The 144,179-nt window shown below is 43.4% G+C and overlaps 1 protein-coding gene and 1 non-coding gene across 3 annotated transcripts; both read right to left on the bottom strand.

The window, feature by feature from the left end:
• Window positions 1-53,795: 53,795 nt before the first annotated feature.
• Window positions 53,796-101,351, bottom strand: SP3 (Sp3 transcription factor). Of its 2 annotated transcripts, none has more exons than XM_075529172.1 (7): window positions 101,166-101,351; window positions 100,426-100,577; window positions 99,828-99,953; window positions 91,114-92,473; window positions 62,295-62,487; window positions 56,735-56,931; window positions 53,796-55,531 (listed from the first exon to the last, which is right to left on the bottom strand). In XM_075529172.1, the coding sequence occupies exons 1-7, from the start codon at window positions 101,170-101,172 to the stop codon at window positions 55,215-55,217; spliced, it is 2,352 nt and encodes a 783-aa protein (XP_075385287.1). In that variant the 5' UTR covers window positions 101,173-101,351; the 3' UTR covers window positions 53,796-55,214. The 2 variants fall into 2 exon arrangements, with proteins under 2 accessions (XP_075385287.1, XP_075385288.1); XM_075529173.1 differs by having other exon boundaries at window positions 99,828-99,944.
• Window positions 84,489-84,623, bottom strand: LOC142425231 (small nucleolar RNA SNORA9). Its single transcript, XR_012779580.1, has one exon. It is a non-coding gene; the product is annotated as a small nucleolar RNA SNORA9 (small nucleolar RNA).
• Window positions 101,352-144,179: the final 42,828 nt, after the last annotated feature.

Raw genomic sequence — 144,179 nt, 5'->3', positions numbered from 1 at the left:
TCAACACATGTGGGCTACTCATTGCAGTGGACTCTTTATCGTCTGAGATGGTACAATTGAACCTCACCACTGTTATGGCTCATGTGACTACCTTGAGCTTGAACTCAGCCCAAATCTAGTCTCCCAGATCCATTCCCTCCATCAAGCCTTATCCTATTCTTCCAGCACACAATCAGTTTCTTCTTTAAACCCTGACTGATTTCATCAGTCCTTCAATCTTAATCAAAATCTGTTGGGCATTACCATTTCATTACTATTAAATGACATGCCTATGTCATTTTCTTTCAAATATGTTATACAATAATGGAGGTCATATCAATCCAATAGATCAGAGTAGAACTGCTCCTGTGCGCTCCCGAAGCTGTAAATATTTAGCAAACAGCCTCATCTTTCTCCTTCAGAGTGGCTGGTGGGTTAGAACTGCTGATCGTGTGGTGAGCAGCCCCATGGGTAACCCATTACTAAGAGAAGTGATCCAATGGCAGTGAGTTTGGCTTTTGGGGTTCTTTGCTGAATACTTGTTCCTAGCACAATGCATCTAATGTTATCAAGGTAATTCTGAATCATAGCGACCTCATGTAACAAAAGTAGAACTGCCCCATAGGGGTTTTCTAGGCTATAATTTCACAGAAGCAGACCACCACATCTTTCTCCATGGAGCCATTGCATGAGTTTGAACCACCAACCTTGGGTTAACATCTGAGCACTGAATCACTGTGACACCAGAGCTCCTTTCTAGCATGAACCCAAGTCAACCAAACTCACTGTCATTGAGTCGATGCAGACTCATAGAGACCCTATAGAACAGAATAGAACCTCCCCTGTGAGTTTCCAAAACTGTAATTTTTATGGGAGTAGACACCCCATCTTTTTCCCTCAGAGCTGCTGGTGGTTTTGAACTGCTGGCCTTGAAGTTACCAACCCAATGCATAACCACTATACCACTAGGATTCCTTTCTTGTCCTAAAGTAAGGCAAAGTAAGAACCAAAAGCACCTGTTCTGATTTACTGACAAATTCAACTTAAAGAGACATTTAGGACTAGCTCTTATTCATAACCCAGGGGCTATCTGAAGCATTTTGACACAGGTCAGCAAGTCAGTCTATCTCAGACTGGAGCCTAATGATGATAGGTTTGGGCTCAATACTCAAGGGTGAGGAGAAGAGGCTCATAGAATAAAAAGGAGGCACTAGGAATGGCATGGAGATATGGCTGGGCACAGAGGCAGGGGTTAAAGGAAGACATGGGCAAGCAATCCAAAATCCTGGAGCAGAAAACAAGAGGGCTGCACTCTGTCCCTCCTTCATCACTAAAAGCAGACTCTACCAGTGTACATGTAGATTTCCCCCTCTTCAGCCAGTGACCTTCAACCAGGGATAACTAGTTGCTGTCAAGTCCACCTGAGTTGTGCCTAAAACCGTGAGTGTCCAAATAGAACTGCACTCCGGAGGGTTTTCAGTGGCTGATTTTTTCAGAAGGAGCTCTCCAAACCTTCCTTCCAAAACACTCTGAGTGGAAGCAACCCTCCAAAGTTTTAATTAGTAGCCCAAGAGCCATTAGTCTCTCCCAGAAAGCCCTCCACCAGAGCCAAAACCTAGTCTGTAGACCAAAACAATTGACATAGATGTCAATTCACACAGTCTAAAAATATTCACCTGGTTGAAAAAGATTTTTTCTATGTCCAGAATAAACTCCTGCAGGGCTCCAGAAGCACTCATTGCTGATCTACCACATGACTTGCTACCCCCAAATCACCTGCAAGCCTGAGGGATGCTGGGAAAATGTTGGCAATTGTCAACAGGGCCATCAGCACTACTGACTGATGGAGTTGATTAAAGATCAATTAGAGAAAAGAAGCAGCTATTTTGGAGAAGAATGAATAGGGCTAACTTCACTGCAGATGAGGAAGCTTCAGAAAGTTGGTGGAGATGGAATTAAGAGATAATGAAAAGCGTCTTCATCCTTCATCCTTGAAAAGAATCTTAATTGAGCACTGTGGGAAATTAGGATGGACGCCTTTGCCTCTTCAGAATCTACTCGGGAACACCGCAAGAGCTCTGGACCTTTAGAACCAAAGGCAACACAACCAACAAATAGCATTATCATTATAAGATTTTCCCAAAACTTTATTTCTACAGCTAGGTATGGCTTATGACCATATGGCCAATGAGTCGTAAGGGGAAGTAGTGGGGGCCATTTCTTGGGTAGACACTTAAGGGGCCCCCTTTTTTTTTTTCTTTCCTCCCTCCTGCTGTTAGCCTGGCACACAAACATAATGGCGGCAACTCCAGCTGCTATCGCGAATCCCAGGGGTACCAGTTGATTTGTACTTACTTCCCTGCTCTCCAAAATCAATGTTTAAATCCTGACTCTCAGTATCTAGGAATGTGGTCTTATTTGGAAATTGTCTTTGTAGACATTAACTTGCAGTCATACTGAAGCGAGGTGGGTCCCCATCCCATCTGAGTGGCGTCCTTATAAAAGAGACACAGAGAGACAGACCCAGGGAAGAAAGACAGCCATGTGATTGCACATATGTTGCTACTGAAGCCATGGCCCCCCTACCAGAAGCTGAACAAGACCCCAAAACGTCCTCCCTTTAGAGCCTTAGGGGTGAATGCCTTCCTGATGCCCTGACTGGACCACTGGCCTTCAGAATTGTGGGAGGGGGACTTTCTGTTCTTTACAACTCAAAAACCGAACTCCCTGCCCTGTGACTCCTAGTGAGGTAGGTAGCTTATTGCGCCAGCCTGGCCAATAAACACAGGTGGGATTAATTAATGGGCAGAGAGATAAATAGCTCGGTGAGCCTCGCCTTTCTTGTCTCTCGCTCCTTGATCATCGGACCAGTGTGCGGCTGCCTTGCCTGTTCTGTGCCTCAATTTAGAGACTACACTACCTGTGGGATGCCTAGCCTGTGGACTGTGTTGCTGTAAATTGAGGTCCCTTTAAGCCCACACGATTGGAATGTACATCTCTGGACAGCTGGTGACCTGGCTGACAGTTGGTGACCTGCCTTGCTGTTTGCTGCCTGTGCTGGGATAGCCTAGCTCTCTCTACAGAGGACGAGCTGGCAGCCCTCAAGACTTAAAGGACTGCCAGTGTCTCACAGCTCTCTCACGAGAGTGAGTTGCACTGAGCCATTTGTACTGCTTTATAATTTAACTGTTCATTTCTTGTATTATATATCTATCTGTACATAATTTAACAGTTAATGTCTGTGTCAGATAGATGGATAGATAGATAGATAGATAGATAGATAGATAGATAGATAGATAGATAGATTAGCAATCTGGTTTTGTCTAGCTAGAGAACCCTATCTAACACATCTGGTTTAAGGCCACCCCAGTGTAGCAGCCTTAGATGATACATACAGAGGGATAAAAAGTATAGCCTCAGACTAGAAGACACCTGGGACCCAGAGAGCTCCACGGAGCAGTCACAGCAGCCACAGAGAGCTTTCCTCTTTTGCATGAGTGCAACCTACTGGCTTAGTCACTGTCTCCTGAGGCTGAGGGGTTTGTTTGTTTAGAACAAATTTAATCTTAATACCTGTCACTAATCTGAATCCTGACTTGGTGATCCTTAAGACGCATTCCAATGTGGTTTGCCGTACATGACATCTACTGTTTATGGGAAGGAAAAGGAGGTCTCATGGTGCACTTGGCTGCTAACCAAAGGGTTGGCTCAAAGCCAGACAGAAGTCCCATGGCAGAAAGACCTGGAGATTTGCTTTTGTAAAGAGGACAAGTCTAGAAAGCCCTGTGGGCTGCTTCTACACTGACCCACAGTGTGATTGGGAGTTGGAGTCAGCTTAGTGGTTCGCTGGTGGCTTCTACTAGCAAGGGCAACCATTCAAAACCAGCAGCCGCCCCGCCTTCCCCCAAGGGAGAAAGATGTTAGAGCATCAGAAGTTACAGTCTCAGAAACCCTTAGTGGCAGTTCTGCCCTGTCCTAAAGGGTTACTTTGAGTCAGAATTGAGTTTGGTTGTTACGTTTGTTTGAGAACAACAATGGGAAGAAAATACATTAGAATGCCTGCTTAATCCCTTTCCTCCTAACATAAGAGGTATTAAGATTTGATAACGTTGGATATGTGGATTGTCATATTGGCCGGGCAAGTATGTGGGTGAGATTTCCCACATGAGGCTCTTGGTGCGCTGCTTGAGGACATACCAGATCACCTCAAGTTGGAAGCAGTCCAGCAGCACTGGCTCTGCGGGCAGAAGCAAGTTTTGAAAAATGAAACCACTCACTGGCACGGGGTGAGTGCTGACTCGCGGCGACCCTGTAGGACCAGGGTCGCACTGCGCCTGTGGGTTTCCCGAACTGTAACTCCTCTGGAGCTTAGGGAGTAGCCCTCATGCACAACCACGACTTCGCCACGCTGGATACAAAAGAAAGAGCCGCTGGACCCCGGAGTCGAGCTGCCTGTCACTAGAATGACTCCTCTGGTACCCCGTCGTTTCTTTCTGGAAACCAAGGGTTGGGGGCGTAGTCCTGGTAGCTGGCACGTGGGTCCGCGGTGTGGAAGACCCGAGGGACCGCATGAAACCCGGTCTGCACAGAGGCCGCACTCCCTGCACATTGACTGGGGCTGTGCTCCAGTGCGCGCCAGCTCCTGGGATCATCTCCTTGTTTAGGTGAATGTTACAACCAAGAGCTCAGTTGGTTGCCCCTGTTAGCCCATAGATCAGTGTTTCCCAAAGTGGGCCGTATAGCCACCCCACTCCCAGCCCTGGGTGGTGGTGCGCTGGAACCAGGGTGTGTGTGTGTGGGGGGGGGTCGGTTCTGCAAAAGCAGGCACTTGATCTTGGATCATGGGCTCTAGTCCCAACGCTCATCATTGGGAAGGAAAGGGAGTTGTGGTGGAGTGGGAGATGTGCACTCTGGAGGGGTGGGGCGGGAGGTAATGGTGTTAAGTTTGTTTGTTTGTTTGTTAGTTTAATACATCTGGGAGCCTAAACTATGGGTTATTGACTGATGGGTGGTTTGAGAGCTGACACAGCCCTCATGGGATGCCCCCTATTTCCTTTGCTGCGGTTTCCAGAGTGTCGCATAAACTCTCCGTCGTTCTCCAGCCTCTTCTCTTTGGTCCTGTCCTTCAGTTCATCGGGTTGACCTCACTGAAGTTGCAGTCTCTTGCTGTCGGAATCTTGTATGGGACCACACCCACCCTCTACACCCCCCCTCCCACACACACACACCCACACACCAACCCCCTCACTGGCGTTTGCTCTGGAGTAGCCGAAGCTGAGATAGTCTCGCGACCACTGTGACCCTGAAAAGCCTTAAGATGGGGACCAGGAGTGAGTCCTGCTGGTTCACTTTTTGGGGGTGTGTTTTCCCAGCTCAGATGGGAAATATGAGCCGGATCTGTGTCATGTGTTAGGAATTCCTCCTCCTCTCTCCCAGCCACCCTCTCAGTCAGACTGGCCCCAATTTGCATCAGCTTCCCAGCGGAGCATCCAGGATGGCCAGCAGGCGGGGTGGGGATGGGGTGGGGTGGGGGTGAGGTGGGGGGTAGGGGTGGGGAAAGCATGAATCTATGTCCTCAGGATGCTGCTAGAGGAGTTTGTGCTCCAAGCCCAACTAGAACCCGTGGGAACTCATTAAGCTTGGGTTCCGTTGAATGCCAAAGGGCTTTGAAAATCTTTTCTGTACTGGTGGCTTAGTGGTTACCAGCTGGGCTACACGATCTACAAGGCAGGCAGTTTGAAACCACAAGTCACTCTACAAGAGAGAGACTGGGCTTTCTACTCCCATAAACAGGCACAGCCTCAGAAATCCCCAGAGGGTCCCTATGAGTCGGCCTTGATTCGATGGCAGTGAGTTTGGCTGACCCTCTCTAAGCATAATTTCCTTCCCCAGGAATTGGCCTGTTTGGTAATGCGTCTAAAGCATATAAAGCGAGCAAAGTCTTGGCATGCTCCATTCGAAAGAGCATTCTGGCTGTACTTCTTCCAAGACAGATTTTTGTTGCTGTCGTTTTTCCCCGGCCTGCTTTTAATATTCTTCCCCTCAGGTGACTTCGTGCAAAATGGAGCTGCTGGGGGAGGATGAAACCTGAAGAGCAATTGAGACCCCCACCCCCACCACACACACACACACACACACACATACGCGCACATACACGTGCGCGCGCGCACCCTGGAAGCCCAGTGGTTCAGTGCTGGGCAGCTATGGAAGGCTCCAGCCCTCCCAGGGAGAAAAGTGTGGATCTGCTTCCGAAAGATTACAGTCTTGGGCATGAAATGGGGGCTGGGGGTGCGGGGGTGCAGTTCAAGGCTGTCATCCAGTCTTGGAATTGACTTGGAATCCATTCCCAGGGCAATGGGTTTGTGGTTTGTTGTGTTAGCACTCTGTTCCATTGCCTTCTGTTTGGGTAAGGCCGGGAGCTTGGCTTATGGGCCCCTCTCCCTGAAGGTTAGCTAGACTCCACCCTCACCTCCTCACTGGCTTCATTTTGTGTCCCCAACCCCAGTCTGCTCTTCACTTTCTCAGCCACTACTTAGCTAGCACCCAGAGCTTCTGGTGCTGACAACAGCACTGGCAGTACGCAACAGTGTTTAGAAGGGGTACCGTTGAGGGGGGTGCGGGGGCTGGGGCTGCTTTTCTTTGGCTTGCTCCCAATTCTTCTGGGGTCTTGGGGTGCCTGCAAAAAGATGGGTACTACTCCCAAGCCTCCAGTGACTTTGCGAAGCAGCATCTAGCTTTTGATTCCGTAGAAGACAGCCTCCTGCACTCCCGAATCCCCACACTCTTCATTGGAAGCAGTGGATGGGCAAAGAGGGCTCCCTAGCAGCCCATCTCAGTCTCTTACTTACGTTTCACCATGGTGGCTGGTCCTACTACGTCCAACCGCACGGGCCCTGTTAGGTGCTCAGACAGAGTTCCCAAGCCCCACTGCTCGTTGGAATCACTCAAGCTGCTGTTGTGGGGTACTACTGAGGCCGTTCCGACCCATGGCAACCCTCTGCACAACAGAACAAAACAATGCCCGGTCCTCACAATCACTGCTATGCCTGAGCCCATTGTTGCAGCCCAGGTGTCAGTCCATCTCCTTGAAAGCCTTCCTGAGGAGCTTTTGCAAAACACCATCCCTGTCCCCCACCCCCAGACATCTTGGTCTGATAGAGAGCAGTGTTCCCTAAGTGCCCTAGGGATACAAATGGTTAAGCCTCGGCTTGAACTTGCCCAGCGGCTCTGTGGGAGCACATCCAACAGCTGGGCAGTTCTGCGCCGTCCCTTGGGGTCACCATGAGCTGGCATGGACTCAACTCGAGGGTACCCACATAACAGCAAGAGGCTGTTGACATCAGGATCTTTAAAAGCCCTGCAGGTGAGTCTGAAAGTCTGGGGATCGCTGCCATAGGTGACCCACACAGTGTGGGCACAGAGATGCTGGTGTCAGGGGGCTGGTGTGGGTGGAGGAATGGTATTTTAATAAACTTGGTCATGCCCTGCTTGTTTCCTTAAGGTGGCTAACATCACACGCCTCACCAAAGAAAGGCAATTCTATCACATTCTCACTGCCGTGCAATTCCAACGCACAGAAGCCCTACAGGCCTATGAGCCCCTGTGGATTTCCGAGACTGGAAGCCTAGTCTTCCTCCCAGAAGAGTGGCTGGTGGTTTCAAACTGCTGGCCCTGCGGTTAGGAGCCCAAGCCCTATACCACGAGGACTCCTCCCATTAAGGATGAGTTAATTAAATATTTGGCTTGTAGGCTGGCAAATGACCTTAGAAATACCCAAAGAGCCGTTGGTAGAAGAAAGGTCCCCACCCATCCCTGCCTTAAGTCAAGGAGATTCCAGATCAAGGGAACTCCCCCTGGGCCAGAGGAGAACTGTTGTTCCATAGAATTTTCTGATTTTTTTTTTTCCTTTCTGCAAGTAGATTACCAGGCTTCTCTTCTGAGGTACCTGTGGGTGGACGCAAACTGCCCACCTTGCCACTAGCAGCCAAGTCCATGTACCATATATACACGTGTATAAGCTGAGTTTTTCAGTACATTTTAATGCAGTTTTGTGGTAAAATTAGGTGCCTCGGCTGATATTCAGATCAGCTTATACTCGAGTGCATACAGTATTTAACCTTTGGCATAACCCAGGGATTCCTACCTTAAGGTGGTAATTTGGTGTGCATAAGAATCAGTCCACTGAATTTGTTAAAATGCAAGTTGGGGGCTATCCCTCCCCCAGAGTTTCTGATCCATCGGGTGGGAGCCAATCATTTGTGTTCCTTGTACGTTGCAGGGACTTTCTGTAAGCGCTAGTGCCTTAAAGCTGTCTCTCTGAGACTTTCCTGAGGCACTGGTTAAAACAAAGATTCGTGGGTCCCGCCCCAATGTACTGAGCTAGACTTCTCCAAGGGGGCAGGAGCCTATTCAGAATTCATGGGGCCCCTCCTGGTTTTCGTCTTTTGGGATGTTTGGAAAAGGCGACCTTAAGGTTACACTGAGGGTTGAGCCAGACCCAGGAACCTGTGTTAGAACAGGGTTTAGTCAGTGCCCTGGTTCCGTGGTTAAGGGCTACACTGCTAGCCAGAAGTTGGGTAGTTCGAATCCACCAGATGGGACCATCTGCTGCCATAGAGATTGCAGCTTGAGAAACCCTACCCTGCCCTGTGGGCTCTGTGTGAGACGGAGTTGGTTCCCTGCCAATGGCTGGTTTTGCTTAAAGGGGTTTAGCTGGTAATTGGTGGGGTGGTGAGGGGTGGGGAGAATGCTAAAGTAGACAGACTTATAGGGCGATGCTAAGTGTGTATGTACCGTCGAGCGTTTGGGGCTTTTCTCTCACTATTCACCCTAAACTTAGCCCGAGAGAATACTGGACCTTCTAAGGAACTGTGCAGTGGGGCCTCCCAAACTCAGTGCGTGAATCTGTTGCCTGACCTGGCCCAGTATTGGAGTGTTGCTTTCTTTTAGAGAGGGTAAATGACTTCAGTTTATTCTTTGTGCTGTTACATAATCTCCTGTCACCTTGAGTCTAGCCTGAAAATCGGTTCGCAGCTTGATGACCTCATTTAGATGCGCAAAGGAGATAATAGCTCACTGGAGGCCAGATAAACTCTCTCCTTGTGAGACATTCCTGTTGACAAGTCACATGGAGCTATGCTGATGGAACCAGGGCCCTGAAGCTAAGATGGTTTCACCACCACTGGATCCACAAGACTTTCCACCCACTGGCCTGTGATCTTCCTGCATTCGGCATTATTGCATGACTCTGAATAGGAAATTATAGACTGGTATCAAACATATGGGCTAATATCAGACTTATGGACTTGATCTGGACTGGGCTGGGATGTTTTCTTAATATACAATTACTCTTTGTATAAAGCTCTCTCTTAGACCCACATGATTCTCCCTGGATTTGTTTCTCTAGTCCTCCCAGACTAACACACCTTTGAACACCTATTTAGCAGAAAATGTGGTGGATGGGGAAGAACTGAAGCGTGACAGCTAACGACAGACACTTCAATCTTGTCTGGTTTACAGTGAGCTCAACTTTCTTGGAAAAGGATCATTTTCATTTTATTTGCTCTCAGGTGTGATTTTCTTCAGCTTCTAATCTTCACCTAAGTTTTGAAGGAGGACATGGGGCAGCCCTTGCAAGTCTAAATCAGGAAGGGGTGTCAGTCCTTCCAGTTCCTGATCACCTTGCTGTAAATGACTCAACTCACGCAGTAATGTCGCTTCAAGTACAGCTTGGGAAGCATGCCTGCATCGAAGACACTTGCCTCAGCAATGCGTCTGGTGGCTGCAGGCTCCACTGCATTTCAAAGCATGACCATGCTGATGGCATTGCCTTTGGACATGCACTGAGCAGTTCGAGCAGGATATAGGCAGCGCCTGGCTGCAGTCCTTTGGTGCTCAACTGTTGTTTCTCCCCTTCTCTTTCATCTGGGAATTGAGGAGGAGAGAGAGATGCTCAACTTCCTACTGTCAAATGGGCAATCTTTGTGCATTTCTCCCTCCCACTTCCTCTAGCCATGCTGATGTAGGAGGGAGACTGTGTGTCCAGGCTGGGGACATAGGGTAGCTGGTCTATGCCAGTTCCTGAGTGGTCCTCTGGGTCTTGGCCTCCGTGATGACCATTATCTTGCCGGTTGTGATGGCTCGAGATTATGTCAACTAGACACTCCTGGATGTGTCTAATAGTAGAAGTGGAGCTCAACCTATCCACCGGGGTTAGACCAGGTTGACTAGAGAAACAAATCCAAGGACACTTATAGATGTATAAGAAAGAGCTTTATATCAAGAGGTCATTATTTAGCAAGAAAACATCCCTACCCAGTCCAACTCAAGTCCTTATGTTCAAAACTAGTCCATAAGTCTGATATTAGTCCATAAGTTCCTCTTCAGACACACAAAGCCACATGTAATGACGCAGAATGCAGGAACATCATCACCAGCCCGTGGGTGCAAAGTCCCATGATGGTGGATCTGGCAGCTCTCTGAGTGATTTGATAGCAGGAAGGTGCAGGCAGGGAGAGAAGGGAAGGTTTCCAGGAACCTCTTTATGAGAAGGTCACACCCACAAGGAGGCACCATCTGGCTGTGACCTGATTGACTGGCTAGACTCCACCCCTACACTTCTGTATCTTCAAGTTGATACCAAATTAGGTAACTACCATTCCATCTATCGATAGCATTGCAACCTGATGACACCTGCTTGGTGTGATCGTCATATTGTATGAGAGTGAAATAGAGCAGAGTCGAATCCTCTTTGGCCCTTCGCCTTCTGCTGGGGCAAGTTCTTTGATCTCTCAGTGCATTGCCTGCCAATCCCAGGAACCATCCGCGGACTACCCACGGTGGATTTGTTCAGCCGACTTTCGACCTCTGTATCCACCAGCCTGTGCTCTCTGCCGACTCTGCTTCATGATCTGACTTCCTGTTGTCAGCTTCCGCAAGTCGGGAGAAGCTTGACTTGAACCAGAGGAGACTTACCTATTTCTACAGCTGTGTAGGCCATTTCCTAAGACACATTTCTTTCTGTACGCACATACATAACAAGCATTGGCGGTTTCCCTTCTTGAGAGACCCAGCCTGGCCCACCGGTCATAGGATAGCATGCAGGCGTTTGCTCCCGAGGTGTCTGCTCACCCCACCTGAACTGTGACCTACTGCCTTACCGCTGTGGGCATCCCCTCAGCAGCTACCTGATGCGTGGGCACAATCACTTCCCCTACCTGGTGTGTGTCTCACTCCACACTCCATGGGCTTCCCTGGGCCCCAGCGGGCAGACTACTCGTGTGTAGTACTCGTGTGTCAACAGCGCTCCAGGCTACATCTTCCCTTGCCTTCTGAAGACCCATAGAAAATCGAGGCACCCCCCTCGACAAGAACAAACAGAGACTTTATTCTTTGGCCTGAACCTGCTGACAAGTCCAGACAAAGACACCCACACTCCCCCAACTTCCCCTTTTGTGTCTCAGGATTGAGTCGCCAAGATTAGAACTGCTTGTTCATAGCGAAACCAGAAAGAAACATGTTTTCAGTTCAAATAACTGACCGACTTTTCCCCTGCTTGCAATACAGCCCCAACAATTACATCACCCTACCTGTAGCTTGTCCTCTCCTCCCCATAAAAGTCTAGGTAACCGCTCCCCGCTCCACCCTGATCTTCAGATCTGAGGTGCTCTGCCTATTGCAGTAGTCTGAACAAAATCTCTCGCCTTACTTTGTCTAGTTTTTGCCTTTGACATCCTCCACACCCACCTTGGCTCTCAAGGAAAGAGGAGGGGGCTTTGCTAGGCTACTTGGGGATTTCGAGCCTCCGGCCCGGGGGTGTGGTGCCCAGCTGATTGCCGTGCGCACCTGAGCAGGGCTTGGAGGGTTTGCGATCTGTGTAAGAACAACTTCTCTGGAAGTCCCTGCTCCTTGGCTCTTTGCCCCAAGAGGCGACCAAGACATAAGCGTCAAATGTCAGGTCTTCCTGCTTCCCTGGTGTCTCCTTCCTCCATTCTACTGTGCCTGCACCTCAGGGTCCCTGCTCATCAGAGCTTCCTCTTCACACTTTGGGCTTTCTTGTTGCAGGCGGTCGCAGTTCCCGTGTAAGCACGGATAATCGGCGGCTGGGTGCACATTGGCAAAACATCAGGCAGTCTCTCCCACATCTGCTTTAAAAACTATTGAGGCTTTCATGAGCAAAACACAGGGATTCGGTCTCAGAACTGTACTCCTTAGATGTCTGATTCTAGCCCTAATCATGACGCGTTCTGCTTTCCCCTCCCTCTCTTCCATTTAAAAACCCACTGACGGAGTAGCGGTTATGCATGGCGCTGCTAACCACAAGGTCAGCAGTTTGAAACCCCCAGACATTTCATAGGAGAACGATGAGCCTTTGTACTCCCTCAAAGAGTTACAGTCTCAGAAACCCACAGGCACAGTTCTACTTTGTCCCATCGGGCTGCTATGAATCAGAATGGACTCGATGGCAGTGAGAGAGCTGTCACATCCAGGAAACCCTGGGGGTGCTCTGGGTCAGGCCGTGGACTGCTAACCCAAAAGTCGCTGGCAGCTGAAGCCCATCAGCTGCTCCCTGGGAGAAAGATGAGGTTGCCACCTCCCATAAAAAGGTATAGGGTGGAAGCCCAGCTTAGCATCGCCGAGATCTATGACACCCAGGGGCATTTGAAATTTCTGTGCGTGCACAGTTAATATGAGCCATGGCATTAGTCCCTGCTGAAAGATTAACTTCTAAGAGTGACCCGCCATTGCTTTATACAATAGGTGTCTCTCGAAGAAGCTGTTATGCATCTAGTTTAGCAAACCCACTCTCCTTCAGATGCATTAGGGCCGTCAGCTATTGAAAGAAGTCAACTGGCAATCCTTGCAGGAAGGCGTCCATCTTGTGTGGCTCAGTGAGAGACTTAATTGGGTAACAATTAACACACCTGTGGCACACCTGGGTAGTGTAAATGGTTACGGCGCTCAGCAGCTAATGGAAAGTTTGGAAGTTCCAATCCACCAAGCGACATCTCAAAAGACCTGCCTGGCAATCAACTGCCTTGGCCATCGGCCATTGAAAGCCCCCCGGAGCTCAGCTGTCCTCTGACACACGAGGAGTCACCAGGCACCAGGGTCGACTCAAAGACATTCAGCAACTGGTTAGCACATCTGTCTCAGAAGTTGAAATACTCACTGAGCGGATTCTCCCAGAGCAGGGCAATCCAAGGAAACTACAGGAAAGCCGCCAGAGCAAACCCCAGACGCAATTTGATTCCCATGGGTTGAGACAGGACCCAAAGTTGGGTGTGTGGCCAGTGGAGTTTGGCTCCTTCCCGTGGACGTGGCCTCCTGAGCTGTAACTGTGGACAGATGCTGAGAGACACCCACCTGGTTAGTGTGGCCCAACACGACTTGGGGAGAGACTGGAGTGTGTAGCCACTCCCATTTTTCACCTTTCAGATGACAAGAGTTCCAAGGATCAAAAAACCTCCTCCTCCAGACGCTCCCCAGAAGAAGACAGGCAGGGATCCAAGGAGGAGCGTGCGAGACAGCACGGACTTCACATCCAACCCAGATGGGCTCTGCAGTTCAAAATGGCCTGTCAACCAGGGCACCTCAGACAAGCAGGGTCTTCTTGGCTGGGCCTCATCTGGCCTCACCTGACCTGGAGTGCTTGCTTCCAGAGCCCAGGAATCTGGGTAGCTCCATGGAGCTGAAGCCTAAACCAGGTTCAGGCCACGGAGTGGGGGATCAAGGAGGCCATAAATGTAACTGCACCCCATCACAAGAGTTGTGTTTTCCCAAAAGCCTGCCCTGTAGGAGCGCGTCGACACACCCCACTAACATCAACCCCCCCCAAGCCCTAAGGAGAGAGGGTCATCTCTGATTTTTCCCCTCCCCCTCTCTGAATTTCAAGGGCAAATTATAAAATCAGGAGCCTGTGTATCCCCTGAGACATGTACACTTAAGCTGGACCCAGCTCTACCCATGTGTCACAGGCAACAATTTCACCCTGGCAGGGAAATGGCCTAAGTGACTTAATGGGTATTTTCCATCTCTAATTTCCATGATTAAAAGAAAGAGGTTGAGAGGGATACATGTGGAGCCTATTGTGAGTTTGCCAATGAATCCTGATTTAGATCAAAGAGCGTCTATGGGACACTGGACCATAAACACCCTAGTGTGCGTTACTTCAAGGAAGTTGTTAGCGTGTCCCCGATGGCTATTATGCGATACGGTTGCGCTCTCCAGTCTGCACCCTTTAATTACTAATATAGAAGAAAATCCCATATAAGAGGGAGGAATGTCCATGAGGCCTCTGCTCTTTTGAACAGTCGATGCATTTGCCAAATTAGAATTTGCTGTGGGCTCTGGTTTGCCCCTGGTCCTCTCGGTAGGGATCGTGTGGCTCTCAAGATTAAACCTGACTTTCCAAAAACTGTTTCCGATCAGCGGGCCGGATCTCAGGTCTCGGGGTGTGTTCTGCACGAAGATGTGGGTCATCAGAACCAGATTGGGAACCACATCTTTGAAGTTTTCAAAGGTAGGCAAGAAATCCTCCTGCGTGCTCATCTTGCTCTGCGCCGCTGAGGGATGCTGAAGGGCGGGTTGGGGGCGGAGGTAGCCGGCTGCTGAGAGGGGGTCATGGGGGCAGAGGCCAAGCAGCACCAGCACCACCCTCTCGCCCTCTGTCCCAGCTGTCGTGGGAGCTTCCGTGCAGAGCAGGTCCTGGTTTAGGCGGGGGCTGTGCTCTGAATCGGTGAACGTGACCACACTTACTGAAGTGGGGGCTGCCCCCACTGCATTTTCAAGCCCAGTTTCAAGTGGAGGAGAAAGACAAACGTCAACTCCAAGAGCACACTTTTGAGTGATGCTCCCTCCTGGGGGGTTTGGGGGGGGCGGGCGGTATCTCAGTCCTGGGCCTCCATGAAAGCGAAGAAAGACAGGCTGGCTCACCAATTTGCACATAAATGCAGAGCTGAGTTTAGGTCCAGGCGCCGGGCACAAAGGCGACTATGCTTATTAGCCGGAATGGCTGCTGAAGATATTAGCCATTCAAGGAGCTTCACCATCCCCAACGCCGCATCGTGGTCACTAAAGCTAACGCCTTCTTGGCCATCTGGCTCCTACTACCCGGAGATAATAATCATCAAATCATGGCTTAATGAGTAAACTAAGTCGAGGCTAATTCCCTGGTAGGCCATATTGGTGTTCTTCTCCAGAGGATGCTACGTTCTCAATGAGGCAGAGAACGCAGGGGAGAGAGCGTGGTGGGGCCCGCCCTGGGATGCCGAAAATCTAAACCCAGCGCAGCATATGTCAGTATTTAAAGCCCCATCAAAGAAACATCCAACTTTTCAGCTGTAACCCAAATATAAATTTTCCTTACCCTGTCAATTAGCAGATTACAAAACTTCTGTAGCAGGAAGACCATTCTGGCAGCGCAGGCCGAGTGTTTGGACTGGGTCCAGGTCAGACAGATGGCGTGGAAAGGGGGTGCAATGAGACGTTCCCTCTCGGGAGAGGTTGCCCTGGCACACAGCAAAGGCAACCTTTGGAAGGCTGCGAGCTGCAAGGTTAGGTCGCCCGCCCGCCTCCCATGCACCTGGAGGAGCACAGAGATGTCTAGACTTGCCCAAACCAACGGTGGAAGCACAAGGGGCCACCGGCCAAGGGGAAATAGGCCAACAAGCAAAGTCCTGTCTTCTCTGAGAGACGATGGTTGAAATGAAGAGGATCAGGGTGTTCTTAGCCCTCAGGTGGCACTGGGAATGCAGAGAGCAAAGGAGTTGCTGGGCTGTTCTTAAATGTCACCTGCACGCTAACCTTGAGGTTAGCGGTTCAAAACCACCAGTCGCTCAGGGGGAGAAGGACAAGGCTTTCTACTCCCATAAGAGAGTTTCAGTCTCAGAAAACCAGAGGGGCAGCCCTACCCTGTCCTTTTAGTGCTACAATGAGTTGGAACGGCCTCGGCGGCACTGAGTTTGGGTTGGGGTGCCTGTCCCCACGGGTGGCACAGCTGGCTTGTACGGAACTGCTAATGGCCACTAACAAGAACTCACCTCAACGGTGGCCGCTGGAACCCACTACCTGCACCCCGAAAGACAGGTCTGCCTGTGCAGGGATGCAACCGAGACACCCCAGGGGGCAGCCCGACTCTGCCGCGTGGGGCCTTGCCACTCGATAGCGACTGGTTTGGTGCTTATCGTTATTGTTGTCGGTGTTGGGGAACGTGTGTGTCACCGTCCATTGGCAAAACTGGCTCACAGACAGCACCCAGCCTGGGGCCGGCACCAGTGGCTAATGGAGTGACTCCACAGAGTACAGCAAGGGGGATAACACACCAGTTGAAAATGTGTTTTCAAATGGAGATGCAATTCCATGGCTTTCTCCTTTTTTTTATTAAGAAATTCCCAAGTCCCCCTCATGAAGATCACAAAGCAAAATTACCTCTTGGACTTGAATATTTTTAGGTCAGGGAAAGTGGCTTTGTGGCTTTCTCTTTAAATGAGTCGTGGGAGGCCACTTGGAAAGTGGAATTCTTCTCGCCATGTGCGAGATAAGAAATGAAAGAGGCCCCGCTCTGGCAGCGGCTCTCAGCACGGGTGGTCTGAGCGGATGCTGGCTTCACCCTCCATGGGGGTGTTGGATGTGGAGCTCATCACAACACTGAGGGACACAGGAGGGAGAGTAGAGCTGCCCCCTGGGGTTTTCCAGCTTGTGATTGATCTTTCTGGAAACTGAGTGCCAGGCCTTTCTTCTTCACGGCAGCTGGGTGAGTCGGAACCTCCAGCCTTTCAATAAACAGCTGAGCCTGTAAGCCAGGAGTTCTCAACCTGTGGGTCACGACCCCTTTGGGGGTCGAACGACCCTTGCACAGGGGCCACCCGATTCATCACAGTAGCAAAATGCCAGTGATGAAGTAGCAATGACACTAATTTCATGGTTGGGGGGTCCCCACCACATGAGGAACTGTATGAAAGGGTCATGGCAGGAGGAAGGTTGAGAAGAGCACACCACCAGGGAACCCACCAGATTCTAATGCCCCCCAAGGAGAGAGACCGCGGTGTGTTGCAAACTTCAAGTCAAGCTTTCCGCCTCATCTAGGGAAGCACCAACGGGTGAGGAACAGATGACCAGGCTTGGGTGCAAATGGCCTGGTTGCAGTTCCAGCACCTACAGACGCCACAACACAGCAGGACCACTGCCAGGTTCTGGGCCACCCTCGGGATCGTTGTGCTGTTTGAGCCTCTTGTTGCCACCACCGTGACACCCGTCTCTTGGAGGGTCTTCCTCGCTCTCACTGACCCCCAACTTCACCGGGCGTGATGCCGTTTCTTGGGCCCAGCCTCTCCTGGTAGACAGTCTCGCCCGCCCTGACTACTAAGGAATGTTCTGGCTGTCCTTCTTTCCAAACAGATGTGTTTGTTCGGCTGACGGTACGTTCAATGTACCTCGCCAGCACCATCCATCCAAACGCACCAATTCATATCGCAGCCAGATCCAGGTCTGGGCTCGTGAACCAACCATGACGGTTGTTCTGTGCCCAAGTACGTGGTGATGTCCTGTCTACCCAGGAACCTGGCTCCCCTCACTGTCTGCCTCTGCCAAGGGAGAAGCCGGCACAGACCGGATGGTTGAAGAACTTCTGATCTTTGCACCAAAGCCTGAGTCGTCTCCTGGGCCCGCCGACTCAGGAACGCGGTGCAGCTGGAGAAGGCGCAGCCCGGAAGATGCCGCGGAGGCTGACTGATCTGAGGATGATCTTGTACCAGGTCCCTTCAGCGGCTTGAGCACAGTTGGAACCCCACTTTAGGCAGAGGCTGGGTTTTCTTGGTCACAATCTGTCACAGACAAAGCAGAGGTCTGAAATGTCAGCGCTGTCTATACCTAACTCACTGCCATCGAGTCAGTGCTGACTCATAGCGACCCACTTTGAAGTTTCCTTTCCGAGACGGTCACTTTCGCCCGTGGAGCTGCTGGTGATTTCGAACTGCCCACCCGACGGGGTCGCAGGTCAAGATAGAACCTCTACCGCACCAAGGCTCCTTCCTGTAGCTCCTGATTAGAGAGGATGCAGGTCTTGTATTGAATTTGATGGGATTGTGACTTCAGCCCTTAGGCAGCGTTGACCTGCCACGCCTGGGATGAACCAATTCCAGCAGCGGTGCGCTGGGCCAGCCCTGCATCCCGTCCTCGGAGGAGGTGGGGAAAGTTGTTCAAGGTAACAACAACAACAACAACAACAAGCACAAAAGCCTCATAAAAGTACCAATTGCTCATTTTAATGTTGGCTACTTCTAACTGACAATTAAGCTGTTAATTGATAGTTATTTCAATGAGTTGTCCTCTGTGTGCATTGTTCAGATTAGCCATGCGTCTCTGCCTGGTGATTAAAGCCCTGGGGAACGACATCCAAACTGCTGCGATGTGTTCTTGCCTCATTCTTCCATTTCGGAAGAGAGGGGAGAAAAAGGGGCGAGCCTCTTGAAAGCCCCGGAAGACTTTTAGGCTGGGGTTTAAAACCTCTGGTTAAAATGTGATCTTCCGCAGAGTGCTGGATCTGTGAAAGGTACTGCTTAGTTACAGAAATTCTTTTCTATGCAAATGAAGTATCCATGAGCGCAGAGGGAGTCACAGAGAGTGATGGAGCAGCGTGGTCCCCACGCACACACACCACGCGGAAACGTTCTTGTCGAGAACATGACGAATGGAGAAATGGGGAGCAAATGGCGCTGAGGACAATAATGTTCTCAAATGGATTGTGGTGATGAGTGTACCACTCCTCTTAATATAATTGAACTCGGGTCGCATGACTTTTGGATTACATGCCAATGAAACTGTTGAAATATAAAAATAATAAATTGTGCTCCCTTGAAATGACATCGTGCAATGTGCAATGCTAATCAAATAAAGGGACATGAAAAAGTTTTAAAAAAAAATAAAGGGACCTATCCACCTTCCCACCCCCTTGGCTAAAGAAAGGCTGTCTCTGATTTGTTGTGACGGCTGCAACAAGAGCAAGTAAATGCCAGCAAGGATCTGCCCTGGAGGACAGATTGCTTTAGAGTCACAGCGGCCCAGGCTCAACACCAATTGTGAACACCACATCTTAAAAAACAACAGCAGCAGCAAAACAAAAACACACCACTCCAAAACCCTCTTACTGAAGAAATGCTTTGTGGCTTTAAAATTCTGTAACAAGAGATTCAGTTTCTACAGGTTTCTTCTACAGTATAGAAGCTTTAAGCCTTGTCGTTTTAACAGTGACATGAAAAGGGATCTCTGACATCAGCTGGCAGCAACTCAGCAAGACCCAAAAGGTCTCTCTGTCCTATGGGGCAGTGTTGGCCACAAGGTGGCAGCTGCCCAGCTCCTCTGGGGCAGAGTGAGCTATTAGAACGAAACGGTGTCTACAGGGCATGTCATAGTTTGTGCATGAGTTTAGACGGAAAGTAGTCGAGTTATCAAGCTTCTCTGCATGTCCTCTCTAACTAGGTCATACTGAAAAGCCTGGCAGAAGCTCTTGTGAAATTGGGGCAGCCGTCTTTTTCATAGCAACTGTGCACAACCAGTCAGCGTTGAGTTGATTTTGACCCCTGGTGGCCCCGTGTGTGTTGGTGCTCAGTGGGTTAAAGGCTGCAATCTTTCTTTCTTGAAGCGACTGGATAGATTCAAAGCGCCCACCTTGTAGGTTAGTAGTTGACGACAAAACATTTGTACCACCTAGGGACCTTCAACTCTCAGTGCCATCCAGTCGATGCCGACGGCCCGCACCCTCTAGGACACGGTAGAACTACTGCTCCTGTGAGTCTCTGAGGCTGTAACTCTTCATGGGAATAGAAAGCTCTGCCTTTCTCCCTCAGGGCAGCTGGTGGCTTTGAACTGCTGACCTTGCTGTTAACAGTACAGCCCATAACCACTATCCCAGCAGGACTCCCCCACAGGGATTGTAGGGTTGATAAGTAAGTATGTTATAGTTAAAGATAGCTAGGTTTCTCACTGTCTGAAAAATAAGTTTAACATTTTAAAACATGAAAGGATACATTGGGGGTTCGAATTAGAGGTACAAGTATGAATTCGTGTAATATATGAGGAACCACCCCCCCTAAAAACAGAATTTTTTTCATAGCTGTGTATTTAATTAAAAAAATACTTATCACCTTCAAAGTACTCTCCATTACACTTAATGCCTTGGTCAAATCTGCAATTCCATTCTTGGAAACATTTCTTCAAACTCATCTGTTTATATGGCTGACAGCACCTCCCTCATTTTTTTCTTCACCTCTTCTAATTGATCCACACCCTGTCCTTTCCTGTCTCTCTTCATTACCAGAAACATAAAGAAATCGCAAAGAACAATGGCAGGTGAGTAAGGTGCAGGGGGCAAGAGAGGCATGCTGTTTTCTGCCAAAAACTGGCACACTGAGATGGCTGTGTGAGCTGGTGTATTGTCGTGGTAGTGAAACCATTTCCCCATCTGCTACAAATCAGACCTTTTTTGTCACACACTGTTATGCAATCTTTTCAGAACCTCTACATAGAAAGGTTGATTAACAGTCTGACCGAGTCCACATTTTCACCCATTCAGGGAGTTGATGGACGTCTAGAACAAGGTTTGTCACCAATGGACATTTCACCTTTTTTGAAAGGGGAAAACCACTTGAGTTTTTCACATAGCTTGTAAAGCTGTGATCAACATCGCAACAGTTTATGCAACTTATTTCCTGATCAGGAAACAAAATTTCACAACCACATACTGTTCTCTTCAATGAGCCATCACACACACAAAAAAACGAGGCTTGAGCAAAACTTCTTTTATGAAAAATTTCACTGTGACCATAGAGAGCCTCCCCAGGCTACACCACTGGGTGCACTAACTCGGAGCGAGTTGCTCGATGCTCGCCTAATGAGAAAAAAATGAATACTCTGAAAGCTCCACTTTGCCCAGTGCAATTCCGGGTTTTTGTAGAGGATCCCCTGGTATACTCAGATAGACAAAGAAACAAATCTAGAGCTGTGTGTACACATGGGTTCGTGCCATACTCCTCACTTATGTACTTATGTACTTATCCAGCATTTCACATTTAATCCACAAAATAGTAAAAACTACCCCAAAAAGTCTCCTATTCAACTATTCTGTGCATCAATGATGCACATCTGGTTAAAGAGGACACTGGGGTGCAAGGCAAGAGTGATGCTGACTGTGTTAAGGTTATGTGTCAACTTGGCTGGGCCATGAGGCTCAGTGGTTTGGCAGTTATGTAATGATGTAGTCTTCTTCTGTTTTGTGATCTGATGTAGTCATCCTCTATTTTTTCCACAACAGCCTGGTATTTGGAACCTGACCTTGTCCATAAGCGAGTAATAGTTATAAACATTCAAGGAGGGCTATTTTTACAACTACTCTGTAAGCTCTAAAGCAGGTTTTTCAAAAGCTACGGGAGATGGTAATGGAAGGTATTTGAAGCCGTAAGGGCAGTCAAGAAGTGACAGGGATGGATGACATTTGATGAGCTCCTGGATTCACCTCCACAGCAGTCTCTCTCTCTCTGCCATTGACTTGATTCCTACTCATAGTGGCATTATAGGACAGGACAGAACTGCCCCTGGGGGGTTGCATTTCCAAGACTGTAACTCTTTACAGGAGTATAGGCCCCATCCTTCTCCCATGAAGTGAAGCAGCTGGTGGTTTCAAACTGCTGACCTTGTGGTTACCAGTCCAACAAGGAGCCCACCATGGTACCAAGGCTCTGGGTCCTGGTGACATTTTATGAGGTCCTGGCTCAGACTTGAAAGCAATAGGAATGGTTTATGGGCTTGTATTTTTTACTTATATCTAAACCCTTTTGAACAGTTCTTCTCTGACCTATAAGGGAATTGTGAGTCAGAATCCACTTGGGCAATCAACCAAAAGGTTGGAGGTTCTAACCAACCAGCTTCCAGAAGCTCTGTGCAGGAAAAAGCGAAACAGTCTTGCTTTTGTAAAGATGTACAGCTTCGGAATGGTTCTCTGGAGCCGCTCTACTCTATGGGATGGGGTGGCTATTCGTCAGAATCTGCTGGATGGCAGTGGTCTTTTGGTTGTTCCGTTTGAAGCTCTACCTGAAGCTGGGTTCTCCCAGGACAAGGGTGTCAATAAATATGCGATGCCTCGCATCCTTTAGACTTGTTTCCAGAAGGGACCAATCCCTTGGAAGACACATCATGCCTGGACAAGTAGAGGGTTAGCCCCAAAGTAGACCCTCCCTGAGACGGATTAACACAGCAGCTGTCGCAATGGGCTTAAACACCACACTGGGGATGACGGTGTACAACCGAGCACCATTCTGTTCTGTTGTATAGAGGAGCCTCATGGGTCGGAACCGACCCCACAACTCCTGACTCTACAACACTTAGCCCAAAGTGAAGAATATTCTTTGAACAACAACAAAAATGGACTAATGCTCTTTGAAAGTGGCAAGGGGGTGTGAGGAAAAGGACAGTGGAGAAAATCTCCATAAACGTAGGAAATGAGACATTCTTGTCACGCCCTTCCTTCTGCCAGGCTAGTGACTGTAAACAAGACGCACTCCAGGGGGAGAGGTAGGGAGACCACCCTGCCCTCGGAGCTGTTTCACCCAATTGCTTTGGGGCCACTATTCATTTGCAGGAGGCCCCCAACTAACTTACTTTGACAAGGAGAAAGGGGCAAATTAGCACATTTTCTCCTTGTAACACTGCAGGCCTATTGGCCCCTACCTGATTCACTGCAGAGGCTCAGAGGAAATTCCGTCTGGCCTTCGAGACTATAACCTGATGAAGACAATGAATAAATGCTCCTTTTGCTTTTCCTCAAATTCTTTTCTGGGGCCTTCCCACCACCACCCCACCCCCGCCCCTGGCTTCTACTTGAAGCTGAGGCTCATTCGGGGCATGGTGGTCAACTGGCATCTCTGCAGCGGTTCAGCTACCTCCACGGAGCTCAGATTTGAGGAGAATAATTCCACTCGGCCGGGAGCTCCAGCCATCAGCGTCAGCATCCGCTCTCTGGTTTTTCTCTCAGTGTCACGTCATGCAGATGCTGCCAATGCAGGCAGTGACCTAGAAGGATTATGACCTGCAGTCAGCCCTTAAGCTCTTCTCAATAGTTCACTACTGCCCAAGCGATTTGCATTACCGTTAAGGTGTTGTGTTTCCAAACTGTCCTGCTAAATGCAAACTGTTCCCTTGGAAGCTTCACACATTAGTAGCTCTTTCCTCAATCATTCAACAACCCTGGTGGTACATTCTGCTGCTAACTGAAAGTGTGGATCTTTAAATCCACACGGAAGCATCTCAGAAGAAAGGTCTGGAGATCTATTTAGGAAAAATCAGTCGCTGAAAATACTGTGTAGCATAATTTTAAGTTGGTACACACATAAAGTCAGTATCAGTTGGACTGGATCTCTGGTGAGCCCTAAAGGAATGTGGTAACCAAGATGGGTAAATAAAAAAATATTGCTACAAAGCGTGGTGAAGAAACCAGATGGTGCCTGGCAATCAGAAAGAACTGAGTCTGGGGTTTTAAAGGTTGATTTCAAACACCAACCTGTGTGATCCGAGGATTGTAAATAATAAAACCCAAATCCAAAGGAGGGAATGGTATCAGAGCTTAAATTGTGAACATCCAGTTTGCAAAAGGCTGTAGATGACAGTGGAAGCCCAAAATCCATTTTCAGTGTCCCCAACATTGACTAAGTCGCAGATGAATCCCCTCTGAACCATCAGACAGAGAGCATCATCAAGTCGATTATGGCACATGTAGTTAGATTAAAAAGTAACACCTTATCATTTGCTCTCCCTTTTGACCCAATTTAAAGTTGTTTTGTTTTTTAATATTTTCTGCTCTCTTTTCTATTGAGGTTTTTATACATTTCATCTAGTCATTGTTGTTGGGTTTTGTTTGTTTACTTTCTATTTGTGGTTTGTATTATTTTCTGTATATAAAAGCCAGGATAGGTAGATCTATAAAGACAGTAACTGGGTTGATGATTGTCTAGGGGCATTACAGGGGGAGAGGGGGGGTGCTAACAACCATGAGCACAAGAAGAAAATGTTCTGAAATGATCGTGGTAACGATTGCACAAATCTTTATAAGCTTGAACGATTAAATTGTTTAGGTGTCATATCTGCCAGTAAAACTACTTTTAAAGTACTGCCGCAAAATCATGGAATCATTTATTATAGAAGGATGTTAAATGTAGAGAAGAATGTAAAAGTGTGATGCCATTGTTTCTCAACATGTCCATCGAGGTCTATACACTCTCTAACCATTTCCCCCGAAGAATTCCGCACTTTTGGATTTACACACATCCAAACAACAGCTTTGGCATCTTTGAGGAACTCAAATCACGTTCCGTTTCAATGCTCTTTGAGCTGGGGCACAAAAAGAAGTCTTAAGGAACAAAGACTAAGGCCATAAGGCGGATGGAGTGAGTCAGCCTTCCCAGGAAAGAATTGTGGGACCGCCCTTGCCGATGTGCATTGTCGTGGTGGGAAAATTCCTTGGTGCCACTCTCCTGCCTCCTATCACCAATCCTTTCATTTTCTTAAAACCTCCTCATAATGAGCTCCCGTGATCACCCTACATCCTTGGAGAAATCTATCAAGATTACCTTTTGAGAGTTCCCCCACCTCCCCCAAAAGTCACCAAACCTTCTGAGCTGACTTCTCAGTCTTGAATTTAACTGATCCCCTTGAAAACCACTGTCTTGATAAGCTCTTACTCTCTGAGTGGTATCAATAAGTCCAAAATTCATCCCAAATTACTCCTCCTCCCATAAAATCATCTGCATTAGCTTCCATCTTGCTTACAAGATCCGCTCTTTGAGCTAGATGATCCTCATGCGATGTTTTCTGCTTTCATCAAGAGGAAAGTTGGCAGAGACCATGAAGTGTGATTCCAATTGAAATGTCGAACCCTGTGAGTTCATCACTATGACACGAGTGGCAATTCTCCCACCGGTCTCAGGACTTCAGCCACGGTTTCTTCCTTTATCGAGTCTCCCCTCTCTTGGCTCATCTTTGAGGTTGTCTTGACCCTACTTCCCATGCTTACTCCATGTAGGCCCCCAGTTGTTTTATGAAGGACAGCATTCCTATACACGTGTTGCAAAGCTTTAATGATCTAAGAAGATATTCTCTTGAGTTTTATTAAAAATTTGATGTTCACATTGACCTGAAAATCATTTTCCCAATGGCATACAAAAATATGCTTTTTTTAAGGCTATCTAATGAAAATTCTGAAACTTCCTCTTGATTTTAGAGTAGCAAAAGCAAATAGAAGAAATGATGAAGTAAAAGAGCTGAACAGAAAATTTACAAGGGCAGCTCAAGAAGATAAAGTGTGACAATGAAATGTACAAGCTCTGGAGATAAAGGTAGAAAAGACTCAACATAACTCAATCCAGCTGAAAGAGCCGAAGAAGAAAATTCAAGCCCAGAGTTGCAATATTGAAGGATCCTGTGGGGAAAATATTGAACAATTCAGGAGACATCAAATAGTGAACATAGGCATAGACAAGTCACTCTACAAAAAAGAACTGGTCAATATTCAACCATTTCAAGAACTGATCGCACTAAAGGGGAAAGTCCAAGGTATATTGGAGCAATTAGTGACAAACAAGGTTCCAGGAATGGACAGAATATCAACTGAAATATTTCAGCAAGCTTGGCAAAGATATTCTTGGCAGTCTATGTCAAGAAATTTGGAAGACAGCTACCTAGCCAACCAAAGGGAAGAGATCCATAACAAAGGCCATCCCAAAGACAAGTGACCTAATAGAATGTGGAAATTATATAAAAATATCATTAATATCACAAGCAAGTAAATTTCTGCCTAAGATCATTCAAAAAATAGTTGCATCAGTACATTGACAAGGAGCTGCCAGAAATTCAAGCCAGATTCAGGAGAGGATCTGACATAAGCATATCATTGCTGATATCAGGTGGATCTTGGCAGAAAGCAGAGAATACTAGAAAGATGTTTGTTTGTGTTTTATTGACTGTGTGGAACTTAAATTATGGAAAACATTGAGCAGAATGGAAATTCCAGATTACTTCAGAAAGCTCATACAAAGCCTATACACAGATCAAGAGACAGTCATTTGTACACAAGAGAATAACAGATGTTTTAAACCAGGAAAAGTGTGCACGGGATTATATTCCTTCACCATACATATTCAATCTATATGCTGAGCAAATAATTCAAGAAGCTGAACTATATGAAGAAGAATGGGAAATCAGGATAGAAGGAAGGCTTATTAACAACCTTTGATAGGCAAATGATACAATCTTGCTTACTGAAAGTGAGGAAGACTTGAAGCACTTGCTGATGATGATCAAAGACTGTATCCTTCAGAATGGATTATAAGGCACTATAAACAAAACAAAAACCCAACTGGGCCAATAGGCCACAGACAGCAGAGAAAGCATTGACGTTGTTAGCTATTTCACGTGTTTGGATCCACAGTCAATGTTCATGGAAGTAGCAACCAAGAGATCAAATAACAATGGCATCGTACAAATCTGTTTTAAAGTCAAGAGCAAGCATGTCATTTTGAAGGATAAGGTGCCCTGGCCCAAGTTACGGTGTTTTCAATTGTTTCCTATACATGTGAACATTGGCCATTGAATAAGGGAGACTGGAGAAGAATCCATGCATTTGAATTGGGGTGTTGGCAAAGCATACTGAAAGTATTGCAAACTACCAAAAGAACAAATGGCTTTGTCTTGAAAGAAGGACAGTCAGGACTTCCGGCAAGATGACGACTGAATAATGCATACCAGAGGAACTCCACAGAAATAAGTCCAAGAGAGTTACTAAAAGGGAAATTTGACACTGCAGGGTCATAGGAGGAGCATCATAAAGATAAGCAGGCACAGATCCAGTAGGTTTCGAGGAGCTGGGGACTTTTAGCTTACTACAGTGGAGGCTGGCTAGGGTCTAACCTTAGCCCTGCCGCTGTCTCAGCCAGAGCCGGAATCATTTGGAGTGGCCCAAGGGCTTTATCTCAACACAGTCACAGCTTGCTGCCGCTGCCTCAGAGCAGGGTTTAAACCCCTCCAGCCCCATGGTTAGGGATCAAGGCTCAGCTATATTGTTATATTATTATCTCTGCAGGTCTATCTAGATAAGATAGGCAGGATAAATAATCTGGAGGAGAAAACAACGGACCAACAGTTCTGGGGGGACATGGGAGAGGGAGAGGCTGGTTGGGGGGCGGGAAGGAAGTGGGTGTTAACAACCCCAGGGACAAGGGAACAACAAGTGATCTAAAATCAATGGTGAAGACGGTATTGGAGGCCCGGTAGGGCTTGATCAAGGGCAATGCAACCAAGAGGAATTCACTGAAACCCAAATGAAGACTTAGTATGATAGTGGGACAAGAGGAAAGTAAAAAGAAATAGAAGAAAGAACTAGGAGGCAAAGAGCATTTATAGAGGTCTATATACAGGAATGTACATATGTAAATATATTTATATATGATGATGGGGAAATAGATCTATGTGCATTTATTTATAGATTTAGTATTAAGGTAGCAGATGGACATTAGGCCTCTACTCAAGGACTCCCTCAATGCAAGAATACTTTGTTCTATTAAATTGGCATTCCATGATGCTCACCTTCCCAACAAGATCACTGAAGACAAAGCGGGGGCATAAAATGTGGTGAAGAAAGCTGATAGTGCCCAGCTGTCAAAAGATACAGCGTCTGGGGTTTTAAAGTCTTGAAGATAAAAAAGTGGCCATCTAGCTGAGAAGCAACAAAGTCCACAAGGAAGAAGCACACCAGCCTATGTGTCCAAGGGATCAGGTATTGTGGGGGGAGGTCAGATGTTTACAGACATCCCTGAAGGCAATCACTGCCAGACTGCTGTCTCACCCCAGCACAGGGCCGGGCCTGCTCCCTGCTGCTGGAGACAATGGATTAATGGTCCCTATCAGTTGAGCCAGGGAACTGGCCAAACTGGCTCTGTGGCATCCAAAGTTAGGCTGCCATCCTGTATCTGGGATCCACCCATCTTGCCACATGTGTACCCCTGGTCCCTCCTCTTCCTGTTGCGTGGATGCCCCGAGATCATCCCTTCCCATTACTGTATTGCCTATAGCACTACCCCTTCCTGTGATGTATGCCTTCACCCGTAATTAGGGGGCTTGCATGTCCCCAGAGAATATAAAAGCCTGGGCTAGTATTAAACTCTCTTTCCCTCCACGTGGACCACCAAGCAAGGCTGAGGTGAGCATGCTACCATGTAATGTGTCTGGCTGCATTATTGTAATGTTTCTTCTATTGCTCATGCTCTCAACGACTTTAATATAATATATATATCAACCTTACAATTGTGCTTACTGAACCCATGGGTAGTGGTGGGGGGCTGGCCCCCAAAATTCATGCTACAAGGTATCAGACATCAATTAACAAAAAAACATATCCTTGTGAATGAGGGAGAGGGTGGAGTGGAGACCCAAAGCCCATCTGCAGGCAACTGGACATCCCTTATAGAAGGGTTGCGGGGAGGAGATGAGCCAGTCAGGGTGCAAGGTATCAATGATGAAACATACAACTTTCCTCTGGTTCTTTAATGCTTCCTCCCCCCGCCCCCCCCCCCAACTATCTTGATCCCAATTCTACCTTACCAACCTGGCTAGACCAGAGGATGTACACTGATACAGATCAGAGCTGGAAACACAGGGAATCCAGGACAGATAAACCCCTCAGGACCAATAATGGGAGTAGAGATACCAGGAGGGGAAGGGGAAAGTGTGGAGGAAGGGGGGAACTGATCACAATGATCTCCATATAACCTCCTCCCTGGGGGATGGACAACATAAAAGTGGGTGAAGGGAGACATTCAACAGTGTAAGACATAGAAAAATAATAATAATGTATAACTCATCAAGGGTGCATGAGAGAGGGAGGGGGGAGAATGAGCTGATACCAAGGGCTCAAGTCGAAAGAAAATGTTTTGAAAATGATGATGGCAACAAATGTACAAATGTGCTTGACATACCATGGATGGATGTATGGATTGTGATCTATTAAAAAAAAATTAAAAGGACAGCCAGACAGCTCCTTAGAACTAGAAGATGGAGAGAATTCATTTAATGCATGTTGGACATGTTGTCAGGAGAGATCAGCCCCCAGGAAAGGACATCATGATTGGTAGAGGGCCATCAAAACAGAAGAAGCCCCTCAATAAGATGGACTGACACAGTGGCTGCCCAAACATAACCATGGTGAAGATGGGCAGGACCGGGCAATGCTTCATTCTGCTGTGCAGAGAGGCTATGAGTCAGAACTGCAGCGTTCAGTAGCAACAAGGAGCACAACACGATTGAACTACTGAGAGGGCTTGGCTGCAGGCACCCACTGATGGCTGAGACATGTTTGAACACATTTATGTGGCATAAACCTGTGCGTGTATGAACTGGGCCCCTACTAACAATACTTGTTTTCTGACCCTCATAGATAGGTGGAACATGCTGTTTCATTTGCTATTCTTTATCCAACTCTTTTTCATCCTCAGTTTCAGGAAGCCTTCATGACGCCCAATTCTAGTTTAGATGAACTCTCATTCTATTCAGTGCAAAGCTGCTAGGACATTCATAACTGAAGGGAACTCCCGGTTCTGGGAGTAGTTTACATGTCTCAAAATCTCCAGTCCTTTTCACTGTTGTAAAGGATCGCATTAAGTGACTCTTAAAGCGTCATTCTTAAGCACTACTCTGAGGAGGGAAAAATTGATATTCATTGCACAAAATCTGGAAAAAATAAAGTCGATATTGCCCATAATGGCAAATGTGGTTGTGGGTCATGAATCTAGTGGAAATCACTAAAATCCATAAAAATAGCTACAACATGTTCATAAAACGCCTCCTGCGAGGTTTTCCATAAGGTGCTTAAGAAGGCAATGAAACATCACATAATGGGGGGAGCTAATTAACTTTGGCAAAACTTTGCTTGATGGGCTCTGGTTTGGGATAGTAATTATGTACCCCATGGACACTCCAGGCTTGGACACACTCCCTCTCCACCCAAGTTTCCACTCCTGATGGGCAAAAGAATTAGAGCCATCCCTGCCACCAGACTTACATCTTCCTGCACATTTCTGGGCCACCAGATAGAATGACGTCATAAGCAGATTCAATCACTGATAATCAAGTCTGCTAATACCCCAAGTCCTATGTCCAAAATGGGAAATGAGATCTATAAATCTTTGTGGAAAATGTAAAACCAGAAGGGAGAAAAATTGTCACACAAGCCAAGAAAATCTCATTGTCCTTTACGGGTGTGCTCCACTTAGCAGATGGCTGGATGCTTCGCACACGTGCTGTGTACCATGACTGTGTTCTGAATCTTCTGGTCTCACTGGTACATATTTACAAATGGGTGACCAAGGAATAGAGATTACTCAAACATGAAACCCCTGCTGTGTCTTGTGTCTCTCATTAAATATGAGGTCTGGGTGGGGGGATTTCCCCGTATCTCTGCTACAGAGAGTCCTGTCTCCTCTTTCTTGGTTTGGGGGTTGTTGTTCTTTTTAATCACTGATGAGTTTGGTCTCGGTTCTAAGTTTCCCAGCGCCATTCACCATTTTGCATTACCTTGGTATTTATCGCCGCCGTGAGCTCTTGGCAAAAGTTCAGCGACCGTGTTCCAGCATAATGGAACATCTGCTAAGTAATGACAGATGCCATTTGCACAAGTTCAAATGGGGCTGGTTTGGACAAGATAAAATAAAATAAGGTTTCTCTTATTTGGTTTGACCTGTTTGGTTTCATAAATGACCTAATGACCTCTCTGGTTTCACAAACAAATTGAAAGGAGGTAGGCACAGACGCCAATGATTACCTGTCAGCGCATATTAAGAGGCAGAAGAGCAAGCATTGAATTTGTAGGTTAATCTACATACACTTTCTTTTGCTTTTTCGCCCAGTCTTCCGTTCAGTACTTCACTCTGTTGACAGTGTCCATTAAGGCCTAAAAACAGCTTGAATAATCTTGGAACAGGAGGAAAAAAGAATTAGCATATACTTATCACAAAAGGTGTAGAGGCAATGATGCTGTAATTACATATTACAGCATATGATATTATGATATGTATTATGAAGAAAACAATTCTATGTCTTAAAAGACAGCTTGCCTGGAAACATGGAGATGATTTGGGGATGTAGCCATTTGATAGTTGAAAAATAATTTTGGCAGAGAGCAATGTGGTCAGCGTACTCAAACCACAGAGCAAATGTAATTAAAAGGAGGAATGGAAAATGCTGTGGGTTTGACTTTAAAAAAAAGGCTGGGACTGTTGGTGATTGTTCCCTTCTCTTGTTAAGAATGACAGCGGAGGGAAGTATTAACCTGCTCCGGTCCTTCCTCGGGTTCACAGACACATCGTGAGAAAGGCCAAGGTAAATCTAGACTATAAGACTGGTCACTTTAGATGCCCTATTCCCTTTGATGAAACCTTTTGCGGGTCCCCTTTCTGAATGTTAACTGAATTAACATTCACGAAAAAGAAAGGGGAATAAAATAGGGCAAAGAAGGAAACATTTCGGGGATAAAGACCACAAGAAGAGAACAAGTATTATCCGAACAAAACATGTGGGTTTCCTCTCTCGTTTCTGCTACCATCAGGTTGCTGCCAGATACCAGGGGCATGCGATCTACCCAAGCAAACAAACACACTCCCTGCCATCGAGTCCAGTCTGACTCTCAGCAACCCTTCCCACGGTGCAGAACTGCCCCGGGGGTTCCCCCAGATGTAAGTCTTTGCAGGCACAGAAAGTCTCACCAGTCTCCCTTGGAGCAGCTGGTGGGTTCGAACTGCTGACCTTGCATGTTAGCAGGCCAGCACATAACCCACTGCGCCACCAGAGCCCCCTGTATATGACAGAGCGCTAGGTTAATCACCCTGCCTTTTCTCATAATTCAGTCTACTTTCTTAATAAAGTTTTATGTCTAGTAGAGACTTTCTAATTAAATGAGTTTATTCCCCCAAAGCCTCGGGGAGCAGTGGGGTGGGGATCCCCAAATCAGTATGACTTGGTTATAGTTTATAATCTATCAGCACCAGTGTCATACTCAAAACTAGAAGGATTGGTTGTTTCCTTCCTTCCTTCCTTCCTTCCTTCCTTCCTTCCTTCCTTCCTTCCTTCCTTCCTTTCAAGTTTAGGTGCTTCCAAGGGGAGAGAGCTGAGATGGGGCAGAAAGCTCATCAGAGCTAGGAGGACCTTGGCCATCTGCGTGCTGGCCAGAACCTAGGGGTCTGGTAGGAAACAGAGCACCAGCCTCCTCTTCTGCAGCTCTCAGCTAAGGGAACTGGGAAGGGAGCCGATCCTGCAGCTGCAGAGGTTTTCCACGTTGAGCTCAGACTCACCACTGCCCTACAATCCTGTTTGTCCCTGGGATGAGAATTGAGCACCGGCCTTCTCAACAGCTATACCCACTCCACAAAGCCCCGCTGCTGCCATTGTTGGGTGCCATCAAGCTGTGAGTCTGACTTGGAGGGCCCTCCAACCGCAGAGTAGAGCTGCCCCCCAAGGAATGTCTGGCAGATTACCAGGTATTCCTCCCACAGAGCCACGGCATGAGTTCAGATGGCCAACTTTTCAATTAGCAGCCAGGGCTTAACCAGGGCTCTCTCAAGGCACACTGTCCTGCAGTCGCTTCCCATTCACAGCGACCCTATAGGACAGGGCAGAACGGCCCCTGTGGGTTTCCGAGACCGTGACTCTTCACATGAGGAGAAAGCCTGGTCTCTCCCACTGAGCAGCTGGTGGTTTGGAACTGCTGACCTGGCAGTTAGCAGCCAAGTCACTTTGCCTCCACGGGCTCAAGGCACAGCGGCTCTTCCCAGTGGACGTATTGGCTGCTGTGCTTACCCCTGCCCGACGTCATGAAGGTACACAGGCTGTCCCGGGGTATAAAGAAACTCCATTCCTAAATCTGCTCCCATGTTGATCGTGTGCGGTCCAGGTACATTCCTCTCGGACCTCAGTGAGCGTAAGCTTTTCTTAGGAGATAGTACACAGTGTACCTTCTTATGCATTTAAAACAACTTAAAGCAACACTTTCAGATACATGAAAACACCGTTAGCATAGTAATAACGTAATCATGGTAATGTTTTGATGCACTTGACAATGGAGCACCCACTTGTTATGACGAACCTCCGATTTTGAATATAATCGCCTTGAAGTGATTCAGACACGATACCTGTATTTCATTCCAAAGGCAGGGCTCAACCTCAGCCAACGGGCATAATTGGTGCAGGGCCTAGGGCTCATGACACTTTCAGGGGTCCACAAAGAATGTTTTCATTTCTTTTATAATCTGAAGGAAAAAATACACATATTAGGGGGTACACCCCCCCAAAAAACCGAATTGCTCTGGGTGGAGGAGAGCTTTCGTAGTGCACGGTGTCCCACTAGGTGAGCACCTCGCTCTGGGTCAGTGCACCAGAGCTGCATCACCTGGGAAGGTTCTCACTGGTCACTGAATTTTTTTTGTAAAAGCGGTTTCTCTCCAACTTCGTTTTTTATGATGGTCAATGTATGAGAACGGCGTGTGACTGTGAAATTTGGGGGGTGGGGGGTGCCGCGGAAACTGTTGTGATGTTGAGCACAGCTTGCAAGGAGAGCACTATGGGAAAATTCATGTGTACAAGTGGTTCTCTCTTTTCAAAAACGGTGAAATGACTGATGACAAACCTCGTTCTGGACATCTGTCAACTTCCCAAATGGATGAAGATGTCAACTCATGGTACATTTAGAGTGCGTTCCACCAGGTCAGATTGTTAATCAAGCTTTCTATTTAGAGATTCTTAAAAGATTGCATAACAGTGTACAACAAAAAAGGCCTGGTTTGTAGCAGACGGGGGACTGGTTTTGCTACCACGACAATATACCTGCTCACACCGCCATCTCAGTATGCCAGTTTTGGGCAAAAAAAAACCCAGCATGCCTCTCTTGTCCCACACACCTGACCTCGCTTTGTGTGACTTCTTTTTGTTTCCTTGAATGCAGAGGGACATGAAAGGATAGAAATTTGATGATGTAGAAGAAGTGAAGGAAAAAAAACGAAGGTGGTGCTATCAGCTATCCAAACAGATTAATTTGAAAAATGTTTCCAAGAATGGAATCCCAGATTTGACAAATGTATTAAGTGTAATGGAGAGTACTTTGAAGATGGTGAGGTTGTTTTGTAAAAAAAGTTTAAATACATAGCTTTGAAAAAAATTCCCATTTTGGGGTGGGGATGTACCTCCTCATATATGCATAAAACAATGACAATGACTTAGATTGTATTTGTCTTTGTACCAATGTAGTCATAAAATACAATTTTAGTTCTGGGTTTTTTTTCCATGACAGCCTCATTAAGGTCAAAGATGTCAGAGGCCAAAAAACCATCACAGAATCCAGATAGAAAGTTCAAACCCAGATGCAGGCTGGGGGAATGGGCTTAAGTTGAGGAGGTCAGAGAAAGCCAGCACAGTGGGGGCAAGCCACAGGGTACTCCGCTGGGAGAACACTGGAGAGTCAGCAGGGACGAGGCCTCCATACAGGCGCAGCCATGTTATTTTTAAGTGCTCCTAACAATGTCCTGGTGATGCAGTGGTTAAGCAGTCAGTCGCTACCCAAAAGGTCTGAGGTTTTTTTTGGTTTTTTTTTTTTCAGGTCTGAGGTTTTAATTCATCAGGTGCTACTCGAGAGAAAGGTGTGGCAGGTTGCTTTCATAAACATTACAGTCTCGGAAACGCCTGGTGCTTTTCTGCTCTGAATGGACTCTTCAGCAACAGGTTCGAGTGTTAACAATGTACTGAACCTTACAGACAGCCAGGAAGCTGGTCCAGGACCAGGCAGCACTTCCTTCTGTTGTACCGAAGGCAGCTGTGACTTAGTGTCCACTTGACAGCAGCTCAACTAAAGGGGTCTCGGTACTGCTGTGGGCTGAGCATTGGATTGCTAGGCATAAGGTGGGCGGTTCAAACCCACCAGCTGCTCTACTAGAGAAAGATGAGACTGCTAGCACCTATAAAGATGTAGTCTCAGAAACCCTCTCTTAGGCCAATAGGAGCGGGCGGGGACTCAATGGGATTATCAGTGGGCTGAGAACAACTAATAATAAGAATATAAGATTTTGTTTTGTTTTTTTCAAAACCATTTTATGGGGAGCTATTCAATATATTCCACAGTTCAGTCACATCAAGCAATATTGTACATTTACTATCAGTATCAAACCATTCTCTTCCTTCTTGAATTCCGTGATATCAGCTCCCCTTATCCCCCTCCCCACTGTATGCCTCCTCCCTAAGCACCCGTATTCGACTTGCTGTCTCCATATGTTCATCAATCCTGGGCTTCAGATACTGGAAACACAACACAAATTTAAGAGGCATGCCCACAATAACAAAATACATCAGAGATAAACTCCAATATGATAAAGAAGGAAAAAATAAAACCAGAAATTGTTGAAGACCGGATCAGGCCCAACATGTATCAGAGTTTGGGGATCTCAATTAACAAAATGTTAACCATTCAAGTCAGGTTTATGGATGTATGTATATATTTTATTTTTAGGTCATGTTCTTTATTGAAAATGGAAATGGAATTAGATACTAGATTCAAATAATCTGTTTATCTTCCCGTCATTCCTGATTCATATACATATATATTTATTTATATGATTTTATTGGGAGATCTTATGGCACATTTGTACATATGTTGCCATCATCCTTTTCAAAACATTTTCTTTCTAATTGAGCCCCTGGTATCAGTTCCCCTTCCCCCCCTTCCACCTTTGTGAACTCTTGATAAATTATAAAGTATTATTATTTTCATATCTTACACCATCCGCTGTCTCCCTTCACCCACATTTCTGTGTTCAGCCCCCTGGGGGCAGGGTGTTATATGTCGATGATTGCTACCAGTTCCCCATTTCCCCCCCTTCTCATACCACCTTCCCCCACCCTCCTGCTCTCGAGACTGCCCGTACTGTTCTTGAGGGGTTTATCTGTTTTGATCTCCTACAGTCATCTCTCCAATGTTCTCTGTTTCATAACTAGCTTATTCCCATTCCTCCATTGTGGATAGAGGGAAATCAATGGAGGCTTATTTCCTGTGGAGATCTCACAGATGTATCATGGGCTTTCACTCATCCACAGCCTTCTGCAAACCAGAGTCTCACAATTTCAGATCTAATACTATCTCGTCCTTTGTCTTTGGATTATATGAATTTCAGTCCTTGTGTCACAGATGTTGGTGTGAACAGCATAGTGTTAAGGTTTTCTTGGGTGGTACAAATGGTCAACATGCTTGACGGCTAACGTAAAGGTGGAAGGTTCGAATCTGATCAGAGTCACTGAGGGGAGAAGTCCAAGTAATCAGCTTCTGAAAAAGTCATCACCGACCATCCTATGGAGCACAGATCCACTCTTGACACACGTGGGCTTGCCATGAGTCCACGTCCATCTGACAGCTGCTGCTTTGGGCTGGATTAAGTCCACAGTCACACGGTAGTGGCATCCAGGGGCAGCAGCCAGGTGGGAGGTGAGAAAGTGGGAGGCATGTGGATAACTCTGGGAAGAAGCTGATTATGAGTCAAGTCAACCCTCTCTCTAAATCCACTCACACGAGCGGCCCACCAAGCACTAAGGAAATGAAGGTGAAAAAGACAAGTGGTTAGAAACCCACCCGCTATTACTGATTCTGAGACACTGAGGATGAATAAAACGTACACCTCTTCTGAAGCTGGGTTCCCGATCAGCTAGCAGCTTGATAGAAACCATCTGCTAAGTTTAAGAGTGTCTGCAGCGGAACAATGTTCTCTGTCCCCACAGAGCAAACCCGAAAGGAAATGAAGTCTGCAGATGGTTCCCCGCCACTCCTCAGGGCCGAGGAGGAAACCGCAGGAATGAAGAAGGTGTGATCACTCAGCAGCAGTGCTGGGGGGAGGCCCCGTCCCTCGTCTTCAGACACCATCTTGTCACTCTCCACACAGGTGGCCATCAGCTTTCGCTCCGACCTCGCCTCCTGAGGTCCTAGCTTTAGTTTGAGGGAGGCTCAAAAGTCTCTCAAAAGCTCTTCCTTTAACCTTGGCCACTGGGAAAGGGCCCCGTCCGTGGAATTCCAGCTGAGGAATCTGGGACGTGAGCCCAGGGAATACTAGACCCCTCGTTTGGCGTGGTCTTTGTGCCCACTGGGCTCATCACTAAATGACGACTGACTCAAAGGGTGGAGTATGACTTTTCCCTCCTCTCCAGCAGTCATGATCAAGTTGGGCTTGTGTGCATGTTGCTGCCATCCCAGGGAAACTAATGCTCCTGTATTAGAATCTGTCAGGGGGCTTTGCCCGGGACAGGCCCCCATTGAAACTATTCTAACTGCTTTGTTTTTCTCTGTCGTAGAGTTTGAACAAGTCAGCTTCTCTGTGCTTTCTTGGAACATCATAAAAGTCTCACGAGGTGCCCTGATGCGGAACCCTGGCACGGGTCCCTACGCTCGGGTGCTCACCTGCTTGGGGTGCTATGCTGCAGATGTCATATCTGTTCACACTCAGCAGGGTTCCGCTGTAGCTTTTAGAGGGACATGTTGAAGAAGGAGAGTCCTCCTCTGACCTTAAAATAAAGGGACACTTTGTTGTGGTTGACCAGGAGTACTCGGGGCGTAGTGGGTTATTCCTTGGGCTGTTAATACTAAGGTCAGCAGTTGGACTCCACCAGCCACTATGTGGGAGAGAGAGGCGGCTTTCTATTCTGTAGGTAGTTACAATCTTGGAAACCCACAGGGCCAGCACTTCTAGCCTCTCCTACAGAGTGGGTGTGAGTCAGGATCAAGGGGATGGCAGTGAGTTTGGGGGGTTTTGCTGTGCAGGAAGATAGAGAACGCAGTTTTAAACACACCTTCAGGGCGTGGACTGTGAATGAATTGTCCTTCTGGGCCAAGTGAGAGGAGTTGAAAGGAATAAACATCTTCATCCTGTAACTCCACGGAGACAGCTGTGGTACTTGGGATAATCAGGTAGGATGCGAGGCCAGGGGATCTGGGTTTCAGTCCCTATTCGGACCTCTCCTGGCTATGTGGGTTTGAGAGGTCCTTTACGGATGCCTAAAGGATACCTGGAGACAATACCCAGTCCATCTGTGTCATGCCGTTTTAAGACTCAAATGAGGTCACGTGTAAATGCTGGAGGAGGACTAGCCTTCTGAAGGCAAAAACAAAACACAAAACACGCTTCCGTGATAGAAGCCCCGGAGGCATAACAGGGAAGTTCACGGCTGCCAACCAGGACATCGGTTCGGCAAACACATCCAGCAGCGGCTCTTCGGTAGAAAGACCAAGCACAGTGTCTCCATAGAGATGATCGCCAACACACCCTTTGGAGCAGTTCTCCTCTGCCCCAGGGGATGCCAAGGAGCCAAAATAGACTCAACAGCACCCGACAAAACTCTGTTACCACATCGCAGTGAGTAAGTGACCAAGTTTTGGACTTAGATGTGCTGGGCTGGTGTGTGGGCTCTGCTGATTCCTAGTTATGTGATCGTGGACTTCTGACCTTTCCAATCCAAGACGGAGTTTTCCAGTCTACATTTGTGTGGGCATATGTGTACAGCAGCAGCATCTCTCTAGTTTCATGTTGATTACATAACCTAAGGCATGCAAACCACTTCCTGCTATGCCTAGCATGTGTGAAAAACCCACCCCCCTGCCATCCAGCCAACTCCAATCCATGGCGACCCCATGGGGCAGAGTACAGCTGCTCTTGGGGTTTCCAAGATGAAGCACCTTTCTTATCAGAACAGCCTCCACTTTCTCCTGAGGAGCCAATGACCTTGTGGTTGAACCAATGGCCCTCTGGTTAGCAGCCCAGTGCTTCGGCCACCCATCTTAAGTATCAGTCAATATAAACCTAAAAGAAATCAGCAGTCTTCCTACACTTGGAAATGTTTGCATAGCATATTAATGAGTCCAGTCGCCTGTCCGCCTTGCTGTCTGTCAGCTAATATAAACCAAGCTGCTCATGTGGGGTGGGGCGTTGTTTGTTTGTTCCTGTTTTTACAGTATATTTTGTATTGTAGCTTTTCCTTTCTTACAAAGCATTTGAAACACACAGAAACATAGAAAAGAAAAAAAATGAACAACTATGTGTCCACCAACTCGCTTTAACTATCTTAACATGTTTAACATATTTGTTCATTGTGTTAGGCTGGACTGACTAGAGAAACAAATCCAACGACACACATATATGGACAAGAAAAAGCTCTATATCAAGAAGCCATTGAGTATCAGGAAAACATCCCAGCCCCGTCCAACTCAAGTCCCTCAGTCCAATACTAGTCCATCAGTCCTTCTTCAGACGCACAAAACCACACGCAATGATGCAGAACGCAGGAACATCACCGGCCAGTGCGTGCAAAGTCCTGCGGCTCCAACGGTGGTGCTCTGGCAGGTCTCAGCTAGGCGCACCAACAGGCAGGTGAAGGCAGAGAGAGAGGGGGGCTTCCCAGGACCCTCCTTATGAGGTCACGCCCATCTGGAGGCACCATCAGGCTAGACGGCAGCCCTACACGTTTGTATCTTCAAGTTGACACGAAATTAAGTAACCACCACGCATGTTTCAGAAACCGTGAGTTGCAATCTACTACACAGGCCTGTCTCTCTTAGCCCCGAGGCAACTGCTGCCCTGATTTTGATGTTTACCAATACCTGACGTGGTGTTCTTTGCTTGCATGTACCCATCCATAAGCAATACCTAGGATCATTATGACTTTTTTGAAGCTTGACATAAATGTAATCATTTTGCACATAGTCTTCTGGAGCGTGTTCTAATGCTCATTTTGAGATTTATCTAGGCCAACATGTTTGTCTGACTTATTTTAAATGTCAGACCACTGAGTAATTAGTTTATCAAATCATCAATTTTCTCACGGATGGGCGTCTCAGATCTTTTCAATTTGGGAGTGTTGTAGGCCATGCTGCGAGGGGATATTTCCCATGCTCCCTGTGCAATGGGTGTGCTTTCTCAAGTATCGATCTAGAAGCCGAATCCCTCACCAATAGGATGTTCCCACATTTAATTTTGTCAGACATTGCCAAATTCATTGCACGTGCTAAATAAGACCCCCATCAACAGGAGATGGGAGTTCACATTTTCTCGTGTCTCCCCCAGTCCTTGACTTTGACGGGTACTTTTCCCTGTGAAAAACAACAAAGTAACTGTATCTTGGAATTGATTAAATGATTCTAACTTCATCTGAGAGCACAACAATAGCTAGGAAATGAAAAGGGAACCAGAAAACTTAAGGTACAGACAAATGTAAGTCAAAGAGTATTGCTAAAACAACATAGGAACTGTTGTTAAACAAACACATATCAACATGCGAAGTATGGTTTGACATGTCCTTTATGTTGGTCTATATTCCTCTGAACGTGATATAGCTCCTCCATTCCTGAAGACACATTGAAATAGTGTTTGGCATCCTGAAGGGACCCAAATTGTGTCCCTTTTTAAATGCCCTTTGAGTTTAGAGAGCAAAGGGAAATTTGGAAAAAAAAAAAAAAGTAAGGAAATTTGAAAGAGCAAGCACAGGGCTGTGGGGTGGAAGGGATCAAGTTTCCCAACAAAATTATCTCCAGAAAATACTTGGTACCCTCAAAGAATGGGCAGGTTCATGACCGTGTTGGCATAAAATTCTTCAGGTACAATGTTCTCGGTCTTTTCCTCACCAATATGATTTTTCGTTTTCTTCCAATGTCTTCATCATACACCCCTGTAATTGCCACTGTCCATCAAGAGTGTCGCTGTTGTTCTTGTTGGGTGCCATGAATCAGTTCCAGCCACAGAGACCCTGTGCACAGTAGAACCAACACAGCCCGGCCCTGCGCCCTCCTCACACCTGTGCCTGTGCTGAGCCCACTGTTGCAGCCACTGGGTCAACCCATCTCCCTGAGGACCTCCCCCTGTCCACTGCCCTCTGTACCAAGCCTGATGGCCTGCTCCAGGGACTGGTCTCTCCTGATACCCTGTCTCCCCGAAAATAAGACAGTGTCTTATATTAATTTTTGCTTCCAAAGATGCGCTAGGTCTTATTTTCAGGGGATGTCTTATTTTTCCATGAAGAATACAGTACACGTTTATTGTTTATTTGAAAGAGACCTCGCACTTCCTGTCTGCTCTGGCTGTGCTGCGGTCAACAGCGAGTTGCGCGGCAGTGCCAGCCGCTATGGTCCAGAGTCGAGTTATGGTAGCTTTGGGGGCCCTTATTTTCGGGGGGATGCCTTATATTTTAGCGAGAGGCAAAACTATAAGTAGGTCTTATTTTCGGAGGATGTCTTACTTTTGGGAAGACAGGGTAACATGTCCAAAGTACATCAGATGAAGTCTCTTATCCTTGCCCCTAAGGAGCACTCTGGACACACTTCCTCCAAGACAGATTTGTTTGTTCTTTTGGTAGCCAATGGTACTTTCTGTATTCTTCTCCAGCACCACAATTCAAAAGCAGATTCTTCTTTGATCTTCTTTATTCAAGGTCCAATTTGCACATGCGTACAAGGTAATTTAAAATACCACGGCTTGGATCAGGCCCACCTTAATCCTAAAGGTACCAAGTATTCTTGCTTTTCAATGCACTAACAAGGTATTGTGCCGCAGATTTCCACAATGCAACATGTCGCTTGATCCCTTGATCGCTGTTTCTGTGAGCATTGATTGTGGAGCCAAGCAAGATGAAACCCTTTACAACTTCAACCTTTCCTCCATTTATTGTCATGTTCCCTATTGGTCCAGCTCTGAGGATTTTGGACTTCTATCAAGATTACGCCATTGGAAGCTAAAAAAAAAAAAATCATGATAAGCTTCTGAACTGACCTCTTTGTCTTGAATGGGGTCCAGTATTCCAGTAGATCCCATCGGAAATCACTGTTTGCTTGAACTTTTTTAACCCTAAACACGACTAAACTGCAAAGCAAACTCACTGTCATCGACTTGATTCTGTAATTCTTTGCGGGAGGAAAAAGAAGACTACGCTTGTCTGCAGCCTTGTCAAAAGCTATCCACTAATGACAAACACATTTCAGCACAAGCATGTGAAGCCTGTTCTAGTAGCAATACTTTTTTTATTTTATTTAATACATTATTAACACTTAATATATATGCCATGCACCGTGGAGAGTAGCTTACATGCATTCATTTACTTAATCTCCACAAACCCTAAAACCCAAAACTGGATTGGAAAGGTAAAAACAGCAGCACCCAGGACAATAGCAAATCTCTGCATTGCATCACTCAGTGCATCATACCATTACAGATTGTTACTGATAGGTGCTATTGAGTTGATTTTGACTCCTCAGCACCCCGTGTGACTGAAAAGTGCAATGTGTAAGGAAGCAGACCATCAGATCCTTGCTCGGCAGAGTGGTGACTGTGTTTGAACCACCAAGTCGTGCTTGGCAGTAAGGTGCTTAACTGCAACACCACCAGAGATTCTTGTGCGAAATTTTACCTGTACTAAGGAGCCCTGCCAGCATAGTGCTTATGCATTGGGCTGCCAACCACAAGGTCAGTAGTTCAAAATCAGCTGCTCCTTGGGTGAACTTTCTACTCCTATAGGAATCTTGGAAACTCACAGAGGCAGTTCTACCCTGTCCTATAGGGTTGCCATGAGTCAGGATTGATTTGATAGCAGTAATGGTGGGCGGCGGTGGGGGTGGGCGACTTCTGCTTAGTTTATTTGTAAGGAACTCTGCAGTGTGAACCCACCAGCTGTAGCTGTGGTCAGCTGCTTCTCTGGTTGCTTTTGTGACCCTATGTACAACAGGCAACCACTGCCCCGTTCTGTGGCGTCTTTACAATTGTCATGCTTGAGCCTACTGTGGCACCCACTGTGTCATTCTATCTTCTTGATCCACTGAAGCTCTACCAAACCCGACGTCTTCCTCGAGGGACAGCTTCCTCCTCAGACCATGTCCACGTAAGTGAGGCCAAGTCTCCCCATCCTAGCTTCTGAGGACCATTCTGGCCGTACTTGTCCCAAGAGAGAGTCATTTGTTCCTTCTGGCAATAAGAGGGGGAACCCCTAAAAAGGGTAGGAATCCCCCCCAAAGCTATGTATTTAATTTTAAAAATAAAACAACTTATCCCCTTCAAAGTACTCTCCATTACACTTAATACATTGGTTAAATCTGTAATTCCATTCTTGCAAACATTTTTCAAATTCATGTTTGAATGGCTGACAGCACCTCCCTTGTTTTTTTCCTTCACATTGTTTTCTTCTTCACCTCTTCTACATTGTCAAATTGCTGGACTTTCATGAAGAAGTTGCATGGTACAAGGTCAAGTGAGTGAGGTGTGAGAGGCAAGTGAGTGAGGTGTGAGAGGCATGCGGGGTTTTTGCCCAAAACTGGTGCACTGAGATGGCTGCATAGCAGGTGCATTGTCATGGTGGCAAAACCAGTCCCATCTGCCCCAAATCAGGCCTTTTTTGTCTTACACTTTTTTGCTATCTTTTCAGAACCTCTAAATAGAAGCTTGATTAACAGTCTGACCTGGTGGAACAAACTCCAAATGCATTACAAGTCCACATTTTCATCCATTTGTGAAGTTGATGGATGTCTGGAACAAATTTTGTCATCAATCGACATTTCACCTCTTTTGAAATGAGAAAACCACTCATACACTTGAGTTTTCCCCATCGTGCTGTCCTTATAAGCTGTATTCAAAACCACAACAGTTTCTGCAGCATTTTTCCTGAGCCGGAAACAAAATTTCACAGCCACATGTTGTTCTCTTAAATCGGCCATCACAAAAAACAAAGTTTGAGTCAAACTACTCGTATGAAAAATTCACTGAGACCAGAGAGAACCTTCCCAGGCAACGCCACTGGGTGCACTAACTCAGAATGGGTTACTTGATGGTCACCTAGTGGGGAAAATTGGTACTATGGAAACTCCACCCAGTGGAGATTTTTTTCTGTTTTGGAGGGGAGGTGTCCCCTTGTATATTCAATGTTCTTCACCAAAACCATCATTCAAATGTATCGATTCCTTTTCAGTCTTCCTTATTCATTATTCAGCTTTCACATGCATATGAAGTGACCGAGAAAACCATAGCAGGGGTTAATAGCACCTTAGTCCCCAAAGTGACATTGTTACTCTGTAGCACTTTATACAGCGTTTTTGCAGCAAATCTACCCAACACATTTGATTCCACTGAGTGTTGATTGTGGATCCAACTATAATGAAATACTTGACAACTTCATTGTTTTCTCCATTTATCGGGTTGTGAGGATTTGTATTGCATGCTGAGGTATAATCCATAGTGAGGGCTGTAGTCATTGATCTTCATCAATAAGTGCTTCAAGCCCTCTTGGCTTTCAGCAAGCAACGTTGGGCCACCTGCACGTTGCAGGTTGTCAATGGGTCTTCCACTCCTGATGCGCATTCGTCATACTTCCCAGCTTCTCAGATTGCTCACTCCTTGGAAACCAGGTGAGGTGGTTCTAGTGTCCTAGAGCAGCAGTTCTCAACCTTCCCAATGCCGCGACCCTTTAATACAGTTCCTCATGTGTGGTGACCCTCCAACCATAAAATTACTTAAAAAAAAAACATTTTATTAGGGGCTCATAAAATTATTTTTGTTGCTACTTCATAACTGTCATTTTGCTACTGTTAGGAATCGGGCAACCCCTGTGAAAGGGCCATTTGACCCCCAAAGGGTTCGCCACACACAGGTTAAGAACTGCTGTCCTATAGGATCATGATGAGTCAAAATCAATATCATGGCAACAGGCAACAGGCAATATCATGGCAACAATAACATGACTACATGATTCTAGACAAGTCACAGAAAACTACTAGAAGTTAAAATGGGAAAGATACCACTACTAGAACTTACAGAGTGTCCAGGGTGGGAAAGTGGGAAGGAAGAGGTGGTTGTGTATACAGTATTAACTGTCAGTTTACAACCTGTGCAGGACCTCAGGTTGGAAGGCACTGAGATGCGACAGAGAAGCTGCTTTCTAAAAGTAGAGTCAGCCACGGTGACATGAATGGAGAGAGCCTATGAGTGGAGCCTTTGGGATCTTTATGTGTTGATGGGACAGAACTCAAGCGGAGAAGACACAGCCACAACAAATCTACTAATAATTGGAATTTGGAATGTAGGAAGTATGAATCCAGGAAAGTTGGAAGTCTTAAAAAATGAAGTGGAACGCATAAAGATCAATATCCTAGTGAGCTGATGTGGATTGGTAGCGGCCATTTTGAATCAGGCAGCTTTGTGGTTCACTATGTAAAAGGTCATTAAAAAGACAGGAAGAAAAGATCAGAGTGGATATCCAAAGACTCTGAAAGTTGGTCTTAATCCCAGGGTAGCTAAAGCAAATGATGACTACAGAGAGCCGAATGAAAAATTTCAAAAAGCAACTTGAGAAGACAAAGTCAAATAGTATAATGAAATGTTAAAAAAATGTATAGAATTAGCAAAGAAGGAACACATTCAGTACAACTTAAATAAAAAAAAACTAAAGAAAAAATATTCGAGCCTAGAGTCCCAGTATCGAGATTCCTAGGCAAAATATTGAATGATGCAGGAAGCATCAAAATAATAGCTATCACCATGCTGTGACTTAGTGGACATGTCGCCATTTCCTGAACTAGCATGCAAGCAAGAGCCAATGGGCACTGAAGGAGGAAGTTCAAGCTACACTGAAAGCATTAGCCAGAAACAAGCCTCCAGGAAGGGATGGAATGCCAACTGAAATGTTTCAACAAGCTAATGAAGCACTGGAAGCACTCACTCCTTTATGCTAGGAAATTTGGAAAGGCAACACTTAGCCAACTAAAACTGGAAGAGATCCATATTTGTATCCATTTGTATCCAAAGAAAGGTGACTTATTTGCATACATTCATCTGTATATTTAAGATGTCCAGTATATGAAAGCCAAGATAGATAACCCTTCAGAAACAGTAACGGGAGTAATGGCTCCCTGGGGGTACAGGAAGAGGGGGAAGGAGGGGGAATAGGGAGCTGATAGCATTGATGACTGTATAACCCCGCTTGATGGGATCGAACAACAGAATTGTATGTGAATGGATGTACTGGATCCTGTAAGACATGCCCCTCCCCCCCAAAACCAAACTATTATAGGGAAAAAATAATAATAAGGGTTCCTGGGGAGGGTAGGGGCAGGAGGAGAAAAGGGGGAGCTGATACCGAGGAGTTCAAGAAAGAAAATGAGATTGCAGATGGGCATTGGACTTCCACTCAAGTATTCCCTCAATGCAAGAACACTTTATTCTATTAAACTGGCATTCCCTGATGCTTACCTTTCAGACACAATTGCTGAAGACAAAGCAGTTGCATAAGCAAATGTGGCGAAGAACGCTGATGGTGCCAGGCTATCCAAAGATATAGCATCTGGGGTCTTAATCGCTTGAAGGTAAACAAGTGCCATCTAGCTGAGAAGCAACAAAGCCAACATGGAAGCACACCTGTCTCTGTGATCACGGGATGTCGAAGGGATCAGATATCAGGCATCAAAGAACAAAAAAATCAAATCATTGTGAATGAGGGGGGGCTACAGATTGGGGACCCAAGACCCATCTGTAGGCTACTGGGCATCCCCTTACAGAAGGGTCTCGGGGAGACGAGCCAGTCAGGGTGCAGTGTAGCAACGATGAAACATAAAACTTTCCTCTACTTTTTAAATGCTTCCTCCCTAACACTATCATGATCCCAATTCTACCTTACAAATCTGGCTAGACCAGAGGATGTACACTGGTACAGATTAGGAACTGGAAACAGGGACTCCAGAAGAGATGAACCCTTCAGGACCAGTGGTGAGAGTGGTGATACCAGGAGGGTGGAGAGAAGGTGAGGTAGAAAGGGGGAACTGATTATAAGGATCTACATATAACCCCCTCCCTGGGGGACGGACAACATAAAAGTAGGTGAAGGGAGAAATCAAATTATAATAATTTATAATAATTATTAATAATAATTTATAAATTATCAAGGGTTCATGAGGGAGAGGGGAGTGGTGAAGGAGGGAAAAAATGAGCTGATAACAAGGGCTCAAATAGAAAGCAAATGTTTTGAGAATGATGGTGGCAACAAATGTACAAATGTGCTTGACACATTGGATGTATGTATGGATTGTGATAAAGGTTGTATGAGCCCCAATAAAATAGTTTTGAAAAAGGAAAATATTTTGCAGCTCATTGTGATAGCAATTGTATGATACTGCTTGATGTGATTGAACTATGGAATATTATCTCTAAGAGCTACCAACAAAATGACTATTTAAAAAAACAAAGGTAACCCAATAAGATAGTCAAGTTATAGAACAGTATCATTAATATCATATTAAAGTAAAATTTTGAAGATCATCCAACAAGTTGCAACAGTACATTAACAGGAATTTTGTCTGGGGATCAGGCGGAGCACACAAGAGGACACAAAGCAAGAGATATCATTGCTGATGTCAGATGAATGAATCCTGGCTGAAAGCAGAGAAGACCAGAAAGATGTTTTCTTGTGTTTTATTGACTGTGCAAAGGCCTTTGAAATATGATTATCATTGGATCATAACTATGGATCATCTTGAGAAGAATGGGAATTCCATTACACTTCATGGTGCTCATGTGGAACTTGTACATCAAGAAGCAGTTATCCAAACAAGGGAACGCTTCTTAGTTCAAAATCACGAAATACTCATTAATAATAATATACATATAACACACAACCTGGCTTGCTGAAAGTGAGGACTTCAAACACTTCCCAAGAAAGATCAAGAACTGCAGCCTTCAGTTTGGATTGCAATTCAGTGTAAAGGTCAAAATCTTCACAACTGGATCAATAGGGAACATCATGATCAATGGGGCAAAGTTTGAAGTTTTCAAGGAATTCATCTCATTTGAATCTACAATCTATGCTCATCGAAGCAGCAGTCGAGATCAAAGGGCAGGTTGCATTGGGTAAATCTGCTGCACAGGACCTCTTTACTATTGAAAAGCAAGGATGTTACTCTGAGAACAAAGGTAGGCCTGACCCGAGCCATGGGATTTTCAAATGCCTCACAGGCATGGGCAAGTTGAGTATTGAATAAGAAGAATCCATGTATTTGAACTGTGGTGCTAGAGAAGGGTATTGAAAGTACCATGGACTGCCAAAAGAACAAACAAAACTGCCTTGGAAGAACGTCCAGAGTGCTCCTCAAAGGCAAGGATGGCGAGATTTTGTCTCATGTGCTTTGGATATACTGTCAGGAGGGACCAATCCCTGGAGGACACCATGCTTTGTAGAGGGGCAGAAGGTCCCTGACAAGTTGGATTGGCACAGTGGCTGCACAATTCAACACAGGAACAATTGTGTGGATGGTGCAGGCCCAGGCGCACAGGGTTGCCATGGCTTGGAACCTACTCAATGGCACCCAATATGACCTGTTGAGTTCAAAACATACTGAAAAATATCAAGTTCATGCGCTTGAGACACTGTCAAGGCTAATGCTGACATGCCAATATTCACAGGGGCAAACAAGCTATGACACACCCTCTGACAATGCCTTTGCTTCATAGTTCTCCTGGGCATTTTACTGGCCTTTCCGGGCTCCTCCTGACTCACCACGGCTTCACAGCGTCCACTCCCACATCTAAACCCAACTGATCGCACACTGACTCTTTGTTGGTATTTACAGGGCCAAGTCACCAACTTCTTCCAACCCTTATGTAAGGTTTTAAGAGTATTTTATGGAGGTTTATCCCCCTACCACACCCCCTACCCACCCACCCCCACACACAAAACCTACTGCCAGAGTGGACTCCAGTTTCTGACTCATAGTCACTCTATTGGACAGAGAACTGTCCCCGGGACAGACTGTAACTTACAGAAGCAGACTGCCAAACCTTTCCCCCAAGAGCAGTTGATGGGTTCAAACTGACAGCCTTTACTACTGTGCCCTTTCTTAGGGAACCCAAAGGCAGTCACAAAACACAAGCAAAATCCAAGCTGTCAAGAGCTAAAGGCATCCCCGTCAGCCTGATTCTCCCCACTCCCCCGCTGCTCTCTTCTAAACGCAAGCTACCATTACCCCCTATTCCAAATTCTCAAGAGAATTAGCTGGTTTCACCATTTTTACTCCCTGTCGAATTATCTGTGGTCCATCCATGGAGATGGCCGAAATATTCCAAAGACAGACACTGGACTGATTCGCTCTTTTCATTGTCTATTCATGGCAGGCCTAGTTAAGAAAAGCTCATTCCTTTGGCGTTCTGACCTTATAGCCACTAAATGCCATGATCATTTTTCATTGCAAATTGGGTGGCTTCCAGAGCAAACCCACTTTCCACTCAACGCATACCCACCCAATGGTTCATGTTATGACTCCAGCCTCTTACACCACTTCCTGTCTCCCACCTCCCCTTTTCCTAACTTCTGAAGTTTATCCTCCGGCAAATGCTGCCCTCTTGATCTCCAACATTTGATTGTTGACAGCACACCCACCTACTGTTAGCTGAAAATTGAGCCACGAGGGCGAGTTCGGTTCCGGCCTGTGGCGTGACTAAGGAACTCCAACCGCCTCTCTAATCATTAAGCCTGGTCTTTGAAGAAAATAATTTTGAACTTGCTCCACATTCTTTAGTCTATCGAAGACTGTTAACTCATCCCTTTCAGAGCAGTTGATGCTTCAGTCAGTAGTGGTAACTGGGCAACCATTTAGTTCTTAGTCTCAAGGTTGTGGAGGCTGAAGTTCCCATGCCTCATTAGTCTAATGGACTAATTGCTCCCATGTATCTTCAACTTTCTTTTCTCCAGATGTGGAGAAGCCAGTAGCACACATACCTTCAATAGAAATGAACCTAAAGATTCTTTGCCTGATTCAGAGGATCAGAAAATTATTTAAGAAAAGACACTTTTATGCAATTCATTCTTTTAATTACATCCTTCTGGATGCGCCGATCACCCTAGCCACATTGTCATTGTCCATTGAGAGTCTCAATACGATTCACATTTGGCATAAATACAAACTTTTTTTCTATGAAAATCAATGCACGAACCATATTCAGACAATGGAAACCCCACGGCAGTGACTCCAAACATTACGGTAGAAAGAAATCCCAGAGTTCATAACTTTGCTTATGACAAGGGGGCAGGTGGGGAGAATACCGTTTACTTACAGCCCAGGCTTACCATGCAACCCCCACAACCCTAGCAGTACTTCACCCATTGTTATGAGTAATGCAGATAAGAAACCCAATACCAGATGTTTAGTAAGTCTGCAGCTTACAAGATTCTGAAGAGGGAATAAAAGGTAGAGAGCAAGAGGGCTGAAGGAGGAAGACACCTTCCCATTTTAGCTCCTCAAGTTTAACCGATTATGCACAAAAAATGAAGTGGTGAGAATGAATCCTGTGACGTGACACCATAGCATGTAGCTTTTCAAAAGTTCTGAGGGGGAGGGGGGATTGCATTCCAAAGACCTGTTTTGTAACTTCAAATGTAAGGGAAAAAAATTAACTTCCAAACACCAAATTAACTATGCCTTTTCACAAAAGGGAAATCTAGTGATTATTTCTGAGTAGCTTAGAGATCATTTTAATTCTTTTATACACTAATGGCTACACTATAAAATGTTTTCCCCTCAGAAAATGTTTTCTAAGACCAAGCATCTATCTTCTCTCCATGACACCTACACTATGCTATCTCCACAGCTTCTTCAGTACCCTAAATTGATTACACTCAAATTGCTTATAAAGATCAGTAGCCAACTCTTCCTTGCCAAAATCAAGGTTTTCTCAAGGTTCACCTAACTTAACCACTCTTGACATTCGTCACACCAGTTCCATAAATGCGGTGTTTCCCAAGATCAGTCCCTTTGCTCACACCGGTTCCCAATGCAGTTTGGACATTTTGCACTTGAATAAATGTAACAAATATCTTTCTGGGCAGAAAGCCCACAATTTTCAAAAAACTGGGAATCAATGTTAAACACTACTAAATTCTCAACTCTTCAACTTCATGACCTCTCTTCCAAAACTCTTCTGTGCTCTCTGAGTTCTCCATCATTCATAAGCCTTACTGTAACTTTGCCAATGTCATTTCCTCTGCACAACATCACTTTTCACACTTCACAAAGGGGACCTTGAAAAAGTTCCCGGGGAAAATTCCATTATCTTTCGTTTCTCCACCATCTTGTTTAAGTCCCCTTGTACGCCAATAGCATATATTTACTGTATAGACTCGAACCCGAATTTCGGCCGAGGCACTTAATTTTACCACAAAAACTGCTTTAAAATGTGCTGAAAAAAGTCATCTTATACTTCAGTACATATGGTGCATTATGCTGAATTACAAGCCTGTCTAAGTAAAAGTAAGTCTCCACACTAAACTTTAAAAGGGTGATTTCATTAAAGTATCAAATTTTGTTCCCCAAATAACTTGTTTTGCACTCCCTGGGAAAAAAAGACTTACTGTTCACTCATGTTTACCCACCTAGTAAACAAAACAATTCTTTTACATTGTGAGCAATTCTTACCAACTTTCCTTAATACTGAACACAGTAAACCGTGTACTGTGAGAACGATGGACTCTGGATCAGGTAGTATTAGTGCTTGGCCTCTTTCAGACTCGATGAAAGTGGCTTTTCCAGGTGTGTCCAGCAGAGAAACTTCAGGAGCGGTTTCAAAAGAAGACTCACCGCCAGGGATGGTGCTTTCGTCAAGGAGGGTAGGTCGGTTGACGTGCTCTTTCCCAGCATTGTCCGACGAACAATACCTTTTACAAACTATTCCGATTACAAACTATTCCCTATGAAATGTTCAACATGCTTTTTTAGCGTTTATGTATGGAGGAAAAACTTCAAGCTCGTAGAAAAGTCCTGTTTTATTTTCATTGCATTTTTCATGAACTTTTTGAAGCTCCTTCGTATTTCCAAATATCCCAAATACTTTTATCACTATTTTGAGAGACCAAAGTTATTTACAGGGCATCTAACTTTTTGCAACAGGTAGTTTAAGAGTTTTGTTTTGCTTATGGATTTTATTTTGGTAACTTAGTAGTCACTTCACTTCAATCATTGAAGTGCCAACCTAGACAACAGATTTCTTAAAGCGGTATTTTTTAAGAGTTATATAGATGCCTAGCCCAATAGTATGAATGTGTGTGTTAAGTAGGAATTAGGTGTATGTATATATACTAAATATGCACTACAAAAATTTAAAAACAATTAAAGAGTACATTTAAATTTAAAAATATACATGATAAAGTTATTGAAGTAGGAAAATAATTCTTCGGGTAATTTTCCAAATGTTGAGCATACTTAACATTTTTAATATAAAAATACTTAAAATCACCTGCACTGAAGTGAAATACTAATTTTGATTTTTTTAAGTTGGTCAAAACAACCTAAATTCATTGGTAAATTCCTAGCGGAATTTGAACAAATCTTAAAAATCTACAATAATGTTCAAGACTACTTACTTCACTGCATCTATGCTCCACGAACCCTTAAAATACGCTTGGAAGCCCGTGGGGGGGGGGGGGACTCAACTTTGCCAAAGTCTTATTTAAAAGCACCTCAATGGCTTTACTCTAGTTCCTAAATGCTTCCTCCTCCCTCCCCCGCCTACCATGATCCCAATTCTACCTTGCAAGTCAGGATAGAGCAGAGGTTGGGCACTGATGCAGATAGGAGTTGGAGGCACAGGGAATTCAGGGTGGATGATCCCTTCAGGACCAGGGGTGTGAGTGGAGATACTGAGAGGGTAGAGGTAAAGTGGGTTGGAAAGAGGGAAGTGATTACGGACAACACAAAAAGGCAGAGAAGGGAGACGTCGGACAGGGCAAGATATGACAAAATAATAATTTATAAATTATCAAGGGCTCATGAGGGAGGGAGTGGGGAGGGAGGGGAAAAAAAGAAGACCTGATGCAAAGGGCTTAAGTGGAGAGCAAATGCTTTGAAAATGACGAGGGCAATGAATGTAGATGTGCTTTACACACTTGATGTATGTACGGATTGTGATAAGAGTTGTATGAGCCCCAATAAAATGTTTTTTTTAAAAAAGCACCTCAAATACTCTAAAAAACTGTTTTCGTATTTCGCTCATAAACAATTTCTTCACACAATTTTGAGTTATCAACAAATTATATATATGTAAGTTAAATATAAAACCTTAAGTTTGAAGATTCCACCTGAATTCCTTTTACTACTTTGGACCATTCCATGCAATCATCCCTTCAATTGCAAGCTCTGGCTTCTTTTTCAAACCACACTTCAGACGCACATAGAAACGCCCTTACCTAGCTTTGTCCTATGCAAGGATGCTCCTGGCAGTCGTTGTTTAAACTAAACCTGGAAAACATCGTGGAAATCTTTATCCCGCTAGTGCAGCATATATGGAAAAGAACTGGCTTTACTTTGAAATGTCTAACAGTCATGTTTTCTATTTTTCCTACCTTGCCTTTACGATGGTTAGACAAACACAAGTCACATTACTCCTTCTTCAGGAGTCCTCATTACACTCAGGTTTTTAATAAGCCTAAATATTATGCATTAACAGCACAGGGAAAACAATAAGGTGTGCCAAATGGCACTGACAAAACTGATGAACCAATGTGAGTTTAGTTAATAGATTTTTTAAAAAGTTGTATCTAATAGGCCCATTTTTAGAATGTGCCTTTTAAGATAAATGTCCATGTACATTCATTTTTGTACCTGATACATAGAACAGTAAGACTGAGGTAAAAAAAGGAGGGGGGAAAGGCCACAGATATTACTTCCTACCACTGTGGTAGTTTAAAGGCATAGGAATACAACAAACTCAAAAGAAAAAAAAATAGTGTTTTATTAACTACCACACTGTTATAATACACTTTAAACGTACAATAAGGTAGCCTTTAAATCTGAGGTGGTCTTAAGAATAACAAATGAACAGAATTCCAAATTTTTGAAAGGTGAATTGCTGCAGTTAATAGGTATACATTTAAGAAAAACTGTATAGCTCTTACAAGACCAGCAATGTAACTTTATTTTTTACAGTTGAATAATTGAAAATATAAACAATAATTAAAAGATAAAAAGAAAATACAGCATAATAAAAAACATGTTTCTCAATTAAATGTACTGGATACATACAAATTTTAAAAGAAGCAAAAAAAAAAAAAAGAAAGATGGTTGATATTTAAGTGCAGACTGACTACCTAGACAAAAAAAAGCTTTAAAAAAATAATCATAAAACCTCTAGTTTTCTATGACTAATATCCATATGGTTGGAGTATCGTCACTATGGAAGTGATTTTGTTATCTTTGCATATGTTATACTTCACTGGTAATTTACATGATGGCTTTTAAGGCCCTGGCAGACATATGTTTTTTGGAACAAGATTGAATAAAAATCACTGCTAAGACGCAATACACCTTATTTTTTTGGTCCTCCAATATTCAAGAAAAGGGATAATTCACTATAACATTTTTCTTGCCACCCAAATGCCTCAACCTATACATTTTACTTTTTTTAAACATTGGTTATATTGCCCAACTTTGTTATTGAAAGAATATTAACAAGACATTATTTTGGCAAATTAAATCTTAAACATGGCTTTTCAACAGGATTTAAAAGGTGACTATCCCTAGAGTTCCATGTTAAAATGTAGTTTTCAAAATCTTACAAGAGTAATGCTTAAAATATTGTACATAGTTAACCTAATTAAAATAATTAGCTTCAAAATGACAAATTGATAAGCTAAGTAAAGCCTACACTATGTAACATTTGCTTGGAAACTTGATTTGTCAGTTATGCATAATAAAAATTCCAGTCATCAAGAAAATTACAAAAAAATTTTTTTATCATAACATGATTTCTTTCACCCACCAACTTTTTTTTTATCTTACAATAGATAAATACCAACATGTTCTCATTTTTACACTAAACCACACAGGATTGATGCATTTGGTTAGACTACCATTCGCATTGTTAAATTCAATTTTCTCTTTATATAACTTGGTAAAATTTCATTTCTTCTAGATTCCAAAAGTACCTACAAAACCCATGCAATTTTACCATTTTTAATATACTATGGAATATCATACAAAGTAAGGCATTTCAGTGTCATGTATAACCAAGTTACTGTCAATCCAAAAATTTTTGCACATCAATAAAAAGATATCTAAGAACTTAGGAACAATATTCTTCTCACTACTGTATAAAAATAACCACAATGAATAAGTATTTGCGTAATATTTACTCCATTGTCTCATTTCCAGAAACTGTGACGAGCTGTAAAGGTATTTCAGTGTTGGTAAGTATGTCTTGATTGCTGGTGGCGGACGTATTCACAGTTCCCATCCCTGAAACAGAACCTTGTTGAATATTTGCGAGGATAAGCGTCGTTCCCCCTGCAGTAATCAAAGTATCATCTCGCGCAGCTTCCACAGATGCCAGCACTGTACTGCTAGAGTGAATGCCTTTTTTATTCTGATGTGTTTTAATATGTTTGGCAAGGTGGTCACTTCTCATGAAGCGTTTTGAACATTCCGGGCAAACAAATTTCTTCTCACCTGTTAGGAGTAAAAAAACTAAAGTTACTTAGTTTTAAAAACTCAGCATTCACACGCCCACATAAACCAACACCCATGGTTGGGTGATCCATGAAAACTGGGGTAGGTTCACTAGCTGCACACACACGCTCTCCGGGACAGCCCCTCCCTCCTCAAAGCACACAGTCATACCGTCACAGTGCTAATGCAAGAGCAGCCTTCAAACTTACTACATGTAGGGCTGATGCTTAAAGAAGACTGCTTGATGAAAGCATAGGAGCTAAAACAAACAGAACATTGCGCCGTACTCTACACACTCAGCTTATTTCCTGTGACATATAAAGCCAACACAGAAGGTAGGCAAGCAGTCAGAAATGGCAGTTTGCCAAGCTAAAAGAGAACTTGTATCTGGCAGGCTTTTAAAAATCTGCACTGTTCTGTGTAACCTTACTTCTCTAGAGACTGTGAGTAGCAATGGGCTTCATAAAGTTCATGGGAAAATGTAGTTAAAAGATAATGGGAAATTTCCACAACTTTTTGAAGCCCCTTGTACATTACATACTTTCAATTCTCCAACGATAAACACAAACTAACAGACACCTTGATCATATATTTACAAGGCCTTGGAGAAAAGATCTCCAAGTTCCTATTAAATTAGGCTTCAAGCTGGGTTGATTCCAGGTCCATTTCATATTAATAACCACATTACACTTATACTAAAAACAATTACACACAAAAAAATCTTGACAGCAACAATGCCGAGGTTATTCCTCAATGAAATGGAAGTAATGTCCTTCACTTAGTCCTCACAGATATTAAAATGATGGAAATGGCGAAATGCCTAAGTTTATTAGAAGAAAAGTAATTGTTGTTTCTGATGGTGTTAAAGGGAAGGGAAGAAGCAACGAAGGAAGAAACGCTCAGAAGTAAAAGCAGACAAAAATTTTAAACATTAACAAAATAAATAACAACGTAAGTGTGGTGGAGGTTATTCGACAACACAAACCAAGCTAACCAAAATCTGTACAAAATAAAACTTAAATTATAAGATGAGCCATGACGGCTTGTACTTTGGAATTAGTATTTACAATTGACATTACTAGAAGTATCAAAATTCAATGTAGTTAGTTATAATTTAATTGTCTTTAGTTCATTTTACTATGCTAAAATAAAATGTACTCCTGCAAGATTCATATTAGTCTGTTAAAGGTAAATATCAGTAACCTGTATGTGTTCTTCTGTGCCTCTGTAACTCATCACTTCGAGTAAATCTTTTACCACAAAACATCCAGTTGCAAACAAATGGACGCTCCCCAGAATGCCAGCGCAGATGAGCTCTCAGATGTGAGGTCTTCCCATAGACTTTCCCACATCCTGGTATGTGACAAATGTGTTGCTTCTTTTTTCCAAGATTGGTACCTCTAAAAAACACACAGAATATATATTTACATGAAAATATTCAAATGGCCATTAACACTTTCCTCTACTTTCACAATGAATTTCAAATTGAAGACTGGGAGGGTCAATGAGAAACCAAGACCACTTTAAATTAATTAAAATAAAATCTATGTATTTCAAACCCAACCATTGTGCCCATTAGTTTTACTAAAATACAAATGAGATACTGCTGTCCAAATGTAAACATACATAAGAATTGTTACTACCTACCATGCATAGCATTTCATACATGAAAATATATATAAGGTCACCAACTAGTCCATCTGAATCATTCACAAATTATATGCAGAGTCCCAATCCAACTTGGTATATGAAAATTTGAATGATCTATGTTCAGAAGTCATGATGTTAACTTAATTAGCCATTTGAAAAGTAAGTAAGTCAAAGGTTATATGCATAACTGATCAGAGGCACAATTTCAAGGCAGATAGCTTACGCAGATTTTTAGGTTGACATAATTTAAGCTATTTAAGTGTACATTCACATTTATTTGTAAATATAGACTTCGAAGGCTTAGTTCTTTTAGTATTATATAAAATAAACATAAGTCGCAATTATGCATGCCTTTACATTTTCCTTCCTATTAACGATGCAAAACCAAAACTTCACTGCCATCCAGTTGATCCCGACTTAAGTGACCCTATGCAAACATACCCACAATTACACATAAGGGAGATCTAGACCAATTCAACATTGTGAGCATAATTAAAAGTTTGCTCCATATCTGACATAGATTATAGTTCAGTAGTTGATATCAAGAACAAGGCTTGAGAAGTAAGTATGCAGATGAGTTAAAGGAGCTGCTAGTATAAGTGAGAAGAAAAAGACTTTAATTTCAGAACTGATATTCAAATAGCATGAAATACCATAGCATGGAAAGTTATTTTCTGGCTTAAAAATTATTTTTACTAATCAATTTTTTGAGACAAAACTTTTATACATAAATTATCAAAAGCATACTCTATAAACTTTGCAAATGTTCTTTTAGGTTCATTAAAACTCCCCAACCACCCCTCCCCCAATTTCAGTCAATGTATCCTACACCATCCTCCACAGCCTGCTGATTGTCCTGCACACATCTATTGCTTCTCTTATTTTACTGGAAAAAATCCTCATTTCCCCCCACTTTATTACTCACACTCAACAGCATATGAAATTGCCAGAGGGCAAACAGTGCTAAGCCGTGCTGTGCTGGCTGTTAGGTGCCCTGGGTGTTCGGAACAGGGAGACGGCTACGGGCTCCAGTGGCAGGGAAGGCCTCGAGGAGAAGGTGGGTAAGGTTTAGACAGAAAGGAGGGAAGCCCTTCCAGGCAGAGGAACAGCATAAGTAAAGACAAGGAGGAGTCTTAAGGGCAAAGATACCCCCAATTTCTCTTCAAAGTGTGCTGGGTCAACAGTTTTCTGGCACATTTCGCAATGCCGAAGTCACAACCAAAATCAACGTTAGTTTCCTTAGTTTGTTTTTCTTACAGACTGTGAAAGAGCCATATTTATAGATATTGGTACACAAACCAGTTTTCCCTATTGTGTTCAACACAGCGAACCCACCACTTCAATTCATCCTTGTAATTCAATGACATCTTGCTTCTAAGTCTGCCTCAGGTCTATTACTATGCTTTTAAAGGATCCAAACTGTTCTGAAAGAATTATCAAAACCTAGATTTGGAGCACTAATAAATCACAGGAAATGCTGCGACCTCTCAAAGAACCAAGAAGCTAGGGAGAACCTTTTCAAACAAATTATTAAGAAAACAAGAAAAACAGAAAGAGGGATCGCTATCTAGAAAAGAAAAAGGAGGTGGAATAAATATCTAATTCAGGAGAAAGTCACAAGTCTAAATCTTCACTTAAAAAACTTTGTTTTTACTAAAAAGAACTAAATATAGATTTATGATATATGAAGTAAAGGTATGAAGTGAATTTCTCCACAATTTCAAGTAGGAAAAGATTTAGTCTTCTCTTGACTAATGTAGCCACATTACTAAAGACTATGACACATCTTGAAAAAACAGTTTAAAGTTTCTATTCTTAAGTGAATACATTTGCTTCCCATAATTTAATAATGCCAAGACGACACAATAATGAAGTTCTTTTCAAGTTCAATTCTGGGAATGGGGATTAAAGATGCTAAGTGAGCCCTTTGGCTACAATCTTTCTTTGGTGTGTGGGGAAGTGCAGTGAGACAAACTGAAGTACTGACAGGAAAACAGATTCTGCATGCCAATGTTAAAGTAGTAATACATATGCCACACAAAACTCTACGACAATTCTAACTTTCTATTTGTCTCCACCACTATATTAAAATCTAACTATTGATTTTATTCAGTAAAGATTGGCTACATGCGCAAATAAATGGCACAACAAACCTATGAAAAAACCTTTAGTGCTCTAAAGGTGCATGAAAAAAAATCTAGTCACCTTCCCAGTATTATTGTTGTTTTTTAAGAAAATGGCAGAGGGGAAAATGCCTATAACTTTTTCAAAAAGTAACACCTATTTCATGTTTGCAGGAACTTTCGAATATTTTAGCTTAGTAAGTTTGCTTTTACCGATTAGACATAATTATAGCTATATATCCAAAGAGAAATACTACAGTTTTGTTGTATTTTTAAGAACTCGGTTTTGGTTGCTTTATCAAAAGAGGAACTCACAAAAAGTTTAAGAAACAATATAAGTGATTATTTTATGAGTCTGTGGAATAGGGAAGACAACGTAAAACGGTGGAATGTTTTTAACACATTCACAGTGCAGCTTTGCAAGTCAACGAGCAAGCTGAGGCAATGTAAAATTGAGAAACGTGCACACAGTTAGCAGAAACGAACACTTTTCAGAAGACAATTCACAAAAGAAATCTAAAAATGGTGTAAAAAAATGCTAATCCTCACCAAAATACAGCAAATAAGAAATACTGAGTATTCTTCAGCTGCCAAGACTTTAAATAAGAGAACCTCCCTTCCCCTCTTCTCAATAACAAAAATACCAGGTAACATTTATTGCTTGGGTGGGACGGCAGGGCAGATATTGCCAACCGTTACTGCTCAGAATGTAAACTGGTCTTTCGAGTAAGACAATTACCTGTGACCCAGCAATTCCACTTCCACCAAATTTTATTAATATATTAATCAGATAAATGTATGAGAATTAAAATGAAAACAATAAACAGCCCAAATGCTCAACAAAACAGAGTTTATACATCCATAAAGCATTGACACAGATTCTATATAGACTTAAAAATATGGTCACAAAATTTTCAGATCAATAGCCAATTCAAACTCAGCGCCATCACGCTAGTTCCGACCTTGTAATGGGTGTCGGAGGCGATTATATTAAAGGGAGCAGGAAAGCCTCATCTCTTCATCTCTTCTCCCCCCCACCCCTCCCCAAGCCCGTGGGTTCAAACTGCTGTGCTTCAGTTAGCAGCCCAGCAGGTAATCCACTACACCACCAGGGCTCCAGAAACACGAGCAAACATGCAAAATACTGAAAACAATATAGTTCACTTTGAAATCAGTAGGAAGACTAAAGGGTATCTACAAAAACACTGCAGTGGCTATCCTAAAATAGAAGAGTTCAGTGTTTTTAGTTTTTTCTTTCCTTTTAAATACTCTTCTGTATTCTAAAGTTAGACGAGTTTTAGTTTCATAAACAAACTGCAATTTTTTTTTTCATTTTAAACAATAAATGAAACCCAGGTCAGGAACTGACCTTCAATTAGATTTATTTTTCATAAATTATTTATCTTCTAAGATGCTCAAAAATGATTAATACATTTCAGAAAATTTACCAAAACAGAATTTTATACTACTTAAATTGACCAAAACACTTTAATGAGTGAAATTAACAACCATCAATTAGCAGTAAATACGCATATCTAAGTAACAGACCCACTTGGGAGGTGGTAGTGAAGGGGGGTGATGGTTTTGGATAAGGAACCGTACAGATTCCACGTGAATGTGCTCTTCTAAGAGTCTGTGTACCTCACTGACACAACAGTGTCTGCACACAGTAGGTTGGCAATGTCATTAGCAGCTACTATCCACTTGACTAGTGTAAAGGACTAATGTGCATACGCGGTTCTCAGAGTTTTACTATAGAGGAGATCTGGTTATTCGGTCGTTAGTTTTTTGAGCAGGTGGAGTTATAAATGGTTGCTCTTGCTCTTTAACATCATGCAGACAGACATAATGACTTAAATCTTCTTAGTGGAATCTTCGTACTATTAAGAAATATATGGGGATGTCAAAAAGTTGGTGGGAAATGCAATGAAAAAGATAATAAAAACCTTCATGTATCCTTGAAACCCTGCCCTTACCTGATGGTACCATTGATCTGCAAATTTTGCTAATTTTTATCAATAAAATCATTTCCCATTCCCTTTTCTTTCATTTTCCTATGACAATTTACTTGAGGTGTTCCTTGTTATCAACTTAAGTTTGGAATTTGCTTTTAAATATTATCTGAGTCTCGATCCGTTACAATTAACACTCAATGAAATTACTGATGTTTATTCCTATCATGTTATGCTACCTACCACTTATTTTTACAACGCTGACTTGAAATACTAGTTTCATTTTTAAAAATCTCACTATTAAGACTTATTATTTTTGTATAAATCTAAGTGCTTCTGCCCAACTATTTGCAGACTTAATTTTACTACCATCCTTACACCAAGAAACATCTTTTTATCTGTTTAAGCAAATCCCATTGCTGTTTGGCAAACAGACTAAATTCTGGTATAAACCAGACTCACTGACATCGAGTCAGTGCTGTATCTTGGAACGACCCTTGTGGGCTTCTGAAACAAACTTGATGGGAGCAGACAGTCATCTTCCTCTCTTGGTGCTGCTGGTGGTTGCGAACCACCAACCATGTGGATCACAGCCCAACGTGTAACACTAGAGGACCAAGGCTCCTCCAAAATTCTGATACAGACTTGCTAAAACGATCATTTTAAAAAATAAATGGTTTTTAAAAATGCAAACTAAGTAATTCCAATTTTTTTAAAAGACCCTTAAATCCTAGTATTATTCAGTCGATTCTGAGTCATAGTGACTCTGTGGGACAGAGCAGAACTGCACTTTAGGGTATCTGAAGCTGTAAATCTTTATAGGAGCAGACAGCTTCACTGTTCTTTGAAGTGGTTAGTGGCCCAGTATTTAACTCACTAAGCTCAATTTCATATGTTACACTAAACTTCGCTGCACTCAAACACACATCCGAAATGATCATGCATAGTTTTCCTTATTAAGCATGGCATGCAGAATTTTAAAAATTAAGATGACATTAGCACTCATAAGAAAAAAGAGGATGTTTCATATGTGCATACCTCCCACCACCTTCTTTACAGTTGGGACAGGTGCAAGCCACCCTTCGAAGTCTTTTCCCTTCTGGATGCTGTTGGTCCCCTTCTTCATCTACCACCTGTACTCTTAAATGCGTCAAATCATGGGTGTTCAATGTCGAGTCACCACTGAGCTGCCACTCTTCAGGGTCAGGCTCCTCTTCTTTGATCCGAATATCTAAAGAAAAACAAATACAGATGAGCAGCAGCCCACTGGCTAAAGAGGACAGCATGCAATCTGCACCTCTCTAAGGCAGTGGGAATCATGTGTGAGAGTCAGAACCATCTGTTTATGTACCATAGAGTCCCTGCTCCATAAACACAAACAAGTTCATTCTAAAGGTCGGAAGTCAAAAAGAGAATAAAACATCAAAACAACTTACTTTTTAATAGATTTTAAAGCAAATCTATAAACTTAAAGCAGTATAAAATTCGAATACGGCTGTTCATCGATAAGCCGAATGGTCAATTCAGAGTGGGAAAAAAATCTAATGCCTTAAGTTTCTCTTTCACAACCTGCATCAACTGACCTGTAGGTAATATTATCAAATGCACAAGAAGGTAGGCATTCACTTAAAACTTACTAAAAAACTTGGACTTTAAAGGTAAACCATTACCAGAATATCGATAATGCCACACAGCACCACTGTATAAGAAAGCTGATTACTAACCAGACTAAAAAGCCACAACAGACATGCAATGGTAAAGTATGGATTTGGCAGGAAGTTATGTCATTTTCTCAGCAGAAACAACACATCTGTATATTGATGATAAAAACAACCCAAACCCATTGCTGGCAATTCCATTCTGACTCACAGAAATCCTACTCTACAGAATGGAACTGCCCCTCAGGAGGATTTCCATAGGTTGGAAATCTTTACAGAAGCAGGCTGCCACACTTTCGTCTGGAAGAGCAGTGGGCAGGCTTAAACGATGGACCTTTCAGTTAGCAACTGAGTGCTTAACCACTGCGCCACCGGCACAGCTACATTCTCTAAGTAAAACTAAGAAAACAAATCAACTGCATCTTTCCTCCTCAAAATACTGATTTAAAAATAAACAAGTCATTTAAAACAAATAATGCATTATAATACCCCTTCAAGAAAACAAATTCTAGTTTAACTTCTATAAACTAAAACTCCTAAGGAAATAGAGGGTTGACTCAGGTCTACATTTTGGGTACTTAACCATCTGCACCACCCGAGGACTCTTAAGTAAGATGAGACCTGTGACGTGATGTGACCTCTAATAATCTTTAATAACAAGCACTGATGTTCTTGACCGGCGCTGTTTCAGTAGAGAAAGGAAGCTAAAATTTTAATATTTTCAAAAGATTGGCTGATTAAGAGACAAGCAGTGTAAAATGGCTCTAAGAGTTTTGTTGTAGAAACAAGTATTATAAAATGGTATTAAAAGTCCGAGGACAGTCCATAAAGATACTTAACACACGAGTAACTGAAATAGTGCCAACTAGCCATTATATTCAGCAGCCTGTCTTTAAAGCAATCTGTTGCTAAGGAGGAACAGTTAGCCCTAATTTTTGTCAAATGTTTGTCTCAGTAACATGGTATACCTGTCTGTGCATAAAAACATTAGCAAATGCTTCTACATGCAAATCATCTTTAACACAACATAGCAGTAATAATGATGTGTGGTGTCACAAAGTTACACGAACTAACATGCATCTCGATCTGTAGGATGGTAGGTAGTACAGGAGTCGGTTCAAAACCACAGGTTGTACACCTTCATAACCCAGGAACTCTTAACGACCTGTATTGTGAAATGAATCATGTTCCCTGAAAGAGACAGACTGAATTTCTGACCCTTGTATCTCCTTGTGGGAAAATGGTCTTTCCTTGAAAACTCAAACTCCCGCCGTTGTCATTTCCAACTCATAGTGACCCTCTAGGACCGAGCAGAATTGGCCCTGGGGGCTTCTTAACAATACTCTTTACCGGAGTCGTAAGCCTGCTAACTGCTAACGTTGTGGTTAGCAGTCCAATCTGTAATCCCTACACCTCCAGGGCTCCTGCCTCCTTGGAAACAGCATTTAAACCTGAAGATCAGGGTATGACCGAATCCCAATCCCTTCTGAATGGTGTCTTAGCCGAGGAGAACAAGGAGATACACGTGAACACGCAGGAACAAGCGGCAGGTGAACGCCAGCGACGAGGCCCTCCGAAGGATGACAAACAAGGTGACCCAGGACCCAATGTGCACTTTCTGAGTCTCCAGAATTCAGAGAAAATAAAACCCCTTTCTTTTAAAAGTTCTCCTCTCTGTGGCATTTATTTATGGCAGCCTTAGAAAAGTAAAACAACCAGTACTTTTAAAAAACAATAAATATACTCATTTAAGTTTGACTTTGGTACTAGAGGGAAAAAATGGTTTCAATGTAAAATATTTAAGAAGTTTACAAAGTAACAAGTCTGGTTTTATTTGTTTTGGTTAGCTTTATTTGTCCACTATTTACGTTAAACTGTACAAATCTCCTTTTCACGTGGACCGCTTTACCACTGAAAGCCATCTCTGTCAGCCAGGTTTACAGCTGTTTTCAAGAATTACCAATTAAAAATATTTGTGAAAGGCACTTGGAAAAAAATACTGTACACTTGGACAAGAGTTGAGGAAAAGACAAGCAATCATGAAATTTTAAGGTGATGAACTAGATTTATATACATTATATGGTACAAAGACTAATTTTCTTATATGGCTAATTGACAAAGCACTAACAGAAAAATGTTATAACCAGTTGCCCTCACTTAACTCCTCATGGACACTGCACGTGTGTCGGAGGGGAGCCGGGTCCCACAGCATTTAAGACCTTCCCTGGCTGGTTGCACAGAGGCGCAGGTCTTTTTTCTGAGGACGCACTTCTGAGCAGACCCAAGCTGCCAACTGGCTTCACAGATCAGCACTACACTCTAAGTGGAAAAGTAGTGAAACAGCGAGAATGCAATATAAGCACAATCTTCTGATTTAGTGGAAACCACTTTTTATCCCACCACAGTGCTTGCTATTAGTTCTACTGAGCTTGGTTACTTTTGCAGACTCGAAAGAGGATGAAGCCAGTGAGCTCCCAACTTTCCTGACAGCTCCACACTATTAACTAAGTCTTGAACATGCACCCTATAATTGTATATACTTTATTAAGTATATGCATGTCATGCTACTGAAATCTTTATGAAATAAGTATAAAACACAAGGGGAAATAAAAGGATAAGATAAACAATAATTTAATTGTCATGTTAATCATAATAGCTCAAAATCTGGTAATATTTCAAAAGAAAATATTTAGGTTGAGACTAGATACTTATCAATACACAGTCATCCGGTTCATCCTGACTCATAGCAATCCCACAGGGCAAAACAGAAACTGCTCCCTAGGATTTCTGGAAACTGCCATATCTTGCTCCCTTAGCTCAGCAGGTGGGTTTGAACCACCAACTGTCCAGTTAGCAGCCCAACACTTACACCTCTACGGCTCCTAGGCATGAACAATACAAAATGGTAAATTGTTTGCTCGGATATTTTCCTATTGTTCTGTGATTCCTGCAAATTATTTTTTCCTATTCAATAATGATCCATTGTTTGCTATTCAGCATATATAAACAGCAATCTGCTAAAAGCAAGCAAAAAGTGAATAGGCATATTATAACAAAGCTGACACAAAATTATATGAAGCTCCAATAGCAATCTGTATAATCAATATTAGTTATGCACTAATAACTCACAAAAGCATGCCTAGATTCCTATTTTTAAAATTACCAGAAAAAAATGCTAAATGTCTTCTTTCTTAAACTAATTGCTAATTATCAATGGAGCTAATAGAATATTTAAGCTAAATTCTTAACATGTTTATCAAGAATGAAACATGCATACTTAATTTAAATAACTAACACTAGATAAAATATGAATTACAGTATTGTTGGTAAAATGAGCCATTCTCATTTATCAATAGTGTATCATTAGGATTTTGTTGTTTTTATCAAAGTCTTTTATTTTCTCTGCCTTCATTTTCTTTTAAGGTACTGATGGAATTGCTGCATTTAATTCTAAAACTTTTATTTACATTTTCCCTTTAATCAGTTTCACCTGCCACAAAAAAACCCACCTGAACAACTAGTAAAAAATGTCTGCCGTTAGCATTTGGCTCTGTTTAAGAAATACCTCTATGGGATCAAACTGACAAGCAGGAAGGCAGCCGAGTAGGCAGAAACCTTAGAGGCTCGGCATTTACATTAATGGAGGAGCGACCGAGACAGAACGTAAGGATGGTTACGGAATTCAGTCAATGACACTGAATGGGACATGTATCAACTGGTGATTTGATACATGTCTTGCGATGTATATTCTTAATAGCAACAACAAAAATAAATAAAAACCTTCAGGATTCCCAAGAGGCAAATCTTATGAGAGCATAATTGCCACAACTTTCTTCAAAGAAGGAACTGGTGGATTTGAACCACTGACTTTTCAGTAAGCAGCCAAGAACTTAAAACACAGCAGCACCAGGGCTCCACTTTAAGGAACCGCATAGACAAAATCTTCTATTTCACAAGTTTTTCAGAATAACTATGAAAGAATACACAATCAATATAAGGTATTATTGCTGACAGTCCCTGAGTTGTTTAGACAGCTAATGAGCTTGGTGCTAATGAGCTTAAGTCTAGCCAGAGGTACCTTGGAAGAAAGGCTTGGTGACACTTCTCCAGAAACAAATAAAAACCAGCCACTGAAACTTTGTGGCATATTGAGACTGTGACACTAGTAGGACTGCCAAGAGTTAACCGAAACCTGCTATTCTTTCCACAGTGAATGAAGAGGGAAGTGCAGAGTGGAGACCCAGAGCCCAATTGTCGGCCACTGGAGACCCCATCACAGAGGGGTCTAGGGGAGGAGATGGGTCAGTCAGGGTGCAAGGTAGCACCAATGAAGAATACAGCTTTCCCCCAGATCCTGGATGCTTGCCCCGCCCAACTACCATAAACGTTGGGGGTTGTTTTCCTTTCTTCTTCAGATTAAAATAATAAAGACTACTTGAAACGTACTACAAAACTCAAACCCACTGCTGGTTCTGATTCACAGCAAGCCTTCTTGCGTTTCCAAGACTAAGTCTTTAAGGGTGTGGACAGCCTCAGCTTTCTCCCACGCAGCGGTTAGTTGGTTTGAACTTCCAGTTCACAGTCTGATGGCTAGCCTGCAGTACCAGAGAAAAATTTAAATATCTTTGTGCCTATCAAAACAATACAAAGAAAGGTAATATTCAAGTTATAAGAAACAGCACTTGACCATCTGGTGGGTTTTTTGGTTTGTTTTTCTTTTGTACTTACTGTTGGTATTATGTAATTAGGGCCTAGCTTCAGAAATATGCTTTCTTAAAAGCACTGACCATTCTCAATTCTATTTAAATCTTAACAGTCATCTTGTTGGGAGCTGATTCAATTTTGAGAGGTAAAAATCGACCTGAAATGACCTCAGGCGGAGTGATTAACCTACTGCCTGATTCAAACAAGGGCAATAGAAACTAGATTCACACGTAGTGAAAATAAGGTTCATTTTATCAACTTTAATACTCTGGGGTGTTTTAACCTAAGTTTTAATTAAAAGTGATTTTTTAAATTGAACTTTGTATTTAAGAGCATTATTTACAATTTCAATGTTTAATTATTTGTACCTGTAGTCCCCTACCTAGGAGGTACTTGAGTTACAAGGAACCACACTTACACTCATCTAGGTGGGAGGTTATTGTGTACATCGTTCTAGTTGTACATACTACATACAAGGTGCTGATATAACTAACTCTCAGGTGGTTCCTGGCAGATATTCAAAAGTCAAATTTATAACAATACTGATATCAAGGAGTATATATGGGAGTAGATCCCTGTCATAAATCTAGATCTATTTATGTGTTTAAAACTATGCAAAAACTTCTGAAATTCAAAACCTGGAGGAAATGAGCTATTTAGGACAGTAGTTTCAGGGTAACTAAAGAGTAATGACCACATTTCAAAGGACCCCTCCAGAATTGCGTATTTACCAGCTCCAACAGGAACTCAAAGACACAGCATCAGACAAACCCTTGAATGCTGTACTAAATCTCCAATTTTATCAACTCTCCCAAGCCACCATACCCATATTACACTTTAGAATGGACATCTTCCAAAAGACCGGTTCAATGTTTGAGATCAGTCAGTATTGCTAAACTGTATACAAAGCGTGGATAAATGAGCCTGGAGAAAGGATTTGAGGCTTATCCTGAGAACCCCCAATTCACAAACACAGGAGGTCCACGGGGTTACCTGAGCCAACACTGGGGCCCTTCCATGGCTTTCCTTTCAAAGAGATGCTCCCAAAGCTAAATGTGGGACCAGGCCCTCAGGTAAAGAGGGTGATCCCATTCAGACCAGCTTTACACAGTGGGGTCATCTTCCACTTAAGATTCAATTTAAGAGGGTTCTCCTTGAGCAGGGAGTGATAAGGTGAGGCAAGAGTGCTTTGTCTTCCCCATTTATATAAAAAGACACCCTTAAGGAAAAAAATTCTTTTCCTCAATCATATTAGAAAGACAAGCGCCCCAACCCCAGGGATTAATAGCATGTTCTATATTGTCAACCATCTTAATTTGAGTTGTTGGCACAGGGAAGTAGGAAACAATGCTTTATATGGGAAACAATACTTTAAATTATCCACTAAATCACGCCTGTCTATGGCTCTGAATAGTTTTTACTTGTTAATACTACTACAAGGTTCCTTTTTTCTACCTCTGTCATTTGCCTGATACCTTTGCATGTAATCTACATAAAGGGATACTTAATTCAATGTGTGGGCTAGCTATTAAGAAAAACAGAACCCGAAGGGATGGATCTTGGCAATTTTAGAATGTGTACCTTACTCTTTCATCCTCACTCAATTCAAGCACTGATTGAGTATAGAGCATGACTAAAAGATATACTTAAAACAATCAGTACTAGTGAGGTTATGCTACAGTAACAAACTCAAAATCTCAGTAGCAGGACATAAGTCAAATTAATTTCTCACTAACTGTACATATGCACTGCAAGTTGGAGGAGGGATCTTCGTATTATGTCCCCAGGAATCTAGGCTCCACGCGACACTTGCTTCCAAGACAGCCTTGCCAAGAAGGGTAAAAGGGCCATCACATGCTGCTCCTGAAACGCACACTATATTGACCACAAAAAGTCACATGCCTGACTTAAAAGATGATAGAGAAGTATAACCTGAAAAGCATGTGTTTGGAAGAAGCAGACTGTTTATAAAGAATTGTAACCATATTTTTTCCCATGTATGCAGAAATCACCATGGTGAAACTCCATGAATCATAGCTACCCTATAGAACCATTTCATGGGGTTTCCAAAACTAAATCTCCACAGAAATTGACTGCCTTCTTGGTCTCCCAAAGAGGGGCCTGGGAGTTTGAACCAACAAACATGAGGTAAATAGCCCAGGACACCAAGAAGTCTCCTAGTTAACAGCATTAAATTCAAAGACGAGGATCTAGGGGTCGACAATGCCCTCCTTCATCCAGAGGCTTAGTTCCTAAATAGAGGAATTAGCTTCCTCCCCCTCAGAAATGAAAGACAATGGTGAGACAAGGTGGTCAGAACAGCCATTTGTTTAAGAACAAAACAAACTTCTCACCCCCTTAGGAAAGAGGAAGAAAGGAAATGTCCCTGGTCCCTGGGATTTGTGAGGTGAGCAGACAGTGTTAGGGGTTGGGGGGCGTTCTCTGTCTCTTGGCTCTATCCTCTCAAAGATAACAGGAAGAACCTCTCATCTTCCTAGACCACCAGCGAAGTGCCACCTGAGAGTGGCTCTCCTCAGCTGCGAAGCTTTCTAAGTCAGCTCAAAATTAAGGTAAAAGTAAAATATTAAGAGGTGATCAAGCAGAGGACATAGCCATTAAATCTCAGGTGTGTGTGCGTGTATGTATATGTATATCCCCCGCTTTTCCATGCTTGTGGTTTCTTGGCAATATTTACTCCCTGGAAAACATAAAAAGCTTCTTCTGTTTCATTCAAGACAGTTCCAAATCCAATGTCTAGAGCTATACTTTTCTAAATATCCTTCTTAGATTTGGGTGCATCTCTTAGTTTAAAATTCTTACTAATCAGTGGTGAGGGGGAGTGTTAATCTTACAGAGCCCAACATTCTGGCTTCTTTACATTGCTTCTCATTCCCACATGCAGAGACCAGCCAGATCTTTGGGGGAACTCTTTCTTATAGTGCCAACAGTAGCTAAAACACAATTTTGCTTTTCAATCTCTTCTCCTAGAGCTACAAATGCACTGGGCACGTATCTGCTTCCCAAGTGATTAAAAAGACAAGTCTTATCAAATGCTGCTTGCTTAGATCATCTTCTCAGCCTCTACTACGTTTCCTTGAAGCTCAATTTTGAGTCATCCGTCAGGCTTTTTTGGTCAACGCACCCTACTCCTGGTATTATTTTTCATTTTAGTCTGGATGGGCTATTGCTACTATGCAAAGGAAATATAAAGCAACTCACATATGTGACTTAAACTTTTCTAGGAGCTATATTTAAGAAGTAAAATAGTAGAATTAATTTTATTGTGTATTTAACTCAATGTCATCTCAACATACAATATAAATATTTTATACTTTTTTTAAACAAAGTCTTCAAAATCCAGCTTGCTTTTTACACTTAACCAAATCACTCAATTCCGACTCACACCATCTCAATTCAGACCAGCCACATTTCAAGGGCTCAACAGCATCATGTACCTAACGTGGTTCCGCATTGCACTACAGGGGACAAAGTTCAGTTGCAGTAGCGAACTACCCCTAAAACCCGAGTGGCTTAAAACAAGGGCTTACTTTTCATGACTGCCTCTCTGCAGCACCTGAGAGCATGCTGCCTGTGGTCCTCACCCAGGGAATAAAGCCACTACTGGAGCAGTGACCAGGCTGCAAAGCTTACACAAGATAGCCCTAACTTTGCATGCCTAGGAAGAGAACCAGAAATACGATGTAGACAGCGTTAGTGACTGCCATACCCACTTTTCAGACACAATTTAAAATTTCTGAACTATGCAACCATGGAATTTAATCTTTTTCATTGTCCATTGTTCTGATAAAACTGGTTACAAAATAGTAAATCAAATCATAGAATGGTAGAAAATACTGTTCTTATGCTTGCTTCATTTATGCAGAGAATAGATAATTAACTTATAGACACTCAAAAAATTCTTTACCAAAAGATATTCTTTTTTTAACTCTTGCTCAATTTGTCCATTTTTAATCAAGTGTCACTTCAATTCTTCCACTCTTCTGTCTTGAGCTTCAATCCTATATCTATCTGTACTACCAATGGTCATTTCAACATAACACCAAAATTAAAATCTATTAAAACTAGAATCAGTGTATCTTCTCAGACACAACTCTGCCAATTCATTTGCCTCTCTCTCTGATGGCCCATCACCAATCCACCCACCCCTTGTCTCTGGCATCCCTATTCCTTACACTGTGATAACTTTAACCCGGGGTAATGGAAGTAGACCAGAGTTTGAGGGTGAGTTTCTTCCCTCTCCAACCTATTCCCACAAGCATGCCTTCCACTGCATTAACTTATTCATACTATTCCTTTGTCCAAAACCTTCAAGGACTCCTCAAGTCAAGTGAAAATAGGAAAATTCTCACCAAGAGAATTCAGAGTGCCATCCCACCCACCCCCATTTTCATCACCATATTTGCCAGAAAGTGTTCAGCCAGTCACTAACTCTCAATGTCCCAGCTGTCTATTTAGGCGGTTACAGCATTTCCCAAAGTATTTCTCAACAACAAACCCAATGAAACAGTAATCTCTAGAGAAGAGATATCAAATAAAGAAACATAGATGCTGCTGCCTGTTCTTAATCAGGTTATTTTTGCAGGACTTCTCAGAAACCTTAGTATGCAAATGAGTATCTTTATAACCTATTTAATAAAGAATACAATGACCTTGAGACAGCCTGATGGTGCAGTGCTTAAGTGCTCAGCTGCTAACCTAAAGGCCTGAGCACAAAGATGTAGCAGTGACTGGTCTCTCCCAACAAGAGGGAACAATGAAGGCAAGCACAGGCACACGCATGGACTCTTGGCCCACGCAAACTAATGATCTGCTCTGTAAACCTTCACTCCATGCACAAGAGAAACTCTCTTAAAAAAAGACTTACCCAGGATAGTTCCGTTCAAAACAGCAACTGGATTAATGATTTCTTAGGGGTGTGGCAGGGGAAGTTGGGGAGAAATGGGGAGATAATAATGAGCATAAGAAAGAAGAAAATGTTCTCAAGTGGATTGTGTTAATGGTTGTGGTTATATAATTCCTTCTTGGTATGACTAAGCTACTGAGTTGTATGATATGTGGCAAACTTTTAAGAACAACAGTTTTTCAAAAAGTGCATGTATTTGTCAAAACCTGTGAAACTGCATATTTAAAATGGTACTTCATTACATCCAATAAAATAGATTAAAATTGTAAAAGAAAAAATAGAAAAAAATGTACTCGCCTAGAAACCTATCTGGACAATTCTGTAATATCCTATAGGTTGCTATGAGCAAGAATTACCTCAACAGCAATGGGTTTGGAGTGTTACTATATTACACACCATTTTCAGAGGTAAAGGCTAGGCTAATGAAACAATTGCCTCAATGGGTTATCTTTCTCATTCATGTTACTTTTTGTCTTGTTAAGTAAACATCATCCCCCTCACTCCCTGCTTATCCCAATCTTGATCTTTCCTTCAAACTCCCATTTATCTATCAAGGCTTCTCAGATGCCTGGAGACTTTCGTGATTACTCACGCCTCTGAACTTCCACACAATTATTTGCATCATGTAATTTAAGAATTTATTACACGGACTGAAATTATCATCTACACACATATTGCTGATGTTGGCTTATGCCTGCTTTATATATTCCAACAATTCTGTAAGTACCTTCAGAGTATGATTATGTACTTCTTTGCCCAAAACTTCCAAAATATATGTAACAGCATTTATCAAAAATGAAAACTATCTGGGTTATTCCCTCACATACCAACCAAAACCAAGGACACACACCACAGTATAGTATGACTTGTCAACAAAGGTCTCATAATATAAGAAATAAAGCGGGCAAATGGCCTCAACAGTCAAAATTCCATTTTTGAAATTTTAAGAGAGCCACAAAATTGTGCCCCTAATAGAACAAATACTTATACCCAGTTTAAGCTCCTCTCCCCCAAGGAATTCTGGCATCAAAATAAAAGTCCAATTTTAATTGTATGTTAAATATTTTAAAATATAATTTTTAAAACAAGCCAAGATTTCTGCTACTCAGTAGTATAAAAGCTATTTATTTCAGAAAATCTCAAATATATACAAATATAGAGCAGTCTAATAAACCCCAGTATACCCATCTTTCTACTCAGTTTCGACAACCTAGAATTTAAGCTAATTTTGCTTCACCTATACCTCACAGAGCCTCCTCATATAGACTAATCCAAAAGTATTTACCATTAAAGAACTCCCATTTTAAAATATCATTGTTACACTAGAAAATGCATAAGAAAAATCTACAGTGGTTAACAATTTTGGGTAAGAAATTGAATTCTTCTAAATTCCCTCAGATATGAGCATTGTTGATTCTAAAATCCCTATTCCTTCTCTTAGTTTTTCCCTTCAGGTTTTTAGGTTGGTTTCTAAACATAATTCTAATTTTCACCGTCTTTAAAAGTTGCAAATCTAACATAACTACACATTTGGTAGTGGTGTGAAATAAACACCAAACACCTCATCCATATGTACAAAATTACTTCAGAAGCAAAGAGTAAATTTACAGCATGCATAACCACACAAAGCAATGTTTATTCTGTATCAATTGGTGGTATTTGTTAATTTACCTACTTTCCAAAGTAGAGATGGGGAGGGAGTTTCAAAATGCTTATGGAAATGTCCTTTATCTTTTGATTTCATTGATCCATGAACTTTGTGAAGCCTCCTTGCAGAGGAATAAGAAATAATGGTAAGAAGACATGTTAACCAGGGCTAAAAAATTCAAAGGATGCAGGAGTAAGGCAAGGTGAGAGGATGAGGTGGTATCTAAGCTAAACTTTGAAAGATGTCAACCAGAAGGATCCTCCTCTACATTTTCCCAAAAGTTCAGGCCATTTACTACACTATACAAGAAGTGTCAACATGCCGAGCTAAGCCAATGGTTCCCACAGGGTGCTGAGGTAGAGTATGGTCTGTAAAGGGTTTTGTCCCAAGGGACATGGGAAAATGTCTGCAGCCATTTATCATCGAGACCAATGTGTGGATGATACTGGCATTTAGTAGATAGTAGCCAGAAGGGCTGCTAAGGCATCATACATGCAGAGGCCAGCTTGCACAACAAAGAATCAGGCCAAAAATGTCAATCGTCCCCAAGTTAAGAAACCCTGCTCTAGGTATGAACTGTAGTACAAGTTTCACACTCGCCTTGGTACCACTAGCCTCTGACACACTAGGAGTTCTATACCTACCGGATTTTAAGGCAATGAAAAACTGGTTTCTAAAACACCAACATGAATAAAGTAAAGGATATAGTGGCACAACTTCCAAAATTAAAAACCCATATACTTTAAACACTAGGGGGCTTAAAAATAAGTAAATAAAGAAACGGAAAATGGAATTTTCCCATCAACTTTTTTACACCCCCTTGTATTGGGAAGCCTCTAGGACTAAATTCTGAACTTTCCCAATTTTATTTATTTTTGTTTTAGTTCCTGAATTTCTTCTTGGTTATTGTTCAAATATGTAATGCCATTTTTGTTATAGTCCCCAACATGTTCAAGCGTGGCTTTTATAACTTGGCCACAGTAAAGCGTGGTTGTGCTAGCCCATGTTTGATCATTCTGGTTATCTGCCATCTCAAAAAGGGTCCACTGTCTGCTGTTCCTGCTGGTTCTCACTCAGGCCTGCTTACTTCTAGCTGCAGCCCAGCAGAAATCAGAAAAACAAACTGGATCAGAATGAAGTCATGTTCCAACCTCTTCACTACATTGTTCCAACTAAATCTATAACTCTCCAGCCAAATGAACTTCAAAATCACTTGAGGTCTTTTAAAACCGTTTCCTCACAAAGACCAATTAAATTAGGAGGTGATCACAAGCTGTTGGCATTTTTTCAATCTACCTGGTGGAGCCTACCATCCAGCCAAAGGTTGAGCGGCTATGAGCCAGGTGTCATAATGCATACAATCACACCTATGCAGGCGAGGAGCCCTGGTGGTACAGTGACCATGGGCACAGCTGCTAACTCAAAAATGAGTAGCTGCAACTCACCAGCCACTCCACTGAAAGAGGCGGCAGCTTATTTCTAGAAATATTTAGTCTTGGGAACACTATGGAGCAGTTCTACCTTTTCTACCTTGTCAAAACTGACTCAATGGCAGTAGGGTATTTTCCCTTCCTTTATTAGATACATACTCAAGGCTCCCCCTTTTTTTCGAATCGCTAATCTGATCTGAAATCCAGACTTTGACAATAACCGGAACCACCCAGCTGCACAGATAGGTCTTGTTGAAACCCGATGGTTCATGTAAACATGTGGATAAATAATAGACATTTCAAATTTAGCATAGCCAAACAAAACTCTTTTTACCGTGTGCTCCCTCAGACATTCCTTAGTATCAACCAAGTCAACTTACTATCCTGACTTACTGCAGCAACCTTGTTATTTTTGTTGTTATTCCACTTCCACCAACCAATCTGCCAAAAGGATCTGCAGCGATCTGTTTTTATCATAAATCACATTATGTCACTTGCTCAAAATGGCTTCCTATTAAACAATAAAATCCAAATTCCTTACCATCAACGTCAATAAAACCTGGTCCCTGTCCACTTCCAATCTAATGTTAAACACCCCTCATTCACTATATTCTAGCCACACTGGCTCAAGTCCGCTTCCTGGAATACACTTTGCTCCATATCTCAATACGGCAGGTTCTTCCTCAACGTTCGGTTCTGTACTTAAGTTCCATCACCTTATTCTAAGAGTCAGAATCTACTTGATGGCAGTTTTGGATAAGGCGTTTTCCTCACAGGGAATCCAGGACAGATAAACCCCTCAAGACCAGTGGTGAGAGTGGGGATATCGGGAGGGGGGGGAAGGTGAGTAGAAAGGGGGAACTGATCACAAGTATCTCCATATAACCCCCTCCCTGGGGGATGGACAACAGAAAAGTGGGTGAAAGGAGACATCGGCCAGTGTAAGACATGACAAAATAATAATAATTTCTAAATTATCAAGCGATCGTGGGGGGGAAGGGAGGGAGAAAATGAGAAGCTGACACCAAGGGCTCAAGTAGAAAGAAAATGTTTTAAGAATGATAACAACAAATGTACAAGTGTGCCTGACACAATGGATGCATGTATGGATTGTGATAAGAGTTGTACGAGCCCCCAATAAAGTGATTTAAAAATGTGTTTCCTAACCATCCTATCTAAAACTGTCACCCATCCACTCTCATTATTTTAGAACCTTGATTTTCCCCACAACACTGGCTATATTAATAATACAGGTAATGTAAGGTTTAATGTCTGTTCAGGCAACATCCAACCACATGTCTACGGTCTCACAGGGATTTTGTTTGTTTTTTAGGGAAAAGGACTTCCTTTTATTTATTATTTCCCCTTACTGATTTTAAAGACCCCAAATTGACACTCTTGCAGCACTGGCCTATCTATGAGTGAAACACAGGCAGGTGAGGCCGAGGGCATGGGTCTAGGCGTGGGTGGCCTCAGAGGTTCTGTCCAGCAGACTGGCAGACACCACTCCTCCCAAAGTCACGTCCTCTTGCTTTTGCTCTTGCTGCTCGCAGTACCTTTCCTCCACTCTTCAACGGCGGGAGCAGCAGCACTAAGGACCACTGGACATGGGCTCCTGTAAGGACTGCATATGGTGTTTGCACAATGTCCAAACTACATAATATCATTCATTTTACAAAATCTATTGTGGACAATAAGCAATGCAGACCTGTAAGTGTTTAACTTCTCCCTCGAGAACACAAGATTCATGAGGAGACTTCTTCACTATGTGGTCAAAGCACCAAGAAGGACTGTCGAATACCCTCAGCCTCCTCAGATCTAGCTAAGGTACTAGAAGGAGAACACCAGTCAGGAGAGGATTTCATCATACAGTTGAATACCACCACGCCCCAACAACTACTAAAATGAGTAAGCACCATAAAAAACAAAGGTAGTAATATGGGGCTTGCTATAAATAAAAATGTCAAAAGCACATTCTAACGACATGAGGAGTCAGTGATCTCCATTCTATGATACCTACCTAGAACTCTAACTTACATTCTTATGAATGGCTGACCAAAAATAGAGTACACTATACTTCAGGAAATAAATGAAGCGAAAATGAATGAGACAGCAGTTGTTGAAGATGCACCCAACAAACTGAAATAGAGTTGGTCTAGGATTCCATGGTTCAAATCACAGTTACGCCAGAACAAAGTACTGGTGCTTTGTCGTTGGGTGCCATTAGTTCCAACTCAGACCCATGTAGGACAGAAGACACCCCCATGCTCACCCTGCGCCACCCTCACGAGTGCTCTCACGCTTGAGCCCATTGCTATAGCACCGTCCATCTATCTTCTGGGTTGGTCTTTCTAGTCACATGTCCAAAGTACTGTACTGTTACTTTACTTACCAATGTTAAATTAGACATTTCAAAGTTACCACTTTGAAGAAACTAATCCTGGATCTATGAGCATTCTTTCTCCACAAAATACTGAGAAAATAACAATATATACATTATACACATGCATACCTTATACAATGTATACATTATACAATATATATTTTGACATTTTATTTTAAGTCACAAAGGGAGAAATTTTGTTATATAGAAATTATAATGTAAAACTTTCTTCCACATAGTTACCAATGCATCAGTAGACTTGCAAATCGATACAAACTAAGCACAAAAAGTATACTTCAAAGTTTCTAAACTCTCTTGCTTAAAAAAAAAACAAAAAAAAATCTATTAAGAACTTATGTGTCCTAGAACGCACCATGACCAAACTTAAAAGCAAACAAATGGAAAAAAGATTTAGGATATGTGACAAGATTAACATCCTTAAAAGTACAAAGACGTCTTATAAACTAACACTGGGGAAGAAAACAAAGGGAAAATGGACCAAAAAATGAGAGGCATTTACCAAAGCAGCAGAACCAGTGAACTACAAAATGTTCAACTTCAATGAAAATCAAACAAATGCATGAATATATTTTTAAATCCTCTAAAACTGTTGCCCATTTGATAGAGACATTCTAGTGCTTGAAAAGTATGTAAAAGCCTATGCTTTCATACAATGCTGAGGGAAAAGTTATTTTTGCAATATGCAGAAAAAGCTTTCAACAGTAACACTCTCTAACCCACATTCCAATCTTTGGTAAGTAATTTGAGCAAAGATTTCTAAACAACAACAAAAAATGAGAAATTACGTAAACACTCAACAAAAGATTAAATAAACGATGGGCCAACCATACAATGTATTTACTAATGCAACCAAATAATCATATTGTAGAAACTCAACGAAGTGGGGGGAAATGCATGCACTATGTCTTTCAGTTAAAATGTTACAGAGCTGCTGTATTCAGTGGGTAGGTCCCTAAGTGGCACAGTCTGCACCTGACTACTATCTAAAGTACCTAGAGGTACTATGGAAGATCAGTCAAAGAATCTGCTTCCACGGAATAACAGGTCAAAAACCCCTCCAGGACACAGTTCTAACACAGGGCTTATGAGTTACTGTTTGATATATAGGAAGATCCTAATTTCATAAAAATGTTTAATACATGATACAGGGAAAAAAGATTAGAAGGCTATTTAGCATAAACCGAAAGAACAGCTGTGGCAACAATCAAGGCGATTTCCAATGTGCCAGGGAACCCTGCTCCACAGGGTTTTCAATGGTTACTTTTTATAACAGCCAGGCCTTTCTTCCTAGCTCTAGGCTTTTATATCAGCCAAGTCATATAGAACTATGCCCCCCACCCAAACATTCCTTTTATTGCAGAAACATCATTTACCAATTGTTCTGCCTGTGGGATTAGTAATTTTTGTTTACTGTTTCCTAAGCAAAGCTTTCCTGAATTTCTGTATCTGCTACTATTGTTCTTTGCTGTATTTCTTCTCTTCTATTTTCTACCAGTTGTGGCCATTTAAAGGAGTCCCGAGAATTGGTGGTCATGCGCTAGGTTAGTAGTTCAACCCCCCCCCTACCCCTTCCACAGAACAGTGAGGCTCTCTGCTCCCACAGACTGAGAGCCGTAGACACCCTTAGGGGCAGTGCTACTCTCTCCTACAAGGTTGCAATGAGGGGAGTTTGGTTTGGTCCCAAGTTAAAAGCTGAAACTAATCCTGATCTTCATGTTCCTTATAAACAAACAATGAATTTCTATAAGAGAGCTAAATCTACTCTTTATAAAAATTATCCCAAGTGACAAAAACTAACCCACAAACCAGTCTTATGAACACCCCCTACCCTTATTTCTTCCTCACACTTTTTATCCTATTTCATTTTAACATCATAAATATTAACTATCAAGAAATTATTATAAATGGATGAAAATACAAAGACACAACTTCAGCAAAAATTATGTTAACTATTAAAACACCAACTCGTCCCGAAAATAAAGGGAATGAACAAAATATTTTGCCTTTCCTGTACAAACTGCATTTTTTGATAACTACTAAGTATCTTATGAGGAAATTATTTTAAGAAAAAATATAGCAACAAACACAAAAGGAACAAGAGAATTGGAAAGAGCCATTTTGCAGCCTTCCACAAATGACTGGGTCCAATGGCAAGCCAAAGTGCTTCAACTCAGGAGCACCATCCACCGAACATAATGCACAGACTGTATCCTACTGTGAACCAACTGGACTCAAAAAGCACACTTGATGGATCAACAGGGAGCCCTGCCAGAGTAACAGCATGAACAGATTGCAAATTAAAGGAAGTCTGATACAGAAAATAGGTTTACTTTTGTAACAATGAAACACATTAATTCATTTGAGTAGCAGTTCTGAAACTTTCGGATCACTTTTTAGTCATGTGCCTATCAAATCCTTAGAGCAACCCGGTAGTTTCCAAAGCTGAAATGTTTAAGGAACAGCTGCTCACCAGGTCTTGTGTTCCCCGATCAACTACAGGCACAAGCACAGCTCACACCTGGACTGCACCACCAGACTCCTCGGGATCACTTTAACTCTCAAATGCTACGAAGACCTACAGTTTTTGTTTATTGAGTTAGACCCATTTGCCGACTTGAGAGGTAGGAGGAAAAAAGGTGACTACAAAGTAGCCTTTTGGGGGGAAGGAGTAAGTGATGAATGTATACTGAATGACTATATAATGGAAGGAATGTAGAGTATTCATGAGACTCATAGCTTGACGGTATGGTAGCTACGCATCAGTGCATTTGTCAAAACATGCACATTAATTAAAGAAGTACAGCACTGTTCACTTCCATGTAAATTATAAAAAAATGGGGACGATTAGTCTTTAAAAAACTAAGTTCAAGTCACCCAGAGGTGCCTAGGAAGAAAAGCTTGGACCACCAGAGTAATCAGCTTTGAAAACTCAAAGAACACAACTCTACACACACTTGGCGTGCCATGAGTTGGAATAGATGCCAAAATAGCATTTTGAATGAACTCTTTCCACAAAACTTCTAGGAGCCATTAAAAAAAAAAAATCGAGGACGCTAAATAGTCTTTGCTTCTGTATGTATACCTACTGATGTCACATTAGAAATCAAAACTGGGAAATTTTAAAATAAGAGTAAACACATGTGAATATTAGCATCCCTTTGTAAAACAATTATTTTCAAGTGAGAAAATGACATTTTTACAAATCTCCTTATCTGGTATATTAAAAAATAGCTGGATTTTCTGTTTCTACAATTTATTATTAAAAATCACACAGGCTACAGAAAATACCACTAAAGGTTACCTGTGAGGTGAAAATGAAATAAGCAAATTCCTCCTTCTTGATGTTATAAAAATAATTTCAAGCTTATAGGCCCTTCAAGAGTTTCAGGGGCCCAGACCACAAACAGTCTCACTCAACTGATATTTCTGATTCAAGTTTTGTAATGTATAGGATTTACTTTCAATTACTCTAAACAAACAAAAATACATTTTTAAGTGATGAAAATAAGGGAAGCAAAAGTGATCAACTGTTCAAGTTAGGAAAGGGATACATGAAGGCACATGCATTTTTTTCATGAACTATTTTCATGTGTTTAAAAATTATTTTGTTTTTTTAAATGCATTATGTATTGGGAGTTAATACATCTCATTCCACAATCCAATGACATTTTCCAAAAATTTTTAACTTAAATTGACAGCTAAAATATCAACTTTTTGTCCATTTTTGTGATCACTATTATTTCATCACACTAATTTATTCTGAATCTATTTTTGTACTTATCTACTCGATTCTCGAGCTATTGCAGTAAAGGTTCTTGAATAATAAACTCCAAATCTTGATATACTTTAAATATTACTGATCCCTAACTCTTTAATAGCAGTTTGATCAGATAAAAGATCCTACATTGCTGAGTTTTGGGTTTTTTTCTCACAACATTTTGAAGATACTGCCCTTACTATCTTTTGGTGTCTGTGTGGTTACTGAGAACTTGCAGGTCTTTTATTTTTTAATTTGTCTTCTCCCAGTGGGAGCATTTAAGGTTATCTCTTAATTTCATTTTAAGTCAGAACGAACTTCAATTTTATTTTGCTTGATATTTGAAGTAAAATTTTGGTCTATGGACTATTTCTTTACCACAAAAAAATTCTTGCTATTATTTCATCACATATCATTTCTCTGCCAATCACGCTATTCTTTTTCTAAAATCACTATGGTTGATGGTTCTCAGCCACGTGTCTTAAATTGCTCTGTTGTCTGTTATTTACAAATCCTCTTTTTCTACGGTTCAGCCTAAAGGTTACTTTTCCCTAACACTTATTTTTTTTATTTTATTCAATCTAAGAGAATACTGAAAAGATATACCACTATCAGCTTTTAATTAAAAAAAAAAGGGCAGTGATTGGAAAAATCACAAAGATAAAGGGTTGAGTTATATATAGCTATCAATAAGTTATATACCTGTGAAAAGTTGAACTGACCTCCCGGCTTCTCATACTCCCCAACACCCAAAAGTGACTGCTGAGGCTGCGTACCATGGGATTTGGCTCCTTGATTTTATAGAGCAACCTTTAATTGGTCTAATGTCCTGTTTCATGGTTCCTTTCTACCTCTATCTCACTGCATAGTGCCTGGGGTCTTACAAGCTTGCAAGTAGCTATTGAAGGCACAATAATTGACCTCTCTTTTCATGGAGGCAAGAGAAAAAGCAATAAATAAATAAATAATTTTTTTTAAAGAGAAAAAGAAAGCTGTCACACACAGGAGGATGATACTGAATGTGTGGCAAATTCCTCCAATGACTAAAGGTCCCCTTTACCGTGAGACTAGAAGAACTGGGGGGTGCCCAGCTACCTTTAACAAACACTCTCATCACAGAGTCTTATACAGGAATCCTGATCAAAAGGGTTGAAATGCTGAGCAAAATTCTCTATTTTAGTACTCTCTAGATTGTCTGGAGCTACAGAGGCTGGATGACCCTCTGAAACTATTACCCTGGAATAATTATCAAACCTTAAACCAAAAATATCTCAAGTAGTCTTAAAACTGAACAATAATTTTACTAAGAAAAAAGATCTGTCTTAGTCATTATGGTCTTAAAAAAAAAGAAACCATCTAGCTGAGATCAAACTGACAACAAACCAAAGATGTTTAGATAGGAACCCTAAGGGCAGTGAGTCAATGAAGAAGGACTAAAACTGAGGGCGGGAATGGTTGCTCAACTCAGAATAGTCAGTGTCAGTAAACTGTACCTGTAAAACAAAGTGTGAAACAAGCCACTGATGCAGGAGGCCACACTCCTGTCAATTCTGAAGTGCTTTGTTCAAGGAAACAGTTAAGTTAGAAAATGTTTTTGGGTTTTGCTTTTAAAAGCATGTAATTTGGGAAATTAAAGAGTAAAAAAGGGAAGTATAGGCACTCTTAAAAGATACTTTACACAATGAAAGTTAAGTGAGTCTATTTGTCCAATACATGTACTGTAATCAAGTGTTACACATTTTGTAGAATGCATAACCCCTTGGGGAAAAAAACGAGTATTTCCACACTTTTGTACACATAACATACATATTGTACTATTATTTTGTCACTTTAAATGGCTAGAATATTTATAGAAAATGTCAATTCAACAAACTGTTGAGTGTGTTTTGCTGAGTACATTCTCAACAAAATATATAAAAACAAAAAGCAGACACTGCACCAATTTAATATGAGCATGCACTATAAATAAACCTATTTCAGAAATATAGGGTTACACAATGTGTCTTACAATCAATCGCAAATTCTATTTTCATTATCTACCTTTTCTTGTTTTATAACGTCTACTCCCTTTATCTCACTGACAATTATATGCAGATTTTAAATTTTAACAAGTTTTTCCATTACTATTCTTTATTATGATGTGAATTTTTCTAATTGTGGTTTTACTGGCTATTTTGAACAAATTTTGCTTTCTTCATATATTTTACAAATTTTGTTTGCAGGCTCGTCTTGAATGACTTTTCCCCTCTCTCTCTAGTCACACGGCCACATCTACTAGTTTTTCAAATGCCTCCCCCAAGCCTCCTAGACCCAATAAAGAGCCAGGTGTTGATGTGCCCCTACTTCTCAATGTCCCCTTCACATGTGTCAGTATATAATTTCACTTAAGATATACTTTGGCTAACAGACAACAGTAACTTTTTTTCTTTCAACACATCTTAAAAAGACCTCTCCTTCCCTCCTCTGGTCTTAAGCAGTAGTTGTTCTGGGTCTCTCCTGTGATAAAGATACTTAAATAGGTTGTAACTCCAGATCTAACTACCAAGATGCCATATTTTCAAGCTAATTCAACAAAGTAATACATTTTTTTTAACCCTATATACAGGGCTTCAAACAGTTTTTGGAAAAATGGAACTGAAAGATGAGATTTTCCCATAACTTTTCAAAATGTATTTTATAATAGCATTTTTTCTTGATTTTTGTTCCTAAATGTCTGAAATTTCTATAACCTTGCTCTGCAGATACTGTAGAGCAAGGCCTCAAACCCTTTCAAAGCTGCTCTTGCAAGCACTGTAGGAATGCACAGGGTTACTCCAAACCCAAGCACGCTGGAGGCTTGCAGTTCCATGACCTTTCTTAATTCCCCTCATTTGTGTAGTATATTATAATTTTGTTTTTAAGTGACACAAAGTCTTATTACTTTTGTAAGCAGGAATAGTGGAGTAAAATTTCCTAATATCCATGTCTCAAGAAGCCTATGACATAGTGGTTATACTTTGGGCTGCTAATCGAAAGGTGAGCAGTTGGAAATCACAAGCCCCTCCACAGAAGACAAAGCTTTCTACTCTCCTAAATAGTCTCAGAAGCCCACAGGGGCAACTCTACCCGTGCCCTACTGGATTGCTTTGAGTCAGAATCAACTCAATGGCCTTACCTTTGGTATGGCATCCAAATGAGTGAGTGGGATTATGCAAATAGGGCTTGTGTAACACTAATAGAGGGCACTTGATTTTTCCATTTTAGTTGCTACTCCCCTGGCTAGAAGGATGAACCATCTTAGAAGTGGGCAAAGAGAGAAATCCCAAGACCATCAAGGAGGAAGAGCAGCTACCAATGGAACACATTCAAGACCTCTGCCTGAGGTAGCAAAGGCTGAGACCAGAGGCCAAGGCAAGGAGAACACAGACAGAGAGGAGGAGCCGTGCTGAGACTGAGGCAGAGCAGGCTGGCTTCCTGGTCTTGAGGCAGATGTCAAGGTTCCATGTGGCTGGGAAGCTGAGGACCAGGGCAAAGATTGGCTACTGAAGGAGGGGTGTTGCCGTGGACCAGTGAACAAAACATACCCTTATCATCTTCTGATCCTGTTAACACCCCTAATAAACCCCCTCAATTTCTGAGTTTTGACAATACTCAATCTGTGAGTATTGTCTGTTGGTTCTGAGTGGCCACTGCAATGACTTATCGAACCCAACAGAAAAATACAGTGTTGTGGGAGGACTGGTTGGTGTCAGAGAGGGTAAAAGGATGAAGAGTGGAAATACCATATATACTCATGTATAAGCTGAGTTTTTCAGCACATTTTTTATGGAGTTTTTGTGGTATAATTAGGTGCCTCGGCTGATATTCGGTTCGGCTTATACTCGAGCATCTATGGTACAAGTCTGACTTCTGCTTTGTAGTAAACAGGCTTGAGCTGGTGAGGAATTGGATTCTCCTTCTCCCTTGTGTAACCGGAGGTCAGATATAGCCCTGTGCTTCTCTAGAAGCAGGCAACACTTACTTTGATGAAGAACAAGTAGTAGAAAATGACCTGATTCAGAAAAGACACTGTAAATATACTACAGATCCACTTGTGTCATCCGCCCAGTTTCAAATATATAGCAATAAGAGACAAAGTAAATATAACATTACAAAAAGTTCTCTAAAGCAGCATGCAGTTATTTCTTGGTTGGTCAGTAACAGATAGAAATATAAGCAGTGTAGTCTGATGGGTGCTGTTTCAAGGAGGACAAGGATTTGGCTCTTGAGGGACAATGGCACTCCAAAGTACCCCAGAGTTAAACTCACTGCTTGAAAGATGGGTTAGAGTAGGGGGTCCTTTATGTTGCTAAAAGAAACATAAGAATAAAAGCAAAAATAAATTCCAAAACCCTGCTAAAAAAAGTCCCATTTCTCATGTACTTTTGGAAAATTATTATGCTAGTTCCATCCTGACCAAAAGAAAAATTGCAAATCACTATTAACCTTTCATTCAATCATTGTAACCTGGGCACACTAGGGGCTAACGCAGATAAAGAAATTTTTACTGACGTCCACGTACAGAGAACATTGTCTAAAATAACTTGCCCATTAAAAGGACAGCACACCTCAAGGTTGCTTTTCCTGGTACCAAATATCCCCAAAATGAAAATTATCTGGATTTTATTACCAAAAATTATCAATAATACAGCTTTTTTAAAATTATCATTCACTTTGACTTTCTTAAATTCTTTCTGTATGTCTTTAAAAGTGGGCCAAAATAACATTTTGATGGCCTTCTGGAATACAGGCAGTCCCCAAGCCAAACAAGCTCCACTCCTGTGTCTTTACCTTTGTAGGTCTGTTAGAACAATAAAAATGGTTCCTATTTAGCCTTCATGAAAGAAAAGGCCTTTTCAATCATTTAAAAGTTGCATGTCCAGCAAAGTGAAAGTGATTATGATAAAGAATTTACTTCCAGTTCAATCATTTCAAAGTGAAGGCAAATTTACATGTTACCTCTGGGCATCCAAGAAGGCAACTTGAGTTACTGACCACAACACTGTGAATGCACGTGGCTCTCCAAAGTCCTGCTCATAATCCAATCTTATGCATCCGGTTCCAGGAAGAGTTCACTATGCCTCTTCTGAGTCTCCATTCCAGGGCTTGGATTACACGTTTTCAGATTGCAATTACCAGGACAAATTACCCAAATTGTAAAAATTCCAATCTGTTTCGCTTTACCAGCCCTGGCAGAACCGATTTGAAGTCATGCATTAAAGGAGTTTGTCCCTAAGTTGGACACCCATAACCCACAGAGTACCTACGTGAGCACACCTTGTTTTGTTCCGCCTTGTCGACCCTGTTTGGATTTTTTGTTTGTTTGTTTTTAAACAAAGTAAAGGTTTGTGGCAAGCCTACCAGCATCCCTTTTCCAGCAGCATATGCTCACTTTTGTCTCCGTATCATGTTAACTCTCAGCATCTCTGAGGTAGGCCTGTACTTTTTCATGATTCTCTGGCCACCATTCAATAACTGAATTGCCACTTAAAATTCCTTTCTGCATTTGATTCGCAGTGTTTCTATTTTGATACTGGTTTTTTAAGTATACGACTTTACTGGAGCCATCAGTACAAAACAACTTATTATCAAGACTTATTTCCTTTGGGTATCCACAAAATCATAAATTCCCAAGAAATGCTTTTCTAAAAACATAGATGGACTACTATAAACGATTACCTTTATACACGCTTGAAGAAACTGGTTTCTAAAAACTATTTGCTAAAGCCTCTTATTCCTCCTACCAGTGCTTCTCAAGATTCTTGGCCATAGAACTCCTGTAGACTTTTAAGTACTACTGATGTTTTCAGTAAGCGTTTGCTTACCTAAGTTAAGCAGCTAATTCTTGTGTTTCCGCTGGAGTATGTTCTACAGCGTTGTTAGGAAGACAAACACAAAATACTGCTCGGCTCTAGTCACTATATTTTTGTTATTTAGCCAATATAGAACCTCTTTTAGTTATGCTTCTGTTTAAAGACCTTACTTAATATATAACGCTGACTGACTCATTAACATTTAACTGATAGTCAACAGCATGTTAACTCGTGCCTGAACAAAGCTTATCTAATACATGTTATTTATACCACAAGGCATATTAAAGTAAGCTTCGAACAACCAATAGACAGACACAGTACTACTAGATGTGGGGGTCATTTTAAAAAGAGAAAACAACCACAAAAAGCCCAAAATGAAATCGCACGGCACTAAATACTCTGTAAATAGGATGTTTGTTTACAAATGCGAACTGCAACAAGGAAGCAGAAATCAGCTTGGTCAACGGAAGCCAGGCAGTACATTTCAAGTGACTCAAATTTCTGGCCACTCTTCACGTCTGTATATGACCATGAAAGTATTGATTGTGGAGTTAACAAATAAATTTTAAGTAGCAAAATTCACACTGGAATTCGTAATCATTAGGGCTCTTTACTGCCAATATTTATGATAGAAATTTATTTTAATTTGTATTAATATTAATCTATTACATGTAAACATCGTATTTTATGAAGTTATTAAAAAACCTACTGTGAAACCATGGTTTACATTTTTTGCAAGTCTCAAAAGAGTATTAGAGTATCACATCTACTTCTGCAGCTAAACTGTTAAAATACATGGTTTAAGTTGCAGTAATATTAACAACCAGTCTGACAGTTCAAAGGGGAACAAGTAACTCAACAGCTTTTTCAGTCAATTGTGAATATTCTTCTTTGATATGACATCAAATTAGACAAGTAACAATTGCTTTAAAGTCAGTTGCAAAAGGGAATTTGAAAAACTCCACCAGTAAACTTTCCATACTCTGTTATTGTCTATATTGGACTTTGAATAAAATAGTGTAACTTTATAACATAAATGAGTTTCATTTGAAAATCTTTGTTCACTGAGGTATACAAATCTTCCAAACATTTCAAAATACAGTATCAAAAATATATCACCACTCATCTTATCAAAAGTATTTATGCACTGTGACGCTGTTAAGCTCATGGTTTAGTCACATTTTCTATATTCCAGAATTTAAAAGCCATTGAACGTATGCCTAATAAAATGCTTTTATATACTGAAATAAGATAATTATCTTTGAAACAAAACTTTCCTTCAATTGTGTACTTGTGTGAATTATGTGAGTTGTAAGAACAACTAGATGCTATTTTCACAGAACACTTTATTTAGAAAAATAACTAATAAACTTAAGTGCTATACAGACTCATACATTCAAACAACAGATATTTTCTTTAGTTTCTTAATACTGAAAGAAAAAAAACGATAATAGTTTTCTGATATTGAGTACAAAACTGCTTTTTGAGATAATGAAAATGCTCTAAAATAGGATGTGTTGGTTATACAATTCTGAGAATGTACTAAAAATTACTCAATTCCAGTATACTTTTAAAGAGTGAGTTTTATAATATGTGAATAATATTTCAATAAAAAGACATTCTGCATTCAAGGGTCAAGAATTACTAATGAATCATTGGCACAATTCTTAATATGACTGAACAATTAAATTGTATGACATGTGAAGCACATACCAATAAATCTGTTTCAAACATAATCTGGCAATCGCACAATAAACACTATCTAAACATTTAAAAAAATCACTAATGTTTACTGCTATATCACGGACACGCCAGTGAAATTGTCATTTTAAAAATTAAATACATGGTTATAATGAATACCAAGACTACTAGAACAGCCTTGATTCATGCTAAGACATCAATAGTTTTATCCATCATTGCAAATGTCAACACATTGAAAAAGATAAAATAACTTCTCAGAAATATCATTATCAGGGACCCAACAATTACAGTTGGAGACCTGCTACTCAACATGAGAACTATGGAAGACTCACATGCAATTTCTGACCTGAGACTCCAGGTCAATACCAATGATATACATATTTTACAAATATCCCCCTTAAAAAAGGGAAAAATTTAAAAGGTCATAGGGGTTATTTTAGTAAATTAAAACTCAAATGTTCCCATTTTAGAGTGGACTGATCCTGTGAAAGGCTGAGATAGCAAAAACTCCATAAAAACCCAAATATAAATGAAAATAAAAGTTCAGGTTATAGTATATAATAATACATTCACAAAAATGTTATCTATACAGGTAAGAGCTCAAAACACAGGGAATCCAGGACAGACAAACCCCTCAGAACCAATAATGTGAGTAGCGATACCAGGAGGGGGAAGAGGAAGGTTGGGGGAGAAAGGGGTGGAGCGATCACAATGATCTACATATAACCCCCTCCCAGGGGGATGGAAAACAGAAAAGTGGATGAAGGGAGAAAGAGGTCGGGTGTAAGACATGAACATTTTTTCCCCCACAAATTATCAAGGCTCATAGGGAAGGGAAGGGAGATGAGCTGATACCAAGGGCTCAAGTAGAAAGAAAATGTGAAAATGATGATGGCAACATATGTACAAGTGTGCTTGCCATAATGGATATATGTATGGACTGTGATAAGAGCTGTAAGAGTCCCCAATTTTTTAAAATGTTATCTAGACAATATTTATAGAGTAACAATGACGTTATCAACTCAAACTTTATTACTTACCGTATATACTAGAGTATAAGCCAACCCAAATATCATCTGAAGCACCTAATTTTACCACAAAAGCTGCATTAAAAATGTGCTGAAAAATTCAGCTTATACACAAGTATATACATTAATTCTTGCAAAAACTGCTCAAAGAATAGACTTCTGAAATTTCTACCCATATTATCAATAGGAATACTGCTAGCACTTCCAAGCATATGCCCATTGCACACTAATAAGAAAAGAAAAAACTATGTAAGAAGCCAAAGAAATTTTAGGTTTGGGAGAGACCCTTGGTATAGTTACCATTTTGCATGATGGGAAACTGAGGTCACAAAAGGAAAAAAAGGGGCTCAGCCCCAAATCACATAGCTAGCTAGTGACTGAGATAGTATATTCTTTACTCCCAGTGTTTTCAGTAATTCTCCAAACAAAAACAATGCATAATACATTTAACCCACAGCACACCAAGGCTAACCAAGACAATCTAATTGCCAATTACAATTTGAGTAATGCTTGACGAATGCTAATTAGATATGAAAACAACAAAACTGATTAGAAAAAGTTATGTTTAAATGGTATAATAAATTAGTCCTCAACTTCAAAAATTACATACTTTCAATGAAGCAACTTTCATACAAACACTGAAAACTGCATCATCAATTTTTAATAAAGCCAGAGGACAATAAGCTTCTAAAGCAAAAGCTTTAATATATAGCATAACATGACCTAAGACCCACACAAAGATAACTTTCAACAAATGTGTCAAAATACATACCTGCAGGACTGTCGGCATTCTCTCCTGGATGGAGCTGTATACCAGTAGAATCTAGGGAGTTTACTGTAACTGTCTGTAGATTTGGCAACTGACCAGTGCTTAGACTAACTGGAGTTGAAGTCAAGGCTCCACCTGCTGCAACTTGGCCAAGTGTAAGCGTCTGAACAGGTGTCAAAGTTATTTGTTGGGCAGCGGTGTTCTGTATTTGCAGATTCTGTAAATTCTGCACTCCTTGTACTTGAAATGTCTGCCAGGTTATCTGTCCAGAAGGGGTCACTGTCTGTGCCTGAATTAAAAAGGTTCCTGGATTCAGCTGCAATTGAAGATTTTGCAAAGCTTGTTGTGATATATTTTGACCACCGGCTTGCACACCATGGATTGTCTGTGGTGTAATACCTTGCACAATTTGGGCTTGACTGGTTGGCTGCTGAGACTCTTGAAGTTGTAGATGTTGTACAATAGGCTGTGCTGTAGAAACCTGAATATTCTGGGCCTGTGTCTCTTCAGAAACAGGCGACTGGATATAATTTCCCTGAAGATCTGAAGAATGCACTTGCCCACTAGAAGTGGTCAAGCTATTTGTGTTTTGTTGTAATATACCTGTACTATCTATAGTAACAGGCAACTGTGATGAAGAAGAGGTTGGCACAAATAAATCTGTATCAGTATTTGTCTCATTAATATCAGGAGAAACCCGCTCACCAGTCCTTTCTGAATTGTCTGAACTATCCATAGCTTGTCCTGTGTTTATCAAATGTCCATCGGCATTAATGCCTGCAGTCATTGTCTGAGAACTGCCAGAGAGTCCCAAAGAATCTAGATCGACACTATTGATTGGTACAAAGGTAATATTTCCTGGCAGACCAAGAGGCACATTAGCAACTACTTGGGTTTGGCCAGGAAACGATGAACCACCAATTGCAACTCCCTGAACCTGGACCTGACCAGTCTGTGGTATGAGATCCTGGATATTACCAGGAGGTGTTCCAGAAGCAAGTAAAGTTTGATTAGAGCCAGGAATGATCTGAATTTGACCACTTTCTTGATTTATACCCCCATTATCTGAAGAGCCTGTGAAGCCAATCTGAACTTGCTGACCATCTGTGGACTGAATCTGTGGTATTACTTGATACTGAACACTGGGCACTGTACCATTCGATGACTCTGATCCAGGTGCAACTGAAAATATTTGTTGATTCTGCAAATTCTGAAGGGGGAGGACATACTGCCCACTCGAAGTAGTAGCATTTGGAATCTGTACTAGATTACCAGCTTCATCTTTTATAGTTGTAGGCGTGGCTGACAAAACCTCCCATCGGTTTGGTGTCCCTCCTAATGGTGTAGAAGTCAAATCACCTGTCTGAAGAAAACAAAAATAATGTTATGTGGTATATTTAAATTAATCCTAAAAGGCATCCGTCTAAAAACTGGCTATACCTGAAAATACAAGTTATCTTACCAACATAATAGAGCTCAAATAAAGTAGTAGCATTTAATAAATAAATGAATAAAGCAGAGCTCAAACAAAGTGACAAAAATGATCACCTCCAGTTTTGTTAGTTACTACAAAAGATAATCTATCTAAATCTTTTTTGGATTGATAACATTCTTTGTTCTATAACCACAAGCTTATCTTCTAATTCTTGATCTGTGATTACTAATGGTATACAGTTAAAAAAAATGGTGGAGATGACTAGCGAAGAGTATGGACAATTCAAACCAAATAAACCCCAACTACTGGAGAGTTCAAAAAGCATACAAACCTCTACAAATATATCACTTTCTACTTAAAAAATTTTTTAAACAATTTTTTATTGTAACTTAGGTGGGAGTTTATATTTCAGATCACCAACTTTTCATTCAATAGTTCAATTCACCAATTAAACCCTCCGGGAGTCCACCCCAACCCAGTCCTCTAAAAATGTATCACTTCATTAGGTACTTTATAGTCATGAAAAGGAACATTGCCTGTATATTAATCCCCCACAATAATACTATTGTTATAAAATACTAATCAAACTATTAAAGTTACCCTTCTATAGCGATGTTAAGATACTATATATAGGGTCAACCCATGGCTAGGGTTACTCTCCTAGGAAGAATCATTCTTTACTTTCCTATGAACTACTAGGAAAAAGAAAGATGTCAATTTAATGAGGAAGTTTTTGCTCTGTGACCGCAGGACTAGGTAGCCCCATCTGAAATGTTTCTAGAAATTGAAAGCTGGGGACTATAGATGGATGGCACCTTTACCTACAACTGCAGCCGAATGTCAAGCATAGGCATAACCTGCTAGACTCTTAGGTATCATTCGTTATTTTACAGTTTAAATCAGTTGGGAAAAATGCCAAAGAAGAAAGCAGCAAGAGCCTACATGCTAATGTCATTAGATAATTTGATTTGTGTTTTCTTTTTAAGGCAATAATAACTAATCTAAAAGTTCAGCCTTTCTTTTATATGCTGAGTACTGTGGTAAGATTTACCTAAGATGCTATCATTTAATCCTTAAAACAATCCTAGGGAGGGATATGATCCACATTTTACTGGTAAGAAAACTGAGAGATAAGATCACATACCTTTTAAAAAGCTGAGACCAGAATTAAAATCAAGCCAAATCTAACTCCAGAACCAAGGCCCTTAAGCACTACACCATACTTGTGTCTCCCATTAGGAAAGGGAACAGTCCATGGGGAGTGATAGCCCCATGAATAACTCACCATCAAAACAAAGCCAGTATCATCCCACTTCCAGGTGCCCCATTGGCACCATGAGTTAAACACAGGGCAGTTAACCAAAAGATTGGCTGTTCAAGCCCACCAGCTGCTTCTTTGAAGATATGGAAATTTGCTTCTATAAAGATTTACAGTCTCAGAAACTCTAAGGTGCAGTTTAATCCTGTCTTAAAGGGTCTCATGCATGTTTATCTGGAAAGACACTCACCAAAACCAAACTTCCCGGGAAAAGCCTGTAGTAGAGGGTCAGTGAAAAAGACTGCTCTCAGTGAGATGGGTGGAGACAATGGCTACAACAGGCTCAAACCTAACAAATGCAAGACCATGTAGGACCTAGCAGTATTTCACATTGGGTCCCTATGAGATGGAAGGGCTGCTATGAGGTATAAATTTTCTAAACAGCAGTAGTTTGGGTAATCATAATTTCCACCTAGGCCTTTGATTCCTGTTAACTTTACATATCACAACACAAAACAGCCAGCATCTCTAACCCGGAATTCTCAACCTAGGATCCAATACTAGCTTGCTTCAATGGATGAATCATCTAAAATAGAGCAACTTTTTAAGGAAGAACAATCTTGGGGGTTGGGGAATAACCCAGGGTTTTCTCACAATTACTAAATACTGGTCCTCCCAACATAAATCATTCCACAAAGTTTAATACAAAGCTCATAAAAACAAAAATGTAAAAAAAAGTTTAAGCTTCTTAAAGAAACTCCGTGCCTAATTTCATACAAACCCATCGTTCAAAACCAAACTCACTGCTGTCGACTCACAGCCACCCTGGGAGCAGAAAGTCCCACCTTTCTCCCAGACCCATAGTTAAGAATATATTTCAGTGGATAAGGCAATTTAATAATTCCATTCAAACACTTGAGCATATCTGCCAAGATTAAATAAGCATGTGAGTAAGCCCATGAGATAAATACTGTCTTCAAATGGTTCAGCCTGTCCACATTGACTTTCACATACATGCTAATACAATGCAAAAATTGGGAGTGCATTAGCCATTTGATCATAGCAGGGGCATTTTTAATAATCCAAGAATAAAATCTAAACATGGGAAGTTAGGAAATTTGGATGGACAGAGGCATTAACAAAGATGTAACAATATCAGAGCATACAAAAGCAAAGCCTAGATAATACTTAGCTTGGCTTGCATGAAAAAAAAAGGCAGATTCTTAGAAGCAATGGGGACCAGCAGCAGACATTTATATCAGGGCCTGTTAATGGTTTCAGACTCTGCTAAGGAGTTTGGACTTTATCCTGCAGATAGCGAATGAAAGCTAGGAAAGGTGTTTAAGTAAGTGAGCGGTGCAATCAGATATGTGTTTTATAAAGAAAGAAAAACTAAAGCCCAGTAAAAGCGAAGAAAAGGCAGAAAAGACTAAAGACAGAGAAAATGCAGAACACATTACAAATGTGTCTGATCTAACATAGTAAATCATCTTTTAAATTAAAAAAAAAATTCAAATAAGGCACCAGATACTAAAATCACACATTCTTCAACTTCTGTCGGGCAAAAAAAAAAAAAAAACAGAAACTTTGTTTTCAGTACTACAGTAACAATTCATAACTCATGGTAGTCTTTTAGAATTTTAAGTAAGCTAAAAATATTTAAATTACACCCTGAACTTTCCACTGCAATCTTCGCTAATGTCTAAAAGCCTGTCCCTATCTTAAGAAGGCATTCATCTTTGGAGATGCAACAACTGAGTCGTTTCTGACCAGCATTGTGTGTGCAATTTAATCACTAAGAACACTGAGAACTAAGTATCTCATATAAACTGATTTTATAATGCTGTCATTTTGCCACTTATTCCTGTTACAAAAGCTCAGTTATGGTACCCAATTTCCCCGCCCCCCCCCCCCAGAAAGTAATAAAGGTAAATTCTGACAACAGAGTGAATACTCAACTTTTAACAAAGCTTCTTTCCAATAAAGAAATCCCTTGAAAACAAGCACCACACTGAACTCAAATGACTGAGTTCTAGTCCTAGCTAGAACTGTGTGAATTGAGAGTAGTGTCTCAATTTCTCAAGCTAAAAAAATGGAGGGGGAAGCAGAGGAAAGGAGAACAGACGTCGGGGAATAATCACACAAAAAAGTATCTATAAAAGGAAACGTTAAGTTTTATTAACTAGAGAGCATCACGCAATCCTAAAACCAAACCCAAATCAACACCATTGGCATGAACTAGATTTCCATGCAGATCAAATGACAGCGTAGAACTGCCCCACTGGGTCCCCAGGTTGAAGTCTAGCTGGCCACCAATCGCCACACCTTTCTCCTAAAGGGTTTACACCACTAACCATTGAGTGGGTGCCCACACATGTTAACCATTGTGCCACCAGGCTTCTGAAAAAGGAAAATTAGACAATCTTCTGAGATGAAAAAGGAAAAGTCATAAAAATGTTTGGATGTTAGGTTATTTGGAAACATTATAGAAGGCATGAAGAAAAAGAACAAGGACATATAAGCCAGGCAAGAACTAGTACTAGGCTCATTTTGTCTCCAAAACAAAGGTTTGTGCAGCAACCCCAGAAACAAAAGTTGCAAAATCACACACTTCATAAACTTAAAAACTACAAGAAAAATCTGTCAGTTTCCGTAACACTTTATATTTTTAACTGGATAACCAATAAACAAAACAAACATCTGACATGGAAGTTGGCATTATTGTAAAAAGTTGTCATTGAAGACACGCTTAGCTCTCAACTAAATATAAACACATAACCACATGATTTAAAAAAGGACCACAACTTAGCATAGCCCTGGGTGGCCAGCAGTGTCATGACTATAGCAATTCATTACATGGGCATTCTCCTGCTCTTTGAAAAATAGCATACAAACAAAGGGGGGTGGTATCTTCTCCGATAGTATCCAGTAAAAAAGGAAAAGGAAAACATAAAAAGTAGCTCACATCACACTGCATAGCATTTAGAAAGAATTAACTTCTCAATTCCCACAAATGGCTTTTTGAAAGCCAAAGCAGGCAAAGGAAGGGTATGTACATGTGAAAACAAGTGCACGTGTAAATCATGCTTACGCAAACACTCAAGTCTTTTTAAACCTTCAAGAAAAACTAAAATAATTCAAAAACATTTCAAATAAAAGCAAGAAGCCAAATGAATTATTTACAAGGGCAGAGAAGGTCTTAGCTTAAGCAACAGTAATGACCTCTTTTTTTAAAAAAAGCTGTTATTCATGTTTTAGCTCACCAGCATTTAATGGACTAACCAAAGCTGAAGATAAAAGCAATGACTTCCATATTTATTTGGCTATGTTATTTATACTACAATACAAGGGGGATGACCAAATTAATAATCCTCAAGCACATACAAATGCAAAGGTGGCAAGATAACACATCTAAACCTAAAATTTCTTTTCTATTTTTTATTACTAAGATTGACTGTATAAATAACAACGTACAAAGAAGCCTTTCTCTAAAACCAGTTTTGGGAATCCATGTGGTAGGATCATAGGCAAGACTGAGTGTACTGTGATTGTACTTAAGGTACTAATCAAACAAACACTCTTTGACTAGGTCATGATCCAAGCTGAACCCCATCGAGTGGATTCCAACTCATTGATTCCATAGAACAGCTAGAACTGCCCTGTGGGTTTGCTAGGCTGTACATCTTTATGAAAGCAGAAAGTCTCATCTTTCTCCTTCACAGTGGCTGCTGGGTTTGAACTGCTGACCTTATGGTTAGCAGCCCAACACATACCCCACTCCACCACCAGAGCTCCCTATTAAAATAAATTCCCATTAATAGTTAAGGCAAATCTCCTACACAGATTATTGGCTTTCAGTCTAGGCTGGTATGAAGTTGAAACTGTGAGAGTATATTTTTACTTGCTTTTAAGCACAATATACCACAATGTAGTATGGTATCCTGGATTGGGGGGGGGGGGGAAGAGAAGGGCATTACTGAAAAAAAACTGGTGAAATCCAAATGAATGAAGTCTTACAATAATATGGTACTGATGCTAATTTCCTAAATTTAAAAAAATAGGGATATTCCATGGTTATGATAGCAATAGGGGAAACCGGAGGAAGGGTATAGGGGAGCTCTCAATACTGCCTCTGCTACCCTTCTGTAAATCTACAAAATTGAAAGTTTTGTTTTTAAATAATCTCCATCAAATCACACTTTTAAATTAATAGAAACATGTCCACCAGCTCACCAAATTTATTCTTCTCATTTTGAGATTTAAGCATCTGAAATTCATTTCTGACCTAGAAAAATTATTTCCCTATTTCCTAAAGTAATCACACTCAAGTTGGTCAGGCCAATTTTACTCAAAGTGAAAAATCTTGGTTTTACAGCTTCCAAACATACAAAGAAAGAAGGGAAGGAAAAAAAAAACTTCAGCTGATTCTGGTTCATGTTCATCTGGCGGGAAATGTGTCAGTAAGAATTTGGTAGCTTGGAGGAGGAGCTATGTCAGGAGCATGGAGCAGAAGCATGGAAACAACTTCACTGGTAAGCAAGCCACAGTTGGCTGAAAATGGAGCGTACTCCAGTCTTGGGTCTGAGAGTCAGTCACTATACATATTTTTAAGAGATAACTTCCTCATTCACATCTTACCCTCCCCCATGCCGTCCTCCATCTGTGAGCTGATTAACCTTGCTAATTCTCAGCTCTAAGAAAATTTGCGTTCTGCTTTACAATATAAGTATGGCAAGTAGAAGCAATCTGCTTTGTGATTTGACTTATGGAGTGGTTTTCTAAGATAACTGATATGCTTGCTTCAGCACTGTGAGGCTCGGTGAACAGTTCATAAAAAAAAAGTCTAACCAGCGCATAGATGTTTCAAAAGAAAAATGCCTCTCACACATTTTTACAATTAGATCTGCTTACTTTTAAAAGCACAAGATTTTTAGAGCATTCAACTTCCAAGACAGTCAAACTATAGTAAAGTTGAGCCATTAAAAATCACAAAACCTTAAAAGTAGTCCACTTTCACTTTAGCTTAACTTTGAACGCCTAACCGTACAAACATCCAACTTTTATAACCTATGACTACTGAAAATACGACACACAAATCAAAACCTATAATCCATCTCAAAGCAGCCAAAAATTATGCAGAGTAGTTTCCATTGTGTTAACGCAGGAGCCAATCTACAATCAATCCAAGATAAAATTCACAATTAAGTCTGAAAATTTTCTAGCCATTTTATAGTAAACTCTCATCCTCCTATTGGCCAGGCCCTTTCCCATACTTACCCCAGGAGTAAGCACAGCAAATTGGAAAAAATGGTTTTGCCAACCCGACACGATTGCATGTAAATTCCTTAGACTTTTCAAATACTGGTATCCCTCAATTCCCAAAACCAAAGTACAAGCCAAGTCACTTAGTTGAGTCCAACATGCCCTGTTACACTTACTCTACCGACCAAATAAAGAAACACAAAACCAAGAAACTCTGCAGTGCAGACTGGAAAGGACTAATCTGCAAAAAGTAAAACTTCACCATGCTGAATGGCCACTGAACAAGCACTGAAAACCGTTCACCCTGCGTACAAAAGGCGGATGCAGAGAGGAAGCCTTCAAACCTGGTTCTTCTCCACGACGTACACACTGAGGCTCTAAGGTCTGACCCCTGGCAGAAAACTTCAGGTTCGAAAGGCCCCGAAAGCTGCAGGCACTGCCTCCCGAGTTGATACTATGGCCGACGGGCAGAGCAGCAGGAAAACTAGGTGGTTGAACCGCGGAGTTTTCCGGCGCTGATATGAATTGTTCAAACATCCATTTTGGAGAGCCCTACCTCCCATCTCTAGGGCTTCATTTTGCAGTGGCTTTGGCGCGTGGCGCCGCGGTGACACTTTCCGCGGTGGCCCGGGCGGGCTCCGGGTCGAGCCCGGCGTGCACGCGAGCAGGAAGGGGCTGCGGGCGGGCGGGCCAGGAAGGCCTTTTGGGCGGGCGCGCCGCAGGCCCGGGATGGCGGGCGCGGGCCGCGCGCGCGGCACTTACCGCTCCGGCGGCGGCGGGGACCCCAGCTGCGGCGGCGGCCGCCTCCTCGTCGTCGTCACCGGGCGATGGCGGCCCTATCTTGCTGCAGGTAGCGGCCAGCAGAGCGAGCGGTGACGGCTGAGTGTCCTACCCCCGAGGGGCGGGTTCAGAGAGGGAGACAGGGGAGGGGGTGGCGGTTAGGGCCGGGCCGCCGCTCGCTCGCACAGGAAGTGCGGCTGGGTCCTCGCCGGCTGCGCCCGGGCCCGCGCCAGCCCGCGCTCTGCTCTCCTCTCCTCCCTCCTCCGGCCCCCGGCCCGCGGCCTCCCGCTCGCACGCCCCCGGGCCCCGCCGTCCGTCGGCGGGCAGCGCGCCGGGCCTCCACCTTCCGCCCGGAACCCACCCCGGGAGGACGCGCGCGCGCACACACTCACACACTCACACACACACAAAAAGGCGCCGGGCGGGGGGGAGCGCGGGCGGGGTCGGAGCGTTGGCGCCTCGGGCGGGCAGCTCCCGGGGCGGGGGGAGGGGAGGAGGGACGCGCGGAGGGAGGGGAGAGGCGAGGGGAGGAGAAAGCGGCGAGAGGGGGGAGCCAGGCCAGGGCTCAGCCGCTCCTCACCTGGGCCACCGCCGCCGCCACCGCGCCGTTTCCGTGCTGCTGCTGCTGTTGCTGCTGCAGATACTCGCCGTGGCCCCCGCCGCCGCCGCCGCCGCCGCTGCTGTCTACATCCAGGGCAGCCATTTCCTCTTGTTTCACGGGCTTTTCGGGAGCTGCAGGCACAGCGCGGGGGGAGGGGAGGGGGTGGAGGAGAGGGAGGGGGCCCGCGGGCCGAGGCGAAATGACTCCCAAAGCCCGGGCCCAGGCCCCTTCCCCTCCCCCCTGTCCCCCGGCGGCGGCGGCGGCGGCGGCTCCCTCCTCCCCTCCTGCTGCTGCCCCCGCCCGCCGCGGCTGTAACCCTCCTCCTCCTCTTTCCCTCCTCCTCCTCCTCCCCGCGCTGCCCCTGCCCCCTCTCCTCTCCTCCCCTTTCCCTTCGCGCCGCTCGCTCGCTCGCTCGCACTCGCTCCGCTCGCACCGTCACTCACTCACACACGCCCGCCCGCCGCCCGCGCCTGCACACTAGGGGATGCGCTCCCGGCGGACGGGGCCGCCCGCCCCGGGGCCCGGCGGGGAGACGGCGCTGCTGGGGCGTGAGGAGGGGTGGACGGTGGCTGGCGAGGCGGGGAGGGCGGCTCTGCGCCTCTCACAGACACTCGGCCGCACACACGGAGGCGGCGGCGGCGGCCCTGGGCTGGCTGTGGTCGGCGGCGGCAGGCAGCAGCAGCAGCAGCAGGAGGGGTTGCTCTCTCGGCTTTACGTACCGGTCATAGTGTGTTTAGGGCACCTCAGGCGGGGCTCCCCGCCGCCCTACACATGGTGAGGAGCGAAGGCGGCGGGAGAGGATGCGGGAAGCGGCGGCGGACACGGCCGGAGCGGTCCGGGGATTTTTTTTTTCCTATTTTGATTGACTGTGCGGGAAACACAAAAGGTGGAGCCTCCAGCCCAAAAGGGGGGAAGAGGGTGACAGCCCGCCCGGAAGTCCTGCCCCTCTTCTTCCCGCTCATTCGCCGCCACGCTCCCCACCGGGCGCGTTCATTGGTCTGGACGCCCGTCTGTCGCTCTGCCAGGCGGCGCGCTTCCTGTTTGCCCCCGGGGTGGAAGGGAAGAGACAATGAGCGGCCGAGGCGGCGTAGGTTCCCGGCAGCGGCTACGGCTCGCCCGTTACCCCGCTGTGCCCGCCGCGCTCGCCGGCTGCCGCTGCCAGGCCCCAGACGTAGGCCTCTCCCATCTCGCAGGCGCCCGGAGCGGGCCCCGCCGAGCTGGGGGACAGAGTCGTCCCCGGCGGCTCCGCTCGACGCGTCCTCCATCCCGATGGCAGCCGCGGCCGGATCTCCCCCAGGCCTCGCGCTCCGAGCCGCCGCTTCCTTGCGCTGCGGCGAGGCCCCCGCCTCTCAGCCCCGGGGCTGCTGCCACGGCCGCCGCTGCTACTGAGCCGCCCAGACCCGCCCCGCCAGCCCGGGGGGAGGGAGCTGGTATTGGGGGAGACACCCCCTCCGCGGCTGGAGGAGGATTTTCTCTCTCGCCCTGGCAGTTCTGGATTCCCAGCCAGAGCCATCTCTGCCCCGTCCCCCTACGTCCAGGCTTCTCCCGATCTGCCTGCCCTGAGGCGGGCATAGAAAACATAGACCTCCAGTCACCACCCTGTTGAGGGACAGTCTGAATGCTGGTCGGGCGATAGAGCGGATTTTAAAGTATTTCACTTTCTCCAGGATGTGTGCAAGTATTCCATGTGTCAGAATCAAAAAATAAAATTTCACCCTTGGCTGTCAACGTTTCCCTGCACAAACATTTTCCCACACTTGTTAATCCTCTTGGTACACAGTCCGATGTCTCTTCAAATAGACTGAAGAAATCTATTAACTGCCAACATTTTAAAATAGTGAATTTCAGTGAAGAATGCTTTTTTTTTTTTTGTCACCCTCGAATGTTTTAGGTAGACTAAGATCTCATTTATTGGATTAGCACTCCTTTGGAAGTTGGCTTCCTTGATACCTTGCTATCATTCTCTGTAGAAAAGGTCTGGTCTATTAAGCCCACCCCGGGCCCTTCCCAACAGAGAGCTCTCCCTGCCTGTTACCTTTCGATGTATTCGCCAAGAAAGGTTAAATACAAGAGCTGGAAACACAATCCACAAAGTTCTCTATTAGAAATCTGATCAGTATTCCAATTACGATGCTTACTAGTTTTGTGTGATAAATGAAGTTCTGCTGGGGTGGAAGATACATGGGGAGACCAAACACTTGAGCTAGATTTTGTGTGCACTAACTTAAAAAAAATGGCTTCCTCCATGTGAGGCACTCAGTTTACCTTAGTTCTAAAGCACTGGAAGACTAGGCTCCGTGACTGGGCAACATCGGTTATTTGACCCCCTCATACAGGAGAGCGTTTCCAGGAAATTGACCTACAAAACAAACATGCAAAAATTAAACTTGAAATTATAAGTCCAAGAATAGAGTTGATCTAATAGTCTTCTAGGCCTCACTGTTAAGTAGGAAAAAAAATCACTTTTAGAAATGAGTAATGTAATTGGTGTGCACTATAGGAAGACTGCGCTTTAAAGGAAAACAAGTGTTGAAAAATAAATTGATTTTTGTTTCTCCACACACACCCAAAAAAAGAGAAGGTCACTTGCAGAGGCCACAGGCGGATACAATGGAGAAAAGGAACAAAGTTACAGTATCACTACCTGGTTACAATGAGTAGAGGGTAGCTCTTACCCTGTGTTTAAGGAATATCCTGGTCATTTGTCAGGGGCGGCATATTTGTGTACATAAGCACCGTTATCACGCTTTTGAAAATTATTAGTCCATTCGCCACTGAAGGGTTGGTGGTTCAAATGCCGTTTACCTCTGTCCTGTAGATTCACTGTAATACGTAGTTTATTTGCTATACAGAATAAACTCCATAAACTCCAAGCAGTGGTTTGGTTAGTTGGATCCACAAGAGCTATCAGAATTAAATTCATTTCCTTATTGCTACCAATGGACAAATGACATGAAGGGATTGTTTTCAAACTTCTTTGGTCTATAGACTTCTGACAGGATGCCAACAACACTTCCTCTGCTCTGACAAGAGAAAACAGGCCACAAAACAAATTTGCTTGTGCTGTTGAAGCAACCACCACCTACTCAGAGGGCCTTCTCAGACCAGCCTTACAGAGGATTGGAAATGAACGTAGTCTGTGGGAAAAAATGTTTTCCTAACAGTCCTTCGATCAAATCTTGACCTATGTCCTAATTCACTGCACCCCATTTGTTTTCTTACTGGAGAAAATGTCGATGCAAGTGCTACATGGCACAAAGCAGTTTCATGTGAAGTGAGACAGTGCTGGATCTTATTCATACTGTCTCCTTTCCAAAAGTGATTTGAGGCAGCTCTCCGCTGTTGGCAGAATAGATGTGGGGAGGGTCACTATTTTCCCTCATCCTCAGTTTCCTTCTTTGTTTTAACGTCCTTATGCTGTTTTATTTATTATTTGGAATGCACATGCAATGGTCCAACTTTCCTACATGTACACTTCAGGGGTTACCTTCTTCAAGTTGTGCAGCCAGTGCCAGTCTCCTTGTTCAGTTCTCCCTCCTCCATTAATATAAACTCACTCACTGCCCCCTCAGGTCTCTAAGGAACCTCTGGAATTGTGGTCAATTTGTTGTTAATGTCATGCTCGAGGCAAACTGGTTTGGGTTTTTTTGTTTGTTTTATTTTTTTGCTTAATAAGCTAAACTGTTGTTTGGTTTTAAGAAGACCTCAAGGGTTATTTTTGGTTTGTGTTTTGAAGATTATTTCAGGACAATAATAGTTTCAGAGCTAGATTTCATGATCCCAGAGAGCCTGGAGTCCATGAGAATTTGATATTCTGTTCTGCGTTTTCCCCTTTTTGAGCAAGACTATTCTGTGGAATCTTTTATTAAAATAGTAATAGCAGTCAGGCACCATCCAGTTTTATATGTATTTTGTACACTTCCTTAAATCTGGAAAAGCTGCCATGGAATATTTCACTCATCTTCAACCCCTTCCCCCCCTCCGCCCCGCCACAAAGAGAGAAAACCTTTTGCCTAGGATTTTCTTAGTAAGCTTTTAAAAAGCAGATTGTCAGGCCTTTCTTCCATGGCACTTTTAGGAGTCCAGTGCAAGTCATTTGCACCACCCAGCTGACCTGCACCACACAGAGAAGAGGCCAGCCGATAGCATGTAATCCACATCTGTGAGTGCTTAGCCATTCTCTGTGGAAACAAAAGAGCAATGCCCTGCTTAACAGCACCATATCTGAAAAAGTAAGACCTTCGCTCGTCAACCCACTGCTGTGTTTCTTCTCTCATAAGCTAGTGGCTACTTACTGGGCTCTTAACCGAAAGGTCGGTAGTTCGAAACCTCTAAGCTTTCCTCGGGAGAAAGACAAGGCTTTCTACTCCCGGAAAGAGTTGCAGTCTCAGAAACCCACAGGAGCAGATCTGTCCTGTCATGAGTCGGAATCAACTCAGTGGCAATGAGGTTGGAGTTTTTGCTTTTGTTTTTTTAAGCATCTATTAAGTTACCCATATGAGATTACCCATATTCAGTCATTTTCTTTTCTTTTTTTTTTGATTTCCAATTTTTTTTAAATTTTAACAATTTATTAGGGGCTCATACAATTCTTATCACAGTTCATACATATACATACATCAATTGTATAAAGCACATCTGTACAGTCTTTGCCCTAATCATTTTTTTCTCCTCTTTTCTTTTTTTTACATTTTATTAGGGATTCATACAACTCTTATCACCATCCATACATCAATTGTATAAAGCACATCCATACATTCCCTGCCCCAATCATTCTCAAGGCATTTGCTCTCTTAAGAAGTGGCAGTTGTATATAGTTCAACCTAAACCAACATCTCTTTAACATAATCTTTACTGCTATTTGAGGCCCTGGTGGCATGTTGGATCACCTATCAGATTGCTAAACACAAGATCAGCAGTTCAAACCCACCTACCACTCCATGGAAGAAAGGTGAGGCTTTTTGCTCACATAAAGATGTTCAACCTCAAAACCCAAACCGGAAATTCTACCCTGTCCTATACAGTTACTATGAGTTGGAATGGGCTCAAGTACCATGAGGGTTTTAGTTTTATTGTCATCAAGTTGGCCTTTTTATCTACCCATGGATCTCTTTCAATATCTCTGGTGGCACAGCAGTTAAGCACTTGCATGCTGGCCTAAAGGTCAGTGGTTGAACCCCACCAGTGGCTCTGCAGAAAAAAATATACAGTCAGCTTCCATACAGGTGTACAGTTTTGAAACCCCTATGTGGGCAGCACTACTCTGGCCTCTGAGGTCACTATGAGTCAGAATCAACTCAAGGGCAATAACCTTGGTTTGGATTTTTGGAGCTCTTTAATCTGTTTACACCAGATTTCAAAAATCTCCAGGTTTGTAAACTTACATAATAACCATCTGATACAGTTTATTGTGCCAGCCTGGCCAGTAAACACATGTGAGGTTAATTGAAGGGTGGAGAGATAAATGGCTCGGTGAACCTGATCTTTCGAGTTCTCAGGTCTCGCCTTCTGATGGCCGGACCAGGGTGCAGCTGCCTTAGCCAGTTCCCTGCTTTCGCTGGCAAGGCTCACTTCCTATGAGACATCCCTGAGGAGAATGCACATGACCTACCCCAATGCAGCCCTGGGTGCTGGAGCAGCCATGTGGAGACCCCTGCCAGTGCTGAGATGCTTACACATTCACTGACTCAGCTTTCCTCTTGCAGTCAGCATCGTTGTGTCTGTTTTGTGAGATGGAGGAGGACTTTGTGGATTGGTATTGGACATATGGGTTAATGTTGGACTTGTGGGCTTGGGCAGCACTGGGTTGGGGTGTTTTCTTGATGTGCACTTAACCTTTATATAAAACTGTCTTACACATATGCATTTCTATGGATTTGTTTCTCTAACATACCCAGACTAACCTATGTGACAAACTGTTCACATCTTTAGCCTTATTTAGTCCTCAAAGCCTTATAAGATTACTAATAGAAATTTCTTTTCATACGAGAAAGAGGGAACGCAGCAAGATGATATAACTTGTTCAGTGTCACTTTCCAATAAGGGGCAGAGTCAGGGTGAAAATCCACATCCACCTGTCTCACCCTTCAGCTTGTCAAGTTCTCTTAAAGGATTAATTGAAGATACTGACTTGTTCTCTGAAAAGTAAAGAAAATCAATAAATAAAAGATAAGGAAGCACAGAAAAGTAGGTAAAGTGAGTCCTTATTTAAAAGAAAGGTAACTTTCAAATGACGTCATCCTAGAATGTGAGTTCTTGTGTTTTTGAATGCTCTCACCGATCCCTAACATGCTGGGGATGTTGTTTAATTAGTTGAAAGCACGCAGATTGTCAAGACAACTGAGAAAATGGGTGATGAATGCAAAATGAAAATTGTGATCAATTTGAAAATTGACCATTACCAATTTTCTTGGATCTCATAATAGTTCACCTCTTTCAAGATCGCCTTCCCTAAATAAGTTAGACCCTCATTTTTTTCATGCTCCACACCAAAGATATTATTTTTGTTGTTGTTTTTGGGGTTTGGGGAATATTATTATGGTCTGAACTCACCTATCTCCCTAGCACTCATGAAACCCTATTCTCTTGAGCTAGGCCATTGACGTGACTTGGTGTTCTAAAACTTCTAACGATTTGACCCTTGTCATCTGTTTTAGTAGAGTACTGAATGTCAGAATGCGTTTTGTTCTAGAAGTTGCCTTAGAAGAACTCAGAAGGCTAGAAAGCCTCTTGGTTTCAAATGAGCAAACACAAGACACAACTTAAGAGCTTTCCTTGCTCTTTGGTCTTGGCCCCAGAAGCGAGATGACAAGGGAATGTTGTCCTTCGGAAAGTGTTGCAATAAGACGCACACCTTGTGCCGGCCATCTCCAGAAGTCTACCTCTGGCAAAAGTGGCTCCCCTGCCAAGGGCGAGAGAAAGTATAACTGGAGTGCCCAAACTAAGAACCAAAATCCCACCTGTCCTGATCAAACGAGACACCTCAAAATTGTCCACTGCAGACTCGGGCCTGGATTCCATAAAGGAACAACTGAAACCACGAGGGCAGCTCTTGCAGCGCCCAGTACACCCTACAGATCTCAACACTTAGTTGTGCGATAAATGTGCTTGTATTAAACTATTTTTTAAAAATAGCTTTCTTGAATAAAGAAGGAGCTGCCACTGAAGTTCAGTGCTGCCTGAAGTGCCTTCATGCTTTATCTGAAGACTTGGTCTCTAACCTAAAATGGAACTCCTTTCCTTTCCCTGAATCCTTACCAACCAGACACAGACATCAACTATCCTCCAAGGAGCCAACCTTACTCAAGACCTATCCAGAGAGAGGAAAAGGCATTAAGCATGAAGAGGTAAGGAGAAGGTGGAACAAAACTGTAGCAATACCTTTTACCTTCCTTGAAGGATCACAATTTTTCAAATTCTCCCTCGCATGGCTGAAATGCTGCATTATGCCATCACCCTATTTCAACCCAAGATCTAGTTAAAAATAACTGGGAAAGAAATGTATATGTACACACACAAACAGATTTCACATGTGTATAAAATACAGAGGATCCCTGGTGGTGTTGTGGTTATTCATTGAGCTGTGATCCTGCGAGGTCAGCAGTTCAAAACAACCAGCAGCTCCGAGGAAGAAAACAGGGCTTTCTACTTCGGTAAACAGTTACAGTCTTGGAAACTCACAGGGCCAGTTCTACTCATCCTATAGGGTTGCTATAGGGTCACTATAGGGTTGCTCTGACTTGGCATCACTGCAATAGCAGTGAGGAGTTTTTGTGTAAAATAAATGCACAGATAACGTGTAACTGTATGAGAGTGAGTCAAAATAAATGCACAGATAATGTGTAACTATATGAGTGAGTCAAAAACTGTTGCTATCAGGTTCCCATTCATACGTGTACCAGTTTGTTCAAACAAAATGTGTTTAAACACATCACATTGATCAGTGGATGGCGATAAGCAACCTTTCTCAGTAATCTACAAAATCAGAAGTTCTAACCCAACAGCCACTCTATAAGACAAAGATGAGGCTGTATATTCCTGTAAAGACGTAAAAAGTCTTGGAAACCCCAAAGAGGTAGTTCTAGCCTATCAGAATGAACTGCATGGCAGCGGCATTTTCGGTTTGAGTCTCCCTAGAGTGCCTAGAAAAAAATTAAAAGTACAATCCAAACAATGTCTTCCAAGGGGATGTACTGGGCCAATTAACTTCAAGGCAGCCATGGCAACTATTTCTTGGGCTCCCAGGGGGTGTAATCTTGATAGGTTTTCTCAAAGGACACAGGATAATCACAAAGGCATATGATGAGGAGGTTTTGAGAAATTGAAAACTGACAGCGTTGGTAAGAAAAGACCAGGAGACTTGCACAGAGGACTCGCTTTCCATCACGACAGTTCTCTTGCTCATCTTGGACGGTGGCAAAGGCTGAGAGAATTTAACGGGGAAAGCTTTACCCCTACAGCCCTCATCTTGCCCTGGCAGACTTCTTTGTTTCCCAGACTCAGAGAACATTGCAAGGGGACACGAGTTTAGACGCTCGACAATGCCAAAACTGCAGGTTAGTTGCGGTATACATCAAAGACCACAGCGCTCTGTGGGGGAAGACTTAGAAGATGGAGGGACCGCCTGTAGGAGACCCAGGCTAGGTGGGAAACAATCGCTTCACATTCTGTTACTCTTGTTTACTGTAAAGTCAATTTTCATAATTTCCCCCTCTAAAACAACGTACTATTTCCATGGCTACAACAGGCAAACTATTGAAGGATTTTTTTTAAAAGCAGGGAATGATTAAAATTGAGTCTAGAAAGTTGTCTCCAGTAACCCTGAGCAACTGGAGAAACCAGAAAATGGAGACAAGAAACCCTTTGGGGAGGGAGAGCAGTTGCTAGGCAAGGAGAAAGCAATAAAATGGAAAAGGAGGGGGAAGGGCAAATGCCTCCTTAACTTATCTGACTTTCTTCAAGATGGTATGCTCCTTGAAGTTAGCAACCTCTTCAATGGTTTTTTTACCCCTCTATTAGCTAGCGCAATACCCAGCAGGAGATAAGTGTTTGTAACAGGATGAGTGAAGAAGCAACCACTTTGTAGCATAAGATCTAGTAAATAAATGTGCAGATGCCTTTGCTCTCGTATCCTATCTTGTGCAATAGGCAGAACAATGGCCTCCTAATGGCTTCCCGGGCAGGAGGAGCCCTGGAGACATCATTGGGCTGCTAGCCAGGAGGTCAACAGTTTCAAACCAGCCAATCCATGAGCTCTCTTGATATGAAGACGTATAGTTCTACTCTACTGTATAAGGTCACTGTGAGTCAGAATCCGCTTGATAGTAGGGAGATGTGTTTGTTACTTAAGGAGTCGTGGCAGTACAGCAGGTTAAGCCTTGGACTCCTAACCACGAGATTGGTGGTTCCCATCCACCAGCTGCTCTGCAGGAGAAAGATGAGGCTGTCTGCTCTCAAAGTTTTCCATCTCAGAAACCCTAAGGAGCAGTCCTCCTCTGACCTACAAGGTCAGTGCTGGAATCAGCTCCATGGGTGGCAGTGGGTTTGGTCTGAATTTTGATTAAAGCTCTCCATTGAATCCAGAACTCATAGATAGCCCCTGAATGTTAGAATAGAGCTATGCTCCGTGGAGTTTTCAACAGATGCATTTTCAGGAACTGCCATTCCTCTGTCCACATAACCAAATTCATCTCCTTTGGCTATGCTCAAGAATGTCCAGTAATATATGTTGGAATACACACAATGGTCTCTGTCTGCCCTGCAGTCACTGGTACCCTGAGCCTGCAGGTCCTTCAGTAGCATAGCTGACGAGCTCCTAACGAAAAGTCCCGGTCCACTCAGCAGAGAAAAAGAAAAAGTAAAAACAACTCACTGCCATCACGTCCATTCCAACGCAGCGACCCCCACAGGACAGGGTAGAAGTGCATGTGTGGGTTTCTGAGACAACCAGTTTTTGTTTTTTTAATCATTTTATTGGAGGCTCATACAACTCTTATCACAATCCACACATCCATCCATGGTGTCAAACGCATTTGTACATTTGTTGCCATCATCATTCTCAAAACATTTGCTTTCCACTTGAGCTCTTGGTATCAGCTCATTTTTCCCTCCCTCCCCTGTCCCCCCACTCCCTCAAGAACCCTTGATAATTTATAAATTATTTTGTCATATCTTACACTGTCTGACATCTCCTTTCACATACTTTTCTGTTATCCATCCCCCAGGGAGGAGGTTATAGATAGATCCTTGTAATCAGTTCCCCTTTTTCACTCCACCTTCGCGGTATCACCACTCTCAGCACTGGTCCTGAAGGGTTCATCTGTCCTGGATTCCCTGTTTCCAGTTCCTATCTGTACCAGTGTACATCCTCTGGTCTAGCCGGATTTGTAAAGTAGAATTGGGGTCATGACAGTGGGGGAGAGGGGAAGAAGGAAGCATGTAGGAACTAGAGAGGAAACTTGTATGTTTCATTGTTGCTACACTGCACCCTAACTGGCTCATCTCCTCCTCATGACCCTTCTGTAAGGGGACGCCCAGTTGCCTACAGATGCATCTTGGGTCCCCAATCTGCACTCCCCCTCATTCACAGCGGGGATCCCTCAGCATTGCTTGGAGCTCGTGACTGGTAGCAATGCCACCCCCGTTTAAAACCGTGAGGATCTGGTGTGGAAGCATGATGGCTTTCCTACTCCTCTGTGGCTCTTGGGCAGTACTTTAAAAGGGAAGCGGCTCTCCCTTGGCCCACTGTTGTTAGGGTTTGTTTGTTTTTTTAAGCTAAGACATTTATTAACAAGGGGCCCTCTTCTGCTGCGGATTAAGCGACAGGCTGCAAAACTCCGTCTGGCAGCTCAAATCTACCCCAGTCCCCTGGACAGAGAAGACTCAGCGACTTGCTCACAGGAACATTCGCAGCCTCGGAGACCCTAGGGGTATTTCTACCCTGTCCTATCAGGTGGCTACGAGCCAGGATCTGCTCGATGTTAAATCGCGTTTAACATCTTCTGGTTTTAAAATTTAAAATATTAATTTAATTTTAAAATATTCATTTAAAATCTTAAATTTAATTTTTTTAATATTAATGGAAACTATGAGATATTTCTGTTTTATCAAAACAAGCATGTTGCTGAGTAAAAGAGAGCTCAAAGCACATTTCTACAACACTGAGCCAATACTCATAGAAGACAATCAACAAATATCATCAGCAGGTGGTTCGCTTCAAAAAGACATGAATTCCGATATTTTTAGCACTAAGAGTTGGCCTAGTGGGTCTCCTGGATTCCAGACATATGATTCTTTACCTCCATTATGTAGTGCCAGTCCAATTTCTCCATGTTGATCCAAAGGCATGAGAAGTCCAAGTGGTCTGGGGGCATTCTCAGCTGCCAGGTCAGTGGATTCCGTGCTGTGTTTCCGGGTGGGAGGGTTCCTTCCTTTGGGACCAGGATCGGTCTAATATTACATTTTGTGCACCAGTATCCCACACCCTTAGTATCCATTCCCAGGCATGTTCCCCAGGCTTCTGCTTGTATATATTTGAAAACTCGAGCAGATCTTTGTGAGTATAGCATGCTTCTTCTTGGGCAATCATCTCAACCTTACCTTTAGGAGTTTTCTGAGACTTAATCTTAGTGACAGGTCTAGTGGAAATCATGGGTGGTGAGGCTGTTTTCTGGGTGCTCTCAGCAATGGCTTGTAAGGCATTCCCTCAGGCAATGCTACCGATACAGCCCCACCTGGCATATCAACTTGAATAGTTTGGCTAATCTGCTCAGGTGTGGATTGTGAATGAATACTTTCAGCTGGGAAGGGTGGGTCTACTGACCAGGGTGGGTCAACTGTTTCTAGGGGCTCAATATCTTCCTCTTCTGGATCATCAGCTCATATGTTCCCATCCCATGTTTCAGAGTCCCCACTTGTCCCAATCAATGCCCTCACTTGGGTATCAGACACTGCTCTAGATCTGCAATTCAACTGACGCTGTAATTCAGCCACTCGCATAATGAGACTCTGGACCTGGTTCTCAGCAATGTCAGTTCTATTACTAGAGAGAAGGTTTTCCTTTGTAGCACAGATGGAAACTTTCCGTCTATACCTGAGGCACGCCTCTGAGGCTCCAAGACCATCCCTCTCCTTAATCGCCTTTCTGGGATCTCCCTAAAGGACAGTGGTGAAGGGAAATCGTCCCAATGGGCAGAACTTCGAGCAGTGCACCTGGCCGTTCAGTTTTCCTATAAGGATATATGGCCAGATGTGAGACTGTATACTGATTCATGGGCTGTGGCTAATGGCTTGGCTGGATGGTCAGGGAATTGGAAGGAACATGATTGGAAAATTGGTGACAAGGAAGTGTGGGGAAGAGGTAAATGGATAGACCTCTCTGAATGGGTCAAGGAAGTAAAGGTAATTGTATCTCACGTGAACGCTCACCAAATGGTTACCTCTGAAGAGGAGGACTTTAACAATCAAGTGGATAAGTGATACCATGCCCTGTGATTAAAGTAGATGGTAAGGAACAGCAACCCAATTCTGACAGGATGTATAATGACCCAGACCCCTCAGGAATGAAGGTCTGAGTCACCCCACCAGGCAAAAAACTACAGCCAGCTAAGGTGCTTGGTGAGGGCAAAGGTAATACAGACTGGGTAGTAGAAGTTAGTTCTACCTATCAGTTACGACCACATGAGCAATTGCAAAAGTGAGGTTTGTAATTGTTGGTGTATTTTCTTTATATGTGCTTATTGAATATCTTTCCTTTGTTCATGGATGATATATAAGATACAATGGGACTCAGTGTGTTTTCATTTGTATGTATGATAGATGTTTGATGATAAGTATAAGTGTGATTTCATTAATGTCCAGAAATTATATATGGCTAAAGAATTGTGTAGAGGTATGAAGTTGGCAAGGGGTGGATTGAGGTAGTTAGTTTATTGTGCCAACCTGGCCAATAAACGCTTGTGGAATTAATTGAAGGGTAAGCCTTGCCTTTTTTGTCTGTTGCCCTTTGATCATCGGACCAGGGTGCGGCTGCCTTGCTTGTTCTGTGCCTCAATTTGCAAGGTACACTACCTGTGGGACACCTAACCCGTGGACTATGTCACTGTAATTTGATGTTCCTTCAAGACCTGCTTCGCCACACCATTGGAATTTATATCTCTTGAGCTGGAGACTGTCGGACATTGTCACCTGGCTGACTGTTGGTGACCTGCCTTGCTGTTTGCTGCCTATGCCTGGATAGCCTGACTTGCTCTGTAGAGAACTACCCGGCGGCCCTCAAGACTTGAAGTACTGCCAGTGTCTCACAACTGTCTCATGGGAGTGAGTTGCACTGAGCCACTTGTACTACTTTATGATTTAATGAACTTTTTCTTTTTAAAAATCATTTTATTAGGGGCTCATACAACTCTTATTGCAATCCATACTTACATCAATTGTATCAAGCACATTTGTAAATTCATTGCCCTCATCATTCTCAAGACATTTGCTCTCCACCTAAGCCCCTGGCATCAGTCCCTCATTTTTTGCCTCCCTCCCCGTTCCCCTTTCCCTCATGAACCCTTGATAATTTATAAATTATTATTTTGTCATATCTTGCCCTGTCCGACATCTCCCTTTACCCACTTTTCTGTTGTCCATCCCTCAGGGAGGAGGTCACATGTAGATCCTGTAATCGGTTCCCCAACTGTTTATTTCTTATGTTACACATCTATCTATCTGTATAAATACATAAAAAAATGATTAGCATTCTGGCTTTGTTTCAACAGAGAACCCTGTCTAACACAATACAAAATCGAATAAGCTTACTGTTGTCGGCTACTCATCTTCCCTTTCCTTCTTTGTATTGACCGTTCCTCCCTTTAGTTTTGTTCACAGCTTACTGCATGTTCCTTCTGCCTAGTCATTGACATGTAAAAGGAATGAAACAGGCCCTCATATTGATTCCCTGAAGCTTTGTGATCCATCCACTCCAAACTGTTTCACACTTGGATGTCAAAATCACTGTTTAATCCACTGAAGGGCAACCCATCTGTTCACTACATATCAGTAAAGCATTATAAGTAAGTCCGTGCTTACCTTGCTCACTGGGTACTCACCCCTGACGGGAACTGTACGTTTGAAAAGTGGCTTCCATTCTGCAGGAAAGTGCCATGGGGTTGGGTGAGAGACAGATGCCAGTTGTACCCAGACACAGATCTTTGGTGGGTTGGGAAAATGTGAAGTTGTTCAGAACAGATTAGTAAATAAGCACAAGTAAGCCTGTGTTTACCTCACTGCTTCTGAACGATTTGTTTGCATAGTATTCTGTTCTTGATGCCTTAGGCCCAAATCTGAAGATCCCTGCGTGGTGCAGTGTGTTAACTTTGGGGCTGCTAACCACAAAGATCAGTAGCTTTGTGGGAGAAAGGGTCAGCTGCCTGCTCCTGTCAAGACTTAGCGTCTTGGCAGATTTACAGCCTACTTTGTCATAGATGGTGAGGATAAGCCTGAATCAACCCAAAAGGCCCAGGAACTGACTCATGACTTCTCTAGCTGATGTTTGTCATTAGGTACTGAAGTTCTTTCACACCACTGCAGCAATATGAATCTACGCTGACTCTTCTTAAACCATAACTTCCCAGGATTTGCAATGGTTAATGCAAAAGATCGAATTGTAACCCCCAAAATATGTGTCAGCTCAGCTGGGCCATGATATGTAGTGCTTTGGAGTTACATAATGATGTAATTTGGCAGTTTCATGACAATGTAGTCAACCTGCATGATGTAATCTGATGTGATCAAGTAAGGGGGCTAGGGTGGGATGCAACACCTTTAACCAGGTCACCACATAGGGTGTGGACTTGTAGCTCCCTAACCTGTGAGAAAATAAATAACTGTGTGGAAGCCATCCACTCGTGGTATTTCAGTGACAGTTGCTGAGATAACTAAGACAGTTGGTTTCCTACAAAGTTTACTAATCTCTTGTCCTGCATGGAAGTTAAACTTAATCTTATACTTAGGATTTAGGGTATGGACAATTATTCAATATAAGTTTTAATGATTAGCTATCACTCCTATCTTTAATGATGAATTCAAACATCTATGAAGAATTGAGAAGAAAAACATTTGAAAGTCAAAATCTAGTAGTCACATTCACCTAAAACTTTACCTAAGAAGAATTGCCTTTTAAATTATACCTTAATTTTAAGGTGTTTTTTAAATCATTTTATTGGTGGCTCCTACAGCTCTTATAACAATCCATACATCCATTGTGTCAAGCACATATGTTGTGCTTGTACATATGTTGCCATTATCCTTTTCAAAACATTTTCTTTCTATTTGTGCCCTTGGTCTCAGCTCCTCATTTGTTTTCCTTCCTCCCCAACCCTCCCTCCCTCATGCACCCTCGATAATTTAAAAATTATTATTATTTTCATATCTCACACAATTTTTTAAATAGGAGAAAAAGAAATAAATAAAACCTTTGCTTTAAAGTAATCTAGTAAAATAGTGTGAGAGTATATTTGAGAATAGCACAGAGTATAATGCGGGTCAGGCACTGATAGGGTTTTCAGATACACAAGAGGCCTTCTAAAAGTTCCTGGTGACATTCCATGACCTGTTTATGCCATATTTTTGACACCCCCTTGTACTTTTTAAGGATGTGTGAAAGCACAGGAGCAAAGGCTTATAAAGGACATTTTTAAAGAAAGTAAAGATTATGCATAAAACAGGACAGAAATGATGGACACATTTTTAAAAGCTTCTTTAACACATGCTAAAAGTGAATGGATTAAAAAAAAGTCAAACAAATCCAAATTTCCATACAAATAAATATATCTCAAAAAGCATAACAACAACACAATCGGAAGGAAGAAACCAGTATCTATTCCTATGTATCTGTTTTGCCCATTTGAAAGCAGGGACCAGCGGAGGACTGAGCACAAAGTACGACTTCAGTGTATTGACTGGTGGATATTTTCTTTCTTTTAGCTCTGTGATCTCATTTTTAGTCAGCTGTCTCTGATTTGCTGTGTCTTTATTAGTTTTTAACAATTAAAAAAATCCTTTTTGAGTTACAAAAATACGAGCGTTCTGAGGTACCTCTAACTGGCCTACTGTTAGGTTGAGCAACCACCCCAGTGTGTGTGGGTGGGTGTGGGGGGTGGTGTTGGCCTAGTGTTAGTACTCTGCATTTCAGGTCCCCAGAAACTCCTCAGTCCCAGGCAAAGTTGTTTGGTCAGCCTACACTGTTTGACCTCTTCCAATGCCATGGTACCTTTGGCAAAACTAAGAGATCAACCGGGAGATAGATGAGGCTGACTACGTCTGGAAAGGGTTACAGTCTTGGAAATGCACAGGGCCAGGCCTACTCTCTCCTGTGTGGTCCTCCCTGTGAGTTAGAATGGACTCACTGGCAGTGAGGGAGCAGAGGTCAACATCAGCCCATTGGTATTAACTCAACTCCAAGTTCATTCAGATTTCACCAGCTTTCCCACTGACATCATTTTCTTTCTGCTCCAGGATTTAACTCGGGGCACCACATCGGGTTTGGTTATATTTTCATCGTGTCTACTGGTCTGTGGCAGTTTCTCGGCCTTTCCTTCTTTCTCGTGATCTTGCCTCTTTGGAGGACACTGGTCAAGTATTTTGCAGAATGTCTTTAGCTGGGTTTGTCTGATATTTCTTTCATGATTAGACTGGGGTCAGAGGTCCTGAGACCCAAATTTATTTTTAAACTCTGAAAATACCAGTGTTTATTTTCATGGCTACAATCACCCTGTGACATTAAAGCCCACCCCACCACCCCCCACACACAACATATCCCATTTTACCATAAGGAGGATGGACCCACCCGTCTAAAATCATACAAAATGCCACAGTGAATTATTTTATCGGAGGTAAAGCTTTCACGCTGTTGTTGGCTGCCAGCGTGAAAGCCGGCTCCTGACTGCTGGCGGCCGGCCTGTGTATTGGAGCAGAAGGTGGTGCTTGGGTGGCTCTCCTGGCAGAAGCAGGTCACGCCTTCTTACCCTCAGAGCTGCTGACTGCACTCAAACCATCAACCTTCAGTCAGCGGCCAAGTGCAAGACATTTTTTACCGCCCAACTTCCTTGGTGCTGCTGTTGTTAGGTGCCGTGGAGTTGGCCCCATTGACAGCACCCCTCTGTCCAACAGAACCAAATACTGCCTGCCCTGTGCTGTCCTCACACTCCTGATAGTTGAGGCCACTGTGGCAGCCACTGTGTCTGCACACCTTGCTGAGGGTCTTCCTCGTCTTCGCTGCCCCTCCACTTTCCCAAGCCTCATGTCCTTTTGCAGGAATTGGTCTCTCCTGATAACATGTCCAGAGGATGTGAGAGGATTGTTCACCAAACATTACTGGGGTGGTTAGAGTTTATGTCAACTGCTACCTGAATGGCGGCCCTGTAGCACAGTGGTTATGCATTGAGCTACTAACTACAAATCAGGAGTTTGAAACCACCAGCCGTTTCACAGGAGGAAGATGAGGCTTTCTACTCCAGGAAGAGTGACAGTCTTGGAAACCCACTAAGGTAGTCCTTCCTTGCCTGGAGGGTCGCTATGAGTTGGAATCTACTTGAGGGCGGAGTTTTCTATCGGAGTGTAAGTGTAGGGGTCAAGTTCAACCTATCAATCAGGTCACAGCCTGATGATGCCTCCTTAGGGGGTGTCCCCTTTTTGTAAGAGACACTTGCAAACCTCTCTTGCTCTTGCCTCTGGTCTGCTACTTGCTTGGATTCTATGTCTGCCTCCAGGGGCAGGCACACACGGGCTGCTGGCACCCTGCCATGTTCCCATCAACCTTGGGTCCATACAGCTCTGCTTCCCGCTTTACCTTTCGGTGTTGTTGGCCTAGAGCTTCGGCTAGCATTGGGCCTGTGGACTTAATTTGGACTGGACTGGGATGCCTTCTTGATCTAAAGCTCCTTCTGGTACTTAAACGACAGTCGCTGCCTTTGTTTCTCTAAACAACCCAGCTAACACATTACCATATTGCTCCTAGTTGACGTTGAAATATGGCACAGCTCGTTGCCAAATTATCTTTGACACCACGTGCCTTCTCTACTCATGCCAACCCGAGGGGTAAAAGAATACTACCACTCGACAAAACAATTAAACAAACAAAATTAGAGTTAATTATGAGTCTCTGGGTGGCATGTTTACATACTAGACTACCAGCCAAAAGGTGGGCAGGCTGAACTACCCAGAGGCACCTACAAAGACAGGTGTGCTATTCCGCCTCCAAAAGGTCACTGCCTTGAAGCTCTAAGGGGTCACATTCAACAGCAAATTACCAGCAACAGGGTTTTCTAATGAGGAAAGGATGTTATTGCTACAAAAGTTAGATAAGAGATAAGTAAAAGAAAAGAAAATAGCAATAACTACAAAGAAGCAAATGAAAATGTAGAATCTTTGTAGGTATTAATCCACATCCTAGGAAAACCATTGGTTATAACTGTTATCCATTTTATAATATTTTAAAATATTTTATGGTCTTACACATTGATACACATTTTAAAAAATTGGATGAGACTGTTATAAACTAATTCTAATCAATGAAAACAATTTAATAGGCTAGGAATATCCTGTGATCCCACTGGGCTCCTATGGCATAAGTCCTTGCCATCCACTCAGACCTCACAGAAGCAGACTAACTCGCCTTCCTCCCTAGGAACTGGTAACTTCACTCATCAGCCAAGGGCAGTGACCACTGTGTCACTAGGGCACCGTCATAAGACTTCTCAGTGTAGGTTTAGTAATGGACATCCTTGTCACTACGTCTTCGTGTGTGATCATTTCCTGCGGTGAAATTCCTTCAAGTGGAGTTGCTGGATCAAAACCTAAAACTCAAACTCACTGCCATCAAGCCAGTGCCGACTCATAGAGGCCCGGCAGGACAGGGTAGAACTGCGGCTGTGCATGGCCGAGCCTGCAACTCGCTAGGAGAGCAGACAGCGCCATGCTTCTCCCACTGGATCACAGGGTACGCATACTTGAAAGCTCCTGAGATGTGCTGCCAAATTACTCTTCAGAGCACCGCGTTTGGCTGCCAACCCCTCACTCCCCCTTCAAGGTGTTTTTGAAAATTGCACCACACGTTTCTTTTTACAGCAACATGTGAGGATACCAGGGTAGGGAGTCAGGGTGGGGCCCTGGATTGCCAAACAAATGTACAAAGCGTACATTGTTGGTATACAAAGACAGTTGTTGTACCAGGATAAGCAACCATAAAGTATTTTAATAAAATGTGGAACGACCTAGAGGGAGAAAACCAAAAGGTTACAACATGACCAACATTTCTCAGGCTGAAAGAAGTGAAGGAAAAAAGCAACCCTGCAGTTCAAATATCGAAGGACCTCATGGGAGCTATAGTGAATGATGCAGGAGGGATTCACAGAGCCACTGGGCCATAGAGAACCGGTCAATGTCCAACCATTTCGGGAGGTAGCCGATGCTCAAGGATCAGGGCTCCAGGAATGGACGCAATACCGACTGAGATACTGCAATGCGGCTGGAAGCCCTCGCTCTTCGGTGCCAGTACATTTGGAAGGCACCTACCCATCTAGCTGACTGGACGAGATCCTCACTTATACACCCCTTATGGGTAAAGGTGATCCAACAGAAAGAAGAAATGATCAAGCCATACCATTAATATCACATGCAAGTTAAATTTTGCTGAAGTAATTTACAAACAGTTGCAGCAACACATTGACAGAGAACTGTCAGAAGGTCAAGCTGGATTCAGAAGAGGATGTGGAACAAGGCATGCCCTTGCTGACGTCAGCTGAAGGCAGAGAATATCAGAACGATGTTTGCCTGTATTTTAATAAGTTTGCCTGTATTTTAATAAGTTTGCCTGTATTTTAATAAGGTGTCCCACTGTGTAGATCATAACAAATTATGGATAACATTTTGAAGAATGGGAATTCCAGAATGCTTAATGTGTTCATTCAAACCTGTACATAGATCAAGAAACAGTCTTTCAAGCAAACAGGAAGATAATGCATGGCTTAAAATTAGGCAAGGTGTGTGTTAAGGTTATATATTTCCACACTTATTCATTGAGTAATTTGGATTATATAAAGATTTCTTCAAAAAATAGAACTACCATATGACCCAACAAGTCTACTCCTACGTAGACTTGAAAACAGACTCAGAAAAAGATTTGCACACCAGTGTTCATGGCAGCACTAGTCACAACACCCCCAAAGTTGAAACTCCCTAACTACTATCAACAGATGAGTGGATAAACAAAATGTTGTGCATATGTCTAATGGAATACTACCGAGCCAGTAGGAGAAATGAAGTCTTCAATTTATATCACAGTATTGAAAGCGCTTGAAGACAGCTGATCAAAGCAAGTCAATTACAAAAGGACAAATATTTAGGACCTCACTTATAGAAGAACAAAAACAACAAAAGAGGCAAAAATTAGAAGAGGATTAACGGTAACAGAAAAATAATATTGACTAAGGGTAGGATTGCATAGCTGATTAGTATCAATGCTGTCAATAAATTATACACTAATGAAGGTTGAATTGCCAAAGTTGTGTGATGGATATTATTTACCACAATACTAGAAAGAAGCATAATCACTGTTAGGATCCTTATATGCAACGGAACACCTCATGGGATTTGGCTCCTTGGTTCGGAGGCTTCAGTCATGGTTTCTTGGGACATCATAGTTAATTGGCCTAATAAGGTGTTTAGTGCTTTTGTTTTACCTCTTAGTTCATTGCATATTGCCTGGAGTGTTAAAAGCTTGCAAGCAGCCATCCAGAGCACAATAATTAGCTTGTATTCACTTAGAGCAGTGGTTCTCAACCTTCCTCGTGCTATGATCCTTTAATACAGTTCCTCATGTGGTGGTGACCCCCAACCATAAAATTATTTTAGTTGCTACTTCATAGCTGTCATTTTGCTACTGTTATGAATCAGTGACCCCTGTGAGAGGGTTGTTCAACCCCCAAAGTGGTCACGACCCACTGGTTGAGAACCCCTGACTTAGACTAATAGAGGAAGAAGGAAAGTCAAGAATAGGAGAAGGATATGGCCAATTGGCTCCATGAACGACTGCCTCATTTGCCATGAGCCTAGAACTCGATGGTGTCTGGCTACCGTTACTGAGCACTTTGATCAAAGATTCTATAGAAGAATCCTGATCAAAAGGAGGAAATGTCGAACAAAAATTTCAAGTTCTCCTGGACTCTAGGTTTCTGGGATTCCCAGAAACTGAGATCATCTTTAAAACTTAAACCAAAACTAGTCCCTGAAGTCTTCTTAAAACCAAACATTAAATAGCTTAACTAGTAACAAAAGTCTGCCTTGAGCACTATGATCTTCTAAGAACCATCTACAGGGGATCGAGTCGACACGAGCGGCAGGAAAGATTCGATAGAAATCTTAGGGGGCACGATTTTATGCTAATGAGCTGGGGATAATTCAGACAAAGGTGAGGATAGCTGCAGAACTTGAATGTAATCAATGTCACTTAATTGTACATGTAGAAACTGTCAAACTGGAGTAGGTTTTGCTGTGTATATTTTCAACAATAACGAAATAAATATTATTTAAAGAAAAAATAGAACAATGTGGCATTAGGATTATTTAAAAATCACATTAACAACCTGCGATGTGCAAATGACACAACCTTGCTTGCTGAAAGTTGAAGAGGACTTGGAGCACTTTATGATGAAGATGAAAGAATACGACCTTCAGTATGAATTCTATCTCAACATAAACATGTGTTAAAAATTCTCACGAGTGGTCCTATAAGCAGCATCATGATGAAAGGAGAAAATATGGAAGCTGTCAAGGATTTAATTTTGCTTGGATCCACAATTAACACCCATGGAAGCAGCAGTCAAGAACTCAACTGAAGTATTACATTCGGCAAGTCTGCTCTGTGAGCCTGACCCAAGCCAGGGTATTTTCAGTCACCTTACATGCATGTAAAAGCTAGACAGTGAGTAAAGAAGCATGAAGAAGAATTAGTGCATTTGAGTTATAGTTTGGGTGAAGAATGTTGAATATTCCATGAACTGCAAGAAGAACAAACAACTCTGACTTGGAAGGAGCCCAGCTAGAGTGCTCCTTAGAAGTAAGGATTGGCAGACTTCATCTCATGGACCTTGGGGATGTGATCAGACGGGAAGGACATCACCGTTGGTAAAGCAGAGGGTCAGTGAGGAAGAAGACCCTCAACAAGCTGGACTGGCACAGTGGCTGCAACAATGGGCTCACACATAAGAATGTTTGCTGATGGTGTAGGCTAGGGACCAGGCAACGTTTCACTCTGTTGTGCATAAAATAGGGTCACCGAGAGTTGGAACCAACTCCACCGTACCTAACCACCACAAAATGGCTCTGTCTGAATTTCTCTTTGCAGAGGAGAAAGGGGACCTTGACAGAGAAAGGAGCCCCTATGGACTCGGGGGTGGGAAATGGGAGGGGAGTGCTGCCCAGACAATAGCGTGTGCTTACTTGACCTCCTGGGCCATCCAGGCTTGGTCCTGAGGAAGCTCTCCGACGGGTATTAAATGCCATAAAAAGTAGCAATACGGACCTCATATTGACTCCAACCTACTCACTACTCCCAGAAGCGGGTCCAGTTTGCAGGCTGTAGATCAGAACAGAATGGGTGGCTAATGGTGTTTGTGCTGGGTCATCCAGCCAGCAGCCCCAGGTATCACACACATCCTTGATCCTGAAAAGCCCCCGCCCAGCTCTTGCTCAAGGAGGCCAGGTTAGGGAAATATTTTCTTTTACTCTTATAAGCTGCCTGCTTTCTAGAGTTTCCTTGTTGACCTTATTTTGCCATTTAGCTTCAATATTAATACAGTGTGGAAGGGGAGTGGGAGGGATGTCCCAAGCTGAGCCAAAGCTGGGCTCAAAGCCAAGAAGCAGAGTCGTCTGGGCCTGTCTGATGGGTTTGCCAGGAGTCTCTCAGCATGAGAGATTGAGGAGCCTCAGAAAATAACATCCTGAGGCAGTGGGTGTGGAGGGACACATCACAAGTATGGAGATCACCAGGGTAACTATATATATATATATATATACATATATATATACATATATATATACATATATATATCTTCCCCATACACATCCTTCATTTGAATTGGATGTGCATGTGCACTAGCAAGTAACACTGTGTTGGCACCAAAATTAGCCCTCGGAGCTATGCAGATCAGCCTGTAGCCGGGCCACCAAAGGCTCCAGAGAACACAGCATGGCTTCAATACATGAGAGCTCTGGCAATATGACCCTGACACACAAAACCCTGAACACCAATGACTTTAGCATGTCCGTGACCATCTACAGCAGGAGTTCTTAAACTCAGAGCCAAGAGCCCCTGGAAGCCAAAGAATACATTTCAGGGGTCCACAAACTCCCAAGAATGTATGCATATCATTAGGTGTGTATGCTTATTTTCCTGGAATACATTCTCAGATGACATACAAAAGTGAATGTGATGCTCCAAAGGTTAAGAACTACTAGCCTGGTGACGTCCGAAAATATGGGTGCCAGCAGACTGTGTAGGCTTCTCAGAGTACAGCTAGAGTGGATGTGGACCAGAGCCAGAAAAACGCCATTGTCTTCAGTTACTGTGACTTGTATTTACCGGAAGGCATCAGTGGCCTGGTGAAACACGGGATATATGAAAATATAAAAACCCCTCTGTGCTTGAGGTCCACCTCAAATGTTTCCACCTCCTCCACAGTCCAAAGCATTGCTTTCCTGCCGAAGTCCTGTTTGTCTAGCTCTTCTTTTTTTTTTTTTGTATCACTGAGCACTTGCTACCATCCAGTACTTTAGATGTGTGCATACATTATGTCTCTTCCACGAACGATAGCTTCTGTGGGTAGACACCATCTTATCCATCTTCTGTCTTGGAATGTCCAACCCAGCATGATGACTTAATTATCTTTGGGTAAACAAATTTTAAATCCATCGTCTCTGCCAGGCCCTTTTCCTCTCGACTAAAAACAACTCACCCTTATTTCATGGTAAATTAGACCCTTTGCAACTGCTCCTTATAACTCATTTCCTCCTTGCTTATAATTTATCCAATATTTGCCCACCTTATCTGTATGGTTAGTTATACATGATTTAGAGGGCAAGGATTATAGATGCTGACCATAAATTGATACACCGACATGTCTCTAGGGAAGAACACATGGGCTAACCAACATGAGTCCCCTGCAGTGCCTGTGTCTCCCAGGCCCGGCATACACGACGAGGAGGTGTTTCAGGAGGAGCATAGACGGAGACAGACAGGGGGCTGGGAGGGAGAGGAGTACAAAGCAGCTACTGATGTAGGAAGGAGAGTCCCTGGGTAGTACGGACAGTTGACGGGCTCAGCTGCTAACTGAAAGTTTGGAGGTTCAAGGCTACCTAGAGATGCCTCAGAAGAAGAGCTATTTGTAAAAGATTTTGAAAACATTACGGAGCACACATGCGTCGGAACCAGCTCAATGGCCACTGGCAATATAGAAACCAAGCGGAAGAGCAAACTCACCATGTTAGGGAACTGAGTTCTGAAGAAGAGATACAGCAGAAAGAGGGGAGCTGAACCAATCTGCTAAAGGAGCCGAAAACACAAAGGCAGCCTGTCTCAGGGCCGCTGCTTCAGAAAAGTCCCCTTTGTCTGCATGGCCAGGTGTTTTCTAGCCCAATTTGGTTTTTTCCCAAATACCAGGATTTCTTTGTATTCATAAACTCTGGCAGCAGTCCTGAGCTGTAAGAGGATGTTTATGGGTTCATTTTTGTGGGTTATGTCTGTTTTCAGGCAAACTCAGTCCCTCCCTCACTGCCCTCAAGCCCATTCCAACTCACAGCAACCCTACGGGGCAGAGAAGAACTACCTGTGTGCGGTTCCCAGACTGTAACCCTTCACAGGCGTAGAAAGCCTTATCTTTCCCCCACGGAGTGGCTGATGGTTTCAAACTGCTGACCCAGCAGCGAGCAGCCCAACTCAGAACTACTAGACCACGAGGGCTCCCTATTTTCAGACAAAGCTGAGTTATGTTTAAATGATCCGGGCCGTAGCATTCCTGGATATTTGAGAAACATGGCAGCAATTCCTTCTCAATTTAACATCTACTGACTTACAGGTCAGTCCACACATCGCCCGCCATACCCTAGACAATGAACATCTCCAGACGATCGCCTGATCTTGCTGACCATTTTAACGGATGACGGAATTGTGTTAGCTGTATGATTGTTCATTAATCACGACGGGGAGAGTCAGAAATGTCAGACCACACCATTCCCCAGCCAAGGGTTAAAGTATAGAAAGTGCAAGTTCAAAGCCATTTTGTGGCTACTGTGGAGGCTCAGGCATTGGGCTACAAACTGCAAGGTCAGTGGTTCAAACTCACTGGCTGCTCTGCATTTACAGCCCCAGAAGCCCTGTCTGGCGTCACTTTGAAGCAAAATTTACTCCGTGGCAGTGGGTTCCACTGGGGGCTTTAATACCAGAGATCACTCAAAACCAACCCACTGCTATAAAGTCGATGCTTATCTTCGTCTCCCTGCAGGGTCGCTATGATTAGCAACTGACTTGACGGCTTTGGTTTGGTTTGACCAGAGTTCAGACAGCCTGGTGGCACTGTAGTTAAGCACTCAATTGATTGCTAACCAAAAAGTCTGTGGTTCAAACCCGCCAGCAGCTCTTTGGGAGGAAGCTGGTACAGTGTGCTTCCACAAACATTACCGCCTGGGAAACCCTGTGAAGCAGTTCTACTCTGTCTTCCAAGGTTACTAGGAGTTGCAATTGACTCAAAGCAACGGGCATACTCACAGATTGGCCCTGGGACCCAGAATCCCTGGGTGGTGGTGCACAGGTAACACGCTCAGCCGCTAACCAAAGCATTGGAGGTTCAACTCCCCACGTAGACACTTTGGAAGAAAAGTCTAGTGATCTACTTCTGAAAAACCAGCTCCCCCAAACCCTATGAAATAGCGCAAAACAAGACAAAACCGCCCTAGAGAGCACAGTTCTACTCTAACATCCTTGAAGAACTGACTCTGTAGCAACTGGTTAATGTGAATGCAGTTATCTGAGTTAGGCTTCTATAGCTTTTAGCTTAATATAATTTTTAAAAATCTTTTTATTGTGAATTGGGTAAAGGTTTACAGAGCAGATCAGTTTTCCATTCGAGTTTATACATAATTTGTTTCATGCCATTGATTTTAATCCGCACTGTGTAACGTCACTTAGCCCCCTTCGTCCCTGTGTTTCCTATTTCCATTCCTCCTCTCCTAATCCTTCTGAATGTTGTCCGCGGGGAAATGCCGCCTTTTGATATCACATGCTCGCTTATTCTAATGCGTGCGTACTTCGCTAATGCGTGCGTCACCCTGTCATTTGCCTGAAAATGAAGTCGTGGAGTTAGTTCAGTTCCAGACCTGAAGGATGGCCAAGGAGCTCAGTCTCAGAGGTTCCCTTAGGCTCTAACTGCCCAGGAAGTCTGGTCTTTTTCATGATTTTGAGTTTCCCAGGCGACCCAGGACCTTCTAATGGAACCCCTTTCGGGGTAGTTGGCAGGGTTAACCGGGCACAAGCTATTTCTTCTGGTCTCCGGGTTGTGGAGACTGACCTTACACTGGCCTTTTAGTCTGTTGGCCCCATTTGCTTCCGTATGTGGACAGTCTTCTTCCTTCTTCTTTCCTCAGACAGAGAGAGACCAAGAGTTGTGCCTCAGATGGTCACAGTTTCACATAAATTTAAAGTAGGCATTGGTCTGGCAAGAAGCATTGACTGAGAGCCTGTGTGTGGTGTCCATCAAGAAGCAGAACAGTAACTTCTGCCCTAGTAAAGTTTACACCGTGGTAGAAAAGGGGCCCATCTGGGTGTCATCTGCCAATCTTTGACATCTCCCCTGGGTCTTAACTCTCAAAGACCATTTTCTTGCTTCTCCATCACTTACCTAACTGACCGCAAAATGAATTTGTTTTCAACCCTTAGGTGTTTGGATGAATAGAGTCTTCATTTCTGGGTCCCAGGTCCAACCCAGCCTTCCCGCGCATGGCACTCTCTTTACCACTTTAGCCTGCGTATTCTTAGGTTCAGGCCACTGGGTAATTCTGGTGACTTAGCGAGACATCCAGAACAGAGTTTGGGAAAACTATGGGAGATCATCCAGTTTCACCCATTTACTTCCCAGATGAAGAGACGGGGACCCAGTAACCCATAGTGATATGCCAGTGTCACATGGCTCAACCTGGATTTGTTTGCTGGCCCCTTCCTCCTAGCTCAGTGCTTGCTTTCCCATCATATCATGAATGGAAGTGAGGTGCAGGGCTAACAGAGCCAAAGGTGGCCATAGAACTGAGGGACAGCAGGTGAGAGAGAGTGCTCTAGGGAGGACTGAATGTCTTCTCAGAACCAAAATCCACCCCAGGGCAGGAAGTTGAGCACCTCGATATCACATGGAGTCAAATGTCCCGAGAGTTCCTGGGTCTAGAAAATCAATGGCCTTTTGGAAGCAGGCCATTTCTTCCAAGACTCCTTTGGGTAGAACTGAACCTCCAACTTTCAGTTAGCTGCCAAGTACATTAACAGTTGGCAGCACCCAGAGACTCCACTGGATCTTTCAGGCAGGCTATAGTTAGTGAGAATTTAGAAATCCGTGCTCCACAAACGAATCCATTTATATATTTTTATCATTGTTTGTGAAGTGGACCAGGATGAGCCGATTTTGAAAGAGTTCAATGTTGTCACAGCTGGGCTGGACACATACTAGAAGGAAAGAGGAATTTTCTAGATCTCATTCAGTAAAGGAACCAAGACCAACAGCTGCCTGAGCCATTGGGGCTGATAAATGTGAACAGAGAGAACTGAAACCACAGGAAGTCTGCATTCACTTACTAGCTGAGATTTTCCCTTAAAGAGCTCTGATGAAATTACAAACTTGAATTAGAAAGTGTATGATCCAAGAAACACAATTCATTAGCTTTTAACTATCCTGCCCCCATTTAATAAGCAGTTAAGCAAGAATATGGACTGAGGGTCAGAAAACTTGAATTCTTGGGGCAAGTTCCTTAACTTTTCTGAGCCTCGGTCTCTCCACCCATGTAATGGAAATAAACTCTGGCTGCTCTTCCTCCTGGGGCAGTGAAAATTAAACGAGGGATCATGTAAACACTTGGCATAAACGGCACTGCACTCTAACAGTGTATCACTATCAATTAGAATTCGATGCAAAAGCTTTCTAATTAAACCCACTCTTCAACTGAGCAACGCTATAAAGAGTCCTGGTGGCATAATGGGTTATGTATTGGGCTGCTAACCACCAGGTCAGAGGTTTGAACTCACCAGCCACTTTTCAGGAGAAAGACGGGGCTTTCTACTCCTGTCAGATTTACAGTCTCAAAACCCCACCGGGACAGCTCGACTCTGTCCTATAGGGTTTCTGTGAGTTGGAATCAAGTGGATGGCAGTGCGTATGGGTTTGGATGAGGAATCCCTGGCGGCGTAGTGAACTATGGGTTGAACTGCTCACCATAAGGTCAGCAATTCGAAAACCACCAGCCACTTCACTCGCTGAAGAAAGACGGGGCTTTCTCCTCCTGTAATGATTTATAGCCTTGGAAACTCTAAGGTCCCTACCAGTCAGAATCGACTCGAATGCAGTGTATTTGATGAACATCGAGGGATGGGGGCAGCAGCATAGTCCCAACGTCAATTCTTTCAAACATCAAGGAATCAAAACAAACAAACAAACAAACAAACAAAACCCCTGCAAGTACAATGAAGGTAATGAGGATATAGTCCTTTTCTTTTAAAATAAAAGACTTCATTTCTTTCCCTTATCACAGGGAAAGTCAAGCCAGGTGAGCCACCGGGGGCGGGTGGGGTTGGTTTGGTTTTGTTCACACTCGGCGGAGCAGACCAGACACGCTGACTCAACCAGCGAGTGTGGGAGCAAAGGAAGCATCTGCATTCCGCTCAGTCTTGGCCACCTCGCCCTCAAAAGGGTCACACTTTTGAGAGCTGGGAAAAGCGTGTTCTTTCAGATTGTTTTCCGTGTATTCCTTTTGCCCACCACGGAAACGCTCGTTCCTCGGTCTCAAGCTGCACGGAGACGGCCTTTGTGGAGATAAGCGAAGCTTTGCCATATTTGGCAGCTTTGAGCTCATGCTGATTCTACAGACTGCGCGGCCCAGACACGTTCACTGATGGGCAGATACTTATTGATATGCCCTGGACTGAGGCGTACCTTACAATGTGACATTTCTTAAAGCTCCATCTGCCAACCTCCAGGGCATCATCAACAGTATCTTATTATATTTTAAAAATTTCACCCTGTACTCCACTGCCCTTGGGGGCGTTCATAGAGAAAATGAGCACATAACAAATAAAATATTACAGGACAACAGCCAACAGCTTCAACTAATTGAAAAATAAAAACTCATAAAGTAGCCTGATTGCCAGTTCACTGGGCAGAGCAGTCCTTTGGTCACTGAAACCGGGCACACTAGAAAGAAGGTACATTTCCCAAGCTGCGAAAGGAAGCAGGAGCTGGTGAGGGGAGAAGCACTAGAGGGGTACCATAGCCAAATGTATTAACCCAAACCCACTGTCAAATCCAACTCGTAGTGACCCCATGTGGGGTTTCCGAGGCTGTAACTCTTTACAAGAACAGATAGCCTCGTCTTTCTCCCAGGGAGCAGCTGGTGGATTTGAACCACTAACCTTATGGTGTCGCATGTTTTTTACTCAACTCAGTGTCATTGAGTTGGTGCCAACTCATAGCAACCCTATAGTACAGGGTAGGACTGCCTGTGAGTTTCCGAGACTGTAACTCTTTATGGGAGTAGGAAGCCCTGTCTTTCTCCTATGGAGCAGCTGGTATTTTCGAACAATTGGCTTTAGGGATTGTAGCCCAATGCATAACCTCAGGGCCACCAGAGCTCCTATGAACATTTATTAGAACCACATTACTTCTCCAGCCAGGCACACAAAAAGTTGTTTAAACTAAGCAATGGCCCAGTACTATCATGATGACAAACCTAAGTAGGGTCATGTTTGACTTGAGATGTATGGTGCCATCAGGAGTCCTGGGGTGGGGCTTAGAGGCTTTGTGTGTGTAAATGGATAGCTCATTTGCTACTAACAGAGAGGTTAACCATTCAAGGATACCCAGGGGCTCCTCACAAGAAAGGCCTGGTGATCTACTTCAGAAAAACAGTCACAGAAATCCCGGGAGGCACAAGTCTATTCAGACAAACTTGGGATTGCCATTAGAACCAACTCAAAGACCATGGGCTATGTTTTGGTCTTGTTTGTATTGCCCAGCTTTAAATTCCTACCTGAACGAAGCCTCTCCGGCCAGTTTTCCTGCCAATCTTAATTGATGACACCTCCTCACCAAATAGGAAGACTGCTATATGATACTAAACCTAAAATTGAACTTTTGTATTTCACACATTCTAGGCTCAAGTCTTGGTATTTTCAATTGCCTCATATGCATGTGAAACCTGGACAGTAAACAAGGAAAACCAGAGAAGAAGAATCGATGCATATGAATTGTGGAGCTGGTGGAGAATACAGAACATACCAGGGACTGCCAGAAGAACAAACAACAACAAAAAAGAAATCTGTCTTGGGAGACATTTGGCCAGAATGTTTCTTAGAAGGGGGCACGGTGAGACTGTGTGTGGTAGTTACATAATCTGGTGTCAACTTGAGACTATTAAGAGTGAAGGGGTGGAGTGTAGCCTGTCAATCAGGTCACAGCTCGTTGACCCCATTTTGGAGGTGCTATGGAGATAAATAGCTCACTGGAGGCCAGAGTCACACCCTCTCTGCTTAGTCTTCCCGATGACTATGGAGCTCTGCTGATAAAGCTAGAACCCTGGAGCTGGAGGAGTCACGTGGAGACCCCTGCCAGTGCTGAGAAGCTTCCACTGCCATTGGATCCACAAGACTTTTCTCCCACTGACCTGTGATCCTCATGCATTCGGCGTCATTGTATGTGTTGTGTGAGTCTGAAGAGGGATTTATAGACTAGTTTTGGACATATGGGCTAATATTGGACTTATGGACTGGATCTGGACAAGGCTGGGGTGATTTCTTGATATGCAATTGCTCTTTTATATAAAACTCTTTCTTATCCACAGATGAGTGTCTCTGGATTTATTTCTCTAGTCAACCCGGACTAACACACTTTGTCTCACATACTTTAGACATGCTATCAAGAGGGATGCAGGAATAGGATGCCATGCTTGGTAAAATAAAGGGTCGGTGAAAAAGAAGTCGCACCTCAAAGAGATGGATTGACACAGTGGCTGCAACGATGAGTTGAAACGTACCAAGCATTGCAAGGGCGGTAACAAGGCTGGGCAGTGTCTCCTTCTGCTGTGCATAGGGTGGGTGCGTCATCACTGACCTGATGGCCTACAACAACAACAACAACAACAGCAACAAGCACGGTTCCCCAGCTCTTGTTGTAGCTGCTGTAGAGTTGGTCCCCAATCCCCACTGCCTTCATGCACAATGCACACACACTCACAGATGTGAATGAAATGCTGACAGGTCTGGGCTATTGGACCTTTGTGAGCCATTCGCAGTAGATCACAAGACCTTTCTTCCTAGTCCATCTTAGTCCAGATTTTTGACTCTAGAAGGTCAACAGAAACATCACAGGAACACACACGCCTCCACTGACAGAGAAGTGGTGGTGCCACATGACATTCATTCACCGGGAACTGAGCCTCGGACTCCTATACTGTATACACTCATGTATAAGCCAAGTTTTTCAGCACAGTTTTTAATGCAGTTTTGTTGGCAAAATTAGGTGCCTCAACTGATATTCAGGCTGGCTTATACTTGAGTATAGCCAGTACATAAGTGCATGAGCATATTCAAATGTACACATACTCAAGTACACACGTACACTCACATCTGTGAACTTACAGAACTTTCCACAAACCAGACCACACAAGAAACTCATTTTACTGGTCAAAATGCAAAAGCCAGTTGAATCACTATGCTTACTTAAAATCTGAGTGGATGCTAATGTTTCTTTAAGCAGGTTTTCTCCTTGCTATTGGAACACCTCCGGGCAATGCAGCAGAGGTTCACTCTTCCCTTGGTTTCTGATTTCTGGTTCAGCCTGAAACCCCTCAAAGTATCTTTCTTCTGGGACACTGAACCAGATGAGCCCAAAGCAGCTGCCCGAGATTGAGTCCATTTCCAAGGAAAAGCCACTTGCGATTTTTGCTTCTTTTTGAGTCAAAGCCTCCAGCCTTCCTCTGGGTTGTTCAAAGAACAGGTGTGCGGGCGTTTTCAATCTTCTTGGATTCTCTAATTTGCTTTCATGATTCTATCTGTTTCACTTCTCTTTCTTCCTGTCTTTTGTCTTGGCCCCACCCGTGCTGTAGGGTTTATTTTAGATGTAAAGGAAAACACACACACACACACACACACACACGTGCGCGCACATACGCACTCGCCCTACCCCCAATGCTTTGACATTGTACATATATTTCCCTGCAGCATTTCCAAATGCTCCTTTGCTGTTCGGGCAGCAGCATCCCATCCCTCTGGGGGAGAGCCAGCAGGAGGCACGGCTGGAAGTTCCTTGGAGAAGAGGTCTCCAACAGACAAGCACAGCTGCCAGGCGCGCCAGGGCCGCGGACGTGCTGCGGAAGACGGTTTATGCCACTTCTTCCCGCCTTTTCACTCCTGCCTAGGCTCCTCATTCTTGTACGGGTGTTTCCCAACCTTGATCACATGTCAGAAACACCTGGGAAATGTTAAAACCAACCACTACCTCCCCCTCTCCTCCCCCCCCACCCCCCCCAAATTCCAATCTTTGTCCTGGTCAGTGGGTCGGTCCCCAGATGATTCTGTGGCTCCCTGGCCGGTGGCAGTCAGCCAGCCCGGAGCTTCCTCCCTGCCTTCCAAAGACACAGGGAAGGGGGGGAGGGGGAGAGGGGGGGAAGATTCCCCCCGCCAGGAAGTGAGGGGTGGGGGAAACCTGCAGTTTAGTTTTAGAAGCTGGGGCAGTGGCAATTTTTTCACTGGAGTAGACAGAGGGCAGAGCAGCTGGTGGTTTTGAACTGCTGACCTTACACATCGCAGCCCATTACAGAACCACTAGGCCATCAGAGTTCCCTAGCAAACGAAAAATAGAGCCCTCTTTAAAAGGAAGGCACTGCAGCTGGGGAACAGAAAGCCACCTCCTCTCCATGGGCCTGCGACTCCTCCGGCTTGGGGAGGTGATACTTTTAAGCAGTAGGATGCTCTCTGGCTCAAGCAGCCATCCCCCTGGGAATGGGCTCCTGAGGTGGGTGGTGGTCTTTGTGAGCGTGTCTTAGAGCCTATTCCCACTCACGGTGACACGGTAAGACAGAGCAGAACTGCACCCATAGATTTGTCTACACTGTCATCTTTGGGGGAGAAGACTGCCAGGTCCTTTCTCCCATGGAGCCACTGGTGGGTTTAAACCACGGTTAGCAGCCTAGCACCGTTGTACCCATTGCGCCACCAGGGCATCTGGTTGCAGTGGAGATGGTGGGGTGGGGGTGGGGTGGGGGTGGGGTGCTAGCGACTCTAGAGAGAAGAGCAGAGTTCCAGGCAACAAGTATAATTCACAAATTAAGCAACAGCTGTACGGAAAGGGTTACTGCCAATGACAAATACAGTTGGACTTGCAGCCCAGAGCGGGAGAGGCACACAGCTGCTGCTGCTGCGATGTGGGGCCCAGGATGTTTCTGCTTCTCTGAAGTTCCTCGATTGCTGGCCAGGGAAAAGTGTCCCTGAGGCCCAAGCCACCACGGCCCGCGGCTCCTCCACCTGCTCACCGCGCTCTTAGGAAGCAATATGGAAACCTCTCTTGGATACCCGTCGTTGCTCGGGCAACTGAGTGGGCACCTTCCATGGTCCTGCTTGGCCAGGGGACTGCACTTGCTGCTGAGCTTTCTCTCCAAGATCCTTGGCGACTTGCCTTCCCTGCTGCTGCAGTCTTCCTGGCCTGCTCTGTAGGGCAGGCCTCCAGCCTCAGGCCCCCACCCCCACCCCCTCTGCCAGATGTCTCTGGGTTTTGTGGGGGTGAGCATGTACTTTCAGCCTAGTCAAGAAACGCCCAAAGTCAGGCCTTGCCCTGCATGAAGACGGCGGAGCCCACGGGGTGGAGGCAGGGTGTAGAGGCAGGTGAACAGAGTTGCCAAGGGGCTCTGGATTTCCCCTGGCACTGTTCTCTGGATGGGTGAGCATCCAAAAACCAAGTCCTGGTGCTCAGAAATTACCGTGAACATTCTCGGCAGCAGGAGCAATGCAGGTGTGCAAGGTGGGAGAGTCCCAGGTGGGAAGACTCCAAGAAGCACGCTTTGGGACACTCTCTTGTGAAATCAGGACCCTCCCCCAGCCTTCACCCCCACCCCCCCACCCCCATTCACACCACCTTGGCACCTCCAATTTCCATTGCCCCAATTTGAGAGGGTGCTTTCCTTCCTCTCTCAGGCAAACGTGAGGGGATTATCTCATTCAGCTCATGAATGGCTAGGACTTCATGGGGCCCCTCCCCCTCAAGCCAGGGGGTGTTGGGTCTGAGCTGGTCACATGTTGTTCCCTCCCTAACCCTACCCACCCCCCCCACCCCGCCCAATTGCCTCAGCTGGCCGACAAGGTACCTCCCTACAGCTTCCGGACAACACCTTGAAGGAGCTCTTCTGAACATGAGTGAGACGTGGAACATGAAATGAGGCTGCCCCGCCTACTGTCCCTGCACTCCACTCCGAGGGCCAGCCCAGGGCAGGTGTGAAAGACTGAGCGCTATCTTTTTTCAGCTTTTTTTTTTTTTTTTGAGTGATCTCATACTAAGGATGGGGGAGTAGGACTGCCCTGCAGGCAGACCGTCCCAAGGGAGGAGGCTGGCCCAGAACATCCTGCCTAGAACAGACATTCCTGAGGCAGGCAGGGGTTTCTTGCCTTTTTAAAATTTTAGAAAATGTGAAAAGGTCTCTCTCTGGTTCCAACCCAGGCGGGCCTGGCCCCAGGTAAAATGAGGAAATGGGTCAGAAGGCCAAACCCAGCCTCTCAGGTCACTTTGCCACAGTAAAAGTCAAAGACCTCAACAGGGACCCCCAGCCTAAAGTCAATGGAACCAGCTCAGGGGCACATGCATTCCAGAAGTCTCTGAGTCCAGGGCCGACCCCCCCAAACATCGTGCCATCGATCGAGTCAATTCCAACTCTGAGCGACCTTGTAGGACAGTGGCCCTGCTCCCCTGGGTCCCCCAGACGGACTCTCTACATCTCTGCAGGAGCAGAGAGCCTCAACCTTTCCCCTTGGGGCCAATGATGGATTCGAGCTGCCGACCTTGCAGTTAGCAGCCCAGCACCTTTACCCACTGCACTACGCGGGCTCCTTAGTGTTCAGGACAGATAAACAGAAATCAGAGAATACATCAAGGAATCAGTAAAAAAGCATGATACTAACAAAAGTCATCATTGTCACCCAGAGACCTGTCCCTGCCCTGCTCCTCTCACAGACGTTGTGACCTTAGGCACATCATTTAACCTCAGTCTTCACCTGTGCGGGGAAGAGAATCACTTGCCCCGACATCTGTGTTGCTCTAAGAACCAGATGAGAGCCTATCAAAGTTTTCTTGTAAACTGTAAAGGCTGGTGAGTAACCTGTTTAAAGTGTTTATTCATATATAGAAATCTTTTTATTGGGGGCTCTTACAGCTCTTACAACAATCCATACATCAATTGTACCAAGCACATTTGCACATGTTGCCATCAACATTTCCAAAACATTTTTGCCTGCTCAAACCATGTAACACCAAATAAGTATTCAAATGCCAGAACAAACAAACCTTACTGCCATCATTTCTGCCTCACAGTGACCCTATAGGACAGGGTAGAACTGCCCCTATGGGTTTCTGAGTCGCTAACTCTTTATGGGAGTACAAAGCCTCATCTTTCCCCCCACAGAGCCACTGGTGGTTTTGAACTGCTGGCTTTGTGATTAGCTGCCCAGTGCATAGCCACTATTCTACCGGGGCCACTATTGAAATACAGATACACTTAAATAGTATACCCCAAAAGGTTCTATTTTCATGAAACAGATGGTTAACCATACAGGTTTGAGCAGCTGTTATCTGTCAGGCCGAATTTCTCTTACAATATTCTAAACTGTGGTAAAGCCCAAACCAAATCTGTGGCCTTGGAGTTGATTCTGACTCTGAGAGGCCCCATGAGATAGTCGAACGGCCCCACAGCTGTTCCAAAGCTGTACACCTGATGGAAGCAGACTGCCTCCTCTTTCCCCTGAGCAGCAGCTGGTAAGTTCAAGCCACCTGCGGGTTAGCAGCAGTGCACTCAGCTGCCACATCCCCAGCACTCCCTGTGTGAATACCCTCATGGCCCCCAGCAGACCATGCATCCAGTATGACCTTTGTTAAAGTGGGCTTCTACCTGGCAGTATGGTCTAGTGTCGAGGCTCCCTGCGAGGTGCTCTGCACAGCTCTGAGTGGGTGCAGCCAACTTTAACTAGACCACCTAAAAATCACACCTATTCTCATAGGTAACAGCTAGTGCTATGATTTGTGAGTAGGCTGCTCAATGAATTCAGAACATTTCCCTCCAGTTCCAGCTGGCAGAATGTCGAGACTGAAAAACACATTCCCTGGTTCTCCTTCTTGCCCCAATTGGGATGGATGACCCTAATTCTCATCACCCCATTTCCTTAAGCTATTAGCTGTGATTGAATCTCTCCCCATCCCAATGAGCCTCACACAGGCTGCTTTAATGCCCAGTAGCACCCGTAATAGAGAGAACAATGTTGTGAAACTTCAAATTTACGTTTAATTCCCCGTCTTTGACAGACCAAATTGAAGTCATGGGTTAGACTTTGCTGTGGCCACTTAGCACTCGCTGGAATTCCTGGCACCTTCCAGTTTGTAAAAGTTTCCCTTTTCCACTAGCCCCCCCCCATCATACAGAGGGATCTCCATCCTATCTCCCCCCCACTATTTTTATTAGCGTGTATATCATATCATTCCATAATTCAATCATGTCAAGCAGAATTGTCCATTTGCTACCACAATCAGTTTCCAAACCTCCTATCTTGATGGCTTTCGGGCCACAGAAAGGACTCACCTTGTCGGGTGGGATAGAAAGGACAGCCAGAAGCCAGCACCCCTGAGGAACTGACTGTCCAATAGGAGAGAGACATGAGTCAGCCAAGGGGCCTCTTCCCATGCCTGCATTCACTCCAGCCTCATCAACACTGCTGAGTTCACAGGAAGGGAGGGGTTTCTTTAAACACACAACCATTTCAAGCAACTTGATTGTCCAAAACCAAATACCAGCTCACTGCCTTCAAGTTGATTCCCACCCACAGTAACACGGTTGGACAGTGTGGAACTGCCCCTGTGGGTTTCCGAGACTAACTCTTCACGGGAGTAGAAAGCTCCATCTTTCTTCCTCTGAGCAGCTAGCTGGTGGATTCAAACTGCTGACCTCGTTTTTAGCAGCCCAACTGATAACTCACTGCACCACCTAGGCTCCTTGAGTGACCAGGCAGTATTTCTTTATTTCATTGTGATTTGGGTGGAAGTTTGCAGAGCAATTGAATTTTCAACAATTCAACCATATTTTGTTTGGTGGCATGGATTGCAGTCCCCACGATGTAACAACATGCTTCCTACATCCTTTCTTCCTGTTGTCATTCCCTCCAGTCTTCTTGCCTGTCCCTTCCTGCCTTCTGGGATGTATCTCTGGGCAAATGCTTCGCTTTTGGTCTCCTATGGTTGATTGTTCAAAGAAGTGCTTTATAGGTGGTAATGTTAGAGGTGTTAGTGTTATTATTCACCTGATAGATCTCTATCATTTGGCTGAAAGTTGAGCCAAGGAATGAATTCCATTCCAGGCTTGTGTTAGTCCTGGTAGACTAGAGAAACAAATTAATAGACTCTCATATGTGTATAAGAAAGGGCTTTATCTACAAGAGCAGTTGAATATTGAGAAAACATCCCAGTCCAGTCCAGATCAAGTCCATAAGTCTGCTATTAGCCCATATGTCCGCTACCAATCTATAAAGTCTTCTTCAGACTCAGGAAACACGTGCAATGATGCCGAATGCAGGAAGCGGGTGGAAGGTCTTGTGGATCCAGTGGCAGTATAAGCATCTCAGTGCTGGCAGGGGTCTCCATGTGGCTCCTCCAGCTCCAGAGCTTTAGCGTACGTAGCTCCTTGTATCTTCTCAATGGAAATGTCTCACAGAGGTGAGCCTGTGTCCTGCCTCCAGTGAGCTACTTATTTCTTTAGTGCCTCCAAATGAGGTCATCAAGCTGCGACCTGATTGACAAGCTAAAATCCACTTCCTCACTCCTAAGTCTCAAATTGACAACAGATTATGGAACTACCATAAGGCTTGAAGGGTGACTAAGAGCCATAACCTCAGGGGTTTCCCCTGTCTCTGTTAGCTTGGCCATGGTTATGATTTTGAGCTTGGTTCTAGGTCTTTATCCTGACCGATTCGGGACCTCCTATTGTGATTGCTTTTGAGTGATTAGCAGAGGTAGTTAGGTACCATTAGATCTCCTGGTCTCAGGGCCATGGAGACTGGGGTTCTTCCTGTGGATTATTAGTCCAACAGACTAATGATTTCCTGGGTCTTTAATTATCTTCACTCTTCTTTGTTCCAGATCAGCAGAAACCAGCAATGGCCACTCACAAGTTTTTCAGACCTCCATCACTATTCACCAAAGTAGAATGTAGAAACATTGCCTTTCTGGACTGGGTTGCCTCAGTGTCTCCAGAGACTACTCTTCGGAATCCCTAGGCCCAGTGTCTCATCCCCTCAAGGTGTTTCATTTTGGCTAAGAAACGTCTTGACTTTCCCCTATATATTCTACTATATTCATGGATATGTTTGTAGTGCATATAAATCTGCATATGAACTCTGATGGTAGAGTGGGTTACAAGTTGGGTTGTGATTCACATGGTCAGCAGTACAAAACCACTAGCAGCTCCTCAGGAGAAAGATGGAGCTTTCTATTTCCATAAACAGTTACAGTCTCGGAAACCCACAGGGGCAGTTCTACCCTGTCCTCTAGAGCTCCTATTAGTCAGAATCGACTCAATGTACGTGAATGGATCAAGGGCTTCATCCTCACAAGGAATCTATGTGTTACTATGATCCCCGTCTTAGAGATGAAGTCACAGAGGCTTAGAAAGGTTGAATAAATTGAAACAGCAAAATTTCCCATCTAGATTTACCTGAGTTCCAAGCTCTTGCTCTTAACTGTGGGCACTCAGTGTTTTCCAGTGCCCAGAACAGTCCATCAGGGGAACCCCTGGCAAGGTGGGATTTGAGTTGGTCCCTTAAAGGTAGTGTATTATCTTGATTGCCTTGGACGAAAGGAGGAAAGAGGGCATAATCCACATTGCCAAATTTGTATCGTCAGGTCCCAGAACATTGCATGATATGTTATATAAATTTGCTATGAGTGGATGGATGGATGGTAGGCAGCATACACAAAATCCTGGAGATGCGTACAGGCGTGGAGAGAGAAAGGCTGAGAAAGGGCAACTGAGGAACAGGAGAGGAAAGAACAGCAAAGATCAGATTGGAGCAGAGTTTTCCATCTGGCCTAGAGCAGAAGCCAAGGTCATCTAACCCAGGGGGAGGCCTCTCACGGGAGACTTAGAATCCTAGGTTTAGAAATTTGTCTAGAACCCAAACAAAAATGGACAAGAGGAACTTTTGGACATGAACCCTCTAAATTATGTGGATTAGACATTAACCCCCTGTGTTGTTTGGATCAGGTGTTAACCCACCATATTATTTGAGTTAGATATTAACGCACTAAAGTGTTTGGATTAGACATTAACCCACTAAATTGTTTGGATTCCGTTCTGCGGACTGATTGGTTGGATGGATCGCTTTAGAGAGTCCTGATGAGATGAAAGCTATGTTTCAGAAGATTCATCTGGCTCTGCGGCTGGAGGTGGGAGAACCTGAGAGAGTGACACCAGTGAGCAGGGGACCTGTCAGGTGAGATCCCTGGGGAACCCATGAGAGAGGGCCTGGGGGCATCCATCCTCCTGGTGAGCTATCGTTTAGTTCAATAGCTGAGAGAGTTGGGCACCCCCACAGGGCTGAATCATGTAAGGCAAACAGACGACCCCAGGGCCATACACCAGAGCACTGGGACATAGAGTTACTTTGAACTTTCTCAGCTGAGCGTCATGCGTAAACACTTGCTTATAAAAAAACCAAATTTGGTCACTGAACCAAAAGAATCAGCGAGGGGTCTGAGCAGTGGTTCTAAGTGTGACCTTTGTTGTCAGGAGGGAATCAAACAGACCCACATCCTCTTGATAATAAACGTCAGGATCCCTAAGAAGCCCATAGTCAGAAGCGGCTCCAGCCAGACTTGCTGAGAAAGAAGAGCAGGGCCGTCTCCTTTAGGGGACGCGTGCATTGCAACAACACACCGCTCCGACTCTCGACTCAGACGTTTCTCCCTGTGTCCTATGTAGAGCCCACACTGGGAAGTGTTCGTCTGGTGACTGGCCCTCCAAACATTTGTGCCCTACCATCCACACTCTAAGTTTCGATCACTTACTCCCACGGGAGTCCCCCCTCAAGCACTTGCACCTTGGGGTTCTTCGATGTCCGTGGCATTCTCTGACCAGAAAGAATTTGGAGCGGCAGATCTGTAGCTCTTTGTTCAATCATTCCACAAATATTGACTGTGTGCCTACTCTGGACCAGGAGCCCTGGTGGTGTAGTGGTTACATGTGGGGCTGTGATCGGTATAATAGGCAGTTCGAAACCACCAGCAGCTCTTTAGGAGAAAGACTGAGCTTTTTACTTCTGTAAACAGTTACAGTCTCGGAAACCCCCTGGGGGTCGCAATGGGTCAGCCTGGACTCAATGGCAGTGGGTTTGGTTTTGAGGTTGTGTTGTACTTTAGACCACGGCACAGAAGAGACATTAGGGACCAACACAGACTGCCACCTTCGTGGAGTCGCCTTCCAGTAGGGGAAGGTCCAGTTTGTCAGCAGTCGGCCTGACAGAGCAGTAGATCACACAGTAGACTGGAAAGCCACCATTGCTGTTATCTTACTGGCTGGCAGGTCTGGAGTCTGATCTCGAACAGAACCAGTGTAGACAAAGTTCCCACGTTTGAGGAGCTGCCATGATTCCCAAAGACCACGTGTGTCTGGGGAATTAGAAAGTCCTCAGCCTGGCTGCCATCACACGGATCGAAGCGGGGTTTCTGAGCAGCGCTCCTTGCTGCTCAGTGGCTCTGCCCCAAGGCAGGCTCACCGTCCACATAGTTCCCAGCGTCTACTCCGGCCTGCATGGCTCCCACCGTCCTGGAGCTTCGCCTCTGCCCGGCTCTGCCCAGCCCTGCTCAGGCCGGCCGGCCGCAGTCACTCCATGCCAGCGCCAGGCCCAGGGGTGTGGCTGAAACACTTGAATCACTCATGTGAAAGGAATGCTACTTCTGCTTTTGAGTAATTTACTGACAGCTGCCCCAGCTCCGTTTCTTTTATGAAGCAAGTCCGTTTGCACAAGAAAATGTAACCAGTCAGTGCCGCTTTGTTTCCTTTAAACCAAAGCACACAAACTATAATAACAAATGAAACTACACCAGATATTTACATAACCTACCCTATCCTCGCCTGGCACATCTGGTCATGCACTGTGACCCTTTGCAGGAGGCGGGGTGGGGGTGGGAAGTAACAGAAAATATATAAATGACGATAACACACCAAAAAACTGCCTCTGCACAGAAAAGGCATGGTCTGTGTCTTAGATTGCTAGTGCTCATGTCACAGCTCATGCCAGAAGCAGAAATGTATTCTCTTACACTGGGGGCGGCTAGAAGTCCGAATAGAAGTGTCAGCTCTCCGGGAAGGTTCCGACTCCTTTCAAAAGCGGGGGGCCCAGCATCACGTGGAGATTTCCACGTGTCTTGGCATTAATCTTCCCCTGGGTCTGGGAGGATCTCGGCGTAGGGACCCCGGATCCAGAGGAGAGATGCTGCCCCTCTTCTTTCTTAGTGATACTGAGGTCCCCCCTCGGCTTGTTGTGTTAGATTCCTCGGGTGGGAAATGCCTTGGCACGAGGAAGAATGAGAAAGAATTCACGCCGCAGCCTGGTTTGTGATCCCAGTGGGTTTTCATAAAGGACAGAAATTTCAGGATTGACAATCACTGCACACAGGCACCTAGAGGCCCTGCACACTTGCATGTGGCCTCCTGAGGCCCGACAGTGACTGCAACTTTGCACGGTGGAGCAGAAGGCCCAGGAGTAGAGGGAGAAAGAACGCGGAGGTCTCCAGGTCCCGGCTTTTTAGGGCCTGCTGGGAGGCGTGGTCGATGATACTGACTGACCCCGTTGGCTGAATTAAACTCACCTGGCCTAGATTGGGCCAATCCAGGTGTACTGCCACCTCACCCCCATCGTTTACTCCACCCCGCCTCCAGGTCTGAATCATGCCCGTTAGCCTTTATCAGCTTCCAACTTCCTGTGGGGGCCCTTAGGCATGGAGAGGTACAGCCCCCTATCCTGCTATCTAAGTTTCTCTCTCCTCTCATCTCTTGTGAGATAAAAGTATTGTTGCAGGCCATACCCCAGGAACACCCCCCTTTCATCAGCTCGGAGCCATGACCCTCAGCGCCTTATGATGAATCGATTGATCAGTTCAGATCACCTCATGGGAATGATCACATCACCCCTAACTGCCAAAATCACATTATGACATAATTGAGCATTCCATACCGAGAATCATGACCCAGACAAATTGGGACACATTGTGGAGGGACATGACTCAATCCATGAGAATTTAATTGTGATTTAAACTGACAGGAAACCTGCACATCAGATAATGAAATATGAGGTCAATGTTGAATGCACCTCTTTATTTTCTCCATCTTTGGCCATAGGTCCAATTTCAAGGATTGGTCTAGAACTGATAAGCAGCCATGTGCCACATACGTCCATTGAGGCAATGCACGATTGCATATACATCCATGATACCATAAGGGTATGATCGACTTCAGAAATCCCAACCAGAGAAGGAGACAAAGTGAACACAACAGCTCCCTGCACTCAGCACATTAACTCATGTTCTCGTACACAAAGCAGCTGCACTGCCAGGAATATAATGGTACAGAACATATAGACCCTAGATACTAGGGTATAAGCGAGTTTTTCAGCACATTTTAATGCAGTTTTTGTGGTAAAATTAGGTGCCTTGGCAGATATTCAGGTTGACTTATACTCAAGTATATACAGAAACCTATAGTACATGGCTTGGTAGTCATAATGAACACGGTCCTGGTTTACACATATACTGTACTGTATGTCCTCTGGGGGGGGGGAATTTGCCATGTAACATTGTATGATTCCACTTGCAGGTGGCAGCATCCAAGGCCATGTATTGCACAGCTCATGGGTGTTGGAGCCTTACCTCTCTACTTAATTTTCTTTGGAAAATAATGCCGTGATGTACACCGGGGCTCTCAAATGCAGCAGCAAGAAAACAAGCCGATTTGAAAGGGAGACATAGGTTTATTAACCAACATGAAGGTAGAACAGTAATGAATGTTTTCACTTGTGATTTAGGCATGTCAACAATCACTGTAATCCTCACGAAAAGAGAGGAAGGAGAGAAAAGTATCCAAGTTGTTAAAGGATTCATCTCAACTCAACTCATAGCCATCCAGTTGAAGCTGACTCAGGGTGAGCC

Source organism: Tenrec ecaudatus, chromosome 13 (genome assembly GCF_050624435.1).
Source record: "Tenrec ecaudatus isolate mTenEca1 chromosome 13, mTenEca1.hap1, whole genome shotgun sequence".
NCBI lineage: Eukaryota > Metazoa > Chordata > Mammalia > Afrosoricida > Tenrecidae > Tenrec > Tenrec ecaudatus.
This window is presented reverse-complemented; position numbering and strand designations above follow the sequence as displayed.

Excerpts from the sequence above, each read along its gene's own strand:
- SP3 (XM_075529172.1), bottom strand. Across the intron at positions 99,954-100,425 it reads TGGCGGCGGCGGTGGCCCAG|GACACTCAGCCGTCACCGCT; the intron begins GTGAGGAGCGGC and ends CCTCGGGGGTAG. Across the intron at positions 62,488-91,113 it reads GAATGCCGACAGTCCTGCAG|ATATTCGGATCAAAGAAGAG; the intron begins GTATGTATTTTG and ends GTTTTTCTTTAG.